The sequence below is a fragment of the Acipenser ruthenus genome, chromosome 15 (assembly GCF_902713425.1).
Source record: "Acipenser ruthenus chromosome 15, fAciRut3.2 maternal haplotype, whole genome shotgun sequence".
Classification (NCBI taxonomy): Eukaryota; Metazoa; Chordata; class Actinopteri; order Acipenseriformes; family Acipenseridae; genus Acipenser; species Acipenser ruthenus.
In genome coordinates, this window is record NC_081203.1 from 198,399 (window position 1) to 329,708 (window position 131,310).

Here is a 131,310-nt window from a genome sequence, read left to right on the forward strand (position 1 = left end):
ACAGTACTGTATCTGCAAGCTCCTGGCACACTGTATAACTGCCCCTGTCTTTGTCTCCCCCTAGTGGCGCGGAGGACAAGCACGGCTACATCTGGGACCGGCACTACAACATCTGCCTGGCCAAGCTGCAGCACGACGATGTGGTCAACTCCGTGGCCTTCAGCCCCGTGGACCAGGAGCTGCTGCTGACCGCCAGCGATGACGCCACCATCAAGGTGTGGCGCTCCCCCCGCACCCTGCGGGTCAGCCAGGCCAGCCGCCCGCGTCCCCGGAGACTGCTCTTCAACTGGCTGAGGAACACCAAGCAGAGCCAGAGCCAGAGCTAGAGCCCCTCCTCACTGCAGCGTGTTCCTTACAGACTCCTATTGCATAGCCCTGCCACCCATTCCAGGTTTTACTGCAAGCTTCATCAGCCACAGCGTATCCGTAGCTCGGGTGTGTCTTATTATTAAACTCCTTGTGAAACCAGGAACGGATCACACTGCTATGAAACTGGAGTCTTCATTTCCATCCCAGTCACTCCCGGAAATGATGTGAGGGAAGGAGCCTATCAAACTGCAGTGCGATGTATCCAGCATGAAGCCGCGCCTGAGAGTTTTCTGCCCGCACTGCGCTTGTGAGTTCAGTGCTGTGGCTGTGAGCCGGCCAGACGCTGCCAGGGAAGCCTTCCCACTTTGATTTGTGTTTCACGCGTGCAGAGAGTTTCCCAGCCTCAGCGCTCGGATCATTCTAACCACGCTGGACTTCTGAAAGACACTGAATCGTTTTGTTCCCTTTGCAGGTGGGATCTCTTCCGCCTTCCTCACAGACACACAGCCTCTTTCTGAGCCACACCGCTCGCTGCAGAACTACAGGAAGAACACAGATCGATTTCTTGATAATATTAATAAGAAGTGAACGTGCTGTGTACCCAGCGAGCCCTCCTCTCCCCGGCGCTTCATTTCCTTTAGATCCGCTCCTTGTGGATGTGTTTTTATTTGAGGTTTTAGACTTTAGCTTTGTCAGGAGCATTCGGGAGACGAGGACTCTGCGTCATTAACCCTTTCCTTCTCATTAAAAAAAAAAAACACCACGCTGCAAGCACTGATCTGAGAGTTTACTGTAAGAAAATATATCTCAACTGTTTTGTCAGGCAGGACGGCTTTATTAAAATAAGAACAAAATAAACTGTTCCTGTATTTATAAAAAGCAAATAAAAACCAAAAATGTAAAAAAAATGTAATAAATAAAATCACCAAACCTTCCATTTTACATCCTTTTTCAATTTGAATATAATTGAACAGCATTGCTAGCTTTTACTACTGCATCGTGTGTGTGTGTGCGTGTGTGCGTGCGTGCGTGCGTGCGTGCGTGCGTGTGTGCGTGCGTGCGTGTATATAATATATATGTGTATATATATGTTGGAGCTTGATAAATGGGAGGTGTGTAGGTCCGAGAATCACACGTAGTTTATGTAGTTCGAAGAGCCCATTAAGACTACATTTCCCAAGAGGCTGTGGGGCAGTCTGGCTGTCCAAGCCCATGATAAGGGATTCATTGGTATTGTTTTACAGCGCAGGGTGTGCTGCACACTGGGAGTGAGTGAGAGTGTGTTTTAAAACCCCCTCGTCTCTCCTTGATTCGAGGTCATTGTTTTATTGAGCCTGGATCAGGCTCAGCTGGCTCTCATTCAGTTCTGTGCACACATGCCTGGAAGCAGTGGGCAGGGCTGAGGAGAGCTCTGTGTGGGGAACCTGAGAGACGGGGCTTGCAATCCAGGGACAGGCTCTTTCTCTTACTGGTAAACGGGGTAGCCATCCAGCTGGTAGTTCAGGGAATGGAAGAGTTTAGCTGAAGCATTCCTTGATGAAGTTTGGTTGTTTGTTTGTTTTGTTTGTACAGGAATGAATACACGGGTACCTTCCTGTTTCAACACAGTTTCTCCGTGGACATTCTGTTTTCTTCTACTAGAAGACAGCGGACCGAGCCCGACTGCTGACAAAGGTGAGTCAAAACCACACGCCTTGTCACACTGTGCGTGTGTGTGTATATATAGAGAGAGAGAGAGAGAGGGAGGGAGGAAGTGTTGTGCTAGATCTGCACTTACTAACTCTTGAGCATTCCTGTGATGCCTCATGTGTACACCAGGGGGCAGTGATGCCACTCACTCTGCTGTCTCTATCTCATTGGTGCGCACGCACGCACACACACACACAGAGACAGACGCACACACACGAATCAATGAATCAATGTTATTTGATTGAATTGATATTTCAGTACAAGGTCATTTGTTTTAGATGTATGTTTAATTCAGACAGTAAAGAATCAGATAAGTTCAAAACACACTGTGATCCCCATTACATGGAATTACATTTCACAATACGATGCCTTGACCCCCATTATTATTATTATTATTATTAATTTCTTAGCAGACGCCCTTATCCAGGGCGACTTACAATCGTAAGCAAATACATTTCAAGTGTTACAATACAAGTAATACAATAAGAGCAAGAAATACAATAACTTTCGTTCAAGCAAAGTACAAGTGTGACAAACCACAATTCAATAATACAGCAGATAATAGTGATAGTGACATCAGGATATGATTAAATACAAAGTACTACAGGTTAAACACTTGGCAGATTACAGTATTCTGAAGTACAGGATTAAATGCAGTAAAATAGGGGGCAGATAAGAGCAAAATAAAGCACATTTACATGAAGGGTGATAGTGTCCCAGGATACAAACAGAGGAGTTCTACAGGTGCTCTTTGATGAGGTGAGTCTTAAGGAGGCACGGGAATGTGGTCAGGGACTGGGCAGTCCTGACATCTGTAGGAAGGTCATTACATGGAATTATATTTCACAATACGATGCCTTGACACCAGTTACATGGAATTACATTTCACAATACGATGCCTTGACCCCCATTACATGGAATTACATTTCACAATACGATGCCTTGACCCCCATTACATGGAATTACATTTCACAATACGATGCCTTGACCCCCGTTACATGGAATTACATTTCACAATACAATGCCTTGTATTTGCTGCTTTCTCCCGGGAAAGAAAATACAGCAAATAAATGAGTGCAGCTATTAGATGTGATAATATTGACTCGCTTACCCACTCAAGAGTTAATACAAGTCGATGTACTAGTCATTATACAATGATACAGGACTGCGTGCGCTTAAATAAATGCAAAACCTCATTTCCAAAGACAGAAGTAATCTAATAGTACGATTCAGACTTCCAGCTAGTCATGTTCTCCTGCAGTCTGCTCTCTCTGTTCCTCTGCTCAGCCAGAGGGATCATGAGCTGATGAAGAATGCAGTCTCAGCCGTTTCACTTCAAGGTTGTCCTCCACGGACTCCCTTTGCTCCTGCTTCAGTTAAACTTCTGCAGAGCTGCTGCATATCCCCCAGGAATCCCAGATTCCCAAAGCGAGAGCCTCCCAGCAGCTCATTCCTATCATTAGAATAGTGATTTCTATGACCCAGGTAATAGAAATCGATGTATATGTGTTATATCCTAGCTTCGTTGTACGTTTCTACAGCAGGCGTTGGAGATGGGGGCGCTCCAGGCTCCGGTGATGCGTGCGTGCGTGCGTGCGTGCGTGCGTGTGTGCGTGCGTGCGTGTGTGTGTGCGTGTGTGTGCGTGTGATGGATGTGGGCTGCATGGCATCGCAGTGACCTGTGGGGTCTGCTGGTACCGGCCCTGTTTTAAAGGAGCCCCGTCCTGCTGTACAAAGAGAATACAGACGAGCACAGTGACCCATCGGAGCCTCAGTCACACATTAAATACCAGCCTGCTTTCCCTGTGGGGGGCAGCCTGATGCACGACAGCATTGAGACCCCTTTGGAAAGGCTCGGCAGCTCAGCCCATTGACGTGAATGGAAAGCCAAGAGCTGGACTGGAACCTGCGCCCGCCTCGCGATTCAAAAGACTCAAGAGCAAACTCTACTGGGGAGAGGCGAGTGCTGATTTCAGTGTCATCAACTCATCAGCCAATAGGGGGAGCGCCATTACACTGTACCTCCATTTCTGTATAGCACTATTTTATATTTATTATTATTATTATTATATATATATATATATATATTTATATAAGCAATCTTTTTAATTAGCCTTTTAAAACGCTTCACCTTTCTTTCTGTATCTCAAGTCATTTCTGTCACTGGCATGCACATACGTACGCTGTGCTCTTTGTTTTATTTGAGGTTACAAAGCCTTGTTGAGTGCCCCCTGCACCCCTACCCCCTGCACCCCTACCCCCCAGTCCCCAGCTCCCCGCCCCCCGCTCACAGCCCGGTCAGGTCGACGATGGCTTTGATGAAGATGGTGTCGTCTCGCAGGTACGAGCTCTTGCCCTCCAGCTTGGCGAGCGGGCAGAAGAGCGGGCAGCCGCTGGCGATGTTCATCTCGCTGACCGGCCGCTGGAAGGAGGAGGAGGTGACGTCGGGGCGGAAGGCGTCGATGACGTGCTCCCGGTTATTCTGGTCCAGCAGCATCAGAGTGACCTGGAAGGAGAAGGTCCTGCTTTAAAATCGCTGTGAGGTTTGGAGACAGGAGAACACATTCACTGAGGCGCTTATTCCACTGTCCCTGAAAATGTGTTCATCCTAAACCTGTACAAACAACACAGACGCAGGGCAGCCCTTCAGTTAACTCCGCTAGTCTGGTGCTGCCTCTATGTATTGTGCTATAAGAGATGTCAAGAGACCGCACAGAGAAATGACATTGTCTCTTCTAATGAGAGACCCCCTGCTGCACAGAGTGGATGAACTTCACAGAGTAAATCACAAAACTCACAGGCAGGAGCGACTATTAAACACAGTGGTTGTAAAAAAGGCTTCTTGAATTGAGATGTCAATTCTCCGCATGGGAAGGCATCCCTGCACACAGGAGAAGATGGACAGGAGTTTTGATAAACCCTTAACAGTGACTGGCTGGTTTCCCAAACAGCAGATTGAAAAGTTCCAGGCGAGTTGAGAGTACCTTCTGGTTGAAGGGCCACTTGAGCAAGGCGTCGCTGTTGCCTTTCATCACGACGAAGAAGAGAGAGAGGTGCGTCCCGCGCCCCGTCCCGTCTCCGTTCAGGTACAGACGCATGCACATCTTGTACCCGTACTTACTGGTGTAGAACCCTGCGGACAGACAGAGAGAGGCGTGAGTGTGCCAGCCCTGCTCTGTGCAGACAGACAGACAGACAGACAGACAGAGAGAAGCGTGAGTGTGCCAGCCCTGCTCTGTGCAGACAGACAGACAAACAGACAGAGAGAGGCGTGAGTGTGCCAGCCCTGCTCTGTGCAGACAGACAGACAGACAGACAGACAGAGAGAGAGAGGTGTGAGTGTGCCAGTCCTGCTCTGTGCAGACAGACAGACAAACAGACAGAGAGAGGCGTGAGTGTGCCAGCCCTGCTCTGTGCAGACAGACAGACAGACAGACAGACAGACAGACAGAGAGAGGTGTGAGTGTGCCAGCCCTGCTCTGTGCAGACAGACAGACAAACAGACAGAGAGAGGCGTGAGTGTGCCAGCCCTGCTCTGTGCAGACAGACAGACAGACAGACAGACAGACAGAGAGAGGTGTGAGTGTGCCAGCCCTGCTCTGTGCTGCACAACAGAAACGCTCCATTTACTGCTATTGATTTTAGAATGTCATTTATTCTATGCTGGTTAAATAAAGACACGCAAATGCACACGCACACGCACACAGATCAGTCACTCATCACATTGACCAGCTACACTAGCCATGTCAGTACTTTACTGTGCTGCAGTATTAACAGAGTGCAGCCCAGCGAGGAGCGCATGGGTTTCCCCCTTTGATGTAATTACAGGGTTTCACCCTCCACTGTGCAGCCCTGCCCACACACTGAACAGCTCATAGGAAGTCATGCAGAATGAGACGCTTGGTGTTTGATCACTGACCTGGGGAGAACATGGCCGGGGTGCGCCCCTCCCTGGCATCCTGCCGTTTCCGGGTGAAGTCCCCGATCTTCCAGATGAAGATCCCGTCGTACGTGCTGAACTCCTGCTCCTTGAACTTCTGCTCCAGCTCGGCTATGGCGAGGTCCTTCATCGCCAGAGAGCGCTCCATCTGCCGGACCTGCGGAGCGAGCAGCAGCACAGTGTGGAATAGACTGAGAGAGGCCAGCAGAGGATCACAGCGCAAACCCCACAGTCAGCGCACCTCTACACTGCCAGTGGAGCAACTGATGCTGTCGGCTGGATTTCGCACTTATTAAAGCGTGTTGAGAATATCCCAGCTTCAGGGACGCGCGGAATGAAAGGGAAACGGAATGTAGGAGTCAAAGGGAAACACAGAGTGACCCGGACCCTGACCTTGTGTGTGAGGGAGTCCATGCTCTCCTGGTCCAGGCGATGCTGCTGGCTGTAGGCCTCCAGCGTCAGTGAGCTCTTCTCCACCTCGCGGTTCAGAACGCACACGATGTTCTCGAAGGTGGAGAGTTTCCGCGCCAGCGCCTCGCACAGCTTGGGGAGGGCCTGGGCCTTGCCGCTGTACCCGTTGAGCTGTCTGTCAGCGAGGGAGAGGAGAGTGGCCGCGGCGCCTCCCTCCTCTTCCTCCTCCTCCGCGGAGCAGTACAGCCCCAGGCTGCCCAGCCGCTGCTCCAGCTCTCGGATCGAGCTGCCCAGCTCCTGCGCCTTGCTGTGGGGCACCTGCAGGCTGCGCGGCTGCCCCTCCCTCTCTCGCAGGCTCTGCACTGCAGCCAGCAGCATGCGCAGGTGCTCCGCCATGCTGCCCTGCTCGTGATGCAGCATCTTCTCATTCTCCACCTGGAAGACAAAGAACAGAGTAGAACCAGAACACACCTCAGCACTACAGCACACCGGATCAGCACATCAGCACATCAGCACTGCACACCGGATCAGCACATCAGCACTGAGCACAGCACACCGGATCAGCACATCAGCACTGAGCACAGCACACCGGATCAGCACATCAGCACTGAGCACAGCACACCGGATCAGCACTGAGCACAGCACACCGGATCAGCACATCAGCACTGAGCACAGCACACCGGATCAGCACATCAGCACTGAGCACTGCACACCGGATCAGCACATCAGCACTGAGCACAGCACACCGGATCATCACATCAGCACTGAGCACAGCACACCGGATCAGCACATCAGCACAGCACACCGATTCAGCACATCAGCACTGAGCACAGCACACCGGATCAGCACATCAGCACTGAGCACAGCACACCGGATCAGCACATCAGCACTGAGCACAGCACACCGGATCAGCACATCAGCACTGAGCACAGCACACCGGATCAGCACTACAGCACACCGGATCATCACATCAGCACTGAGCACAGCACACCGGATCATCACATCAGCACTGAGCACAGCACACCGGATCATCACATCAGCACTGAGCACAGCACACCGGATCATCACATCAGCACTGAGCACAGCACACTGGATCATCACATCAGCACTGAGCACAGCACACCGGATCAGCACATCAGCACTGAGTTAAGCACACCGGATCATCACATCAGCACTGAGCACAGCACACTGGATCATCACATCAGCACTGAGCACAGCACACCGGATCAGCACATCAGCACTGAGCACAGCACACCGGATCAGCACATCAGCACTGAGCACAGCACACCGGATCATCACATCAGCACTGAGCACAGCACACCGGATCATCACATCAGCACTGAGCACAGCACACTGGATCATCACATCAGCACTGAGCACAGCACACTGGATCATCACATCGGCACTGAGCACAGCACACCGGATCAGCACATCAGCACTGAGCCTGGCTCCTCTGTGCTGGAGAGCCTCAGCGTGGGGGAGGAAGGGTCTGCTTCCCAGCCAGGTACAAGGCAGGCACCGGGTACGAGAGAGAGATTTGTTTTGTCATCAGTGATTAAGAAAGCCTGGCTAGGCTAATCAAACCTTCATTTCAGCTGACAAGAGGAAAGTGAAGTGAAAGTGACCTGCGTGCTCTGGCATGTGTCTGTTACCTGACAGTTCGATGTTCACAACTAAACTCATGTTAACGGGTAGCGGTGAGTGCTTGTCATTTTATTTCCACACCGTGGTTTTATAGAAATGCATTCTTTATTAAGACGTGGGCGCCTTTAAAACTGAACAAATAAACAAGGTCTGTGCGATTTCAACAGGGTGGCAACAGGCAGCATTAGCAATGATCCGTGTGAAACGGTGAGCGCTCTGCTGAGACATGCATGCAGTGCAATTGAGGTCTGGCTAGCTGTGATAAAATGTGTGCGTCATGTCCTTAGCAATGTTACACCTCCACGCACATGGGAGATCACAGCTGAATCTCTCTCAGAGGCTGAATACAGGTGAAGTGTTTATCAAGAGGTACAGCTCTGGACAAAAGGGTTGCATCCCCTAGATTGAGATTGAGTTCACTGTTAGGACCTGCAGCCCAGGCGTTTGGTTTTTGTACTTACAATGACATTGCATCCCACGGCACTGAATCTGCACGAGCTTTTATATTTGCTGCAGGATCTTGCATGATCTGCAAACTGGAGGAGAAAAACCAAAGAAAGAAAATGAGTTCACTGCAGGGCATGAAAACAAGCAATGCTGACTTCACACTCAGAGCTGCAATTACAGGAAAGGACAAGGCATTTCATCAGCGCTAAATATGCACCTTAACCCACAGGACTGTTTGCAAAGCAGGTCAACTTAACAGGGACTTTCCAACCAGCTGCTGAGACGCAACGAAGACATCAATTGAAAACATGGTAAGCTCTGAACTCTGGGCTCTGGGCTCTCTGGGCTCTGTGGGCTCTGGGCTCTGGGCTCTTTCTACGGGATCACAAACCTCCTGAAATGTTACCTTTTCTCGTAGGATTTTCTTCTTTCCACATCCTTCGCATTGCAGTGGAAATTTCTGACAGATTTCATCATGAGCCTGCAGGTAACAGAAAAAACACAAAAAACATGCAAGTTAAAATCTCTCTCGCGCTCTTTTTTTTTATAAAAAAATAAAACCTGTAAGAAAAAATAATCACTGGCATTTTTTTACTTAGCCAAACCTACTGCTGCTTAAAAACAACTTCCCCTCCACCCGAGTAAACTATAAAAATCCCCGGGGTCCTCACTATAAAACATGTGCATTCCAGCTTCTCAGAAACGTCTATCTGCTACGGTAAAAACCGATGACGATGCATTAAACTACAAAACCCTGAACTCAGAGAACAGCTCACTTCAAAACCAACGACCAAGAGATTCAGTCATTTACTGGAACTACAGACACCAACAATTGGGTCTCAGAATCCCAGTCTAAGAGATTAGACATGCTTCAGAGCTCCATGGAGGGTTAATGGTGACCCCCCTGATCTAAGAGATTAGACATGCTTCAGAGCTCCATGGAGGGTTAATGGTGACCCCCCTGATCTAAGAGATTAGACACGCTTCAGAGCTCCATGGAGGGTTAATGGTGACCCCCCTGATCTAAGAGATTAGACATGCTTCAGAGCTCCATGGAGGGTTAATGGTGACCCCCCTGATCTAAGAGATTAGACATGCTTCAGAGCTCCATGGGGGCCACAGGGAGGTTTTAAAAGGTCAGCAGGATGTGACGCGTGAAACGGTTTCCAATGTGAATGTCATTCAGGGGGAGAACACACAGTGATGTTCCAGACCCACAGCCCACATGCTCTTTGAAATCAGTCAGCACAGAGTTTCACAGAGGATCAACAGTCTCAGTTGGAGCTGCCCGTCTCTATGTTTGACGGGCTGTGTCACTGCACTGATCGCTATGGGTCTCGACTCACCTTGATGTGCTTGAAGCTGAAGCTCAGTTTGCAGTACCTGCAGTTGAGGTTCCTCTCTGGGCACTCTCGCTCGCTGTGCTGCTCCTTCTCACTGAGCTGGATCATCTCCTGGCAGGCCTGGCACTGAACCAGCGAGCGCTCACACTTCCCCTCATGGCTGGTCTGGAGGAGAGAACACCAGGGGGCAGTGTTAAACAGAGGGTTCGAACCTCAGGGCAGTGATATCAAGCGGCGCAGAATAGCAGGGTTCAAATGAGCCGGCACTGCAGAGTGCATGCATTCTATTTACAATGCTTCCCTATGCTTTACCACACCTCTCTGTGCTTTACAATGCTTCCCTATGCTTTAACAGACCTCTCTGTGCTTTACAATGCTTCCCTATGCTTTAACAGACCTCTCTGTGCTTTACAATGCTTCCCTATGCTTTACCATGCTGTCACTGTGTTTTGCTGTGCTGGATTGAACACAGCTTGCAGTGACGGGGTCACTAGGCTGCGAGATTCATATCTCAGAATAGAACAGGCAAACACTGTATGTAAACCAGGCCTGGCCCGGTTCACACCCACGCTGGGTTTCAATGTGTTTTAACTGAATTAACTGTGCAATGAGGATGTGAGTCACAGAGAGGCAGCGCCCCATCTGGGCTGAGCCTTCACTTACTCATATAGAGAGTGTTCAGGGTGCAGGAGCACCCAGAGGGAAGCCGTTTGCAAACCTCCACAGGAGGACGATCGGCTCAACGTATCCAAGCTGTTTTTCTAATTTGCCCTACAGGCTAAATGTGTTTGGGGTGTGTGCTCTGCAAGACCGTGAGCTGAGAGTGAAGAGCGGACTCTGATCTCATATTCACAGTTATTGTAATCTAGTCATTGTATCTGCATGTCTGTTCAGATTCCAACAGCCTGCAGACTAACGACAAAGACTCGTCAAACAGGTGTGGCTGGGCTCTTTCATCACAATGGAGCAGCTGCAGACACCTACAGGGCAAAGGGGGCCCCAAAACCACAGCTAGTGCTCCTGAAGACGATGCTCATGAGCAGCAGAGCCCAAGCCAGCAGCACACTCGCAGGGGAAATGCACCAGAGTCCCGACACAGAGACTCGGTGCTTCAGCTGAGACGCCGCTTCACACAGGCTATAGAATGAAGCTGTATTAAACATGACTGTGAATAAGGGTTACAATCTGCCAGCCTCTCCTTGGTAAAGCATGTGGGAGGCGGGGGGGGGGGGGGGGGCATCCACATGAGATCTGTGCTGCTCATCTCAATAAATACACAGATAGAATTACACATGTCTATCTATCTGTTTGTGTAGGAATCCCATCAGCACAGACATGCAGAGATTTGAAGGAGATGTGCAGACCCAGGTCCCCTCCCACTGGTACAAGGATGCCCACCCGCCCGCACCCTCCTCCCCTCCCCTCCATTCGTGGCAGTGCTGGGAGCAGAGAAGGACCTGACCGCAGCACGGTGAGTAACGCTCTGCTCAGCTCTGCATCTCTCTTTGTTTTTTCCTAACCCTAACCCTCCTCCTCCTCTCCTCTCCATTCGAGGCAGTGCTGGGAGCAGAGAAGGACCTGACCGCAGCACGGTGAGTAACGCTCTGCTCAGCTCTGCATCTCTCTTTGTTTTTTCCTAACCCTAACCCCTCCTCCTCCTCTCCATTCGAGGCAGTGCTGGGAGCAGACAAGGACCTGACCGCAGCACGGTGAGTAACGCTCTGCTCAGCTCTGCATCTCTCTTTGTTTTTTCCTAACCCTAACCCTCCTCCTCCTCTCCTCTCCATTCGAGGCAGTGCTGGGAGCAGAGAAGGACCTGACCGCAGCACGGTGAGTAACGCTCTGCTCAGCTCTGCATCTCTCTTTGTTTTTTCCTAACCCTAACCCTCCTCCTCCTCTCCTCTCCATTCGAGGCAGTGCTGGGAGCAGACAAGGACCTGACCGCAGCACGGTGAGTAACGCTCTGCTCAGCTCTGCATCTCTCTTTGTTTTTTCCTAACCCTAACCCCTCCTCCTCCTCTCCATTCGAGGCAGTGCTGGGAGCAGACAAGGACCTGACCGCAGCACGGTGAGTAACGCTCTGCTCAGCTCTGCATCTCTCTTTGTTTTTTCCTAACCCTAACCCCTCCTCCTCCTCTCCTCTCCATTCGAGGCAGTGCTGGGAGCAGACAAGGACCTGACCGCAGCACGGTGAGTAACGCTCTGCTCAGCTCTGCATCTCTCTTTGTTTTTTCCTAACCCTAACCCTAACCCTCCTCCTCCTCTCCTCTCCATTCGAGGCAGTGCTGGGAGCAGACAAGGACCTGACCGCAGCACGGTGAGTAACGCTCTGCTCAGCTCTGCATCTCTCTTTGTTTTTTCCTAACCCTAACCCTAACCCCTCCTCCTCCTCTCCTCTCCATTCGAGGCAGTGCTGGGAGCAGACAAGGACCTGACCGCAGCACGGTGAGTAACGCTCTGCTCAGCTCTGCATCTCTCTTTGTTTTTTCCTAACCCTAACCCCTCCTCCTCCTCTCCTCTCCATTCGAGGCAGTGCTGGGAGCAGACAAGGACCTGACCGCAGCACGGTGAGTAACGCTCTGCTCAGCTCTGCATCTCTCTTTGTTTTTTCCTAACCCTAACCCCTCCTCCTCCTCTCCTCTCCATTCGAGGCAGTGCTGGGAGCAGACAAGGACCTGACCGCAGCACGGTGAGTAACGCTCTGCTCAGCTCTGCATCTCTCTTTGTTTTTTCCTAACCCTAACCCTAACCCCTCCTCCTCCTCTCCTCTCCATTCGAGGCAGTGCTGGGAGCAGACAAGGACCTGACCGCAGCACGGTGAGTAACGCTCTGCTCTGCTCTGCATCTCTCTTTGTTTTTTCCTAACCCTAACCCTCCTCCTCCTCTCCTCTCCATTCGAGGCAGTGCTGGGAGCAGACAAGGACCTGACCGCAGCACGGTGAGTAACGCTCTGCTCAGCTCTGCATCTCTCTTTGTTTTTTCCTAACCCTAACCCCTCCTCCTCCTCTCCTCTCCATTCGAGGCAGTGCTGGGAGCAGACAAGGACCTGACCGCAGCACGGTGAGTAACGCTCTGCTCAGCTCTGCATCTCTCTTTGTTTTTTCCTAACCCTAACCCTCCTCCTCCTCTCCTCTCCATTCGAGGCAGTGCTGGGAGCAGACAAGGACCTGACCGCAGCACGGTGAGTAACGCTCTGCTCAGCTCTGCATCTCTCTTTGTTTTTTCCTAACCCTAACCCTAACCCTCCTCCTCCTCTCCTCTCCATTCGAGGCAGTGCTGGGAGCAGACAAGGACCTGACCGCAGCACGGTGAGTAACGCTCTGCTCAGCTCTGCATCTCTCTTTGTTTTTTCCTAACCCTAACCCTCCTCCTCCTCCTCCTCTCCTCTCCATTCGAGGCAGTGCTGGGAGCAGACAAGGACCTGACCGCAGCACGGTGAGTAACGCTCTGCTCAGCTCTGCATCTCTCTTTGTTTTTTCCTAACCCTAACCCTCCTCCTCCTCTCCTCTCCATTCGAGGCAGTGCTGGGAGCAGACAAGGACCTGACCGCAGCACGGTGAGTAACGCTCTGCTCAGCTCTGCATCTCTCTTTGTTTTTTCCTAACCCTAACCCTCCTCCTCCTCCTCCTCTCCTCTCCATTCGAGGCAGTGCTGGGAGCAGACAAGGACCTGACCGCAGCACGGTGAGTAACGCTCTGCTCAGCTCTGCATCTCTCTTTGTTTTTTCCTAACCCTAACCCTCCTCCTCCTCTCCTCTCCATTCGAGGCAGTGCTGGGAGCAGACAAGGACCTGACCGCAGCACGGTGAGTAACGCTCTGCTCAGCTCTGCATCTCTCTTTGTTTTTTCCTTTCGATGACTAAAAGATGAAACTTTTAAGAACTATTCAAATGAGCGCTGATCGCAGCTCTCTCTGTGGTAGAGGAATAGGGATGAAAAGTGACAGCAGCACAGTGAAGCACGGCCAGGGCATGGTAAAGCAGGTTGCAAAGCAGGCAGCGTTACGGCCGTGAACGAGCGTTGAATGGGCTCTTAAAAGATCCACGGGCGTCTCCTCCTCGCTGTCGGAGCAGTTTGCAGAGATTAATAACAGCAGTTCCAGTGGCACGCTCTCCCTGCACTCAGCAAACTGGAACCAGCTGGTGAGCCCAAGTGTGCACCAACAAAGCCGACTGTAGGAATGATGAAAAGCAGCATTCAAGTTCCTGGAAGAGGAGCGGACTGTTCCTTCTGCTTTTAAGAGCAGATTGTAGGTAGTTCAGGTCAGTCTGCTGAGACAGTGAGGAGGAGAGAGGCTGGCGGGACTGTAAGGACTGAGCTGGACCGAGCAGGACTGTGAAGGACCGAGCAGGACTGTGAAGGACCGAGCAGGACTGTGAAGGACCGAGCTTCGAGGTCAAGCTGAAGAACAACACAGAGAGGGACCAGAAAAAAAATAAAAAAAACATCTAGCTTGGAAATCCCAACCGATCAACAATGGAGGTAATAAACACCTGCGATTACAGAGGAAATGAAATCATCGAGATAAAGAGGCTGTTACCGGCACACACTTACTGGAAATCTTTCAGATAATCTTTACAAGCAGCCAGCTGCCTGGAAAAGCCTTTTAAAATAGCTGACAGATCAATACAAAGACCGCTGTGTGGACTGAAAGGGCATGAGCGTCCTGTGTGACTGTTCAGATGAGTCAGGCAGGGGACTGCATGCTGTGTAAAGGGTAAAGGCCTGGCTACAGCAGCAGCCCATTGTCTTTAATTCATGAAGTACCACATTCATGCTTATCAAACATCATAACAAGATAGTTCAAGAGAAAACTGAAAAACAGCCAGCTGCCTGCTAAAGACAATTACAAAAGGAGCCTGTCTTCAAATGAGGACACTGAAAGGGTTAAACAGACAGAATTATAATAAGTACAAACACACACACACATATATATATATATATATATAAACACACACAGATATATATGTGTAACAGAGGCACACACATGTGAAAGCGCATGTGAAAGTCTGCATGTTTTTATCTTTAGAACAGCATGTGGGTGGGGTGTGGGGACAGCCTTCATCGGAAAGCTCGGTACTTTCCACACCACAGCCAATCAGATTATCACACACGACAAAAGGAAGCCAGGGACTTTCCACACTGAGATTCATTGCAGGAGAGGCCTGCTCTCGCTCTTGTGCAGTTTAACAAGGTGTTCATCTCAGTCCTGAAGTGAAGCTCACACGCTCTTCATCTCTTCTGAGGAGCTCACAAAGCTGTTATTATTCACAAGCGCTTTGTGGCTGACGGCCAATAACAGTATTTCTCAATGTAACCCTTTCCATGCACATCGCTGAGCTCAACTCAACACAGAAGAATTCTCCAAACAGTGCCCTAGATCCCTCCCTAAACGGCAAGGACCTGCACCGCACGCAGCAAGGACCCGCACAGCAAGGACCCGCACCGCAAGGACCCGCACCGCAAGGACCCGCACAGCAAGGACCGGCGCCGTGCACAGCAAGGACCCGCACCGCAAGGACCCACACCGCGCACAGCAAGGACCCGCACAGCAAGGACCCGCGCCGCGCACAGCAAGGACCCGCACAGCAAGGACCCGCACAGCAAGGACCCGCACCGCAAGGACCCGCACAGCAAGGACCCGCACAGCAAGGACCCGCACAGCAAGGACCCGCGCCGCACGCAGCAGCTCGGGTTAGCCCTGCAGCCCGCAGCCTCACAGTCCCCACAGCTCTTCTGCATCCCGGAGTTTAGTTTCACAACTGCCACATCACTCTTACAGGGAAATGCTTTAGAGAAATCAGTCAAAAAACCCATTCTTAGCAAAGAGGAAAAATGTGAACAAGATATAAATCATTTCAATTTGCAAGTAAAATGCCAGTGACTCACCAGTAGATGAGCTGCTCTCCACCCGGTTGCATTATTCAGAGCTATAAATGAAATCTTCAGGGTGGGAGTGTAGGATGTTCTCATGCATCCTCTATTTAAGAAGGTTGTGGTTTCGATTTCACAGACTGCCACACACACAGTACACACTCACACACATACACACACAGTACACACTCACACACTCACACACACACACACACACACACAGTACACACACACACACACACACAGTACACACACACACACACACAGTACACACTCACACACACACACACTCACACAGTACACACTCACACACACACACACACACACACAGTACACACACACACTCACACAGTTCAGTACATACCTCATACTCTTTAATGGATCCTTTCCATGAACAGCCCTCGTTGTTGCAAACTGCAGGTAAATTTTCAATCTCCCTGCGAGCGGCATTATCTGGAAAAGCCTGTTTTAAAATAAAAAGAAAGCCTTTCTTTAATGGTGGGGGCGTAGCGTGTGCCCCCCCCCTCACAGAGCCCTTCATTATGTACTGCGTCCCTCCCTCTCACAAGAGAAGCTTCTGTTAATGATGACAATATCAAGACTAGCATCATTTCCTTTAAATGTTAACTATGTAGGGTTCGGGTCCAGTGGGGGTGGGGGGAGGTTGGTTATAACCTCCAACTGCTGCAAGTAGCAGCGGCATGTTTCAGTGAGCCCGCCCGTTTACAGATTAGACTAACACTAGGGCCCATCGCGAGCCAGCTCACAGTCCTATTTATAAAAGCATAACTCATAGAACAAAGGAGCCTCTCAGGAAAGCAGATTAAAAATGATGTGGTTTACGTACCAGCATGAGGATGGGACTTATTAACCAGAGAGATGCTTTTGGAATGAAGATGAGATTAAGAGGTGATGACAGAGATCCAAACAATCTCAGGACTTTTTTTTTTTTTTTTGATGTGTAAAACTTCCTGTGTGACAGAATTCTCCAGCAGTGAGAGAAGCAGGGAAGCACTTACAGAATTTGTGTCTAAAATAGACGCTGGCTCTTCGAAGATCCCTTCCTGTTGGCAGGCTGCGCACCTCTGGGGGCCGGAGCTAAAGGCAGTGCAGAAAGACTGCTTTATTATCACAGTTCAACTCAGGTCCGCTCTCATTTCGGAAGCATGCAGCAGGAGCGTCTTTCCAGATCAGCCATGAGAGGCGCTTCAGCAGACTGTGAGGCTGGACCGGAAACACAATGAACACTCCCTGCAATTCAAATCTACAGCCACAGGAGGAGGCAGGATGCACACGCAGGCTGGAGTCATTAACCTGGAGACTTGGGCAGGTCAGCTGGGAACCCACGGCCTGCGAGTCACAGCGGGTAATCATTTACTGAGATAAGGAATCGGGCTGTCAGTCAGAGACGCTGTGCTCTCTCTCGTGCATCATTCAGAAACCGTAGCGCTTGGTGCACATGTACTAATCAGGCACCATTTCCCTTAATGACAGTTTCAATTCCCCCTCTCTCTTAAAAGAACAGCTCTTTACTATGCAACTAGGCGACTGTATGACTGTGCCAAGAAGCTATTAACATGGTCACACCAATGGGACTGATCCAGTCCAGGTCTGACAGTGAGCTTGTGGATTTGTGGGACTCTCGTGACCTCATGCAGAGCAGATGCACAGAGTGAAACAGCCCCTTACCTTGTGATGTTGTTATAGCAGAACCAGCAGAAGCGATGGCCACACTGAGCCTGAACAGGTTTTCTTAAAATACGACAGCATTCCCGACACAGATACTTTGGTTCCAAGCTCGTCCCAAGAATTGTTAGAATGAAACCCGGTAAACTGGATTCTAGGGAGTTTTTTGCCATCGTATTCCATCAACTTGTGGTCTTCCTGTAGAAAGAGACGAGAAAGCAAATGGATTAGGAGCAGCCCTGTGCATGATTGACAGCAGTGCTTCACTGTGCTGGCGTTTCTGATTCCAGTCACGAAGGTTAAAGCCCTCTGGATACTCACAGTAACGGGGTTCGCTCTTGGAAAACAAACACACGGCTTTTGTTCCTTGTAGTATTTTTGTAAAACGCCTCCAGTAACCACCCGCTCGTTTCAAGTTTGTGAATTATTTTAAATAATTGTGCAGTTACAGCACGTGTCCACCTCGTAGTGCTAAGGAGTGACCCTTAAGAATTAGCGGTAAAAAAACAAAACTTGAACTCCACTTTTTATAACATTTTATAAACAGACCAGTAACTATTCTGGCAACGCCCTCGTCCGCTCATCAGACAAAACATTTTTGATTTATGAAAGCTGTTCTCAGCAGATGTAGGATCATTCTGTCTCAACACATCCTCTTCACAGCCCCCAGTTTCCCCTGGTAAAAGCACAGAGAAGCGCGCTGCAGCACAGGGAGGTATGGGAAGCATGTTAAACCCTGGGAAATGCACAGTATAATCACAGGGGAAAGCAAGCTGCAGAACCACTGTGCACATTTACCATGGGAAACCTGTCCAGGGATCAAGGCGGACACATCCGGCACACACTCTCAAGGGTTGGTACTTTGAAGCCACGGGTGACTTGTCTCCTATACCACGTAGAGGTGACCAACAGACATAGGAGTCCACACACACGAGTCCACGCACGCACACACGAGTACACACACGAGTCCACGCACACACACACAGGAGTCCACGCACACACACACGCACACACACACACACACACACAAGTCCACGCACACACACATGCACACACACACACACACACGAGTCCACACACACACACGCACACACACAGGAGTCCACGCACGCACACACGAGTACACACACGAGTCCACGCACACGCACACACACACAGGAGTCCACGCACACACACACGCACACACACACACACAAGTCCACGCACACACACATGCACACACACACACACACGAGTCCACACACACACACGCACGCACACCCCTCTGGTAACGCAGCTGAGACGTGAGCTCCTGGATATATCAAAGCTTCATCTCCTGGCTGCAGAGGGGTTTGGTTTAAGGATGGGAAAGAATGCAGGCATGATAGACTGATAGACACTGATGAACCCTGATGAACCCTGATGGACCCCGATGGACTCTGACAGACACTGATGAACCCTGATGGACCCTGATGGACTGATGGACACTGATAGACCCTGATGGACTCCGACGGACTCTGATGTGATGTGCCTGGCTGGGGGGTTGGTTGGTGCTACGCATTTTACCAACAGTTTCATCATGAACAGTAAAGAGGCCCCTGTGGAGATCAGGCTCCATGGCATGTCTTTTTCAGCAGTGCAGACGGCTGTGGTTTATCCCCTGTTTGAAGTTGTTTTTTTTCTAAGCCACATGAATGGATCTGATTCTCTGTACTGTGCATCCAGACGGCTGTGTCTACGAGTCTGTGCAGGCTGGCTCCCTCTCAAAGCGCTGTATAACAACACTCTGGAAATCAATCAGATTTCTTGAAAGGAGGCCGAGCCTGTCTGAACTTGCGCTGTCAAGTGGAAAGGTAGCAGCTGGTTAACCAGGGAGGCTGTGAGAGATGAAGAGCATCCAGCATTCAAATCCACATCCAGCAGGACAGAAATCAGGAGCGGTTTGTACCACTGCCAGCCTCACGCCAACATGAGTCATGTACTGTACACTTCACACTGTGTGCGGGCTACAAACCAAACGAAAACTGGAAAAACTCATGACTAGTCAAAGCCCTGTTTGTAATATTATATGGTAATCAATTCCATCATCTCTTCCACGCCGCGCTGTGTGTTGAGTCTAAACACTGACGCCACTAAACCGAACTAACAGGAACAAAGGAAGGGCCAGAGTCAAAGCGTGGTGACTCTGTAGCACAAATAAACGAGGGAGACCAACCTACAACGAAAACACTAGTAGTCAAAAGGTACGAGGAACTGAAGCTTCCTTATCGGGAAAAAAACGCTCTCGGGTTCCCCCAGACAACAGAAACGAAAGGGAAATATTCCTGAAACCCCATTGTGCTCTCCGGAGGTCAGCCACTCTGTTACTGCTCAGTAATGAATAGCAACTGAAGCGAGGCTGAGAAGATGGCGTGTTTAACCAAGCCTGTTCTAAACAGATCCATTTTCTAATGCACGAGCAGCCCTGAACTGTGTTTAAATATATACCCAAAAAAGGAAAACAGTTCGCCCAGGCAGGATCAGTGGCTGCCCAGACATACCGTCATTCTCCTGTTTAAAATTGCAAAAGCTTCGTCTTCCTGGTTTAGAATAACTGCCAAAGCAAAAGCACTTCCCTTAAAACAAACAGACAGTACCACGAGCCAGCAAAGCTAAGCACCCGTCATTCAGCAAATGCGTGTTATAATAATATCTGAACACAGTGCAGTGCGGCGGCGAAGCTCCCCGCTCCCAGGTTATAAAGCGTGCACTGTTTCAGTACTGATCACTTCATGGTATAAACGCGCTCTTAGATGTAGTAACATGCACAGTGCCAAGCCCCCCCAACAACGACCCGCAACAACCCGACTGGCGCAGCTTGTTCGGAAGAGCCGCAGAAATCTACAATCCCCTGCGCGCAAGAGAGAGAGACTTGCTGTTCAGTGCTTGCAGGAGCCTCGCGAGAGCACGGGCTCCCCAGATCATTGCGAAATACGCTGTCAAATGAAGTTTGTTTTTTGCTCAAACAGCACAGATGTGTAGCCGATGGGATCTATCTACAGCAGCAGTTCAGATAACAACACAGCGTGAAACCGAGCAGGATCCAGAAAGTCGGTACTCACCAGATAATGCCTCTCGGATGAACTGACAGCTGCTTAAAAATGTGGTTCTTTTCTACGCGAAGGCGGGGCCGACTCGAAATAGGAGTAGTTAGAAACCTCGATTTAAACACCCACAAGCGGCACCCTTTTTGTTTGTTTAATATATAATGTTCTAAAATTGTGGATTTGGAAAGAAAGAGATTGAATTATATGTATATTTATAATTATATTCTATATAATTCTATATATTTATATTTATAATTATATTCGAGTTTTCTCTCCTTTAAGAATTCAATTGATCTCTGTGAATCCATTCGTGTATCTCAATCACAGCTGAGAAACGCGTTCATAGTAAACTGTGTTTAATTCACTTTTCTGTGAAACAACTAAATTGGCTTTTAAATCAGTCAAGCCGTCCTTTTTTTCATTTATAAGCAAGACGTCCAAACGAGACTTGAACATTAATAAGCGACTCGTCTCTTCTGATTTTAAATTTTAAAAAAGCAAGTCTTGCGATTTAAAAGCCTGTTATTGAAATCAGTGTTACTATGAACGCGTTTCTCAGCTGTGATTGAGATACACGAATCGATTAACAGAGATCAACTGAATTCTTAAAGGAGAGAAGTCGGAGGAAAACACCGAAATTCAGAAGCGCTAATTAGATTATTTTTAAAAAACATTTTAAAATAACTAAATAAAACCAGTTATCAGATTGCAATACAGTATTCGTCGTTTTAATAATAGTTTACTGAAGAATCCTCAATATAATATAAACATATTCATTGTATATTTTTTATGTTACGCAGTATTAAAATTACGAGAAAAAAAGGTGTTTCATTAGACAAGTTCAAAATAAATACAAATTCGTTATTTTTGTAAGACGCTTTATTTTGAACTAACGTGACGCAGGGGCGCTGTCTATTTGAATTCTTAATATTGAAATGAATATTTGAACAACATGACCTGGCATGATAAAATTGAAAAACCAATTAAAACGCTGCAGGTCCTCGACATCATTTTCACAGAAAGACGGGGAGAGACAGCCGCGTTTCAAGAAGAAAATCCATCACACCCGGTCAAAGAGACGCGCTTCGGTCAATCAGACCGCCAGACAGCCAGGAAATACACCTGCATGGGCGTGTCTGTACTCTGAATATAACATGTACGTGCTGTAATGAGCTAACACAGACTACACAGACATATGAAAGCATGCCGACACATGAACTAACAACTGATTTGTTACTGTGCACATAACTTACTCTCATTAACAGCTATTCAAATGAATGTAGCTCTATAATATGTATCTCATTTTGAAAAACACAAAAAAATAACTTATCTTATGTTTTTATTCATAATCTGAACCTTTAAAAATGAATCTTATTACCTATGTGTTCGTGCTGTTACGTCACACGCGTTCCTTAACTGAATATATTACTGGACATGTAGCTGCGGGACTACATGATGGATTTGAGCGAAGTAAAGCCAGATAAGAAAGGATTGTGTCTTACCAAAGATGCGCTGTACCCCGAGACTGTAGAAATGAACACGGGAATACTGCGCTTCATTGGGTCGTGTGTGAGGAAAGCGAAAGGGACAGTCCCTCCAAGATTTACTCAGAATAGAAAGCTGAGACAGAATCGAGGAGTGCTACAGCAATATCAAAAGCGATACTTTACCGGTCAGTAAGGCTCTCAGAAGCACTCAGACAGATGCTTTTGATCGGGTTTAAAACGGAACCTCTCTTTCTGCTTTCCAACAAATACCTGAGATAAATGAAAAATAAAACAATCCATTAGATGGATTTAATGGGAAAAAAAATACACGAAAAAAATCTATATAATGTTTTTTCTTTCTTTTTTTTAGAGAGAGAAAATTGGCCATTCAGAGGACGGACAGGACTTGAACTACAAATCCCATGATGCAGCGTAACAGCCATTTCCGGCCGATCGATGAAGCGTCATAAGTAAGACGGCAGAGCGAAGGTGTCTGAAATGGGGACGTTAGTAAGAGGCGCGCTGTCGGCTCTGTATGTCGGGTCGGCACGGAAGTGCAGGACGCTGCTGTTTGATAGACGCAGGTTATTTTCAGGTAACTCTGCTAATCATTTTGGAAGCACCGCAAGACGTAGAATATCTCCATGGAAAAACACGAAAGAAAGCGCGACGCAAACGGCTCAGTGTTATCAACCCCTACAGCGGCGCGGTTGTGAATGTGACCCTATTCTACAAACACGTCCGTGAACTGTGGCTCTCAGACTGAATTCGTAATGCTTGCTGTGTGCCAGCAGCAGCGCCGCCCACAGCCTAGAGGTGTTCTTATGAAATGATACCCTGCGTGCTGCGAATGAAGGCAGGACCGGGTCATTTAACACTGTGTGTGTTTGTAATGCGCTCGTATTGTAACACAGCTTCCCTCCCTCTCTCTCTCTCTCTCTCTCTCTCGTATTGTAACACAGCTCCCCCCTCCCTCTCTCTCTCTCTCTCTCTCTCTCTCTCTCTCTCTCGTATTGTAACACAGCTTCCCCCCCTCTCTCTCTCTCTCTCTCTCTGTCTCTCTCGTATTGTAACACAGCTTCCCTCTCTCTCTCTCTCTCTCTCTCTCTCTCTCGTATTGTAATACAGCTTCTCTCTGTCTCTCTTGTCTTGTAGCGGATGTGATCGGACCCTCTCCGCACTCGGAACACGCTGGCACAGCAGCTGTGGGTCACGGTGATGATGAGCTCTACTGCCGACTCTACCGGACCCACATCCCAACCAGCCCGGTGCAGAAGGCTCTGCTGGCGGCCGGGTCTGGTGTGGCTGCGCTGCTGGACCCTTACCGACACGGTGAGGACGCGGGGGCAGAGGGAGGGATCCGGCTGCAGGGAGACTCTATACTGTACTATAATATACTGTGCTACCCCACCAGCTAACAACATCCAGGACCCCCTCTCTCTCTCCAGCCTGTGTATTCCTGTCCCTCATTGTCCCATCCTCCCTCTCTGTAGTCCTCTATCATCTGTCTCTCCTCCCCTTTCTCTGCTGTCCTCTGCATTCCCCTCTCTCCACCCCAGGCTCATCTCCCTCGCTCCTCTCTCTGCAGACATGGTCGCTGTGCTGGGTGAGACGACGGGGGAGCTGGCTCTGAGACGACTGCGTGATCGGATGAGGGGCGACCCCGAGGGGTACCAGATCCTGCAGTACGTCCCGTCTGGGGAGGGGGGAGGGGCCGTACCAGATCCTGCAGTACGTCCCGTCTGGGGTGAGGTGGGGGGGGGGATACCAGATCCTGCAGTACGTCCCGTCCGGGGAGGGGGGGTACCAGATCCTGTTATAAACAGGGGGAGAGGAGACTAGAGCCAGGCAGGATTGAAGCAGTACTCTGCTGCCTCCTCCAGTATTTGGGCTCCTACAACCAGTATAAGGAGCACCATCAACTGAAAGTGTGCAGCTTTGAGAGGCAGCGAGAGGTTAAACAGGTCGGGCCGCTCCTTACAGCAGGCAGGTAACTGCAACACCCACAGCAGCTCTTACAGAAACTACACTTGAACCTGACCCTGGAGCAGCTTGGAAACGCCTGATTCCTGTGAACGCTGTGTGCTGGTACGGGTGTCCAGGCAGAGTGCCTGATGGGAGTGTGTTTGTGGTGCAGGGAGAGGCCCCGCATCCGAGTGTCCACCCTGGATCTGGAGCGGCTCGGAGCGATGCCCGATGGCAGCTTCGGGAGAGAGTACCTGCGCTTCCTGGATGAGAACGTGAGCATCCCGAACTGTTCAACACTGATGTAATGACACACGCTGTCGATGATGTAATGACACGCTGTCTGATGTAATGACACACGCTGTCGATGATGTAATGACACACTGTCTGATGTAATGACACACGCCGTCGATGATGTAATGACACACTGATGATGTAATGGCACACGTCCTCGATGATGTAATGACACTCGTCCTCTGATGTAATGCAGTGTGACTTCCCTTTCCTCAGGGTGTGACCCCGGACTCTCGCGCAGATGTGAAGTTCGTTGATGACGAGGAGCTGGCCTTCGTTATCCAGCGGTACCGCGAGGTTCACGACCTCATGCACACGCTGCTCGGCATGCCCACCAACATGCTGGGTGAGTGAGGGGCGGCCACAGAGAGCCCAGGCTGAAACAGCAGAGCTGCAGCACAGTGTGCTTCCTCAGTGTATAGAGGCCACCCTGTACATAGAACACACAGCACCCTTCCAAAGTGAAGGATACAGTAAATAGTGATTTACTCTGTGAAGTTCATCCACTCCCTGCAGCAGGGGGTCTCTCGTTATGAGACGTTGTACTTTCTCTGTGCGGTCTCTTGAGCAGATTGCCTGAAAGGACATCTCTTCTAACGATGATGATAAGAGCCGCCCTGCACACCACATCCTCACTTATAAAATAGAAAGGTCTCATAACCTCCCATCGCTGCAGGCTGGAGCGCCTGTTGAGTAGAACGGGTCAATCTGCTCTCTCACTCTCTCCTCTCTCGCTCTCAGGGGAGGTGGTGGTGAAGTGGTTTGAGGCGGTTCAGACTGGCTTGCCCATGTGCATTCTGGGAGCAGTGTTGGGACCCCTTCGCCTCTCAGCCAGGTAAACTGAGCCAGCAGAGGAAAGCAATCTGCTCTGAATTGAAGGTGCTCTTCCCTGTGTGTCGCTGCCCCACCCAGCCCTGCTCCTACTTCAATCTCGGTGCTGTTCCCTGCGTGTCGCTGCCCCCCCCCTTTGATCTCTGTGCTGTTCTCTGCTCCTGGTTTGATCTCTGTGCTGTTCCCTGCTCCTGGTTTGATCTCTGTTCTGTTCCCTGCTCCTGGTTTGATCTCTGTGCTGTTCTCTGCTCCTGGTTTGATCTCTGTGCTGTTCTCTGCTCCTGGTTTGATCTCTGTGCTGTTCTCTGCTCCTGGTTTGATCTCTGTTCTGTTCCCTGCTCCTGGTTTGATCTATGTGCTGTTCCCTGCTCCTGGTTTGATCTCTGTGCTGTTCCCTGCTCCTGGTTTGATCTCTGTGCTGTTCCCTGCTCCTGGTTTGATCTCTGTGCTGTTCCCTGCTCCTGGTTTGATCTCTGTGCTGTTCCCTGCTCCTGGTTTGATCTCTGTGCTGTTCTCTGCTCCTGGTTTGATCTCTGTGCTGTTCCCTGCTCCTGGTTTGATCTCTGTGCTGTTCCCTGCTCCTGGTTTGATCTCTGTGCTGTTCCCTGCTCCTGGTTTGATCTCTGTGCTGTTCCCTGCAGGAGGCTGCAGTTGCTCACGGCAACGCTGATTCCCTGGGCGCTGCGTAACGGGATGAACGCGCACTGCCTGCTCAACGTGTACTACGAGCAGCGCTGGGAGCAGAGCCTGGAGTCACTGAGAGAGGAGCTGGGCATAGAGCCCCCGCCCCAGCTATAGCATACTCACACACACACCCCCATAGAGCCCCAGCTATAGCATCCTCACACACACACACACACCCTGCTGTCACACATTCGACCCTGAAACTAAACAGATATGAAAGATGATGACACAGCAATTGTACAAAACGAGTCTCTGATGTAAATGTGTCTATGTGTTTGTTTAATGTAATGTCAGGTACATGTTAAGAAACAGTAATAAAATATATTACTTTTTAATTTTTTTTTTTGTTGCCATTAACAAATTATTTGCGATTCATAAAAAAGACCCCCTTCCAGCAGTCTGGAGAGAATAACAAGACCCCCTTCCAGCAGTCTGGAGAGAATAAGAAGACCCCCTTCCAGCAGTCTGGAGAGAATAAGAAGACCCCCTTCCAGCAGTCTGGAGAGAATAAGAAGACCCCCTTCCAGCAGTCTGGAGAGAATAACAAGACCCCCTTCCAGCAGTCTGGAGAGAATAAGAAGACCCCCTTCCAGCAGTCTGGAGAGAATAACAAGACCCCCTTCCAGCAGTCTGGAGAGAATGAGACCCCAGTGATAACAGTGACTGGTTCACATCCCTCCAGCAGAGAGCAGGCATGACAAATGACTCAAGCTTAGAAACAATTCATTTATGTTTAAACTTCCTGCCATGCAGAGTATTCAATAAACAAAGTCATGCATCTCCTTCGATGATCTCCAATATCTGGAATGAATCAAGACTTTGCAATAAAAGTTCCATTCTGCAAGTTCCCACCCCCCGCTGACTCCCTGCTTCCCATAGAAACATTCCCAGCCTCCGTCCTGCTCTCGCTGACTGGAAATCCCGAGGTGAAGCCGAGGGCTCGTTCCATCCGTGAGAGCTTCACTGTGAAATGAATGAATGGGTGGATGATCTTCAGCCCTGCCCTGGCTCTGCCTCTGCCTCCCCTAGGCTCAGCGCGGCTCGGACCCGGGGCCCTGCCTGCCTCACGGCCTCCCCCACGCTGCGCAGGTCCCAGTGCGAGCGCAGCAGCGCGTCCGGCAGTGTGAAGAAGCCGTCGCGGGTGCGCCGCACGTGAGAGCACACGGCGGCCGAGCGCAGCTCCAGCCCGATCTCGTGGATGAGCTTCCGCAGGTACTGGGGCGTCTCGTTCAGGCACTGGATCTCTGAGGAGAGAGAGAGACACACACACACACACGTCACGGGATCAGCGTGGATCTGGAGCTTCACACTTACTCACAGACCCAGATTAGCACTCGTCTACAGTACTTTATCACTGGATAATACTGCACCTTCCCACAGGCAGGACAGAGGAGGCTGCGTTTGTGTTTTACACAAAGCTGGAGTCTGCTGATCCTTTTACAATTCGTTCTGAACCCCTGTATTACCATAGACAGTGAAGACCAGCTGAAACCTGACAGCTCTGAGCAGTCTTGAGTCTACCGTTCAAAACACCTGATACCTCATGAAGACGCGCACTTCCCTGATGGAGTCAGTCTGTAATAAAGATTAGTGCTGATGGGGATTGCGTTTGTATTTCACAGCAGGTGCTGTGACAGTGTGGGCGAATGATCTCATGCATTTGATAAGTCCTGGTCTCCTTCCTGCACACGCATTATTATTCCATTGCTGACTCCAGCCTGTCTGTCTGCAGGAAGTGTGGTCAGATTGAAATATCCTGCTGGAGCAGGGCAGGGTGTGTTACTCGGGATGCAGCCTCCTGGCTGGGAAGGAAATGCATTCTTTTACAGCTCAGGCACTGCAGGGGACTCTCTGCACATCAAGGACAGTTTTATTCTTGACTGACTTATTTATTTAGGCAAACTATCTAACAGGATCGTCTTCAGTGGAGTGCAGGAAGAGAACGTCCTGTTTTGCTTGGAGAGCCGCTCCGTGATTTGAAAACGCAGACTCACCCAGCGTGAACTCTGGGGGGGCGAAGCGCACGCAGCGGACCCCCGTGATGATGGGCGGCGTTTTCTGCAGGGGGCGCAGTAACCCCTTCACTGCCAGCTCGTAGGCCTCCTGACTCTTCAGATCCACCCCTGAGAACCTGCAGGAATGAGAACAACCAGCTTCAGAACACAGAGCCCTCGCTCCCTGCACTGCACCGTGCTGTACACGCAGACCCCTCGCTGCGCTGCGCTGTACACGCAGACCCCTCGCTGCGCCGCGCTGTACACGCAGACCCCTCGCTGCGCCGCGCTGTACACGCAGACCCCTCGCTGCGCCGCGCTGTACACGCAGACCCCTCGCTGCGCCGCGCTGTACACGCAGACCCCTCGCTGCACTGTGCTGTACACGCAGACGCATCCACTCTCTCACACACACACGTACGCGAGCAGGGCTTTCTGGTTCGTCCCTTGAATCACAGCAAGGATCTTCTCCAGCTTGTCCCGACTAATATGATCTGAAACAAAAACATTTCAATAGAACAAAATGTGAAAATTAAAAAGCTGTTCTGTTACAGAAAGAAATGCTGGTGTCCCAAAGTTGTGCGTTACTAGCGTTACACAAACAGTGCTGGAGCAAAACGCTTATTAACGCCAAAGTCTCCCAGTTGAGATTTCGGGTTTATAAATCCTACCGAAAGTTGTCTTCTCTATCAGCCTGCCAGAGTCTGAGAAGTCATCGGTGGCTTTTCCAAACAGCCCCTGCAGAGTGTACTCCTGTGGGGAAGAGAGGAGTCCAATCAAACCATCGCACAGCCAGCCAGGAGTCAAATCAAACCATCACACACAGCCAGCCAGGAGTCCAATCAAACCATCACACACAGCCAGGAGTCCAATCAAACCCCATGGCACAGCCAGCCAGGAGTCCAATCAAACCATCACACAGCCAGCCAGGAGTCCAATCAAACCCCATGGCACAGCCAGCCAGGAGTCCAATCAAACCATCACACACAGCCAGCCAGGAGTCCAATCAAACCCCATGGCACAGCCAGCCAGGAGTCCAATCAAACCATCACACACAGCCAGCCAGGAGTCCAATCAAACCATCACACACAGCCAGGAGTCCAATCAAACCCCATGGCACAGCCAGCCAGGAGTCCAATCAAACCATCACACAGCCAGCCAGGAGTCCAATCAAACCCCATGGTACAGCCAGCCAGGAGTCCAATCAAACCCCATGGCACAGCCAGTCGTTCCCCAGACTGCAGTGAGAGCGCCCTGCAGGACCCCCGCCCCCCGCCCCCCGCCCCCCGCCCTGTACCTTGGGGAGGTGGCAGCTGTACATGTCCGTCAGCAGCTTGTTTCCGTGGCCCACTCCAAGCACTGGCAGAACAAGGGGAGAGAAGGGCATTGGAAAACAGGCTCAAATCAAGTGCACCTGCAGCGTGCGCATTACACAAAGCAATCCATACTAATGAAGAGCAGCACTTTGAGTGGACACTGAGCCTGGCCTGGATGAGTGAGGAGCAGCGACTCACCGAACACTCCCGAGGAGCGCACGTCCAGGCGGTGTCCGGCTCCCACCTTCAAACGATGAAACTCAGGACCCTTCACTGCAAGAGAGACAGCTTGATCAAGTTCTGTACACCAGAATGCAACCTGCAGTAACTGCGAGTGATGCAGAAACTACACGACTGGGGTAGAGTACGTTAAACAACAAGAAGTACTACCTGTGCAGTAACATTTGCAGCTTGAAATTTCTTATGCTCTAAAAACAGGCTGCAAACTGGACTCTCCCATTGCATTTGTCTCGGGTACCTCAAGCTGCTGTGTTTCTGTTCCTGCCCGCGGTTCAAGCAGCAGGAGAGACGGACAGGAGTGAGGCAGGGGCCCCCGGGACCCCCCTGTAAAGGAGACTCACCCAGCGGATGGTCTGCGAGCACGGGCAGCCTGGCAGCGGTCAGAGTGAGCTCGGAGCGGTCAGTGAGCTCGGAGCGGTCAGTGCCCTCGCAGCGGCCCGGCAGGAACCGGATCGTCTGGCGAGGAGCGGGCGAGCCCAGCGAGTTCAGATCTGAGAAAATACAAGAGCAAGCGAGGCGTCTGAACCGACTCCAGGAAGAGTAACTGAACACCAGAGCTTCTGAATATTCACTCTGAAATCACTCCGGACCTGGGGCTTGCATTCAGAGATTCAACTACAGAGACACTTCAGTCAGGAGCTCCAGTAAGGAGAGTTGAAAACAAATAAACTCTGGCGACCCTCTAGACTCGAATTCAGCGACAGTCACACGACTGCAACACAGCATGAAGCAGCCTTTCCACTGACAGCGAGGCGGGCAGCACTGCACGCTTCAACACACGCACACACACGGGTGTAACAGATAAATACAACCATACCTCGGATGAGGCTGGTCTCCACCGTGTCCCGGACCAGCTTCCAGTGCACTCCCGGCGGCTTGTACACAGCAAACAGACCCTGCAGCGATCGGTACGCACGGGCAGCGCTCCCCATCGCCAGACAGCTGAGAGAGAAGATTCACAAACCAGTGAGGAGACTGCATGCGCCAACCTGGTGAAACTGTGTCACTGAAGATAGACGCTGAGGGGCTAATTATTTACCAGGGTTGGCAAGAAGACTCCCATTGCATAGCGGCTTGATCCATTCCTGGTTTTACTACAAGCTTGATTCGCCAGGTACGGGTAACGAGCTCAGGTGCGGCTTATTAAAATCGCGAAACCTGGAATGGATCAAACTGCTGAGCAAAGGGAGTCTTATTGCCATCCCTGATTATCTAGCAGTTAAAACGATGTAATCGGACATGCATTTGGAGTCGTTGCAGCTAGACACGCTGTAGCATGTAGCGCACTCTCTAGAAAATAACACTGCAGGCTACACTTCACAGGTACCGCCCGCTTTTTAAGAGTGATATACAGCGCAACTCGACTGACGCTCCCGCGGGTTTAACCATGTTTAAACCCGGGTCACATTCGTACCCGTGATTGAGTTTCTCTGCGCGCAGGATCAGGTTTATTGTGGCACTCACGACTCCCTGTATTTCCGTTCAGCGTGTTTCTGTGGAGGTCGCCATGAAGCTTCCGCTCCCCACGGAAACAAACACCGCGCTGCGAACTGTCCGCTCCAACGGAGAGCTGTCCATCCGAACACGGGGAAATAGCGCCCTCTGGTGGTCCCCTCGTGTCTGTTTGGTTATGGTTGCTGCCCAATAACGATCTTATATTTGGGCACTTTTAATGATTTTTTTGAAGGCATATTTCATTCTTAAAAAGGTGTTTTACAAAGTGGGGACGTCCCCACAACGTCGTTTTTTCAGGAGATCCTTTTTCAGAGGGCTGTGAGCTCTGTGTGAGGGGTGGACCTTGGACCCCAGCAAGCAGCAGACTGTCATGCGCTGGACTCTGTATTTACAGGCGCAGCTCGGCTCCGACACTGACTCACTCCCTGGGATCCTCAGCAAGTCCAGCTCAGTTTCATTTGCATTATTCCTCACACTCACACACACACACACGGAGGTGGGATCACTCAAGTCACCTTCCACCTCCAGTGTTGTGCAGCAGCCCCTGCCTGCATGCAACAGCAGCTCCTTACTTACTGAAGATGCATGAAAGAGATCGGCTCCTGACTGACTTTACCAGCACTGGAGCAGCCCAGCAGCACTGTAAGTAACAGCTTTATCACCATACCCACACACCCAGCGCACAGGATATTCCTGAGAGTGTTATACAGGTGGTGCTGAGCAGTGTTTGCACACTGTGTGTTGTGTAGCGCCTCGTGTGGGGGATGAGAGAGCTGCAGGTGGATGCTGGTCTGGTGAATCAGGATTGCATTATTGCTGTTCACATGGCTTTCCCTCCCTGTGGTTACATGCTGTGCATTTCCCCTGAGTTACGCTTTCACTGTGCTGCTCTTTACTGCACATGCTTAGAAGGACGCGCTAACGTGTGCAAGAGGCCAGACAAGAGCTTCAGTGGAAGCAGGCGAGGGCAGGAAGGGTTCAGACTGGGAGCCCCCAGCCTTTCCGAGGCTCCTGCGTTGAACCTTGACAGTCGCTTTTGTAGTCTCATTCTAGTAGGGTGCTGTCACAGGAATGGCTGAGTGGTGACGTCAGGCCGGAGGCAGGAACACACGCAGAAGCAAGTGGTGCAGGGTAAAAGGCGTTTATTTTCAAAAACACGTCAACAAAAAGGTTTGCATAAGAAAAAAACACTCAGAGTAAAAAGAAGCAGTTCAACAAAATCACAAACACTAAGCAAACAAAGTCAGGCCTGGCAGTGACCTTCACTGATCCTTGATTTCTTAGTTTCTTTCGTCTTCTCTCACTCTCGTTCTCTCCACTGCTCTCCACCCAGAGCGCAGAAAACTGCAGGCTTTTTATACAGGTGACCATCTCCCGATTAGCAACAATGAATCCATCAATTAACTGGGGAGATGGTCACCTTCTGCACAGGGTTTTAATGATGGGACTTTTAACCCCATCCATGCTGCCAAACAAGAAATGGTAATTAAATAAATAATATAGTGTGTACACAGGGGGCGGGCACTTTGCCACAGGTGCTTGTGTTTCTGCCAGCGTCTCTCTAGAGGTGTAGGATATCCGTGTCGTGACAGAGCGGGGTTGCTGCTCCAAGCTGCAGGATCTTTAGCACAGTCTTTAGGTGGAAACGACACACTTGAAGAACAGAGACGGTGGAAACAGGACGCTGCCTGTGTATTACTTCACACAAAAACAAACAAAAGCCTAACTGCACCCAGGAGTGCGGAACGAAACTTTTCACAAGACCTAGCTCGGAAAAACCAGACGGCCCAGGGTTTTTACTGGAGCAATCTAGGTAAAGTACCTTGCTCAAGGGTACAGCAGCAGTGTCCCCCACCTGGGATTGAACCCACGACCCTCCGATCAAGTGTCCAGAGCCCTAACCACTACTCCACACTGCTGCCCTAGTTATACACTGGCTTGATCCCAGGCAGGTGTCCCTCATTGAAATTAGAATCCTGGCTCCCCGGTCATGTGGTCTGCTCACCTTAGACAGCTGTGGTTAGTGACAGGATTCTTCAAAAGGGTGATCTCGGGCAGCAGTTGCACAAAGTGACAGCAGAAGCCAGCCTCGCTGTGCTGGAGGATTTTACAACACTCTGCCTCTGGGTATCCCTCCCTGCAATGGTGCCGCACACAGATCTGTACCGATACAGGATCAGTTAGTAACAGAAGCAGCAGAAAAGCAAGGAGGCTTCAGACAGCAGCAACAGCAGCTTGTGTTATTCTGTGCCAGGTTAGATCATCACGAGATGCTTTGAATGATGTAAATATGGGACTCTTTCATCTCTGCCCTGTTTGATAATCCCCTGTTCTGTGTGATCTGTGCGACTCCTTGCTGTTTGCTTTGATCATCGCTGACTATTCCAGCAGGAGTCCCTTCTGAAAAGACTCCTCCAGGGGGACTGTGGGGACGTGTGCAGTGTTAGTGCTATCGTGGTGCTGCTTGGCAATCTCGTCGTGGGGGGAGAGCCCATGTGAGAGAGGAGAAAGTGAATCAAGTTCCTCTGACTCTCCCTTGTGGTGGGTTCATTTCTGCTTTTGAACCTTTTTTTTAAACATGGGTTTTGAAGGTGTTCCCGGGCAACAGTGCCCAAACACTGTTGAAAAATCTCTAAACTGCAAGTTCAGTGAGAGCCAAGCCTCGGGTGTGTGCAGGAGAGCCAAGCCTCTGGTGTGGGCACCCTGCGGGCAGGAGAGCCAAGCCTCTGGTGTGGGCACCCTGCTGGCAGGAGAGCCAAGCCTCCAGTGTGGGCACCACTGCCCCGGCTCAGACCCCCTGCGCTGTCTCTGTGTGTCAGACCCCCTGCGCTGTCTCTGTGTGTCAGACCCCCTGCGCTGTCTCTGTGTGTCAGACCCCCTGCGCTGTCTCTGTGTGTCAGACCCCCTGCGCTGTCTCTGCGTGTCAGACCCCCTGCACTGTCTCTGTGTGTCAGACCCCCTGCACTGTCTCTGTGTGTCAGACCCCCTGCGCTGTCTCTGCGTGTCAGACCCCCTGCGCTGTCTCTGTGTGTCAGACCCCCTGCACTGTCGACTGAGACTCGCTGAAACTCTTTCATGGTTTTCCCATATAAGGGCAAGCTTGTGCTCTGTGCATGTCCCTCTTATTAACATACACAGTGACAAAGCTAACGTGACAAGCCCTCAGTTCTGTGGTAAAGATGGCTGATAGGCACAATGTATATCTATCTATCTATCTATACACAACAGCTATATTTCGTGATCAGTGGTCAGGAAGTGTGCTGTTTCTTTCTGTGTCAGTTCTCGAAACACAAAGCCACAGTCTTTGTCAAGCCTCGCTCTTGTCCTAGGTTTGCATAATGAAGTGACCGCGCTGGAGCTGTCAGATCTGAAGAGAGGGGCTGCTCTGCGGGGGCTGTCAGATCTGAAGAGAGGGGTCGCTCTGCGGGGGCTCTCAGATTCAACCTTGAAAAAACGTTTTCTCTCCAGTAGGGAATTCAGTAAAATAGGTTCCCCTGGTCCACTTGGGCTGGGCAAGTCTGTATATCTGTATAGATATCTTCATAACATGAACTGTTCCACCAAACTCAGCACATTCCTGTAGAGACGATTGCAGTAACACGACAAATCATTAACAGAAACAAGCTTTATAAGGGCAGAGCATTCCAAATATAGAGTCTGAGCTTCATTCTTTCTTGCTAATCAGCACCTGGACGAAGCTTAACAAACAAAGCGTCCCGAAAGCCTGGCTAATGAAAACACTGTAAGGAACAGTAAGGAACAGCTTTATCACCATACCCACACACCCAGCGCACAGGATATTCCTGAGAGTGTTATACAGGTGGTGCTGGCTAAAGCCTGGCTAATGAAAACACTGTAAGGACTTGCTGAGGATCCCAGGGAGTGAGTCAGTGTTGGAGCAGCGCATGACAGTCTGCTGCTTGCTGGGGTCCAAGGTCCTAGTCATGAACACAAGCCCTGTTTACAAGTAGTTAGTTGGTATGTGTGCTGCTCTTAGACGTCATCAGAGTGGCATTGATCAATTCAGACTTTAAAACAATAACTCCTGAATCAAAGCTCTGGGAAGAGTCAGTACCTGGATAATGCTGGATAATGGGCTGTGGGGCTCTATCGGAGTGCTCAGACACTGCAGCATGCTGGATAATGGGCTGTGGGGCTCTATTGGAGCGCTCAGACACTGCAGCATGCTGGATAATGGGCTGTGGGGCTCTATCGGAGCACTCAGACACTGCAGCATGCTGGATAATGGGCTGTGGGGCTCTATCGGAGCGGTCAGACACTGCAGCATGCTGGATAATGGGCTGTGGGGCTCTATCGGAGCTCTGACACTGCAGCATGCTGGATAATGGGCTGTGGGGCTCTATCGGAGTGCTCAGACACTGCAGCATGCTGGATAATGGGTTGCTTGTGTGGGCACCCTGCGGGCAGGAGAGCCAAGCCTCCGGTGTGTGACACCGCTGTCGAGACGGACTGACACCGCTGGAGCTCAGTTCACTTGTTTGTTCCCTAACTGGACCCTGAGCCTCACACCCGAGCTGAAGGCAGTCCGGGTTTTTCAACAGCGCTGCAGAAATAGGAGCTGGGAGGCAGGGACGCAGTGGCGTGCAAAGAGTGATTGTCTGAGAGTTTGTCAGTTAGGAGCAGGGAACGGAGAGTACAGTCCATCACAAAGAGAGCGATAGAATGACACAGAAGCTTTGAAAGGAAGCCGGGGGGTGTGACGCTGGCCCTTTTATCGGCGCTAATTGGAAAGTCACGGTCAGGTAATGGGAAGCCAGCGTTAATCCTGTCCAGTGAGCCCCCTCCTGGATTCCTGCAGGATTTCAACGGCATAGAAACGGACCAGCCAGCCAACCAACAAACAACAAACAAACAAAACGAAAAACAAGACGCTGGTGCTTCAACCCTTCCAGGGGTCCGGGGAGCGGCGGGTGGGCTGGAAGAAGAAGCGGGGCGCCGCGGGGGTCCTGATACGACAGCACACTGGGGCTGATACGGTGGATCACCAGCAACGCTGGGTCATACCACTGGGATACCACTGGAGCCAGTATGTCAGAGTATGTTCCCACTATTGTCTCATTCCATCTGGTTACTAGAGATGACAAGCAGAGGCATGGCCAGTCCTTTCTCAGTAAGCACAGCTCCCTCCTTCTAACACCTAGCCTCACCCCAGCTCTCTTATAAATAGCACAGGTGCGCCGGACCCAAGTCATCCTGAGCGGTGAGGTGCAGGCAGGCAAAGACAGAGAGCAGGCTGAGTGATAGTGCTCTGCAGAAACGGACTGTGTGTGTGTGTCTCGGCAGACTCACAGCGCTGCACTCTGTGTGTGTGTGTGTGTGTCTCAGCAGACTCACAGCGCTGCACTCTGTGTGTTTGTCTCAGTCTGTGTTCACTGGCCACTCCTGCTAGCACAACTGATACTGAATTACGACTGTGAAGAAATTGAAACACTGTCCCTGGGGAAGGAGTCAGCTAGAGACAGCAGAGCAGAGCCCCTGTGAGCCGGTAAGGGTGTGTTTTATACAACAGCAACGGCTTCAGCCTCTGGGATTTAAAAGAGTGGACTCTGTGTGCGTGTGTGTGTGTGTGTGTGTGCGTGTCAGTGTGTGTGTGTGTCAGCGTGTTTGTGTGTGTGTGTGTGCGTGTGTGCGTGTGTGTGTGCGTGTGTGCGTGTGTGCGTGTGTGTGTGTGTGTGTGTGTGTGCGTGTGTGTGTGTGTCAGTGTGTGTGTGTGTGTGCGTGTGTGTGTGTGTGTGCGTGTGTGTGTGTGCGTGCGTGTGTGTGTGTGCGTGTGTGCGTGTGTGTGTGTGCGCGTGTGTGTGCATGCGTGTGTGTGTGCGTGTGTGTGTGCGTGCGTGTGTGTGTGTGTGCGTGTGTGTGTGCGTGTGTGTGTGTGTGCGTGTGTGTGTGCGTGCGTGTGTGTGTGCGTGTGTGCGTGCGTGTGTGTGTGCGTGTGTGTGTGCGTGTGTGTGTGTGCGTGCGTGTGTGTGTGTGCGTGTGTGCGTGTGTCAGTGTGCGTGTGTGTGTGTGTGTGCGTGTGTGTGTGTGCGTGTGTGTGTGCGTGTGTGCGTGTGTGTGTGTCTTTGTTGTTTTTTCTTCTTGGAGGCACACAGACAAGCCCATACTGTGTTATTTTATTTAAAGTTTGCTCTGAAGGGTGTTGGATTTGAATAGGCTTGCAGTGTCAGTCAGCGTGGATTATTAAAGGCGGCGCTCTCTTTTAATAACATTGGCACACAGAGCAGGGTGTTAATCATCTAAACAGGCAGAGTTCACACTGTCAGATTGATTGAATAGAAGCTGCTGAAAATGTCAAATCTGCCACAATTCTGAGAAGCTTTCAATCACCACGTAAAAACAAGGCAATGAGCACCGCGGTAAAGCTACCTGATCAGTTTATTGATGGCTTATTGATCTCTTTATTGATCTCTTTATTGATCTCTGTATTGATCTCTGTATTTATCTCTTTATTGATGGCTGTGTTGATCTCTGTATTGATCTCTTTATTGATCTCTTTATTGATCTCTGTATTGATCTCTGTATTGATCTCTGTATTGATGGCTGTGTTGATCTCTGTATTGATCTCTGTATTGATCTCTGTATTGATGGCTGTGTTGATCTCTGTATTGATCTCTTTATTGATCTCTGTATTGATCTCTGTATTGATGGCTGTGTGGATCTCTGTATTGATCTCTTTATTGATTGCCTTGCTGGTTGCTTGCTCCTCTGCAGCGATGGGGAAGCTGACAGTGCAGCGCTATGTGACCGGTGCCCTGGCTGGCGTGGCTGTGGGCAGCGGAGTCATCGCTCTGATCCTGAGCCTCGTGAAAATCACCAGCGTCACCCTGCCCCCGAGCTTCAAGGTAAGAGCAGTCCCAGGGAGCGCTGTGCTGTGTGTGTGTGTGTGTGTGTGTGTGTGTGTGTGTGTGCGCGCTGTTAACCCCTTCCTCTCTGTGCCTGGCAGTACGGCATGGTGTTTGACGCGGGTTCCACTCACACGTCCCTCTTCGTGTACAAGTGGCTGGCGGACAAGGAGAACGGCACGGGCCTGGTCACTCAGCTCCTGCTGTGCGATGTGGACGGTCAGTACCTCCGAGCTTTCGATTCATTCCATTCCAGGAGAGCCCTCGAGTCCCAGTCATCCAATCAGTGAGACGCAGAGTGCAGTGCTGACTCCCCATCCGGTCCTCAGGACCGCTGCTGCCAAGCCAGGTTTTCAGTGTGACCGGAGCCGAGAGCTGCCGATGAGCCCGTGTGCACGCGAAAGCAATGCAGTGTCGTACATCCCAGCTAGGGGGAGGACGCACAGTCCTGTTACTGGCTGAATTAACATGGAATTGAAATGTAGTTCATCTGATGGCATCATAGCCTGTTAGTCCAGCACCTTCTCAAGTGCAGGAAAGTCTTTTTGCTGAGACCAGAGCTCAATGAATTCAGCGGCAGGTGCTTTGACAAGGAGCCTTTCTCAGCGTGGAAACGTCTGTCATTAAATTGAATAGGTTCCTTTTGGCAGTTTTCCACTGAGCTTGCTCAGCTCCTTGTCCTGGGTTTCAGTCCCAGAGCTGCAGTGTATATTGAGGGATACAGCGATGTATAAAGAACCTGCTGGACTGCACTCTGTGAAAGAGCGCGAGCAAACATTTCAGAAGCCGAGCTGGAAAAACAAACAGGCCACTTCAAAACGAGCCTCTTCCCACACGCCTCCTCATCAATCCCAAGCTGAGTGCGGAACAGCCCTTGACAAACCAGGCCAGGTGACAGGTTCCCAGGCTGGAGGAGAAGCGATGCGCACTGTTTCACACAGCAGGCGAAGAACAATCTGTACACTCCTGGGTGTTCACTTGCTGCAGGGCTGGGCTGTTTCACTTGCTTTCATCTGGTATCAAACAACCCTGAAATTCCTGCTAACCCTGCCCCCTCCTCGTCTGCAGGCCCTGGGATCTCCAGCTACAGCTCAGACCCTCCTAGGGCGGGACAGTCCCTGCGCAGCTGCCTGGACACCGCGGCAGCAGCCATCCCCTCGGAGCGGCAGAGAGAGAGCCCAGTGTATCTGGGGGCCACGGCGGGCATGAGGCTGCTGGAGTGAGTGTGGGATTCGGAATCAGCTCTCTCTGTCTCTCTGTCTCTGTCTCTCTCTTACTCTCTCTCTCTCCCCCTCTCTCTCTCTTACTCAATTTTTTTCAATTCAAAGTGCTTTATTGGCATGACTTATTTTCCACAGTGTTGCCAAAGCAATTACATACATATTATGAACAGATGCATATATATACAACTGTCTCTCAGTTTCTCACTCTAATAACAGGCCTGTCTCTAGCTCTTGAGCCTCTCTGACCTGCAGGATATGAGAATCCCTAAATGCTTCCTTGCAGGATGCAGAGTCCCGTCGAGACGGAGCAGGTGCTGGCGGAGGTGAGGAACACGATCCGCTCGTACCCCTTCGATTTCCAGGGCGCTCGAATCATCTCGGGGGCAGAGGAGGGGGCGTACGGCTGGATCACCATCAACTACCTGCTGAGCTCCTTCATCAAGGTGAGGCAGCGACTGGATACCTGCAGGGAGAGAGGCAGGGAGGGGCAGAGAGAGGAGGAGGGACTGGCAGGGAGGCAGCGTGGTGTGAGGACTGGGAGGGAGGCAGCGTGGTGTGAGGACTGGGAGGGAGGCAGTGTAGAGGACTGGGAGGGAGGCAGTGGGGTGTGAGGACTGGGAGGGAGGCAGTGTGGTGTGGGACTGGGAGGGAGGCAGTGTGGTGTGGGACTGGGAGGGAGGCAGTGTGGTGTGGGACTGGGAGGGAGGTAGTGTGTTGTGGGACTGGGAGGGAGGCAGTGTGGTGTGGGACTGGGAGGGAGGCAGTGTAGAGGACTGGGAGGGAGGCAGCGTGGTGTGAGGACTGGGAGGGAGGCAGTGAGGAGGACTGGGAGGTAGGCAGTGTAGAGGACTGGGAGGGAGGCAGTGTGGAGGACTGGGAGGGAGGCAGTGTAGTGTGAGGACTGGGAGGGAGGCAGTGTGGAGGACTGGGAGGGAGGCAGTGTGGTGTGAGGACTGGGAGGGAGGCAGTGTAGAGGACTGGGAGGGAGGCAGTGTAGAGGACTGGGAGGGAGGCAGTGTGGAGGACTGGGAGGGAGGCAGTGTGGTGTGAGGACTGGGAGGGAGGCAGTGTAGAGGACTGGGAGGGAGGCAGTGAGGAGGACTGGGAGGGAGGCAGTGTGGTGTGAGGACTGGGAGGGAGGCAGTGTGGAGGACTGGGAGGGAGGCAGTGTGTTGTGAGGACTGGGAGGGAGGCAGTGAGGAGGACTGGGAGGGAGGCAGTGAGGAGGACTGGGAGGGAGGCAGTGTGGTGTGAGGACTGGGAGGGAGGCAGTGAGGAGGACTGGGAGGGAGGCAGTGAGGAGGACTGGGAGGGAGGCAGTGTGGTGTGAGGACTGGGAGGGAGGCAGTGAGGAGGACTGGGAGGGAGGCAGTGTGGAGGACTGGGAGGGAGGCAGTGTGGTGTGAGGACTGGGAGGGAGGCAGTGTAGAGGACTGGGAGGGAGGCAGTGTGGTGTGAGGACTGGTCCACTGGGAGGGAGGGAGGTAGAGATATCTGCCCCACAGCCCAGCACAGCACTTGGTTTGCTCTGTGTTCCAGTTCTCTTACGAAGGGAAGTGGAAGCACCCCAAGAACGGGAATCTCCTGGGAGCGCTGGACCTCGGGGGCGCCTCCACGCAGATCACCTTCGCCCCCAAAGAGCAGATCAAGGATAAGCAGAGCGAGGCCAGCTTCCGTCTCTATGGATACGAGCACACGGTGTACACACACAGCTTCCTGTGCTACGGGAAAGAGCAGTTCATGAACAAGATCCTGGCCAAGCTGGTGAAGGTGAGCCGAGGTCCACCCAGCCGATCAGCAGAGCCGTCACTGAGGGGCTGTTCCAGTGCTCTGTTTGATTTCTGTATGTCAGCATGAAGTCTGGGTGTAATCATACAGTAGAGCTCTGTGTCATTTTAACAACATTTAATAAAATTTCGCCAGGAACACAGCATCAGCAGTCCTGTGCCCCACCCCTGCTTCCCCGCTGGTTACCAGTTGAACACCACACTGGGAGATATCTTCACCTCTCCCTGCACCAGCAAGCCGGAGCCCTACACCCCCGCCTCCGCCGTCACCTTCAAGGGCAGCGGGACCCCCGCGCAGTGCGAGGCGCTCGTCAAGACCCTTGTGAACCTCAGTGCCTGCACAGGGAAACCAGAGTGTTCCTTCGATGGGGTCTACCAGCCTCCCGTGCAGGGCAGCTACTTCGTAAGGCTCTGATACCCGGGGCTGTCAGTGCCCTCACGCCAGAGAATTCTCTGATGATCATGTTTTATGATTGTTTCAATGTGATTGCAGAGAAGTCTCTGATGATCATGTTTTATGATTGACAGCGGAACAGAGAAGTCTCTGATGATCATGTTTTATGATTGACAGCGGAACAGAGAAGTCTCTGATGATCATGTTTTATGATTGACAGCGGAACAGAGAAGTCTCTGATGATCATGTTTTATGATTGTTTCAATGTGATTGCAGAGAAGTCTCTGATGATCATGTTTTATGATTGTTTCACTGTGATTGCAGAGAAGTCTCTGATGATCATGTTTTATGATTGACAGCGGAACAGAGAAGTCTCTGATGATCATGTTTTATGATTGTTTCAATGTGATTGCAGAGAAGTCTCTGATGATCATGTTTTATGATTGTTTCAATGTGATTGCAGAGAAGTCTCTGATGATCATGTTTTATGATTGTTTCACTGTGATTGCAGAGAAGTCTCTGATGATCATGTTTTATGATTGTTTCAATGTGATTGCAGAGAAGTCTCTGATGATCATGTTTTATGATTGTTTCAATGTGATTGCAGAGAAGTCTCTGATGATCATGTTTTTCTCCTGGTGTTTGTCCTCCAGGCCTTCGCTGCGTTTTTCTACACGTTTGACTTTCTGAAGCTGGCCCCTCAGTCCACTCTGGACGTCACCAGGAGGACCATCGCAGCGTTCTGCAGCAGAGACTGGAAATCCGTGAGTGGGACTCTGTTTGGGTTTGATGTATAACAGTTTGAACTGTCGAGTCAGGGGATCAGTGAGGATCCGAGTCGGAGAAGCCAGGCTCGTTCTCAGTTATTCACAGAGGAGTTCCGCGTGACTCATAACCACCCTCTGCTGAAAGTGCTGTGTCGGTGTGTGTTTGTTGTAGCTGAAGGTGGAGTTTCCCTCAGAGAAGGACAGCCGTCTGAGAGAATACTGCGGCGCTGGCTATTACATCACCACCCTGCTGGTCGACGCCTACAAGTTTGACAACCAATCGTGGAACAACATCGTCTTTCAGAAGAAGGTGAGGGTGAGGGAGCTAAGGGGAGTGTTTGAGTCCGGGACTCATTGCAGTATTGCTGACCGTCCACCAAGCGAACCTCACACCAACAAACTCAAAACAAAACGACAGCAACTTCTCTGCTTCGGACTTCAACCAACCCAAGAGCCTTCTGTTATTATCTATCTCTCGCACTCTTCTTCCAGGGCTACAGAATCATTGATATAACGTATTCTACCTACTCCCTCCCTCCTCTCTCCCTCTCTCCTCTTCCCTGCTCTCCCCCTCTCCCTCTCCTCTCCTCCCTCTCCTCTCCTCTCCCCTCTCCTCCTCTCTCAGGCTGATGACACAGATATCGGCTGGACTCTGGGCTACATGCTGAACCTGACTAACCTCATCCCCTCCGAGGCCCCCCCCGAGGTGAAAGGTCATGACTATGATGTGTGGATCGGCTCTCTGTTCTTCATCGTGCTGGCCATCGCGGTGTGCCTGCTGGCCATCGCAGTGCAGTGCCTGGGGAGCCCGGATTGAACAGCCTGGGCTGGAGCCCACACCGGGCAGCCACTGGGGGAGGGGAGAAGAGAGCGAGCGAGGCGGGAGGGGGGTTTGATGCTCAGCATTTTTAAATGGGGTCTGTATCATTCGAAACGTAATGATTTCCAATTGTACTGTATTACAGTCTCCTATTGAACTGATTGGAGCTGTTTTATTGTGTAGTTTTGAGGGGGTGGTAAGTTTCTATTACATAGTGATATTGTTATACTGGTTCCTGGTCTTTCATGGCATCTTTGTTCATTGAATTTTCTATATATATATAGATGTGCTGTCTTGAGGGTAATATATTTACATTCTAAACATGAATAATAATATTGATGTACAGTATTGTGATTTTAGGGTGTACTGTTCGGGCGATGGGAACGCTGTTCAGTTACAGTTTCTATGGGATGGGGGTGTGTGTGTCTCAATCATGAAATCACGATCTTGCAGAAAAGTGCCTTGAGTTTGCAAAGTTTCCTCTTTGCCAATCAGTCTGACTGAATGATTATTTAACAACGCTCTGGCGCCACCTGCTGGACTTGGAGTGAAGTCCTCTATGAACTGATAAAAGTGACTTTGTGCTTTTCAGTTTGCTTTTCAGTTTGCCAGATTCAGTTTCATTCACCGGCGTTTCCAACGATCAGCCCTGGTTCTTCCCATGCTTTGCCAGACTTATCTGCGTGTTGCCATACTTGCCAATGTTAATGTTGAAAAACACACTCATGTCTCATTCATTTGTTTAAACTTTGTGTTAATTTAATAAAATGGATTTAGGTTCTGGCACATCATCTTTCAAGTTGAGTCACAATTCATTCCATTAGTTCACATATAGTTAGTTGCTCACAATTTTGTTTTAAAAAACTAATGGGAGATAATGTAATCTCCACACACACACACACACACACACCACACACACACTCTCACGCACGCTCTCATACAGTTTGATCAGTGTACAGTATTTTGTACTAAAAAATACAATTATATCAGTGATATAACAGATAAAAAGCATGCATGGAATCACACGGATTTATAGAGGGACTGCATTCCGTACCGGAACACATCGCAAAAACAACACACAAACAAACAAACAAACAAACAAACAAACACACACTCCAGTAAAATCAAATCAAATACAAACAATTCAGAACTATAAACAGTTACAATGATCAAATGAACTAACAGAGACCCGGCCCGCGGAACCCGTTTCTGGAGCCCTCTAGTGGCTGAGCAGGGTGATGCTGCTGTCTGCCACTGCGAAGGCTGGGTAGAGCGGCTCAGTGAAGCTGGCGTGGTGCGAGTACAGGACGCTGCAGGACTCGGGATCGAAGAAGAGCAGCTGCCCGGCCTGGCAGTCCAGCAGCACCCCGATCGTGGAGGGCCCGCGCAGCAGGGAGAGGGAGTGGTGGCGCCCCGCGTGGGAGAAGGAGAAATCCCCTTCATAGTGCGAGAGCACCCAGGAGTGCGGGTTGTAGCCCAGCCGCGCCTCGCTGCCCTGGCCCTTGCGCTCTATGCGTCCGGAGCTCACCCCCAGCTTGAAGGCTCCGCTGCCCCGCACCCCCACGAGCCAGCTGTGCGTGCCGCTGCTGAAGCTGCGCCCTGCCAGCGCGTTGGGCCACTTGTCGAAGCGCTCCGGGCTGTACTCGCAGGGCTGCCGAGCTCTCTTGGGAAGGAAGCGGAGCGTGCGTCCGTCCTCCGAGAGGCCCAGCAGGGGGCTGACTGTCCTGCCGTTGAAGGTCAGGTCCGCAGGGGCTGCAGGGACGACACACGAACCCTCAGGAAAGTTTACCACCCTACTGTTACACGCGATGCTTTCCCCGCGGTTATACTCTGCAACTACCATAGTTTACCCGGGTTTGCCATGTTTATTAATATGCTTTAACATGCCTCTCTGTGCTTTACAATGCTTCCCTATGCTTTACCATGCCTCGCTGTGCTTTACAATGCTTCCCTATGCTTTACCACACCTCTCTGTGCTTTACAATGCTTCCCTATGCTTTACCAGACCTCTCTGTGCTTTACAATGCCTCCCTATGCTTTACCAGACCTCTCTGTGCTTTACAATGCCTCCCTATGCTTTACCAGACCTCTCTGTGCTTTACAATGCTCCCCTATGCTTTACCAGACCTCTCTGTGCTTTACAATGCTTCCCTATGCTTTACCATGCCTCTCTGTGCTTTACAATGCTTCCCTATGCTTTACCAGACCTCTCTGTGCTTTACAATGCTTGCCTATGCTTTACCATGCACTCTCTCTCTCTCTCTCTCTCTCTCTCTCTCTCTCTCTCTCTCTCCCTCTCTCTCTCTCTCACCTGCTCTGCACACCAGAGCTGCAGTCGCCCACATCCCCAGCAGCAGAGGACTCTGAACGCAACTCGAGTTAAAATTCAACTTCCCCGAGTCCTGGGGCTCCAGGATACTGTGTGCATCCTCCACCCTGAGAGAGAGAGAGAGAGAGAGAGAGAGAAACGGGGCATCATTCAAAGGGCGCCTCTCTGCGGAGAGTCTGCTCAGCTGCAGGACAATGCTGGCAGGCTGCTTGCTTGAGATCTGTTCATATTTATCAGGCGTGCCGTGAACTCACCTTTCCAAAATCTCCTGGGTAGAATTCTGTTAAAGGGAGAAATGGAAATTAAAAAATATTCTTTATTTAAAATGCATGTTTGATCCTTACTTAAAGGGGTGAGAGTAATGAACGGTACCATAGGCGTAAAACTCAATAATTAAAGGAGTGCCACTAGGCATACAGCTCAGTGACTCTTAAAGGGAGACACTAATCTACGACAATCTCACAGTTCAGTCTCTTAAAGGGTTACACTAATCTACGACAGGCACACAGTTCAGTCTCTTAAAGGGGTACACTAATCTATGACAGGCACACAGTTCAGTCTCTTAAAGGGGTACACTAATCTATGACAGGCACACAGTTCAGTCTCTTAAAGGGGTACACTAATCTACGACAGTCTCACAGCTCAGTGGCTGGGGTTTGTTCAGTACCACGAGCTGCAGGTCGTCCCTCTCAGTCAGCATTTGGACCAGGTGCCCCCGAGCTGCGGAGATGTGCTTCAGAGACTCGGCCCAGTGTACCCTCTGGGTCAGGATAGCCTGCTGCGTGCGCTCCTCCTCCCCGTGCACCACCTCTAGGAGGCGCTGCTCCTCGCTCTCGCAGGCCTCTCGGATCAGATTGAAGCGCTGGACCAGCGTCTCCCGCGCTGCCGCCGCGCTGCCCTGCGGACACACGAACACACGGCCACTGTCAGCTCTGTGTCTGCGGCTTCACTGTCAGCTCTGTGTCTCCGGCTTCACTGTCAGCTCTGTGTCTGCAGCTTCACTGTCAGCTCTGTGTCTGCAGCTTCACTGTCAGCTCTGTGTCTGCAGCTTCACTGTCAGCTCTGTGTCTGCAGCTTCACTGTCAGCTCTGTGTCTGCAGCTTCACTGTCAGCTCTGTGTCTGCAGCTTCACTGTCAGCTCTGTGTCTGCAGCTTCACTGTCAGCTCTGTGTCTGCAGCTTCACTGTCAGCTCTGTGTCTGCAGCTTCACTGTCAGCTCTGTGTCTGCAGCTTCACTGTCAGCTCTGTGTCTGCAGCTTCACTGTCAGCTCTGTGTCTGCAGCTTCACTGTCAGCTCTGTGTCTGCGGCTTCACTGTCAGCTCTGTGTCTGCAGCTTCACTGTCAGCTCTGTGTCTGCAGCTTCACTGTCAGCTCTGTGTCTGCAGCTTCACTGTCAGCTCTGTGTCTGCAGCTTCACTGTCAGCTCTGTGTCTGCAGCTTCACTGTCAGCTCTGTGTCTGCAGCTTCACTGTCAGCTCTGTGTCTGCGGCTTCACTGTCAGCTCTGTGTCTGCAGCGTCACTGTCAGCTCTGATCTGCAGCGTCACTGTCAGCTCTGCTCTTCTTTAAGCAGACCACAGCAGCTGTAGATTGCTTATACAGATTAGCACAGCAACATGCCACCATCCACTGTGATAAGGTCTCTCTCTCTCTCTGACAGACACCCGCCCCTCTCCGCACTCACCAGAGCCGCTTGCTTCTTCACCAGCAGCGTCTCCGCCATGAACCTCTCAACCCCGACCGCTCTCAACTGCAGCTTCTCACACGCGTCCACTAGTTTATTCTGCAAGAGGAGAGAGAGAGAGAGAGAGAGAGAGAGAGAGAGAGAGAGAGAGAAGGAGGGGGGGGCAGGGAGGGGATAGGTCAGAGAGGGCGGGGGTCTTTATAATCTTTAAATAAAGTGGCCACCAGCAGGACAGCTCACCCTCCATTATTCTGAAACACAACTGCCATCCAGCCGGCCAACATGAACTATTCTTATAAAACATCAAAAAACAAAGAATCACACCTTGAGCTTGTGTTTATTTACTGTCATCGTACTAAAAACCAATCAAAACAATACAAACACATCGAGCAGAATACCAGCTTCACCACACGCACAGTGCGCGCGTGTATTCTTTACCACACGCACAGTGAGCGCTTGTATCGGCTCGGCTCGGCTCGGCTCGGGTGCAGTCAGACAGCGCATCAAGCATTCTCGCCCGGGCTGTCCGGGTATCATTCTCACTCACCCTCATGTCAGCGGCTTTCTTGAAAACAGGTGTGACTGTGTGGCTTTTGCAGGTGCCCGTGGCCGCGCAGTGGGAGCAGATGAGCCTGTCTTCGGTGCTGCAGTACCAGTCTAACTGGGATTCGTGATCCGCGCACCGATCCCCCGAACCCGAACCCGTGTCCTCCTTATCCGAATTCTGCGCACCATCCTTCTGCTGCAGTGCGATGCTGCGGTCGCCTTTCATATCCGAGCTGCAATTCGCGCTGTGATCTGGGGGCTGGTTCCTGTCCGGTTCCCCCCGAGTCTCTTCATCTCCCGGTGCGTGTAGAGTACCAGCAGCAGCAGCTGGCGCTTTCTCCCCCGCCTGAGACTCGCCCTCTCCCGGATGACAAGTGGACTTTCCTCCGTCGCTTACCGCCGCAGCAGGCAGCGGCTCAACGTCATTCCCGTGCAAGGACACGGGTATCAAATCTGAATCGTTCAAATCAGACGTCATCGCGGTAGGCGACGGCAGCCGAGTACCCGAGCGGCAACTTTATATTTCAATGTAACTTGGTTTTGTTTTTGTACCCGGCCGGTCTCGAGAGCTCTGTGCACCTGTGCCAGGTATGGAATGTTCGCCAAACACGGAAGTGCATCGAAAAGGTCGTGACGAAGCGAAACTCCTGCCTCGAGACCTGTAATCGAGTCCCAGATCCCAGATCTGCATTGCCAAGGAAGGACCCGCCTCTCCGTGTGAAGGAGACTCCAACTGAGCACATGATTCAGGATGTACTTTTAAACACTTTGCATCTGTTTGGTTTTCTTTCTTTCCTTTTGAAAAACTCCCTCATCTTATTATATATATATATATATATATATGTATATATATATATATATATATATATATATATATATATATATATATATATATATATATTGCAAAACCGCCCCTTTGTTTGGAGAGAGCGGTGCCTGTGTTCTGTGCCCGTCCCCCGCTTGAGCAGCAAAGGGGAGCAAACACACAAGAAAAATAACCATTCAGTGACCCCCCCACCCATTTCCACAATACCCGTATTGGAAAGGGAGAGTGTTTACCGTCCTTGGGTTCAAAATAATTCCGGGGTTGCTGTGATGAACTCAGATATGAGGCATCAGTGAGCCAGTTTTCAGGGCAGTCCTCGCTGTTGAAATGCTGTAAACGTGTCTTGTGTGTGTCCCTGCAGTGTCTGTGTGCTCGGCTGAAAGCTCCTGCGGTCTTGTCCCCTCCTCTGCAAACCATATTAAACACCCAGGAGGCTCCCTGACTTCACCGACCGGAGGCAAGGAGGACTAAACCAGCGTTGATGACTCCTGGGTACTCTCAGTACTTTGTCAGAGTTTTTAGATCATTGAATACACGGTATCATTATTTATGAGGCATTGTTAAATTGAACTAAACCATAATAAATGCAGTACACATGTATTTATTTTTAAATGCAGCAGCTGCCGTATGTTTGTTTGTTGATTTGTTAAAAAATAAAGTTTTAGTTTGGATTTTCATTTCAATCTCAATGCATTAATAATCATGCTACATCACGTGGTACAGCATTTCTCTGAAGATCTTTTCTGTAAATCGAGATCCCTTCACAATCCTCACGTTAGCTCTCCGCTGTTTCCACTGCAGGGGGGAGAGTGCGTGTGCGGATGGGGGAGGAGTCGAGTGAAGGCGGGGCTTATGGTAAGGCATGTTCTATTGGCTATTGCAGTAAGCCATCACTGTCACAAGGCAGGGTTCATATTTTTTAAAGATCATGAGAAGACTTTGTGAAAGTACTACGGCGCTCACTACAGAGCCCGTCCCCTTTTTTTTAGCTATAAAAAAATATGCCCCCCTGTTCCCCCCCCCCCCCCCCGGTCTGGCAACCCTGCTCACCCGCTTTGAATTCCAGCGGCCGAAGCTTCCCAGGAGCTCTGACGATTTCGCGCGAAATGTACGTCATCGTTATCGAACGGAGTGACGATTCTGGTTAAGCGGGGCAGGGTTTCCCAGAGAACCCCCACGGTGATTGGCTGGATCCGTCGAACTCGCTCGTCACGGGGTGTGTGTCACTGCTTCGTTTTTAATGATGTCATGGCCAGGTTGGCCTCGGGGATTGGCTGGCTGTGCCCTGTCTCGCCGCTGATTGGTCGGAGTGGCGGCGGGTTGGCTGCGGGACCCTCCTCCTCTTCTTTCCGGCTTGTGGCGGTGTGTCGGGTGTGCGAGCTGACCCGACCCGAACTGGCAGGCAGCACCCCGATAGGGACAGAGGGGGGCGGCCGATAACTGTCAAATAACCATATCTGCGGGGTTGACTGTGTTTGGTGTTCGCCGGCTCCATGTCGGATTTCAAGCTGGGAATCGTCCGGCTCGGCCGGGTCGCCGGCAAGGTGAGGAGCGGCGTGGTGCGGGGCTTGGGTACTTCAGACCAGGGTTACCATGTGGGGCTGTCGCCGGGGAGGAAAGAGACAACGAGGCGGATATGTGATGATCCAAAAAAAAAAAAAAAGATAGAGAGCTAGATGTGTGTATGTGACAGATGCGTGTAGAAAAAACGAATGTGTTTCCAATGCAAATATCGTACCTCGCTGTCCTGGATAGAGAGATCGGCGTATTAAAACAGCGGGCCAGCAGGCGTGTTGAATGTAGAGATGAATACACAGCGAGGCGAGAGGAGGAAGCACCAGTTCCGACGAAATCATAAAACGCTTGCAATTAAAACAACACACAAGGCGGCGCGTTCACCCCGCTGTTCCAGAGATGGTTGTTATATTCAGCGTACGTGCAGCGATGACGTGTGCTGGCGTTTTAATTCTTCACATTGTTAATATGAAGGGGAAGGGAGCCGGTAGTCTGTCTAGTCAGTCAGTCTGCCATGTGATCGTGAGGCGAGGAACGGCAAACCGCCATTTGATTTGATTTGTTTTAATATAAACCCGTCTGTATTGCGCGTCGTGGTGCCGGGGAGGGCTGCTTTTGTTTTGATTTCCCTGAGATTTCGAAGCGTCTTGTGTTGTTTTACACGTACAGAATAGGGGTGTGTGTGTTTCTGTCTGTCTGTGTGTGTGTTTCTCTGTCTGTGTGTGTGTCTGTCTCTGTGTGTGTGTGTGTGTGTGTGTCTGTCTCTGTGTGTGTGTGTGTCTCTATCTCTGTCTGTCTGTCTGTCTCTATCTCTGTCTGTCTGTCTGTCTATCTCTATCTCTGTCTGTGTGTCTGTCTCTGGCTGTCTCTATCTCTGTCTGTCTGTCTGTCTGTCTGTCTGTCTGTCTGTCTGTCTGTGTGTCTGTCTCTGGCTGTCTCTATCTCTGTCTGTCTGTCTGTCTCTATCTCTGTCTGTCTGTCTGTCTCTATCTCTGTCTGTGTGTCTGTCTCTGGCTGTCACTATCTCTGTCTGCCTCTGTCCCTCTGTCTCTGTCCCTCTGTCTCCGTGTGTCTGTCTCTGTCCCTCTGTCTCTGTCCCTCTGTCTCTGTGTTTCTGTCTCTGTCCCTCTGTCTCTGTCCCTCTGTCCCTGTCCCTCTGTCTGTGTGTCTGTCTCTGTCTGCCTCTGTCTCTGTGTGTCTGTCTCTGTCCCTCTGTCTCTGTCCCTGTCCCTCTGTCTCTGTCCCTCTGTCCCTGTCCCTCTGTCTGTGTGTGTCTGTCCCTGTCCCTCTGTCTCTGTGTTGCTGTTGGTAATTGCATTCGAATATAATGAAGCAGGGATCTCGATCACATTCCACACGTTGACTGCTCAGCGATGGCAACTTTATTCCCTTTTCAATCACATCTTTATTGTTCTCTCTTAAAGCTTACATTCCTGTGATCCCGTTCCTGTAATATCTGTTCATGTAAGAGAATTAAAACCGCGTGCGCTGAACCCATTGTGTTGAAGTGTGGGATTAGCAGTGCAGGGGTCCCCTCCCTGTGGCCCTGCACAGGTTCTTGAGAGTGGAGTTCAGCTGTTCTGCGTGTGGTTTCTGTACGAGCTCCACACAGTCCTCTCAGCTCCACTGTGGCCTGTGTGTTCAGTGACGCCTGCCATGCATGGCATGGGCTGAAGGGAGGCTCCATTTCTCGCCTTTCTCAAATCGCTTTTCTCCTTTCTTTCTTTCTTTCTTTCTTTCTTTCTTTCTTTCTTTCTTTCTTTCTTTCTTTCTTTCTTTCTTTCTTTCCTTCCATGTAATAATGTCTATTTCTCCTCCCCCAGACTAAATACACGCTGATAGATGAACAGGACATTCCTCTTGTTGAGAACTTTGCATTCGAGGTAAGCCTGCCTCTCATGCATGTCTGTTTCCACCAGGCGCATCCCCTCTGTGCGTCCGGAGCGGGCTGTGTTATTAGTGAAACCGGTAATACAGGCAGGAGTAAGACTCACTGTTGCAGCACCTGTTGGGAGACTTTTTACTGGCATGGCACGGAAAGCCCACAGGAAACGTGATTGTGTTGCAGCAGCAGGTTGAATCGATTTTGAATTGGGATTCTGTGGTTTGCATGTGTTCTTGTACAGAAGACTCCCGTTTCCTGGCAGTTTCACCCAGTCCAGGTTTTACCAGGAGCTTGGTTAGCCACAGTGTACAGGTAACAAGCTCAGGGGTGCCTTGCTAAACTGGCAGTAAAACCTGGGCTGGATTGAAGTGCTGTGCAGCGGGAGTCGCATTCCCAGTTTGTGATGTGACAGTACATGCTCAGTGGTGTTGTGTGTGTCTCGTTGGGTCTGCAGGCCCGCATGGAGGTGGACGCAGACGGGAACGGGGCAAAGATCTTCGCCTACGCCTTCGATATCAGCAAGGGGAGGTGGGCCGGACGCCCGCTGCACCACCTGCTCTGGTGAGAGCCTGACTGGAGCTGCTGCTGCTTCCCAGGGAAACAGTCCTGCTGCACAGCAGTGTCACCCAGTCCAGGTTTTACTACGGGCTTGATCAGCCCCAGTGTGTCTCATTAAACTGGGAGAGAATCTGCTGTGCAACGGGAGTCGTGTTTCCATCCCTGCATCGCACGAGTCGTGCCTGAGAGTCTGCCTGAGGTGTGTCTTGAGGAGTGGCTTGTGTTGACGCTGTCTGTGTGTCTGTGTGTCTGTCCTCAGGGAGAAGCACAGGGGAGGCATCGCCCCCAGTTTCCAGGTGGTCCACATGAACTCTGTGACGGTGGATAACAGACTGGACAACCTGCGCCTCGTCCCTGCGGGCTGGAAGACGAAGCCGGAGGACGTGTCGAGCAAACAGAGGTGTGTATGTGTGTGTCAGTGTGTAGTGTTGTGTGTGTGTGTGTTGTGTGTCAGTGTGTAGTGTGTGTGTCAGAGTGTGTGTTGTGTGTGTCAGAGTGTGTGTGTCCTTGTCTCTCTGTCTCCCCTGTCTCTGGTTGTGTTGTGTTGTGTCAGTGTGGGTGTCCTTGTCTCTCTGTCTCCCCTGTCTCTGGTTGTGTTGTGTTGTGTCAGTGTGGGTGTCCTTGTCTCTCTGTCTCTCTGTCTCTGGTTGTGGAGGGGTGTGTGTGGGTGTCCTTGTCTCTCTGTCTCTCCTGTCTCTGGTTGTGGAGGTGTGTGTGTGTGTGTGTGTGTGTGTGTGTGTGTGTCTCTCTCTGTCTCTCTGTCTCTGGTTGTGGAGGTGTGTGTGTGTGGTTGTCTCTGACCCCCGCGTCTCTCTCTCTCCAGGGAGCAGAGCCTGTACTGGCTGGCGATCCAGCAGGTACCAGCAGACCCGGTAGAGGAGCAGTACCTGGAGCTGAGCCGCACGCGCTACTACAACGCCAATGGAGAGGTGATAGAGGAGGAGGAGTGCGCCTGCAGCTACTATGAGTGCCACTACCCACCCTGCAACATGATTGAGAACAGAGTGAGTCCTACACACTGACTGCACTGTGAGAGGAGGAGCAGGAGTCCTGATTCGCTCGCTGCACCGCGTGACTGACGACTCTCCCCCCCTCTCCCTCTCCCTCTCCCCCTCCCTCTCCCTCTCCGTCTCCCTCTCCCTCTCCCTCTCCCTCTCCCTCTCCGTCTCCCTCTCCCACTCCCTCCCTCCCCCTCCCCCTCCCTCTCCGTCTCTCTCCCACCCCTGCAGCTCCGGGAGTTCAACATCTGTGGCCGCTGCCAGGTGGCACGGTACTGCGGCTCCCAGTGCCAGCAGAAGGACTGGCCGGCCCACAAGAAGCAGTGCAGGGAGCGGAAGAGAGCGCCCCATCTGGACATGGAGCCGGAGCGGTGATGCACCCGGAGAGAGGGGGGGGGGGAGAGCTGGAGGGGAGGGGGGTCGGGGGTCGGGGGTCGGGGGTGGATGTAGAGTTCCGTCTGCAGGTTTTTTTGTTTTTTTTTACTGTGATGACGAGAGCGGACTTGCACAGTGCAGGTTTGTGTGTCTCTCTTTGTGTTTCCTCCTGCACAGTGATACCGGGCTGCACGCACAGAGCAGTGACACTCCCTGGAACTCTGAGCAGATATTCACAGACACGTGGATCAGCGGAGCAAGCAGGCCGCGCGCGTCTCGTCTCCGTCTCATCAGCCTGTCTTCCGATGGATGGCTCCCTCCTGTCCAGTGCGGCGCGTTGCTCTGTGCTCCTGTGTGTGGAGGCTCAGCCAGTCCCTCGCTCCCAGCACACTGGATCTTGTGCCCGTCTTGGTGCGGTTCTGGTGGTGCTGCTGGAAAGGGACAGCGCTGTTTTTGTCAGATGGAAACGCAGCTCAGATTGAAGGCTGGAGCGGCTCAGACTGCTGTGCAGCGGAAACCTTCATTCCAAACAACTTCAGTTTGATTATTTTTTTTTTAGTTTGAACAATGACGATGTGGACCGGATCACTAAAGTCCCCTTCAGCACTGAAAAAAGAACCCAACAAATCGCCTTTTTTTTTTTTTTTTTTTTTTTTTTGGAAAAAAAACTGCAGAACTTTTGTAGACCTTCCGAGCAGGGTCTATGAGAGAAGATTGGGGCGGGGCGGGGCGGACAGTGGATTGGGGGGGGGGGGGGCTCTTCCTGTTCCTTATCTTTTTTTTGTAAAATATTGTTCACGCATACAAAGAAAATTGGAATTAGTGGCGAGGGTTTGACTCGCTTCCGACGGGAATCCCTCGACAGTATTTATATGTTAATATATATTTTGTAATTTCATGTACAGTGTGTTTGTTTTCATGTTAACAGTATGTCCAGTTCGGGGAGGATAAACACATGATAAAGGGAGGAGTGGGAATCCCACCAGAAAAAAATCTACTTCGAAGAAAAAGCAGCGATTGTGTTTGTGATGAGCAGAGAGGAGGCTTTTAGACAGGAGATCTCTTACTGTATCACCCCCACGCACGCACGCACACGCACGCACACTGCACAGATCAGGGGGGTGCGTTCATCTGTGGAATCTGTAACGTTTCCTTTCTTACATGATGATCAATCCTCCGCCCTCGCAAGCACATGATTAAACCGGCTCTCCTGATTGGTTCAGAGATCTCAGTCCTGCGCGGTGACACTCCGCCCACACTGTGCTGTTGAACCCAGACGCTGTGTAGTCTTGTATTTACCAGATCAGTAACACTGACGAGAGGGGCCTCTCTCCGGAGAACGCCAACAGAGTGTGACTGAAAGACAGGAGGCATCGATCAGCCTGATCCGTCACTTCTAATACTGACTCTGTAAGCATCCACTACAGCCCGAGGTGCAGCACTTGAGAAATAAGTTCAAATTGAAAATGGATCTCTTTTTTTGGTTTTGTTTAGCTCTGCGATGTAGCGGGTTTGAGCTGGATTTTAATTTCTGAGCACGCCGGCTGTTTATTAAAACTGCATTTTAACAGCTGTTTGGCTTTCCATTTTATGTCCAAGACCATCCTTTGAGAAGTCCGAAAAGCTTCAGCTAGTTAATAATCACATAGACTGAGAGGAGAGAAAGGTGCGTCTCTTCGGTGTGATGCTGAGTGCTGTGGTTTGCTTGGCGCTGGATCCCCGGTTCCAGCGTGTGTCTCGTTCGCAGGGGGCTCCTGCTCAAGCCTGTGATCCGGGCAGCCCTGAGTGAAGCGGAGCTCAGCTCAAAGACTTGTTTTTCTGAAGTGTGTTGAATTGAATTTGCTCTTGATTCTGACCGCTTCGCAAGTCTGGTCCACAGGGTGCTTGTGTTGCCTGCAGGAAAGCCTCTCATGGGTGAGTGAAGGGGTGGGACCTCAAACCTGGTGCTATGGGCTCTGTGTCCCGCCTTTAACAGAGAAGTGGCTTGTGATTCTTCTTGTGTAATATAATAGAAATGTACAGACACTCGCAGACAGAACTGAATAAAATGTGTTCACTTTGATTCTGCTGCCTGGCTCTTTATTCCGTGTTCGTTTGCATGGGAAGAATCCTGGGGTTGCGGGGGATTTTAAAGGGACTCTTTATTAAAGGTCTACATTCCCGGCTGCTGGTCCTTGTCCTGCCACTCGCTCCTCTCTTTAAGATCCCGGCTTTCCATCCAGAGCTGTTACACACGTGACGGTGCTTTTAGACACAGTGAAAGAAACTCGGCCAGTTCAGTGACAAACGTTGTTTTTTGCTGAGGCGTTGAAAGAGAAACGGTTGTCACTGAATTGAATGAAGTTTCATAACCGAATGCGGGCCAGTCCTGTCCCAGCTGCCTGATTCATGGGGTCGTGTCACTGTACTGTGGCCTGTAGTGCTTCAGGATGACCACCAGAGGGCAGGTGAGTGCCTCCATGCAGCATAAGTACCGTCAGAATGAATACACCCGCACGCATGCGTGAGTTTTAATCAGATGACGTGTTGGTTTTGGGGTGAGTGGGCTGGATCGCTGACCCGGACGTGCTCCTGCACAGTGCGAGTCCCGGCAGAGTTCACAGCAGCGCTGGGGAGTGTGTGAGGTGCAGCACGTGAGTACGATCACAAGGCAGGTCTCTTATAATTCAGACAGAGCACGCTGGGTGTGTATTCTGTGATGCACAGTAAAGAACACGCATTCACAAGGCAGGTCTCTTATAATTCAGACAGAGCACGCTGGCTGTGTATTCTGTGATGCACAGTAAAGAACACGCATTCACAAGGCAGGTCTCTTATAATTCAGACAGAGCACGCTGGGTTTGTATTCTGTGATGCACAGTAAAGAACACGCATTCACAAGGCAGGTCTCTTATAATTCAGACAGAGCACGCTGGCTGTGTATTCTGTGATGCACAGTAAAGAACACGCATTCACAAGGCAGGTCTCTTATAATTCAGACAGAGCACGCTGGGTTTGTATTCTGTGATGCACAGTAAAGAACACGCATTCACAAGGCAGGTCTCTTATAATTCAGACAGAGCACGCTGGCTGTGTATTCTGTGATGCACAGTAAAGAACACGCATTCACAAGGCAGGTCTCTTATAATTCAGACAGAGCACGCTGGGTGTGTATTCTGTGATGCACAGTAAAGAACACGCATTCACAAGGCAGGTCTCTTATAATTCAGACAGAGCACGCTGGGTGTGTATTCTGTGATGCACAGTAAAGAACACGCATTCACAAGGCAGGTCTCTTATAATTCAGACAGAGCACGCTGGGTGTGTATTCTGTGATGCACAGTAAAGAACACGCATTCACAAGGCAGGTCTCTTATAATTCAGACAGAGCACGCTGGGTGTGTATTCTGTGCTTCACAGTAAAGAACACGCATTCACAAGGCAGGTCTCTTATAATTCAGACAGAGCACGCTGGCTGTGTATTCTGTGATTCACAGTAAAGAACACGCATTCACAAGGCAGGTCTCTTATAATTCAGACAGAGCACGCTGGGTGTGTATTCTGTGCTTCACAGTAAAGAACACGCATTCACAAGGCAGGTCTCTTATAATTCAGACAGAGCACGCTGGGTGTGTATTCTGTGATGCACAGTAAAGAACACGCATTCACAAGGCAGGTTCCTTATAATTCAGACAGAGCACGCTGGGTGTGTATTCTGTGATGCACAGTAAAGAACACGCATTCACAAGGCAGGTCTCTTATAATTCAGACAGAGCACGCTGGGTGTGTATTCTGTGATGCACAGTAAAGAACACGCATTCACAAGGCAGGTCTCTTATAATTCAGACAGAGCACGCTGGCTGTGTATTCTGTGATGCACAGTAAAGAACACGCATTCACAAGGCAGGTCCCTTATAATTCAGACAGAGCACGCTGGGTGTGTATCTGTGCTTCACAGTAAAGAACACGCATTCACAAGGCAGGTCCCTTATAATTCAGACAGAGCACGCTGGGTGTGTATCTGTGCTTCACAGTAAAGAACACGCATTCACAAGGCAGGTCTCTTATAATTCAGACAGAGCACGCTGGGTGTGTATTCTGTGATGCACAGTAAAGAACACGCATTCACAAGGCAGGTCTCTTATAATTCAGACAGAGCACGCTGGGTGTGTATTCTGTGCTTCACAGTAAAGAACACGCATTGCACGGTACAGGCAGCACACTTTGAACTGAAACTTTTTCTCCAGAGTGAGTCTGACTTTACATCGACAGCTGGTTCTGTGCTTGAAAGCTAGTGTCCTCCATACCAAAGAAATGAAAGAGTTATTTTTTATTTTCATTATTGCAAACTCGTGCGCTCTGTTCTCGCTTTTGTAGCGCAGGTATTTATTAATGCTGCTGCAGTTTGCACATGAAGTAGCGCCGTGGTCAAAACCGAACGTTATTCCGATTTACAAGAAAGTTAAAACCACTTCAAAAACATTCCAATGATTTCATTCATGATATAAAAGCCGAGCGGAACAGCGCGATATGAACGAGTGTGTGTGTGAGTGTAGATACAGATATAGATATATAGATATATGGGTTAGACGTAGGGAGTTCGGGGACGTGGTTGTTACCCAGCCTGTATATCTCCAGATGTTTTTATCTTGTTAATGAAGCACATTGGTTAGACTTCATTATATGTAACCTTCACCTCCGCAATGCTGCAGTGGTGTGTGTGTGATTTCACAGAGAGAGGTGCTGTGGGTCTGTGTGACCTCGTGTGCCAGCCAGCCAGCCCTCGTTGCAGTTGGACCAGCATGCCGCTTGCTCCCCGTCGCCATGGCAGCCCGCTCTCGCACCCGGACCCTGCAGGTGGTGGACACGGAGTTCAGTGCGGACGCTGTGGAGTGGTGCCCTGTGCCTGGCTGGCACTCCCTCCTCGCCTGCGGCACCTACCAGCTGCAGAGACCCTCTGACAAGGTGAGCTCCTCGTGAAGCACAGCTCCTTCTGTGGGGTCTCAGGATCCAGGAGACCTGGGCTGAGGCAGCGTTGTTGGATCAACCCCCGAGTCTCCCTGGCTGGTGTGCCGTGCAGGGGCCTGAACCCTTGTCTCCCCGATCTCAGAGCTCACTACAGTAAAGTCCGGCTGCATGGCGCTGTGATGCGCTCCAGGTTTTGTTTCCTGTGCTACAGATTCACTCTGTTTTGAGCGGTATGCTGTCATCCTTCACCTCGCTCTCTTCTGTCTCCCAGGCTGGGGGGGAGTCTGAGCCCCCCCTCCGAGTGGGCCGGCTCTACCTGTACCGATTCAGCACCGAGGAGGGCTGCGCTGCCCCCCTGATGGAGCTGCAGAGGGCCGACGCCCCTGCCATCCTGGATATGAAGTGGTGAGGGACTGGCAGAGCACTGATCTATCGGCGGTGCTGTTGAGAGGATCGTGAATCACACCCCAGGAGCCGCCTCTCGTTTCATTTTCTGATGCTCCTCTTCTCTGCCCTTCCTCTCCCAGGTGCCACGTGCCGGTGTCAGAGCGCCCTCTCCTGGGCATTGCGAATGCCAGGGGAGCGCTGGAGCTGCAGCAGCTGACGGGCAGCGAGGTGAGGCGAGAGGGAGGGGAGGGGGCTGTCCTAAACACCAGGGGGGTTTTGGTTTTGGGTTGGATTTTATCTCCTGGCTCAAGCCCCGCCCTCACCATGTTTTCTCTCCAATAGAAATCTGGCTGTGCCCTGGAGGCGGTCTCCAGCCTGGATCTGGGTCCTGATAGGCTGGCTCTGTCTCTGGACTGGTCCACGGGGCGGGGGGAAAGGTAAGGAAGAAACAGACAGACAGACAGACAGACAGACAGACAGACAGACAGACAGACAGACTGAGCTTCACCCCTTCCAAAAGGGACCTCACTCCAAAATACAAAGGCCAAGTGCCTCAGTATGTGTGTGTGAATAAAACTCAGTATATATATCTCTGTATATAACTCTGTATATATAAATCTGTATATATAAATCTGTATATATAAATCTGTGTGTATAACTGTATATATATCTCTGTATATATCTCTGTGTGTCTTCCCTTCAGCTCTGCCTCCTCAGTGAAGGTTGTCTGCAGTGACTCGAAGGGCTGTGTCAGCCTGCTGTCTCTCTGTGGCTCAGCTGCCTCGCTCCACCTGCTCTCCCAGTGGAAGGGACACGAGTTCGAGGCCTGGATCGCAGCCTTTGACTACTGGAACAGTGATGTGCTGTACTCAGGTGACGCTGCCTGACTGCATTGCTAATGGACGATATCGCCGCGGCTCTCTGTATTAACTCTGTGCGTCTCTGTCTGTCCAGGGGGTGATGACTGTCGTCTGAAGGGCTGGGATGTGAGGACGGGCTCCTCGTGCCCAATCTTCACCAGCAGGAGGTGAGCAAGAGTCACAGATCCCTCCAAGATGACATTACAGGAACCAGCTGTTATTTGTTTATTTAGCAGGCGCCTTTATCCAAGGCGAGTTACAGAGATGAGGGTGTGTGAACGATGCATCAGCTGCAGAGTCACTTACAATTACGTCTCATCCGAAAGACGGAGCACAAGGAGGTGAAGTGACTTGCTCAGGGTCACACAATGAGTCAGTGGCTGAAGTGGGATTTGAACTGGGGACCTCCTAGTTACAAGCCCTTTTCTTTAACCACTGGACCACACAGCCACTGGACCACAAACATGCATGCTGATCCTCTCCACATTGCTGTAGGGAGGTGCTGTGTTGTGTTGCAGGTCTCTGTCTGTCTTCACTTGCTGCGTCTGTGTGTCTCTGTGTCTGTCTCTCTGTCTCACTGTGTCTCTGTGTCTCCAGGCACTCGATGGGCGTCTGCAGCATCCAGAGTAACCCTCACAGAGAGCACGTCCTGGCTACTGGGAGGTAGGGAGCTTCACTCATACTGAACACTGCATAGTACTGTTCACATGGCCTAGCAGGTTGCAGTGGGGTCATTTCTTAAAGCTTGCTATGTTAGATTCGGTTACTTGCTTGTTCATTAAAGTGAAGACCTCTTGCAGTGAGTTCCAGCGTGTTTGTTGATCAGCGTCTCTGAATGGAGTAAGAGCTGGTGATCTGTGGGCTCATGCAGCTTGCTCCTGTGTTAAATGTGCTTGCTGTTTGACCGGAGCCCCTGCCTCCCTCTCCTCCCCTTCTAGCTATGATGAGCACGTGCTCCTGTGGGACTCTCGGCACATGAAGCAGCCGCTGGCCGACACACACGTGCGGGGCGGGGTGTGGAGGCTCAAGTGGCACCCTTCCCATGAGCCTCTGCTGCTGGCGGCCTGCATGCACAACGACTTCCACATCCTGGACTGCAGGGCGGTGCTGGGTAAGAGAGGAGTCAGGCCAGCTCTGCTGGGGTGCTTCGATCTGGAAGAGGCGACCGGAATACTAGAATAACGAACGCCCCCTTAACCCCTTAAGACACAAGGGACGTGTGTGGAACGTTCTCATGTGCAACACGGTTTAAAATGTACAGACGGGGTTGGATCCATGTGGTCAGCTTCCTCCTCTCCGCTGTATTTGAACAAGCGCTCGATTGCTCGTGTGCCTCAAGCCCCTCCCTGTGTGTTTCTTTCAGACGGCAGCTCTGAAGAGAGTGAAATCATCTCCTCGTACATCCTTCACAACTCCCTGGCGTACGGTGCTGATTGGTCGAGGCTGAGCCTGGCTGGCCCCGCCCCTGCGGAGGAGGAAGGGGAGGGGCTGGCTGACCCCGCCCCTGCGGAGTGGGAAGGTGAGGGGCTGGCTGGCCCTGCCCCTGCGGAGGGGGAAGGTGAGGGGCTGGCTGGCCCTGCCCCTGCGGAGGGGGAAGGGGAGGGGCTGGCTGGCCCCGGCGCTGTGGAGGGGGAAGGGGAGGGGCTGGCTGGCCCTGCCCCTGCGGAGGGGGAAGGTGAGGGGCTGGCTGGCCCCGCCCCTGCGGAGGGGGAAGGTGAGGGGCTGGCTGGCCCCGCCCCTGCGGAGGGGGAAGGGGAGGGGCTGGCTGGCCCCGCCCCTGCGGAGGGGGAAGGGGAGGGGCTGGCTGGCCCCGCCCCTGCGGAGGGGGAGGGTGAGGGGCTGGCTGGCCCCGCCCCTGCGGAGGGGGAAGGGGAGGGGCTGGCTGGCCCCGCCCCTGCGGAGGGGGAGGGTTACCTGCAGATTCATTACGAGTCCCCGACGGCCAGCTTCGACACGGCTCTGGAAGACGTGCAGGGGCGCTACCGCCCCGAGCCCCTCACCCCAGCCCCGCGCTCCCAGAGCAGCAGCCCCCCCACGGAGAGCAGCCTGCTGGCCACGTGCTCCTTCTACGACCACGTGCTGCATGTGTGGAGGTGGGACTGCAGCCCCGCCTGACCAGCACTGGGGCTGATGAAGATACACATTCCCAGGTCAGGTTTACTGACAGGGGTTACAGAAAGTGCAGCTGGGAGTGAAATATTTCACCTGAACTGAGCCCTGGCTGCAGTTTCAAAGAGCTTTTCCAGTCATTTTGTATGAACTCATGCGATTGAAACAATAATAAGACTAATCAAAGTTGTGTGGTGCTGTGTGACCGCCACGTTCAAATTGTCATAATAAAAAGGATCTTAATAAATGCATTGGTATTTGATTTTACACAGTGTAGTAAAACACAGAGCACAGTTCCAGGAAGCTCTCATTGCGTTGCAAGGTCCAGAGTGAAGTGTCTGCTTTGTAAAGGGCATGCCGATGTGAACGACTGGTCCTTGTGCTCTGCACTGTACCGGGTGTATTTCCACGGTCGTTTCATGGGTTACTTTGTAAATCTGCGTCTTGGTTAACCCTAACCAATACCCTAGGGGCAACACAGGACCAGGGGCACAACTTCAGGGAGACAGACTCCGGACAGAGGGAAGGACACACGTCTTCACACAGAGAGTGGTGAGGGGACGGAATGGGCTGCCTGGTTTCATGTACTTGATGCTGAATCACTGGGGTTCGACCAGCCACTAGGAACGGGATGAAGGGCCTGCGCATTTGGAAGTCTTCTCGTGTATGATAATCAGTAATCTATTGGCAATGGTGGTGTTGAGAGGAACCAGCATGTTAGGTTTTCTGTTCAGCCCTACATCAGTAAAAAAAAAAAAAAAAAACAGGACAGGGAAGACTTTTAAAGCAGGTTCACATGTTTAATTGCTATCAAATTACACGCCCCACACATTAAACACAACATACTGTACATGTCAGTGTGTGCAGGTGATCCTTCTTCATCAGCACACCAAACCCAAACCCTCCACTGAAATGATTTTTATTTGACAAAACTGAGAAATCCTGGGCTCGATTGAGATAGTTAATCAGTGCGGTTTAACCCGTTGAGGAATTAAGTGAAATGCAGGGCCAGCCTTGTTCCAGTCTGAAGAGGATTGGAATGCCAGTGGGGAGCGGAGTGGAGCAGGCCCAGCCTCTGCCCCTCGTGTTACCTCACATAGTTCTTGGGGTACAGCTGGAAGATCTTGCCCTCCTGCGATCTCTCCAAGCCGTATTTCTCCAGGTTGTCCGGGTCGAAGGTCCCTTCCTTGATTTCCTTCTCGATCCGGGGAGCCACGACCTCCATGAAGAGCTTGTGGGGGGTCTGTGGCTCCTCCGTGCCCAGGGGCGCCCGGTACGAGACGTAGGGCTTCAGCTTGAACCCGGCGTCCAGCCGAGGCACCACCAGCTCCGGCACCATCTCCCGGACCCGCACGAACTTGCCGCTGGAGGTGAGCACGCCGGTCTTCCTGGCGCCGCGGTTCTTGTAGAAGGTGCGGGAGCCGCGCTTACTGGTCCACTCGGCCATGCGGTCAGCACCCCTGACCAGCCCGCGGGCGAGACCCGACAGCAAACCCATGAGGACTACAGAACTGGGTGCGGGAAAAGAGAGAGGACCCTGCAAGAAAGAGAGAAACACCAGGGATGAGAGTCACAGCGCACACAGACAAGAACACCAGGGATGAGTCACAGTGCACACAGACAAGAACACCAGGGACGAGAGCCACAGCGCACACAGACAAGAACACCAGGGACGAGAGTCACAGCGCACACAGACAAGAACACCAGGGACGAGAGTCACAGCGCACACAGACGAGAACACCAGGGACGAGAGTCACAGCGCACACAGACAAGAACACCAGGGAGGAGAGTCACAGCGCACACAGACAAGAACACCAGGGACGAGAGTCACAGCGCACAGACAAGAACACCAGGGACGAGAGTCACAGCGCACACAGACAAGAACACCAGGGAGGAGAGTCACAGCGCACACAGACAAGAACACCAGGGAGGAGAGTCACAGCGCACACAGACAAGAACACCAGGGAGGAGAGTCACAGCGCACACAGACAAGAACACCAGGGAGGAGAGTCACAGCGCACACAGACAAGAACACCAGGGAGGAGAGTCACAGCGCACACAGACAAGAACACCAGGGAGGAGAGTCACAGCGAGCACAGACAAGAACACCAGGGACGAGAGTCACAGCGCACAGACAAGAACACCAGGGACGAGAGTCACAGCGCACACAGACAAGAACACCAGGGACGAGAGTCACAGCGCACAGACAAGAACACCAGGGACGAGAGTCACAGCGCACACAGACAAGAACACCAGGGAGGAGAGTCACAGCGCACACAGACAAGAACACCAGGGACGAGAGTCACAGCGCACACAGACAAGAACACCAGGGAGGAGAGTCACAGCGCACAGACAAGAACACCAGGGAGGAGAGTCACAGCGCACACAGACAAGAACACCAGGGACGAGAGTCACAGCGCACACAGACAAGAACACCAGGGAGGAGAGTCACAGCGCACACAGACAAGAACACCAGGGAGGAGAGTCACAGCGCACACAGACAAGAACACCAGGGAGGAGAGTCACAGCGCACACAGACAAGAACACCAGGGAGGAGAGTCACAGCGCACACAGACAAGAACACCAGGGAGGAGAGTCACAGCGCACACAGACAAGAACACCAGGGAGGAGAGTCACAGCGCACACAGACAAGAACACCAGGGAGGAGAGTCACAGCGCACACAGACAAGAACACCAGGGACGAGAGTCACAGCGAGCACAGACAAGAACACCAGGGACGAGAGTCACAGCGCACACAGACAAGAACACCAGGGACGAGAGTCACAGCGCACACAGACAAGAACACCAGGGAGGAGAGTCACAGCGCACACAGACAAGAACACCAGGGAGGAGAGTCACAGCGCGCACAGACAAGAACACCAGGGAGGAGAGTCACAGCGCACACAGACAAGAACACCAGGGAGGAGAGTCACAGCGCACACAGACAAGAACACCAGGGAGGAGAGTCACAGCGCACAGACAAGAACACCAGGGAGGAGAGTCACAGCGCACACAGACAAGAACACCAGGGACGAGAGTCACAGCGCACACAGACAAGAACACCAGGGAGGAGAGTCACAGCGCACAGACAAGAACACCAGGGAGGAGAGTCACAGCGCACACAGACAAGAACACCAGGGAGGAGAGTCACAGCGCACACAGACAAGAACACCAGGGAGGAGAGTCACAGCGCACACAGACAAGAACACCAGGGAGGAGAGTCACAGCGCACACAGACAAGAACACCAGGGACGAGAGTCACAGCGAGCACAGACAAGAACACCAGGGACGAGAGTCACAGCGCACACAGACAAGAACACCAGAATTGATCCCAACCCTGATCACAACTCTCTCTCTCTCTCTCTCTCTCTCCCTGTCTCTCTCTCTCTCTCCACAGCACAATATAACAGTCAAGTGCTTTACAGAACGGTGCTTTTTATACACATGCAGAGAGGAACTGGAAGCTAAGCCCGCTGCATAGCTATATTATTAGCACGCTATCCTGTCGCTATGCATCTCGTTCACTGCATTCACCCACTCGTGCTGCTGCTGCTGCTGCGCCCACACTAAAAGCAAGGGCACCGGTTAATATGGACCAAGTGGAAGCTTTTCAATCGCTTTCCGTACACGTGTAACGTTACCTGCGTCTCAAACAACGTCCGAGTTAAATTTTATTTTACGCTGAAAACGGATTCAACCGCCAGAAAGCGTCACTAACCTTGTGAAAAATACACCTTATCGGAGTGGCAAGGGAGCAGAAGAGGAGCACCAAAATAAGAACGCGCCTGCTGATTGGGTAGAGAGTGGAGCGGACCAATCAGGGCGCAGGACACTTAGAGGAGTTTCAGCCAATGTGCAGAAGCCAACAACAGAGCAGAGATTTTGTAGGAGAGACGAAATCTAAATTTAAAAACAAAAGTTTCGAGGTGAAACTCAGAAATAATCTCTGCGTGTCATTGTTATGAACGCGTAGGGCGGCAGGCACAGGTAACCGGACTTTATTATTATTCCCCCGCGTTGCAATTCTTAATGGTCGGTTATTTGGGGAGTTCCCGTGGTCTGTGAGTGCAGGTTTTGCACAGCTCAGCTTTTAAAGTTTTTTTAAGTACGCACGACATTGCTGTCAGTGAACCACTCGCATGCGTTTGATTAGTGCAATACGGGGAACGGCAGTCAGTCATTAATTTGTGTGCTTTTTTTAACATGCTTGTAAATACAGCAGTCTCCTCTGTACTAGCTTGTGAAGATAGCGCGTACTTCACATCATGACTGCTAGACCCCTCACGAACTGCGAATGACATTGAGTCTCGATTTGAACCGTCCCTTGGTCTTAGTGTTCAGTGTACGAGATGCTTCTTGTCCGTGTGCTCTGTCTTAAACGAAGCGGATCTTTCTAGCGGCGCTGTTTTAATACAAAACTGTTTTTTCAAACAAATAACAGTATGTTTATTTAAGCCCATCAGCTCTATTTATTTTAGTTGTAGTCAGCTCCGTTTCAGAAGCACTCTTTCTGAGTGGTAAAGTCTGCCCTACCCTGGGTGGTTGTTGATTGCCCTGCCCTGCCCTTAGTGGTTGTGTAATTCGTCCCTGATTAGCTGCAGCTGTACCAGAGATCTCAGAGATCTGTGCTATGGGAGCTCTGCCTTGAGTACACAGTTTGAGCCAGGCTGTTGTTATGAACGTCGCTGCGTGCTGCCAGAGAAACCAATTCGATCGGGACACCTTTGGAGTGTCAAAGTAAGATGCGGGAGAAACGTGTGGTACTGTCTCATGCCTCACCAGTCAAGGGTGAAATCAGTTGGTGTAATACCCCACGCGGGGCAGGGCAGGGCACTGGTGTAATACCCCACCATCTGCAACGCTGGGCAGGGCAGGGCACTGGTGTAATACCCCACCATCTGCAACGCTGGGCAGGGCAGGGAACTGGTGTAATACCCCACCATCTGCAACGCGGGGCAGGGCAGGGCACTGGTGTAATACCCCACCATCTGCAACGCGGGGCAGGGCAGGGCACTGGTGTAATACCCCACCATCTGCAACGCAGGGCAGGGCACTGGTGTAATACCCCACCATCTGCAACGCGGGGCAGGGCAGGGCACTGGTGTAATACCCCACCATCTGCAACGCAGGGCTGGGCAGGGCAGGGCAGGGCTGGGCACTGTGTTGGGAATAGAGGACCCTAGAGGGTAGGGCTTCATTCATTTCTCTGAAGGTGTGTTTTTTTATGTCCCCTCTTTTTCAGCGATGGCGGAAGAGGATGACATCTGGCCCATGTTTGCGGTAAGGTCTCATTTTTGTTGTGCTTTTTTTGCTGTTGTGGTGGCGAGGATGGTTTGAATATGTGGAGGATTGGGGGATCGGGGGAGCAGGGTCTGTACACAAGCCTGCAGCGCTGCTCAAACACTTGCACACGATGGATTCGTTGGTGTTTTTGGACAGGCCGCTGGGTAATGCTGTAATGATCCCAGCTGAGTTTTTGCCTCTTGCTGTGTTGCAGGTGGGCCAGCCCATGGGCATCGATATCAGGGCTCGAGTGCAGCAGTTTGTGGAGGAGAGGATGCAGACCACCATGGTAACACACAGGGAGCTCTGCCCCCTGATAGAGAGAGTCTCCCATAGTAACAGCATGATGCATTCAGGGACAGGCATTTGAAGCCTGTGCTGTTTGTTTAGTGTGTAACTCCCTGTGCTGATGTCTCTCCCCCTCACCACACTCTTGTTCTTCTCACAGTTAACCGGCATCATGATCGGAGCGGCTGTGGCCATCTCACTGATTGGAATCGTGGTGCTGTGTATCTACCGACGGTTCAAGCAGTCGAGTAAGCGTGCTCCCTATCTCTCCCCCTCTCTCCCTGTCTCTCCCCCTCTCTCTCTACCTCTCTCTCCCCCCCTCTATCTCTCTCTCTCTCCCTTTCTCTCTCTCCCTCTCTCTCTCTCTCCTCTCTCTCTCTCTCTCTCTCCCTCTCTCTCCCCTCTCTCTCTCTCTCTCTCTCTCTCTCTCTCTCTCTCTGTAATTGCTGTTGATTTCTTAACTCTTCTGTTCTGCTCTGTTACGTTGCTGCGTGGGTCTGAGACGTGCAGTTCTGGAAAGGCACACGTCTAAACACTGCATCTGTTTCAAACTGCCTGGTTAGCTGCAGAGTGCAGCCGTGACACCCAGCTTGTTGTTTCACTGTCCCAGGGGAGCAGCAGGCAGGCGGGCCTCGGTACCGCTTCAGAAAGAGGGACAAGGTGATGTTCTACGGGAGGAAGATCATGAGGAAGGTGAGTCCGCAGCACCAGCGGGGTGAACAGCGTAGCAGAATCCTGCCTGACCTCTGTCTCCGTCCTCAGACATACGCATTGTGTACAGCGCCAGCCGGTTCATTTCATGTTCCAGATTTGGATCCAGTTTTGACAGCAGGGCAAGGCCCTAACGCTAAGGCAGAGGTCGTTAGCGCCTGATTTTGGAAAAGCTCACTCCTGTGTGGTTTATAATGTGCACACTTCAAACAGACCACTAGGGGTCTCTCTTCCCCAAGCAGTAGATTTCAAAGCCTCTTCGATTGGCCATGTTTGCCTGATTGCATGTTCTCTGACCCAGGGGCAGAGCAAGGCTGTTCCTGAAAGACAGTACACTGTGCTTCACGCTGCCCTGCTAATCCTGTGATCAGCGTTCTCCTCTCCTCTGTCTCTGACCCAGGGGCAGAGCGAGGCTGTTCCTGAAAGACAGTACACTGTGCTTCACGCTGCCCTGCTAATCCTGTGATCAGCGTTCTCCTCTCCTCTGTCTCTGACCCAGGGGCAGAGCGAGGCTGTTCCTGAAAGACAGTACACTGTGCTTCACGCTGCCCTGCTAATCCTGTGATCAGCGTTCTCCTCTCCTCTGTCTCTGACCCAGGGGCAGAGCGAGGCTGTTCCTGAAAGACAGTACACTGTGCTTCACGCTGCCCTGCTAATCCTGTGATCAGCGTTCTCCTCTCCTCTGTCTCTGACCCAGGGGCAGAGCGAGGCTGTTCCTGAAAGACAGTACACTGTGCTTCACGCTGCCCTGCTAATCCTGTGATCAGCGTTCTCCTCTCCTCTGTCTCTGACCCAGGGGCAGAGCGAGGCTGTTCCTGAAAGACAGTACACTGTGCTTCACGCTGCCCTGCTAATCCTGTGATCAGCATTCTCCTCTCCTCTCCTCTGTCCTGTGCTCCCTGCCTGAGGCTCTCCCCTCTCCTCTGTTGTCAGGTGCAAACCCTGTCCTCCTCCACCTCCATCAGTGGACTCAAGGCCGAGTCGAGGCAGCGACCCCGGAAGAGAACCCGAGTGCTGACCCTGGCCCGGAGGTACGGGAGAGGGGAGAGGGGAGGGAGGAGGGAGGGGTGCAGGCAGGCAGGAGGAGGAGGGTGGTATTGTTGGGTCCTGGTGGGTTATGGGTCATATCATTTAGCAAATGTTTTACCAACCTTGCAATGTCTCTGCTCTTGCCAAGGTGATTTGTAATGGAAACTGAGGCTTTTAAAACCAGCTCTCTAAACGAGCTGCTAACTTGTAGCAGTGCTGTAATAATATCTAACGAAACTGCTGCACGCCATGTTGTTAACTGTCCTCGCCCTCGCCCTTGTCGTTGCTGGTGCTCAGAATCCTGCGGATTCGGAAGGAGCCCCCCACTCTGCAGCCCAAGGAGCCCCCCCCCTCCCTGCTGGAGGCTGACCTGACGGAGTTCGATGTGAAGAACTCTCACCTGCCCTCCGAGGTGCTGTACATGCTCAAGAACGTGCGGTGAGTCCGGTGCCTCTCGATGCAACCGCAGCAGACAGCGACGAGGGAAACGAGACTCCCCTTGCAGGGCACTGTGATTTTAATAAGACACACCCGAGCCTGTTACCTGTACACACTGTGGATGATCAAGCTCAAAGTATAACCTGGAATGGGTGAAACTGCTATGCAGTGGGAGTCTTATTGCCATCCCTGTGATGATGATGATGATGGCAGCAGTGCTAATGTTCTCGTCTCTCTCTGTGTGTGTGTGTGTGTGTGCGCGCAGGGTGCTGGGGCACTTTGAGAAGCCTCTCTTCCTGGAGCTCTGTAAGCACATGGTGTTCGTTCAGCTGCATGAGGGAGAGCACATGTTCCGACCGGGCGAGGCTGACGACAGCATATACGTGGTGCAGGACGGCAGACTGGAGCTCTGCATACAGGAGAGTGTAAGAGAAACACACCACTGTGTGTGTGTGTGTGTGTGTGTGTGTCTGTCTGTGTGTGTGTGTGTGTGTGTAACCATGCTGAGAAACACACCACTGTCTGTGTGTGTGTGTGTGTGTCTGTGTGTCTGTCTGTGTGTGTGTGTGTAACCATGCTGAGAAACACACCACTGTCTGTGTGTGTGTGTGTGTGTCTGTGTGTGTGTCTGTGTGTCTGTCTGTGTGTGTGTGTGTGTGTGTGTAACCATGCTGAGAAACACACCACTGTCTGTGTGTGTGTGTGTGTGTGTGTGTGTGTGTGTCTGTGTGTCTGTGTGTGTGTGTGTGTGTGTGTGTCTGTGTGTGTGTGTGTAACCATGCTGAGAAACACTTCAATATCTCTGTCTCTGTCTGACACTATACTGAGAAACTCCCTCTGTCCTCCAGGACGGGACAGAGCCAGTGGTGAAGGAGGTTCTCCCAGGGGACAGTGTCCACAGCCTGCTCAGCATCCTGGACATCATCACAGTGAGTGCCTGTGCTGCTCCAAGTCCGGGATGGAAAGCGTTAAAACAGAATCCCCAAAGAGATGCCAATATGAGTTTATTTTCCCAGTCAGACCCGCTGTTCTGTTTATTTTCCCAGTCACACCCGCTGTTCTGTTTATTTTCCCAGTCACACCCGCTGTTCTGTTTATTTTCCCAGTCACACCCGCTGTTCTGTTTATTTTCCCAGTCAGACCCGCTGTTCTGTTTATTTTCCCAGTCACACCCGCTGTTCTGTTTATTTTCCCAGTCACACCCGCTGTTCTGTTTATTTTCCCAGTCACACCCGCTGTTCTGTTTATTTTCCCAGTCACACCCGCTGTTCTGTACCTGCTCTCTGCAGCTCTAGAATTGCTGCTTTTGAAAGAGTCTTTTGTTCGGCTGCTTCGACACGTCTCGGCACCCGTGCTCAGGGACAGCTGCAGCAGTTCGGTGTGTCTGTGAGGAGATAAGACAGACCGGGCCCCTCTGCTCCTCTCAAACACAAGGTCACCCTGCCCCTGCGTGGCACTTCTCAACTCTGCACAAGAACCAGCGCGATGACATTGTGACAAATGAATAAAAAAGAGAGAGAAGAAGGTTGGTCTGGGTTTGATGAGACCAGAGGGTGCTTTATCAAGCCTGCTTTGTTATCGAGTGCGGTGAGATCTGATGGATTAACAGCTGCAGAGAGCGAAGAGCCTCCTGTTTCTGTGCATGTCGGCTTTAACCCCTTGAGGGCTGGTGGAAAGCAGGGTCTCTTTATAAATCCTGGTGTGTTTGCAAAGCTAGGGCTCCAGGGTTAAAGCAGCTGGCTCACTGGTTAAAGCAGCTGGCTCACTGGTTAAAGCAGCTGGCGCACTGGTTAAAGCAGCTAGCTCACTTGCTCCCTCCCGTGGAGCTGGTGGGTTCCAGTCTGAGAGCTCTGAGTTAAGACCGCCTCTGACCCACTTCTCTGTCCTCTCTCTCTCTCTCTCTCTCTCTCTCTCTCTCTCTCTGGTTTCCAGGGTTACCCCGCCCCCTATAAGACAGTGTCGGCCCGTGCAGCGGTTCGCTCCACGATCCTGCGCCTTCCGGCCAGCGCCTTCAAGTCCCTCTTCGAGAAATACCCCGAAACGCTGGTCCGAGTCATCCAGGTACTGTCCACAGAGCTGAGCTGAGCGGAGTTAGCAATGAAACCGTGCTGCTGTACCCCCAGTATTGCAGGTGTGACCCCCTGGTCTTGCTGTCCTCTTGTCCTGTAGATTATCATGGTGCGTCTGCAGAGAGTCACGTTCCTGGCTCTTCACAACTACCTGGGGCTGACCACTGAGCTCTTCAACTCGGTAAGAGCATCGATGCACACCCTGTACACACTGCACACTGCACACTGCACACCCTGCACCCTGCACCCTGCACACCCTGCACACCCTGCACACCCTGTACACTGCCCTGCCTGCACACACTGCGATGAAGGACAAACAGTAAATGGATTGCATTGTGCAGTGTGCAGCACAGCCATTCAAGTTAGAATTGACATTGTGTAGTAAGCTGCGATGTCTTTGTATAGGTGTGTTGAGTTGTAACTTGTGTCTTGTTGGTGTGTGCCCCGGAGTCCAGGAGAGCCAGGCCATCCCGCTGGTCTCTGTCTCCAGTGTAATTGCAGTAGGCAGCCCGGGGCGAGGAGTGAGGAGGCAGCTCTCTACTGCCGCCCCGGAGGAGGAGCCCAGCCCCAGCACTGAGGGGCCAGGAGAGAGCAGCAGCGAGACAGGTCAGGAAAGCAAAGTGCAGCGCTGAGGGGGGGAGGGACCAGGGGGCGTCCGATCGCACATCTAGATCCCAATGCAATACCGACCCAGTCACTGAGGATGAGGAAGAAAACCTCTGTTCACCCACCCTGGAGATTCTCGAGTGGAATGTTCTTCGTAATCCACTACTCGGATGTTATTTTTCAAATGAATTTCTTGATTTCAGAGCCGGTGAAAGTTTCTGCTTCGGACAGCGTCTCGGCTAACTTCAGGAGGAGCCGCTCCCAGTCCATGCCTCTGGAGCCAGCAGGTACGCTCCCAGCTCCCTCCACTCCCCTCCCACCTCCCTTCTCCCCACCCCCTCCTCTCTGAATCGCGCTCCTGTCTCTTCTGTTCCAGGTACTTCTCCCTCCAGCAAGTCGGACCTGGACATGGCCTACGAGAGGGCGAGGGTCAACCGGGCTCTGGAGGACCTGCCCGCCATCGCCATCACGCACAAGGTGGGATCTCGGGATAGTGGACAGTGCCACCAAGTGGCTGAACGATGTAACTGAAGCCAGGAAAGGAACAGTCCAATCTGAATGTTAGAATCCACTGTTTTGCACCTGTATTATTATTATTATTATTATTATTATATTTGTTAGTATTGTGGTGCTCTTCTTTCTGAAGCTAGTATTTTAGGAAGTTCGTTTTTTAGTAAGAGTTAAAGCAGTCTTGGGTTCTCATCACAGACGTGTTCTTCTCTTCAAATCTGATGACGTTTTTCACTCTTTTTTTTTTCTTTCTGTGTGTTTGTCTCCGAGCTGTGCTTTATTCCACTTTGCTGTGCTTTTCTAGGGGTGTTGTCTTGTCTGAGTGCTGTGTCTCTCCCTCGCAGTCGATCCTGAAGAAGAGTGTGACGATGCAGGAGACCCCCTCTGCTGTGTATCACTACACTGAGGGGGAAGAGCGCACTGACCAGGTCCCCCCCAGCAAGGTCAGCTCCATCTACGAGGCAGCCAAGACAGACCTGCTGAGACTCATGAAGCTGAACGTGAGTCACAACGATCCTGCCTGGAGGTCTTTCTCAGGGCCTTCTTTCTTCATTGCATTTATTAAGTAGCTAAGACAGCTAATTGCAGTGTGATGCCGTTTCCATCTCGTACAAATAACTTTCAGATGACCGAATCACATCAATATCAGGATCTGCTATACGTTATAAAGAGCTCTCAGCTGGCTTTATCACAGCAAGGTTAAGAATATATTCTAAAGGAATTTCAGAGGGTTGTATGGCATCAATACCAGGGTCTGCTCTGTGTTATATAATGGTGTTCGCCTCTGATCTCCCAGAATACCAATCCATACTACAGCTGAGGCCCATTGCAGTGCTATGGTAGCGTTGCCCTGCCAGGCAGTGTGCAGCAGCAGCACCAGGTCTGTGTGTCGCTGCAGCTGTGATCTGCTGGGTGGATCGTAACTCGAACGGCAGCTCCATTGTCTGCTGCTGTGAGCATCCACACTTCTCCTGCTCCCAAAGCTGCAATTACTGACAGCCCTGCTGGCGATGAATTATTTATACTCTCCTGCCTGTCCCAGCGCTGTGATAACTGGGTATTAGCAGAACTGTTTTATAATGAAACAGAAGTTGCCACAGTCACTCACGACAGCAAGAATTAAAAAAAAAAAAAAAAAAAAAAAAAACATCAGGGATGTGTCGCCCATTCCAGGTTTGACTGCGAGCTTGATTAGCCACAGCGTCTAGGCAGCAAGCTCAGGTGTGTCTCATTGGACTCAGCGTAAAGCCAGGAACGAGTCAGGCTGCTGTGCAGCGGGAGTCTTATTCCATCCCTGTTCACACACTAAACCCTTTGCTTTCTCCACGCGTTAACGCACTGCAGCGGTCCTGCCCTGTGCGATCGGAGACTCGGGGGCGTGTGACATTAATGCTTGAGTATAATCCCTGTGTTTGTCTGAAGCTGCCTCTCTCTGTGTCTCGCAGGACCCCAGTCTGCTGAATGGCAGGGTGACGCTGCAGCAGGTGAAGGCTGGCACAGTCGTGGCCAAGCAGGGAGACCAGGTGAGGGGGTGCTGCTTACCTTTTTAAGAATGATTAGCAAACCTGCATTATTTCTAGTGTGTAGCCCCACCTGGTGCCTGCATGCTGTGTTAAACTAGGAGTGGCGTTGTTTGTTTTGAAGATGGATATGGAGGTAGATGGGTTGACAGTGCTGTCTCTGTGTCCCTGCAGGACGTGACTATCCGCTTTGTGATCTCGGGGCTGCTCCACGTCTACCAGCGCATGATCGACCGCGAGGAGGACACCTGCCTGTTCATCACCCACCCGGGGGATCTGGTGGGGCAGCTGGCAGTGCTGACCGGGGAGCCTCTCATCTTCACCGTGCGAGCGCAGCGCGACTGCAGCTTCCTCTCCATCACCAAGACGCACTTCTACGAGTGGGTGCCTTCCATGCAATCTCACAGCGCTTTGCTGCAGATCAGCGCGAGCTGAAAGATTCCTAAAACTATTAAGAAGCAGCTTCAGCCTAGTGTTTCAAAGTCTTGGTTATTTGTGTCCGGTTTGCTGGAGAGGGTGAACGCTCCCCAGTGCTGAGCAGTGTATTAATGCTGATGTGTGGCCCTGCAGGATCATGCGTGAGGAGCCCGGCGTGGTCCTGAGTGTGGCGCACTCTGTGGTCAGGAGGATGTCTCCCTTCGTCCGGCAGATCGACTTCGCTCTCGACTGGATGGCAGTGGAGGCAGGCAGGGCCGTCTACAGGTGAGCTAGCCCTGAGTTAGCACTGAGCTAGCAGCCTGGACTACAGCATTGCAATCCTTATAGAACCAGCCTCAGAGCTGCTGTCTAGTCCCCCCTGCTGGAGAGAGGAGAGCGGTGCACCCCCCTCCCCCCCTCCACAGTGGGGTGCTTTTCACATGGAGTTGTTCTTATAATGAGGTGAGACGCAGCTGCCGGTACTCCAGCTTTTCATCTTGCTAATTGGCATCTGTGATTGAGTGAGTTTCACTGCTGATTGACCTGGATAGCAGACCACAGGAGACCAGCACTGACGACAACTGCAATCCCCTCTCATTGAGATGTAACAGCACCTGTCTCCATGACAGCCACAGCTGAGGCCTCTCCCGCTCCTGTCTGATTGGGCTTCTCACTGACAGACAGCCTTTCTTTGTGCTTAGGCCCCACCCCCTTCCTGACAGCTTGTGTTGATGCTCCTCCCCATCTTGGTCAGACCACTCCCCTTGTTGTCCTGTGGCCCCACCCCCTATAGACAGCTGAATCTTAGGCCCCCACCCCTTGTTGTTCAGGGACCCTCCCCTCCCTCTCAGGCCTGTATTTGCTGCCCCCTGCAGGCAGGGCGACAAGTCTGACTGCACCTACATCGTGCTGAACGGCCGACTGCGCTCCGTCATCATGCAGGACGACGGGAAGAAGGAGCTGGCTGGGGAGTACGGGCGCGGAGACCTCATCGGAGTGGTGAGGGAGGGCTGGGGAGTACGAGGACCTCATCGGAGTGGTGAGGGAGGGCTGGGGAGTACGGGGACCTCATCGGAGTGGTGAGGGAGGGCTGGGGAGTACGAGGACCTCATCGGAGTGGTGAGGGAGGGCTGGGGAGTACGGGGACCTCATCGGAGTGGTGAGGGAGGGCTGGGGAGTACGAGGACCTCATCGGAGTGGTGAGGGAGGGCTGGGGAGTACGAGGACCTCATCGGAGTGGTGAGGGAGGGCTGGGGAGGGATGTTGCTGATCAGAGTGGCGAGGGAGGGCTGGGGAGTACGAGGACCTCATCGGAGTGGTGAGGGAGGGCTGGGGAGTACGGGCGCGGAGACCTCATCGGAGTGGTGAGGGAGGGCTGGGGAGGGATGTTGCTGATCAGAGTGGTGAGGGAGGGCTGGGGAGGGGTGTTGCTGATCAGAGTGGGGAGGGAGGGCTGGGGAGGGGTGTTGCTGGTCAGAGTGGCGAGGGAGGGCTGGGGAGGGGTGTTGCTGGTCAGAGTGGGGAGGGAGGGCTGGGGAGGGGTGTTGCTGGTCAGAGTGGGGAGGGAGGGCTGGGGAGGGGTGTTGCTGGTCAGAGTGGGGAGGGAGGGCTGGGGAGGGGTGTTGCTGGTCAGAGTGGCGAGGGAGTGCTGGGGAGGGGTGTTGCTGGTCAGAGTGGCGACGGAGGGCTGGGGAGGGGTGTTGCTGGTCAGGGTGGTGAGGGAGGGCTGGGCAGGGGTGTTGCTGGTCAGGGTGGTGACTGCTGGGGAGATCTCACTGAAATGGTGTGCTGTGGGGGGTTAAGGTTCAGAGTACATATATGATGCATTTTGTGTTGCGTACACAAGGTTTGTCAGAGGATGCATCTCTGTGTCTGTCTGCTGTTTTTTACTTCCTTATCCGAGTCACATCTTAAGGCAGGAGATTGGAGAGTGACGCTAAGCACCTGTTTTATAATATCAGTCCTGAAATCGCCAGCTCGGTGCTCTGTGGTCCTGTTTTCATTCGCTCGAGCAGGGTCGGGGTGCTGCTGTATTTAGCCCGTGGTTACGTCAGCAGCAGCGCGGTGATTGGTTTTCGAGTGCCATTCCTGTCTGGTGACGCTGGCAGGGTTAAGAATTACCCAGTGGAGCTCCTAACCAGACGCCAGCCTGCTGGTGCCATGGTTACCGCTGTTTTAAATGTCACTGTGAATATATCCCCCTGTAAGGGATTAGTGTAGATTGGATTCCGAGTGTTGCAGGGCCTGATCCATGCAGGACTTCATTATTACAGAGAGGGGATGAGCTGGCGTGGGATTCAGCAAGTAACCCTCAACAAGCAACCCTCAGAACCCTCAGCACCCTCAGAACCCTCAGCAACCTCAGAACCCTCAGCAACCTCAGAACCCTCAGAACCCTCAGAACGCTCAGCAACCCTCAGCAACCTCAGAACCCTCAGCAACCTCAGAACCCTCAGCAACCTCAGAACCCTCAGCAACCTCAGAACCCTCAGAACCCTCAGCAAGCAACCCTCAGAACCCTCAGCAACCTCAGAACCTTCAGCAACCCTCGCAACCCTCAGAACCCTCAGAACCCTCAGCAACCTCAGAACCCTCAGCAACCCTCAGAACCCTCAGCAACCTCAGAACCCTTAGCAACATCAGAACCCTCAGCAACCTCAGAACCCTCAGCAACCTCAGAACCTTCAGCAACCCTCAGCAAGCAACCCTCAGCAACCTCAGCAACCTCAGAACCCTCAGCAACCTCAGAACCCTTAGCAACCTCAGAACCCTCAGAACCCTCAGCAACCTCAGAACCTTCAGCAACCCTCACAACCCTCAGAACCCTCAGCAACCTTAGAACCCTCAGCAACCTCAGAACCCTCAGAACCCTAAGCAAGCAACCCTCAGAACCCTCAGAACCCTCAGCAACCTCAGAACCCTCAGAACCCTAAGCAAGCAACCCTCAGAACCCTCAGAACCCTCAGCAACCTCAGAACCCTCAGAACCCTCAGCAAGCAACCCTCAGAACCCTCAGCAACCTCAGAACCCTCAGCAACCTCAGAACCCTCAGCAACCTCAGAACCCTCAGAACCCTAAGCAAGCAACCCTCAGAACCCTCAGCAACCTCAGAACCCTCAGAACCCTCAGCAAGCAACCCTCAGAACCCTCAGAACCCTCAGCAACCTCAGAACCCTCAGCAACCTCAGAACCCTCAGAACCCTAAGCAAGCAACCCTCAGAACCCTCAGCAACCCTCAGAACCCTCAGAACCCTCAGCAACCCTCAGAACCCTCAGCAACCTCAGAACCCTCAGCAACCCTCAGAACCCTCAGCAACCTCAGAACCCTCAGCAACCTCAGAACCCTCAGCAACCTCAGAACCCTCAGAACCCTAAGCAAGCAACCCTCAGAACCCTCAGAACCCTCAGCAACCCTCAGAACCCTCAGCAACCTCAGAACCCTCAGCAACCCTCAGAACCCTCAGCAACCTCAGAACCCTCAGCAACCTCAGAACCCTCAGCAAGGAACCCACTTGGGTTGTTTAAACCAGTGATTTGCTCAGCTGAGCCCAGCTGTCTATCCACACCCCAAGCCCTGGCACATCCTAATTCAAAACGCTTAGTTTTTGTGTAGATTATATTTGGGCTGTGTCTCTGTTGTGTCTTGTGCTTGTGCACAGTCTGTCTCTAACTGCTTTCACTGTGTGTGTGTGTGTGTGTGCGTTCTGCTCTCACTCGTGTGTGTGTCTGTGTGTGTGTGTGCTCACTCTGTGTGTGTGTGTGTGTGTGCTCACTCTGTGTGTGTGTGTGCTCACTCTGTGTGTGTGTGTGCTCACTCTGTGTGTGTGTGTGTGTGCTCTGCGCTCACTCTTCCTGTGTCTCTGTTGTGTGCAGGTGGAGGCTCTCACCCATCAGCCCCGCGCCACGACGGTCCACGCGGTGCGAGACTCGGAGCTGGCCAAGCTGCCAGAGGGGGCGCTGAACTCCATCAAGAGGCGCTACCCGCAGGTAAGCCCCCGGAGACACACTGCAGCACCCCTGCAGAGACTTCTCACATTCCATGACCAGGGTTTGCTCTGGAACTCCATTGGGTAGATCTAAATTGAAGGTTCTGAGCACGGGGGAAACGCTGCACCTCCCTCCTAGGGAACGATGGGCAATCAAAGACAAAAGATTCATCTAAACCTCGAAATATCAAACCTGTGTTTTTTCTTCAATCCTTTTGAACAATGCTGAAATCATTGTGCTGTGAGCGTCGTTGATAGGATTGCTTTTCCGTTTCGATGGCGAGGCTGTAGTGACCGCGTTTTCAGGAGTCCTGTTATAGAGTTTGAGATGCAGTACCCTGTGATGGCCTATCGAGGGCATTGCTATAGTAGATTCAGGCTGTGATAGACTGGGGCATTGCTATAGTAGATTCAGGCTGTGATAGACCGGTGCATTGCTATAGTAGATTCAGGCTGTGATAGACCGGTGCATTGCTATAGTAGATTCAGGCTGTGATAGACTGGTGCATTGCTATAGTAGATTCAGGCTGTGATAGACCGGTGCATTGCTATAGTAGATTCAGGCTGTGATAGACCGGTGCATTGCTATAGTAGATTCAGGCTGTGATAGACCGGTGCATTGCTATAGTAGATTCAGGCTGTGATAGACTGGTGCATTGCTATAGTAGATTCAGGCTGTGATAGACTGGTGCATTGCTATAGTAGATTCAGGCTGTGATAGACCGGTGCATTGCTATAGTAGATTCAGGCTGTGATAGACTGGTGCATTGCTATAGTAGATTCAGGCTGTGATAGACTGGTGCATTGCTATAGTAGATTCAGGCTGTGATAGACCGGGGCATTGCTATAGTAGATTCAGGCTGTGATAGACCGGGGCATTGCTATAGTAGATTCAGGCTGTGATAGACTGGTGCATTGCTATAGTAGATTCAGGCTGTGATAGACTGGTGCATTGCTATAGTAGATTCAGGCTGGCTGATAGACCGGTGCTGGGATGCAGTTTGTTTGTGCTGGGTTACACTGCAGTCTGGTTCCTGTGCTTGGGTCCGGTTCAGCCCGGCGCTGATGGCTGCAGGGTGTCTCTGCTTGTTATTTGTTGTTGTTTGAAGTCTCCTGTGGTCCAGGCCGTCTCCCTGTTGGACGCAACGCTGCATTTTATCCCGCGATGTTGCCATGGCAGCAGGCGGTGACTCATCCCCCAGTCCACACACAGGCAGCTGAAAGAGGGGCTCCCGTTGCCCCTGCGCTCTCCTCTCCTCTCCTCTCCTCTCCTCTCCTCTCTCTTCCCCCCCCCAGGTGGTGACGCGCCTCATTCACCTGCTGGGTCAGAAGATCCTAGGTAACCTGCAGCAAGTCAACGGGCCCCTGTCAGGTGAGTGATCTCCACAGGGGGTGTGAGTGTGCGATAACCCCCTGGCTCTGCCTCCCTGGGTCTGCACAGCGTGCATGTGCTTTACAGGGTGTGTGGTAGCCCCCCTCATGGCCTCTCTCCCTCCCTGCAGCTCGTGGCCTGGGTGTGCACAGCGTGCATGTGCTTTACAGGGTGTGTGGTAGCCCCCCTCATGGCCTCTCTCCCTCCCTGCAGCTCGTGGCCTGGGTCTGCACAGCGTGCATGTGCTTTACAGGGTGTGTGGTAGCCCCCCTCATGGCCTCTCTCCCTCCCTGCAGCTCGTGGCCTGGGTGTGCACAGCGTGCATGTGCTTTACAGGATGTGTGGTAGCCCCCCTCATGGCCTCTCTCCCTCCCTGCAGCTCGTGGCCTGGGTGTGCACAGCGTGCATGTGCTTTACAGGGTGTGTGGTAGCCCCCCTCATGGCCTCTCTCCCTCCCTGCAGCTCGTGGCCTGGGTCTGCACAGCTCTGGCAGTAAGTGGGATGCTGGGAACCCGGCCAGTAACCTCTCCACTGTGACCATCCTGCCCGTCTCGGAGGAGGTGCCAATGACCGCCTTCACGCTGGAGCTGCAGCACGCCCTGGAGGCCATCGGTCTGTCTGTCTGTCCATCTGACCTGCGTGTCTGTGAACAGCGCTTTCTGTCTGTCTGTCTGACCTGCGTGTCTGTGAACAGCGCTGTCTGTCTGTCTGACCTGTGTGTCTGTGAACAGGGCTTTCTGTCTGTCTGTCTGTCTGTCTGACCTGCGTGTCTGTGAACAGCGCTTTCTGTCTGTCTGTCTGTCTGTCTGACCTGTGTGTCTGTCTGACCTGCGTGTCTGTGAACAGCGCTTTCTGTCTGTCTGTCTGACCTGCGTGTCTGTGAACAGCGCTTTCTGTCTGCCTGTCTGACCTGCGTGTCTGTGAACAGCGCTTTCTGTCGTCTCTTGTGTGTGTCACGCTGCACGCGTCTGTCTGGATCTCTCTAACGTTGTCTGTCAGCATCTCTCTGAACAGCGCTCAGCCCTGCTCTCTGACGTCTTGTTTGTGTTCGTCACTCTGTACTCGTGTGTTAAAGGGGAGAGTAGTCTGAGGGGGTCCTTGCTGATTATCCTGGCTCGGTTCCTCACGGGCGCCCTGGTGTAATTAGGCACGTCTCTGATTGATGGATCTCCTGCAGATATGGAATTCGTTTGAGCTGGGGTCAGATTCCCTGCCAGCTGTCCTGTGTGTTTGAGCTGGCAGGTGGGGTGATTGCAGATAAAGCTCTAGGGGCTGTGATTGTCTTCACTGCAGCACTCAGAGTAACGAGCTCCGGATAATCAAACTTGAACTTGTCTCGTTGTGAGCCTGGTGTGATCTGTATTCTAATGTAACCTCAAACACCAAACCCAAACGGGCTGATCACTGCAAGCAGAACCAGCCGCCTTCATTATGAACCCTTTCCCCACCTGACCCGCTTCTGCTGTGTGTGTGTGTCTGTGTGTGTTTGTGCATCTGTGTGTGTGTGTGTGTGTGTGTGTGTGTTTCTGTGTCTGTGGGGTTTCTCAAACGCGTCGTTGTTGTTTGTTTGTTTTTTAAGCTGTTAATCTCCTTGACAGGCCAGGCTCGTAGCGGAGGGATTGAGGAGTGAAATCCCATCTGATCTTTGCTTTCTGCCGTTGTCTGGAAACAATAATTAATCTTCATTTGCTAATCCCTGGCTGTGCGGAGGGCTGGCGGGCGAGCTGGCACTGACTCTCGCCAGCAGTAACCGTGCGCGCATCACAGGGCACAGGCAGGGTGCAGCTGGTAGCACATGGGAACAGGACTCTGTCACGTAATGGGCAAGATGCACTGTGCGCTGCCCTTTTACAAGAAACAGAGTATGAGAGATGAAAAGCCCCTGCACGCTGCAGAGCTAGAAGTGGAAAGCGCTGCCTGTGTAACACTGTGTTTGCTCTTCTCCAGGTCCCACGTTACTGCTGACCAGTGACAGCATCAAGCAGAGGCTGGGGTCCGCAGCGCTGGACAGGTAAAATGCGCTGGGGATCGGTACCATCGGGGGTTCTGATCCGGCTTCAGCCGAGCCTCAATTCACTGCTCCAGATTAGTTTTCAAGTCCCGTGTTCCAGATTCTCAGGATTATCTGTGTTGTGTGAGGTGATGTTGACTGGATCGCTGTTCTTTCAAAGAGACTCTGTTTAATTCAGTGGTGCAGAACTCTTTCAGTCAGGTCCTCAATTAGTTAAGTGACTCTGTGGAAGTCCAATGAACTGATTCAGGACCCGCTTGAAATAAAGACCTGGAGAGACTTGTGCAACACTGACTCAATTCAGAAACACCAAGACAAACTAAATAAGCTCAGTGACAAACGTTTGAGCTGAAAGTCTTTCAACGGCTTTGTCTGTTTTCCAGCCACTAGAGTGACTTCTTCTCGTGGACTCGTTTGACACTAAACTTGCTCGGTTTCTTTCAGTGTTTCAGTGCAGTCCTGTGGCGTGTGGAATACGTTATGCATAACTGCTGATGGACGGTGTCATGCCTTTGTGTTTGTGTGTCATGCAGTGTTCACGAGTACCGCCTGTCCAGCTGGCTGGGGCAGCAGGAGGATATCCATCGCATCGTTCTGTACCAGTCTGACAGCAGCCTGACACCCTGGACCCAGCGCTGCATCCGCCAGGCAGACTGCATCCTCATCGTGGGGCTGGGAGACCAGGAGCCCACTGTGGGAGGGGTGAGAGGGAGAGAGGGAGAGAGGGAGAGAGGGAGGGGTGGAGGGGTGGAGTCTGTGTCCGTGCACTGGGCAGTGAGAGAGGGAGGGAGGGAGGGATGGTGGACTCTGTGTCCGTGCACTGGGCAGCTCATCTCTATCGTTCTCTTGTCGTTTGTGCAGCTGGAGCGCATGCTGGAGAGCACGGCTGTGCGTGCGCAGAAGCAGCTGATCCTGCTGCACCGCGAGGACGGCCCCGCCCCCTACCGCACCGTGGAGTGGCTCAACATGCGCAGCTGGTGCTCCCGACACCTGCACCTCTGCTGCCCGCGCCGTGTCTTCACAAACCGGAGCCTGCCCAAACTGGTACTAGCAATACATGGCTCCAGTGCAGCACTGGGCTCCAGCACATGCAGCACAGGGCTGTGCAGCTAGTCTCAGTAGGGCTGTAAAACTAATCTGCTAGTCAGCTAACCTTGAGTACAGTGCCTGGCTTTACCGTCAGTGCTCCCAGAACTCAACAGCGTTGAAGTAGTCGAATAAACTTTTTGAAATGCACCGTGGAACGCCCTTCTCCGTCCCTGACAGGGAGGTCCGGGGCTCTGCAGCTAACCTGAACCCGATCAGGACTGCATCTCCTTTACAGGGGGGTCCAGCAGGGAGCAGACTGTCCGTAGCGCTGTAGATGATGACGGGACTCTTGTCTCCCGCAGAGAGAGATGTACCAGCGTGTTTTCCAGAAGACTCCGGACCGGCACTCGGACTTCTCTCGGCTGGCGCGGGTCCTGACTGGGAATGCCATCGCGCTGGTGCTGGGGGGCGGAGGAGCCAGGTGAGTCCCAGACAGACTTTTAATGTAGCGACCCGCGCAGAGAACGCACAGGCCTGGAAACCTGAGCGGAGACCTGCAGAACCTCCGAAATGAAATCTCTCGTTAATTCAGGTTTCCTGTCACTCGCGTGCGTGACGAATCACTCCGAGGTGTGGGGGGGGACACGCTGCGACCTTCATCAGAGACCCTCTCCCCCACGTCTCTGAGGCACAGCTCAGCCTCTCCATGTATTCAGCCAGGCACTCTGTGTGGGGGGTGATTCTGTCGAAGTGTGAGACGTTTATCCTGTGCTATAATTCCAGCCCTGGTATCTCTGTCAAGAGCAGAGTGGTGCATCAGTAATTGTATGGGCGTGCCGGAGCACCAGCCTCTCCCGCGAGCAGCAGCCACACGTTATGCAACATTAAATTACTGGTTGGTTAACTTATTTTTAAAGGAACGGCACGGTGTTATTTTCCATGCTGAAGCCCTGACAGAGCGCGTGTGATTCCAGCGCGGGCAGCTGCATGCTGTGCCTCCTTCCTGGGGCTGACAGTAATGATATTTCTGTGTTCTATAAACAGCAGAGACACGCACAGATTAGCAACGCTGCTGCCTTCGGATTTTATTCCATGGGCAGACTTCAGTAGAGCCGCAGCAGCAGGGAGACGGTCCCTTTTGTGTCCCAGGCACTGCCCAGCAGGGAGACGGTCCCCTTTGTGTCCCAGGCACTGCCCAGCAGGGAGACGGTCCCCTGTGTGTCCCAGGCACTGTCCAGCAGGGAGACGGTCCCCTGTGTGTCCCAGGCACTGTCCAGCAGTCCTCCAGGGCTGTCACTGGGCTTGCAGGCGGCACCGCGCTCCTCTCCCGGTCGGCTCGCTCCGTTTCATCTCCCTGTGAAATGTCGGCTCTGACATTTTATCCCTCCCTCTGTTCTGAAGCTGCACTGGGCCAGCCAACTTCAAAGCACTGATGCATTGTAGAAATCTCTCTCTCTGCTTCCTCTCCTCTCCTCCCTCTCTCTTTCCTTCCTCTCCTCTCTCGCTCTCTCTCTCTCTCTCCACTCCTCCCTGGGGCTTTCTCTCAGTCTCAGTGTTTGAACTTGTTAGCCTCCGCTAGAGTCCAGAGGTTTTTCTTTTGTTTTGTTTTCGTGAAAAGTGAGAAAGTACAGACACCATCCTAACCTGAAGACTGGAGAGTACTGGAGATCTGAGAGCAGCTAATTCAATACAGTCTAGTATAGAGAACTCAGTGCTGTACTGGAGATCTGAGAGCAGCTAATTCAATACAGTCTAGTGTAGAGAACTCAGTGCTGTACTGGGGATCTGAGAGCCAGCTAATTCAATACAGTCTAGTATAGAGAACTCAGTGCTGTACTGGGGATCTGAGAGCAGCTAATTCAATACAGTCTAGTGTAGAGAACTCAGTGCTGTACTGGGGATCTGAGAGCCAGCTAATTCTCTACACTAGACTGTATTGAACTCAGTGCTGTACTGGGGATCTGAGAGCCAGCTAATTCTCTACACTAGACTGTATTGAACTCAGTGCTGTACTGGGGATCTGAGAGCCAGCTAATTCAATACAGTCTAGTGTAGAGAACTCACTGCTGTACTGTGGATCTGAGAGCCAGCTAATTCAATACAGTCTAGTATAGATAACTCAGTGCTTGGCATGTGAGAGCCAGCTAATTCAATACAGTCTAGTGTAGAGAGCTCAGTGCTGGGCATGTGAGGGCCAGCAGACTCCAATCCGAGCACATTGCACTGAAGATGTTAAGCCCCTGTGCTGTTCACTTCCTTCAGTGTGTTTTTTCTTGCTCGGCTCCCATGTGAAAGCATTACGTGGGTGTCAGATTGAATCTGCTTGACTGACAGCTAGTTTGTCAGCGCGTCGGTCTGTGTGCTGGATGTGAATCTCTTTGACAGGCTGGGGCGGGGAGGGTGAAGGGATGTGAAACGCTGCCTCTGCACGGAGCACCTGGCCTGTCCCACTGCTTTCACACATGGATGTGTTCTGAGTGGCCCGGGCTGGGCTCAGTCATTCCCTAGCAGATGCCATGTCTGTGTGCTGCCGTTCCTCTTCCAGAATGAGATTATGTATTTCACCTTGCTTCCTACTGCGTTACTGCAGAAGAGAAACAGTGACTATCAGTGCTGTTATTACAGCCAGATCATAAGGTTATCTCAGGCTAACCCTCACTCTCCAACCTGTATTGAATCCCCACTACTGAGCTCTCTATACTAGACTGTATTGAATTAGCTGGCTCTCAGATCCCCAGTACAGCACTGAGTTCTCTACACTAGGCTGTATTGAATTAGCTGGCTCTCAGATCTCCAGTACAGCACTGAGTTCTCTATACTAGACTGTATTGAATTAGCTGGCTCTCAGATCTCCAGTGCAGCACTGAGTTCTCTATAATAGACTGTATTGAATTAGCTGGCTCTCAGATCTCCAGTACAGCACTGAGTTCTCTGCACTAGACTGTATTGAATTAGCTGGCTCTCAGATCCCCAGTACAGCACTGAGTTCTCTATACTAGACTGTATTGAATTAGCTGGCTCTCAGATCTCCATTACAGCACTGAGTTCTCTACACTAGACTGTATTGAATTTGCTGGCTCTCAGATCTCCAGTGCAGCACTGAGTTCTCTATAATAGACTGTATTGAATTAGCTGGCTCTCAGATCTCCAGTACAGCACTGAGTTCTCTATACTAGACTGTATTGAATCAGCTGGCTCTCAGATCTCCAGTGCTGAGCTGTGCAGTGGTTCATGTTGTGTTCTCTGACTCCTCTGTGTTTGGATGGCAGGGGCTGCTCGCAGGTGGGTATTATCCGGGCGATGACTGAGGCTGGCATTCCCATTGACCTGGTGGGCGGGACCTCCATCGGCTCCTTCATGGGCGCCCTGTACGCAGAGGAGAGGAGCTTCAACCGCATGAGGATCCGAGCACGGGAGTGGGCAATGGTGAGGACTGGAAGAGAGAGAGAGAGAGAGAGAGAGAGAGAGAGAGAGAGAGAGAGAGAGAGAGAGAGAGAGAGAGAGAGAGAGAGAGAGAGAGAGAGAGAGAGAGAGAGAGAGAGAGAGAGAGAGAGAGAGAGAGAGAGAGAGAGAGAGAGAGAGAGAGAGAGAGAGAGAGAGAGAGAGAGAGAGAGAGAGAGAGAGAGAGAGAGAGAGGGGGATTAAGAGAGAGAGAGAGAGGGGGGGACTGAGAGAGAGAGAGGGGGGACTGGGAGAAAGAGAGGGACTGAGAGTCCCGTTGAGTGAGGGGTCTCTTATTTTCCAAGGACGTCCCGGGAGTCATCTACAGCACAACCACTTTCATTACATGAAGCCATTTGTTAGAATGTGATACAGTGCAGCACACACACAAATCCTTATTCATCAAACTCAAGATTCATTACCCCTATTAACCAGATCACAAGCAGTAAGCTGGTGATGACATCAGTCTTCATGAAGAGCCAGGTCTTGTGAAGCACACTGCAGTGCAGCGGGATCCAGCACACATTGGATAGGGATTCACTGCAGTGCAGTGCCCTGCCCTGCCCAGCTCAGCCTAGCCCAGCCCAGCGCAGCTTAGCACAGCACAGCACAGCGCTGCCCTGCCCAGCCCGGGTTGGCTCAGCTTCACATATGAGACTAGCAGTCCTATTCATTTTCTCAGAGTATTAACTCTCTCCCCCCTCCCCCTTTCTTGACAGTGTGTAAAAGAAATAAATGTCAGAGCAGAGTGAAAAATTGCAGTCCTCTGTTATTTGTAATATTAAGTGGTATTAGCCACACATGCACACGCTGACACACACACTGTTGAGAGGTTTGACAGGTGCAGTATTGGTTTCTGCACTGGAGGAGCCAGCGTGTTGAGAGGTTTGACAGGCTCAATCTCTCTCCTGCAGGAGATGACTTCTTGGTTCAAGAAGGTGCTGGACCTGACCTACCCTATCACCTCCATGTTCAGTGGAGCCTCCTTCAACTCCGGCCTCAGCAGCATCTTCAAGAGCAAGCAGATCGAGGTGGGACCAGACGTGCACACTCTCACTTTCTCTCTCTCTCTCTAGACACGCACTCTCATACTCCTCACACTCTCCAGACACACACTATCACTCTCCAGAAGCACACTGTCACACTCTCTCACTCTCCAGGCATGCTAATACCAGCCAGTCTGTCGTGGTGTGCCAGCCTGTGTGAGGGGCAGGGTCTGAATGCCAGTCCTGTGCTGCAGACTGGGAGTCAGCTGGGCTCTCCTCTCTAGTCCCTGGCAGTGTTGTCGTCTCTGCTGATCCACTCTGTGTGTGCGGGGTTTGCTGCATGCTTGATTATTGATTAGTGTATAGGATAGCTCAGGTGTGTCTTATTAAACCAGTAAATGCATCACAGTGCTGTGCAATGGGGTGGGAGTCTGATTTCCATCCCTGTTGTTTTTAATACCCTGCAGGACCTGTGGATCCCCTATTTCAACATCACCACTGACATCACCGCCTCGGCCATGCGGGTCCACACAGACGGTGAGTGAGGGGCAGGGGCAGGACTCTCAGACAGAGTGACCTGCAGGCAGCAGCCAGGGCCCCTGCATAGGCAGAGCCTGCTTCTGCCTAACCTTGGCACACAAAGGGCCTTGTTTTAATGGTTACTGGGCTGTTTCAGTAGCATGTATTGTGTTCGTTCAGCGTGCCGGACAGAGCCAGCTGTCACGTGTGCGCTTACAGAAAGAAATGGTAAAGTGGTTTCCAGCGCTACAGTATGTGCTGTTGTTCAGGATCGATCGGTTTTTAAATGGAGGTCATAACATCTATAGCAGTTTTCCCCCCAGACATACAACGTGAATTAAACCCTCTCCCCTCTCCCTCTCTCGCAGGCTCGCTGTGGCGATATGTCCGTGCCAGCATGTCCCTCTCGGGGTACCTGCCCCCCCTGTGTGACCCCAAAGACGGACACCTTCTGATGGACGGTGGCTACATCAACAACCTGCCAGGTGAGAGCTGGCTGCTCCTGCACCTGACACTCTGTATAGACTGGCTGCTCCTGCACCTGACACTCTGTATAGACTGGCTGCTCCTGCACCTGACACTCTGTATAGACTGGCTGCTCCTGCACCTGACACTCTGTATAGACTGGCTGCTTCTGCACCTGACACTCTGTATAGACTGGCTGCTCCTGCACCTGACACTCTGTATAGACTGGCTGCTCCTGCACCTGACACTCTGTATAGACTGGCTGCTCCTGCACCTGACACTCTGCTGACAGGATTTTTCTTTTCTTTCACACACCCCCTCCCCCCACAGCGGACGTGGCGCGGTCCATGGGTGCGAAGGTGGTGATTGCCATCGACGTGGGCAGCCAGGACGAGACGGACCTCACCAACTACGGGGACTCGCTGTCGGGCTGGTGGCTGCTGTGGAAACGCTGGAACCCGCTGAGTGAGAAGGTCAAGGTGAGGGGGCGTGGCTCTGATCCTTACTAACCAATCCGATCACAAGACCAGCCACAAAGCAGCAGACATTCAGAACTGCTGGGGCACAGCAGGCGCATTGACAGCAGAGCCTGTTCAATTTGTGTTGTGTCGTGACTCTGTGCAGGTGCTGGACATGGCTGAGATCCAGACGCGGCTGGCCTACGTGTGCTGCGTGAGGCAGCTGGAGATGGTGAAGAGCAGCGAGTACTGCGAGTACATCCGGCCGCCCATTGACCGCTACGGCACGCTGGACTTCGGCAAGTTCAACGAGATCCTGGTGAGTCTGTCTGTGGGGCTGGAACTGAACGGTGTTAACGCAGGGATGGGAAACAAGACTCCCATTGCATAGCAGTGTGATTCATTCCTGGGTTTACTACCTGATTAAACACAGGGTATAGGTAACAAGGTCGGTGTGCCTTATTAAACCAGGCAGGGCTCAAACCGCTAAACAACAGGAGTCTTATTTCCATCCCTGCACCGTGCCTTCACAGGCCTAAATAGAATGACACACCTGAGCTTGTTAGCTAGTCACACTGCGGGCTAATCAAGGTCATAGTAAAACCTGGAGTGAGTCTCATTGCCATCCCTGTAGTGAAGATGTTCACTCTGTCTGTCTGTGTGTGTGTCTGTGTCAGGAGGTGGGGTACCAGCATGGGCAGACTCTGTTTGATGTGTGGCGCCGCAGCGGGGTGGTTGACAAGATGCTGAAGGACCGACACCAGGAGGAGTTCCACAAGACCAAGACCTCTGACGTGAGTGAGCGAGCGAGCGAGCGAGGTGTGGCTGAGTGGCAGAACGCTCAGCAGCGTGGCTGGATTAAACTGGAACGCACACACATTTAAACTGGCCACTCCCTGTGGTGCAGTCAGCAAGCAGTTACCTAGTATTGATTATCAGTAATAATCATCAATAATCGGTCTATTGAACACTTTATTATTGATTCAGCAAGAAGAGAAATGTAGACCCTATAACAAGTGAAAATGTGGGCATGTTATACATAGTGATAGAATTAATTGAAGTCTTTATTATTATTAATGAATGTTTCATTGCAATTGAAAAGCCGTGTTGATCCTTGACTAACGCTTGCCTCTGTCTGAGCCGGTGCCCTGCAGGTAGTGACCTGTCCCAACGCCTCCTTCACCGACCTGGCTGAGATCGTGTCCCGAATCGAGTCAGTCAAACCCGCCGTGGTGGACGGTGAGTACTGCGCCCGGCTCTGAGAGGAAGTCATGCTGCAGAGCTGAGAGACGCTCAGCAAGGCTGGAGCTGCGTTTAGAAACACGACAGGAAACTCGATGCCTTCCACTGATGAGCTTTTCAAGCAGAAAGTGGATTTACTGCAGTGCCACGGAGCGGGGTTTGTGTTCGCACGCTTACAGACACGCACGCGTTCTGGGGCGGGTTTCCTGTCAACAGTTCAGACAGTCTATACACTGTGAAGACGTGACTCCAGTCCAGTGCGCTGGGAACCTGTGTGCAGGTGCAGCTGAGCTGCTGGAGAAATTATATCTCATCCAGAACTAGAAAACGTTCTGGAAATAATAATACTTGTAGTGGAAACGTTTGTCATGCAGTGTGTTGCATTTCCTCATAGACTTGATGTTGTTCAGTGTGTTCAGTCTCTTGTAGTATTTCAGTGCTTGAGTTGAACTGGACTCTTTCCTCCCCAGACGAGTCAGATTACCAGACTGACTACGAGGAGGAAGCAACAGAGGCGTTGAGGGGAGAGTTCAAGCCGTCCAATCAGAACAGTGAGCACACGGAGGAGGAGGAGGAAGAGACATGTGACACGGTGAGCCACGCCCACCGCCTCTCTGATCTCATCAGCACGATGAAAAGATCATGTCAAAAAGAAAGAAAGAAAACACTGATCTGTTATCAAACACAAATGCATGTGTTATACAGCGCTGACGTGCTGTTGAAACAGTCTGTGAAATACTGAAAGCAGGGCACTTATCCAGTAAACTACAGTACGTGGTCTCCCTGTGAGTGAACCGTGTTTACTGAGCGCTCTACTTCTCCACATCTGTAAAACACTGTATTTTTTATTTTCAGGATGAGGAGCTGGAGCTGCGACGCCGCCGAGTCACGAGACAGTCCGCGGCGGGCAGCGCTCATTAGCACAGCGCCCCCTGCGGGGCTGGAGGAGTATGACGAGTGTGTGTGTGCCAATCTGAACGCTCAGACCGTCTCTGTCTGTCCACGGGGCTGCCTTCAAGAACAGACACCAATCCAGAACGATCTCCAACCGAGCCCAGTGAACAGACTTCAGCGCTTTGAGCAAATTCACCAGAGAACTGGCTGCAGCCCTGGACTTTGTTTAAGGAAGAAAGATGCTTTTTTTTTTTTCAAATTTAATCATGCCTGTAAGAAATGAATCCGATTCTTCTGCCAGGCTGCCTGACTCTTCTCTCTCCAGTCCATTCCACCAATGTTCTTTTAAAAGACTGATCCCGGATTTCAATCTGCATTGCTTTCCAGCATGAGCTGTCAGTGGCAACTTTTATTCCCTGTGCATCGGACACTGAAACAATCTAATTAAGAACATGAGAAAACGCTCCCGCTGTCCTACACACAGCGTATATTAACACTGTACTGCAGTCCTTTCTAGTTATTTTAAATACAGTGGAATGATCCAGAGCGACAAGAGACAGGCAGCTTGGGATCAAATCAACCCGATTTCAAGATCAGCTTAAAAAAAGTAAAATCAGCACCAAACGGGTGCTTTGCTGTTGAGTTGAGACACACAGTGCCTTTTCAAGTGCCCTCCATCTCCAGAGAGCAAGGACAGCAGTTTGGACAGATTCTGAATGAGATCAGCACTGAACAGTTCCCTCTGCTGTGAAACCCCTGCTAACCTTCCCTTCACAACGTCCCTGCAGAGACTCGCTTTGCGCATGTGTTTAATGAAGGGTGTTACTACAGACCTCATGCAGGACAGCGTGGCACATTGCATTGTGTCGAGTGTGATCTGCTGTGTGAAAGCACAGTCGCACAAGTCCGTGTGATTTGGGCTGTAATGTATGTCCTGTGGTACAGGGTGTCTTTTCGAGAGCACTTTTGGGGCGGCGATCCCTGCTTAGAACTTGTGTCTGAACAAAGAAAACAAAAAGAAGGGGATGCATAATAAATATCGTACTCACTGCGTGGCAGCTGGTTCAAATCCAGCTCAATCCTGCCTTTGATTCGGTTCATTTACCTGAAAATCAATGGAAAAGCAAGCTCTTCCATGGACGGGAGATGGCATCAAAATAGCCTCTTTTATAATGTATGTCATTGTTTTTTTTAAATGATGTCAGTAAAAAAGCCTACTGCAGTGCGAGGCTGGCAACCCTGGCACTGCCTCCCATTACCAACACGCTCTCATTCCAGAGTGCAAGTGCAATAGGAGTCATCCGAGGCACAGCCGCAGGTAACGGCGCTCAATGAAGACCTGCTGCTATTTATAACTGCAGTGTTTTCAGAGCGGATTAAAGAGATTGCACTCTGCGTCACACACACACAGCGCTGGAGCTGTGAGCTTCTAAAATAAACACAAAGTGTGGAGGGGCCTTGACGCACGCACACACACCCCGACAACACACACTGAAACACACACACCCCCCCCCCCCGACAACACACACTGAAACACACACACACACCCCCCGACAACACACACTGAAACACACACACACCTCAATAACACACACTGAAACACACACACTGATACACACACACACACTGAAACACACTGTCACTGATACACACACACACCCTGATAACACACTCTCACTGATACACACACACACACACACTGATAACACACTCTCACTGATACACACACACACTGCAGAGGGGGCTTGACGCACACACACGCACGCACACAATTCTTGTTTTTGTTGCTCAGTTATTTCCGTTTATATAAATCCCAACACAAACTCTCCCTGCGCAGTACAGCATGAAACACATGAAGAGGTCATTGTTACACTTGTGCCCTGAACCTTCTTCCTCCTCCAGTCCCCATGACTGGATTTCTGGGTAAGCAGGACCTGGTCCTCCAGAGACCTCCTCGCCCTTCAAACCAGCCTGTGAGCGTCACTCTGATCTCAAGCTCTCATTACACTGGTATTTATAACTCCTCTCAAGCGCTCATGACACGGTGGTATTTATAACTCCTGCACACTTCCAGATCAGTGCGCAAATCAACAAGCTTTTTATTACTTTTTTCCACACATGCTCTGTTCCAGACTGCTCACGTCAGTGTTTGTGTAAATGCAATTACCAGCCGCTGTCTTCTTAACCTGGTGCTCAGAGCTCATCTGTTGGGTTACAGCTCTTGTGATCCCTGCTGTGATCTCTACTGCTCTGTAGCACACCTGACTGCAACTCTAGATCAATAAATCAATTCTCAGTCCAGCGCAGCAGTCACACTGACACTTTCTAAGCACCCTCTCTGTCTCTTCATGATTGCACAGCTCTTTCCTCTGCTCTGGAGTCTAATAGGTGCTGTAGCTCCACTGTGCTGTACTGTCACAAGACAAGAAATGATTGCCGATAAGGGGAGCCGAGCACAATGGTACAAGAGCTAATAAAACCACAGGAAAAAGGATTTAAAAAAACCTAAAGGGACAAACCTTTCAATTGCATTTTGGAGTTGTTTAACTGTAGCAACGGTCCTGTCCCCCTGTGAGATAAAACCACCCCCTCCAATCCAGGGTCCATCACCTTCATTTGGTGCTCAATTTCATCTGCTCTTGAGTGGTATTAGTTTTCTGAGCTGCTAAATCCTGTAAAGCAATTGCAGATCATATCCCCCCTTGTCCACAATCTCATTACTCTGTGATAATAGAAGCCCCCCCCCCCCCCCCTCTCCCTTATCTCCACTCTCATCCTTCCAGGCACAGCCACTCTCTCATTCACCTCGCCGGGCTGGTTGTTTGACTTTCCCTCGTGGTGTGAGGGATCACATTGCAGAGTTATCTCTGGAGCCAGACGCACAAGCACACAGGAGCTCAAAAACATGAAGCACTGAAGCCATAGACAAGCAGCATGGCCCTCCTCTCTGAAAAAACAATGCTTTACTCGATGTGTTAGAGAACAGGAGGTAAGCAAAACCAGTAAACACAACCAGTAAACATGCTGGCTGCAGGGTGCAGGGCGCCTGTTCTGTGTTCAGGCCCTCGGCCCTCGAAGTTTTTTTTTTTTTTTTAATGATGTCAAGCGATTCGAAAGAAGATTGCAGCTGCAGTATGTGGAGTTACTTCAGAGTGTCACTATTTAACAAGACAAAAAAAACACACATGCAGAGGGGAAGTACCTGTGTCAATGCTTCTCTTGAGACGCAATTAAAATGTCTTGAGTGTGAATTTCTTTTTTTTTCTTTTTAAAGAAACTACGCAGTCGGGGGGGGGGGGGGGGTGTCAGACTCCAGGCCTGGAGGGACGCAGGGGCTTCTGGTTTTTATTCCAACTGAAACTCTCACTTAACAGAACTGATCTCATTATTTGTTGAATTGGACGTGTTTCATACTTTTCAAGGTCTTTTACAGTTGCTGGTTTTATAAACTCACTTGATTCATGGTACGCTACCTCTGAAACACTTTGAGGTCTGAAGAGGAGTGTTACATGTGTCCAATTCATTAAATCATTAGACCAATTAATAACTGAGCTCGGGTGGAATGAAAGCCCGAAGACACTGCGGCCCTCCAGGAGCTGACTTCGACTTCCCTGAGCTAACCGGTAACTCCCCAGAGTTTAAACAGGGATGTGCAAAGCGTGGGGCGCAGAGAGTCAGCAAGGGGGGCGCGACTGTGACTAACTCAGTCTAATCAGTCGTGTTGTAACCGTTGACGATCACTCCAGGACTTGTAGAAGTGGAGAAACAATGTTTGAAGTGGAGGAACGATGTTTGAAGTGGAGGAATGATGTTTGAAGTGGCGAGTGTGTCAGTGAAGCTGCAGTGATCAGAGCCATGTATGGGGTGCCAAGTGTAAAAATAAAGCACTGATATTTCAACCCGGATTTGATGTCAATCTCGTATTTAACCAAAAAAAATTTGTAAAAAAACAAAAACAAAAACACAAAAACGTTGGCATTGTATGCAGAGGAGGAAGCGGAGAGATTGGCTCTCGGAGTGAAGGGCAGCTCTGCAGCACACAACGTCCAATCAAACGCTTCAGTGGGCGGGGGCTCGTTTGCATGTTAGCTTTAGATTCAGCTGGCAAAAATAAATATTTATTTTGTGAAAACCCAGATTTATTTTTTTTTCAGATTTAATTGCTGAACGCTAATGTTTTTCAGATTTATCTGTTAGGTAAATGTTGAATCGCCAAGTGTAAAAAAAAAAACATGTATAGACATTTTCAACATTTATAAATTACATCTGAAAGTACAAATTTCTAAATTTTCAAGAATGTGTTTCTTAACATTTATATATAGTTGTGATTAAATCTAGGGGAAAAAAAACAACACCTGTTGAAATATAAAGTTCAGTTGGAACGTTTTAATAAGCTGCTTCATTTCAACTGGATTCTGTCTCTCCTGCTTGAGTCCCGTCTCTGGTGTAAACACCACAAAAGAAAGGTTCAGCTCCAATTACATTGGGTTCAAGCCATGAGTGCCACTTTATTTAAATTGTGCGTTCCCATGAATAATGCGTGCGTCAGTCCTCTCACTCCACACTGCTCCTTCACATGCATCACACAGCACCTGGACGCGCACACGTCACTCAAGAGACAGCGGTAGTGCTACAGCAGGCTACAGCGCAATGATCGAGTTAATAAGGGAAGGCTTGAGGGCTCTGGCATGACGTCGTATTCTTGGGTGGGTTCCAGTTGCTAATGAAATCACACTTTGAACGTAGTAAAGGAGATCGTCAGAACTCTTCACTCCCTAGGCCAGTATACTAACCAGTATCAGATACATTGCTATTTATAAACTCACTTGACTGCCAGGTTAACTCCAGCTTTAGTGCGTCTACACAGAAGAAAAAACAAAACTGCATCAAATCTGGGTTCCAGTGTGAACAGAACAAGGAGCAAAACCAGATTAACCACAAGCAGATCGGAGTGCCGGATTGAAATCCTGAATTCATTTTGCTTCAGTGTGCAAACAGCAGCAGAGGCATAGGAGCACGGGCAGCGGGGTGCACAGCTAGCCTGTCCATGGAAGAGGCTCTCCTTGCAGCTGCATCGCACAGTCTGCACTCTGCGGGGGAGTGTGGCGGTGATGATGTCACACATGAAAGACGGGACCCCTCGCTGGAACAGCCTGCTCTCCAATTAACTTTCACTGCAGCCCTATTCCTGTTTCTCTTTGTTCACAGCGTGGGAGGATGAGAAATAAAGCAACAAGGTGGGCTGATCGAACAAAGAAATCCCAGCCAAGGAGCTTGAAAGGGGGGTCGTTAGTACAGCCTGGAGGGCGGGTGTGTGAACGGGGAGCCCCTCGCGGAACCCGCAGTATCTCTTAATACATTGCTTGCTACAGTACTATTATTACAAATGTTTTTCATGATGCCTTCGGAGACGAATGTGATTAAGCTGGTGTGAAGGTGCATACAGTTGGCACAGAGCAGTGAAGACGAGTGCAGTGCAGCTTCTCAAGTTAGCAATACAGACACAGATCCTGCACTGCACCCCAATGAAGTTACCAGGAACAGAGACAAGAAGCTTGATGTGAGGGGAGCCCCCGTCACCTTCCTTTAGATTAATGAAGGCTGCCATGCCCTGGAGAGCGTTACAGTACTGGAGATGACAAACTGGGCAAGAGTGTTGTGCACACACACACCAGGGAGTGAGTTAGATACTTTAGACTCGCTCACACACACACCAGGGAGTGAGTTAGATACTTTAGACTCGCTCACACACACCAGGGAGTGAGTTAGATACTTTAGACTCGCTCACACACACACCAGGGAGTGAGTTAGATACTTTAGACTCGCTCACACACACACCAGGGAGTGAGTTAGATACTTTAGACTCGCTCACACAAACTGTGTTTGCTGGAAAGGAGGAAACCGCTATTTCAGAACTAGGTCGATTCCACAGAGGGCTCTCTGTCATTCACTGCACTGGCTGATCTGCACATATTTAGAGCAGAGATATCCTTTGGTAAACAAGTACTCCCTTAAAGGGGAGCGCAGCGAGGCACTCTGTATTTATAAAAACATCTGCAAGCACGCTGGTACCTGCTCTCTAGTGCTTAACAAACAGAATCTAACCTGAGAGTCCCCTCAATCTCTCAATAAAGAACTAAACATCTCAACCCTAACCCTAGAGTCTCCTCAATCTCTCAATAAAGAACTAAACATCTCAACCCTAGAGTCCCCTCAATCTCTCAATAAAGAACTAAACATCTCAACCCTAACCCTAGAGTCCCCTCAATCTCTCAATAAAGAACTAAACATCTCAACCCTAGAGTCCCCTCAATCTCTCAATAAAGAACTAAACATCTCAACCCTAACCCTAGAGTCCCCTCAATCTCTCAATAAAGAACTAAACATCTCAACCCTAACCCTAGAGTCCCCTCAATCTCCCAATAAAGAACTAAACATCTCAACCCTAGAGTCCCCTCAATCTCTCAATAAAGAACTAAACATCTCAACCCTAACCCTAGAGTCCCCTCAATCTCTCAATAAAGAACTAAACATCTCAACCCTAGAGTCCCCTCAATCTCTCAATAAAGAACTAAACATCTCAACCCTAACCCTAGAGTCCCCTCAATCTCTCAATAAAGAACTAAACATCTCAACCCTAACCCTAGAGTCCCCTCAATCTCTCAATAAAGAACTAAACATCTCAACCCTAACCCTAGAGTCCCCTCAATCTCTCAATAAAGAACTAAACATCTCAACCCTAACCCGAGAGTCTCCTCAATCTCTCAATAAAGAACTAAACATCTCAACCCTAACCCTAGAGTCCCCTCAAGAGAACTGGTACCCTTGGAGGCATTTAATGAGAAGAGCATGAGACAGTGTGACAACCCTGCAGAACATCACTGAGCTGCAGCACTTTGAAAACACTGTGTGTGAGCCTCTCTTACTGTCAGAAGAGAGGTCATCTCGGCCAGTCTGGGGTGAAAGATATGAAGCTGTTAGTTCATATGCCAAAGCGATACTCGGTGTACTTCATGAGTGAATGGATTTGTCAGATCCGTGTCTGTTAGGCCGTGCTCACTGTCACTGAGCTCCATTCGATATTATCAAGAGCTTTAATTACAATAATAACTTGGAAAAGCCACTGCTGGCATTTGTCTGAAATGACACAGGCCATGTTTTGCACACGCTGTCGAAATTCCTTCTTAAATAAATGTGTTCTTTTTTAATACAATGGAAGCCCCCCGAAGGTTTGTCTAGTTCTCTCCCTCCCCTTTAAACAACATGCCCTGTGTCCCGGAGGAGGAGAGACCTTTGGAAACAAGAGATAATTAAAAACGTCTTGATCGAAGACAAGATAACACCCTTGAAAGGACTAATCTGCTCACATTAATAATTAGACACTGCTCTGGGAACGATATGCTGCTTAAGAGTGAATAAAGCATATAATCTATGTGTCCGCATCGCATCTCCCTGGATGGGAAGAGAAGAGAGGGGAGAGTGAGTCATTGAAAGAGAGAGAGAGAGAGAGAGAAAGAGAGAGATAGATATAGAGAGAGAGATGCAGAGAGAGATACAGAGAAAGATAGACAGATACAGAGATGCACAGAGAGATGAGAGAGAGAGCGATACAGAGATGCAAAGAGATGAGAGAGAGAGCGATACAGAGATGCACAAGAGATGAGAGAGAGAGAGTGATACAGGGATGCACAAGAGATGAGAGAGAGAGCGATACAGAGATGCACAGAGAGATGAGAGAGAGAGAGCAATACAGAGATGCACAAGAGATGAGAGAGAGCGATACAGAGATGCACAGAGAGATGAGAGAGAGAGAGCGATACAGAGATGCACAAGAGATGAGAGAGAGAGAGCGATACAGAGATGCACAAGAGATGAGAGAGAGAGCGATACAGAGATGCAAAGAGATGAGAGAGAGAGCGATACAGAGATGCACAAGAGATGAGAGAGAGAGAGCGATACAGAGATGCAAAGAGATGAGAGAGAGAGCGATACAGAGATGCACAAGAGATGAGAGAGAGAGCGATACAGAGATGCAAAGAGATGAGAGAGAGAGCGATACAGAGATGCACAAGAGATGAGAGAGAGAGAGCGATACAGAGATGCAAAGAGATGAGAGAGAGAGCGATACAGAGATGCACAAGAGATGAGAGAGAGAGCGATACAGAGATGCACAAGAGATGAGAGAGAGAGAGCAATACAGAGATGCACAAGAGATGAGAGAGAGAGAGTGATACAGGGATGCACAAGAGATGAGAGAGAGAGAGCGATACAGAGATGCACAGAGAGATGAGAGAGAGAGAGCAATACAGAGATGCACAAGAGATGAGAGAGAGCGATACAGAGATGCACAGAGAGATGAGAGAGAGAGAGCGATACAGAGATGCAGAGAGATGAGAGAGAGAGAGCGATACAGAGATGCACAGAGAGATGAGAGAGAGAGAGCGATACAGAGATGCACAAGAGATGAGAGAGAGAGAGCGATACAGAGATGCAAAGAGATGAGAGAGAGAGAGCGATACAGAGATGCAAAGAGATGAGAGAGAGAGCGATACAGAGATGCACAAGAGATGAGAGAGAGAGAGCGATACAGAGATGCACAAGAGATGAGAGAGAGAGCGATACAGAGATGCAAAGAGAGATGAGAGAGAGAGAGCGATACAGAGATGCAAAGAGAGATGAGAGAGAGAGAGCGATACAGAGATGCACAAGAGATGAGAGACAGAGTGATACAGAGACACAGGGCATTTGAAAGCATGACGATGGAGAGATTCCATCGTGTTCTTGCCCCTGCACACTGCTAATAAAGTAAATGTTTCTTTCTGGAAGTGTCAGCTCTGCCAGGACAGTAGCTCAGGTTTCACTGGAACAGTCCTGTTAATAAAGCACCTGACCACGAGTCTGTGGGGTTTAAAACACATCATTAATAATGACAGACTCCAGCCAGCTGTGCTCAGCAGCTCTCTCTACGGAAACCTTCAGATTTATAAAACACCGTACTCCGGCTCTCTCTGACTCTGTACCTATCCAATTCTCTCTTCTATCCTGTTCTATCCTGCTTCTCCTCCTCTGCCAGTACAGTATTGACCTTTCTGTACCTTCATCATACCTCTGTACCACATGGGCTGTGATGTTAAGCCCAGATCTCCATACATGGAGCCAGCTTCCTGCCTGCCTGAATCAATGCGGGAGGGGTGGAGGTGGAAGAGGAGGAGGGACTGATGTGAAAGAGAGATGGGGAGGAGTGTGTGTGTGTGTGTGTTTGCAGAGTGATTCGCTCAGTCTTTACTAGCAGTCCACTGGCGTGCTGCATCTTTCCATTATCGTGCAGCGACAAGGCTCTGGGCTGAGCAACAGAAGCAGGAGCTCAGAGAGCTGCCTTTGTCCATGAAATACTAGCCAAGGCAAACCAGGAGCCCTTCAGCTGAACCTTTTTCAAGGGACGGGAGAGGAAGACTAGCCGACCCAGCTTTCCTGGTGCATTAGTGATTTTTTCTCTCTCTCTCTCTCTCTCCATCGCTCTCTTGGGTTCTCTTCTCCCTCGCTCAGTGGAATGAGCCCTCTTTTCGCGAGTGTTGTTTCCACTCCAGGATGGGAACTGCTGTGTCCAAAAGGAAAAATCTAAGGAGTGATGCGATATCGTCCGTGGCAGCCAAGGTTAGGTGAGTCGAGTGCAGTGCAATCCCGTACATCTCTGCTGGTAACAGAGAGATGCATCGACAGTCGTGCTGGCAGAGCTGTGTGGATCTGCACCCTTTCATCCACAAGCAAGATTCGTTTCTTACTATTTCTTCAACTGATGCGATCTGAATGTATTCTGGAACACAGAAATCCACTCCCAAACTAGTTTGTTTTTTTAAACATAATTATATATATATTTTGCATTATTATTAATAACCTTTTATAAATAAGTGGAAGTAGCTAACATTTAAAAGTGCTACAATAATAGAATGATACCAAATACTTAACTTAGGGCAGCAGTGTGGAGTAGTGGTTAGGGCTCTGCGCTCTTGACCGGAAGGTTGTGGGTTCAATCCCAGGTGGGGGACTACTGCTGCTGTACCCTTGAGCAAGGTACATTACCTAGATTGCTCCAGTAAAAACCCAACTGTATAAATGGGTAATTGTATGTAAAAAATAATGTGATATCTTGTAACAATTGTAAGTCGCCCTGGATAAGGGCGTCTGCTAAGAAATAAATAATAATAATAATAATAATAACTTACTGGTACAGCTAATAATGAACACTACAAATATAATAATAATAATAAACCATATTATTATTATTATTATTATTATTATTAAAGCTGCACACACTGTTCATGCGTGCACAGTTACAGATGGCTTGTTACTGTTTGCTCACAGACAGCTTTTAAAAGGTTATTTTTTATTTATAAAGTTAAACAGCAATGCTCGCTAGCCCTGTACTCTTGAATGCTGGAGATTTCTGTTAGCATGTGCAGTATAGTTGTTGGGTTGTTTATTTTTAGGACGAGGAGAATAACTCTGGGCTTTGCCTCTGGCTACACTTCAGCCTGGGCTGAGGGGACAAGTCGCTGTGACATTTCTATGTGGTTGAATGGGGCTGCGTACATTCACTGAGAGATACCTGCACTGCATGGACTGAGAATGAAAAACAATATTCTACAACCGTTCCCTAATTACACTGTGATAAGCGTGCTTAAAAACATGGGCCGGGCTTGCGTGCTTAATATGTGAGGCATACCGCTAGCTGTGTGCATCGTATACGCTGTGTGCATCTTATACGCTGTGTGCATCGTATACGCAGTGTGCATCTTATACGCTGTGTGCATCGTATACGCTGTGTGCATCGTATACGCTGTGTACACGCGGTAGCATGTTTTCATTCACATGCAGCATGAAATGCTGTTTGTGCATTTTACAGAAATGCAACACATTGGTAATGTTGCAGCTTTTAACCACAGTGTGCATGTTTTTCTATGTCTTGGGTGATTTAGGAAAGCAGAGAAACAGACTCAGTATTAGACGTTTTGAGGAAGTCTTGTTCAAAGTCAGGAATTTGAGTGTTTCTATATTCAACACTGTTGAGTGTGGAGGCTGCAGTTCTTCCAATTCCTAGCATCAAACTGAAGCTAAAGTGCAGTTCAAGTTTAAATGACCTGACATTCCTGCAAGAGGAATCAGGAGGAAACAGAGTATTAAAAATGCCAGCTCTACGGGGCTCACAAACCCACATCATCACCTCCCTGCTGCTTTCTCATGTTGGCACGCTTGGAGCTGCGTTTCCACTGCCCCCAGAGCCATTCTCGAGGAGTGCAGCACTGTCTCCTCACTAAAACACATCCCAAACACACATGCGAGATAAATGCGACCTGCGCGGAACATACCCATCCCATGCATTAGCCAGCAGAGAGAGAGACTGAAGTGTGATATCAGCAACACTCTCTGCATCATCACGCCGTGTTTCACCCAAGCTGGTCATTCAAGTGTTAAAACCTGACTAAACGATTCATTTTCCAATTTGAGGCAAAGTGTTTTGATCACTGTAAGTGAATAATTGAGGAGCGCGTCTGGGCACAAGCGCTTCAGCGGCAGTCTGATTTGAACATTCATGTGAACTGCACACGGTCAGTGGTCTCCACAGGGCAGTGCTGTATATGAAACGCTTCTCTTACCAATAAATACGAGCTTGCATGTGGCTTTTCAAACCCCTTGCTGAGGCTGCACACGCATGTTAAGAGCAGCGCACACGCATGTTAAGAGCAGCGCACACGCATGTTAAGAGCAGCGCACACGCATGTTAAGAGCAGCGCACACGCAGCTCTGCTGTTCAATGAACAGACACATCAGATGAGGATTGAATGAAGTGACTTCACTGCACACCTCCAGCACTGCTGCAATGCAATGACTCCCTGTCCGCTCACTGTGAGGCTGGGGGTTGCGGTTTCTGGGTCACAGCTGATTGCTGTGGGACGGGGGAACATTCAGATATTTTAACAGGGCTCCGCTGGGACGCCTCTCATTTCTAGGTATGGAATGTGATTCAGCTGCTTTGTAACTTGACCCGCAGACCAGCTCCCAGAGCCCTCTGTTACCTCTCTTTACTGCTCTCTCCTCTGTCTTCTTTCTTCACCTCCTTCTCCCCATCCCTCTAACCTTTATGCCCGTCTCCTCCACATTGCTCCCGTCTTCTCTCTTTTCTAATACCTCCTTTGTTCTCCACTCTTCTCTTCGACCTGTCCCCCGCTCCTCTTCTCCATCCCTCTCTCTATCCCCCTCTCCTCTTCTACCTGTCCCTCTCTCTATCCCCCTCTCCTCTCCCTCTCTCTGTGAGGTCCTGGCAGCGAGCCAGTCCAATGAAGCGAGGCACTTAGTGCACACGAGTGATTGCTCCTGCCCTCAGCTGGTTATTGAAGCTGCAGTTAAGCAGTTGTTTCAGGGATTCACAATGCCCTCTTATTCATGCAAATGACACACATTGAGCACATGGCGATTACCCTGACAGTGACCTCACAGGCTGCGGAGGGGGTGGGGGGAGACAGACAATCAGAGCGGGGGGGGGGGGGGGGGGGGTCAGTAATGAAATTGGAAAGCGTCTGTACTGTGCTCGCCCAGGTGAAAACGTTACCTTCTGCAGAATTCACGTCACCCTCGAATCAAATCAACCAAACTGCGGTTAAAAGTGCTTCCATCGAGACGGGCTCGTCAATTATTCAGTTTCGTTCCTCAAAACGCTTTACGCTTTGTGTCTCAAACTGGAAAAAAAAATTAACTTCAAATAGTTTTAGTTTTAACACTTGAATGACGAGGGAATGCAAGGTTGTACTGGAAGGGCTGTACTGGGAGTGTGATCTGCACTGGGAGTGAGGGCTGTACTGGGAGTGGGATCTGTACTGGGAGTGGGATCTGCACTGGGAGTGAGGGCTGTACTGGGAGTGGGATCTGCACTGGGAGTGGGATCTGCACTGGGAGCGAGGGCTGTACTGGGAGTGGGATCTGCACCCTTGTGTTCTGAAGTGTCCTGTGTGTTCTCTCCACAGAGCAGCTCGAGCGTTTGGAGAATACCTATCCCACAACCACCCTGAGAACAGGAACGGCTCAGGTGAGCGCGGCTTCATCCACTCTCTCACTGGCTTACTGACTTTGCAACGTGACAGTCTTACAGCATGTGTACACAGCAGGGACCCGCTATACTGCAGACTACAACACAGATTCAATAGCACTCATTAAAACAAGCTGCGTAATCGGTCTGGGCAGATGTTCCACGAGAAGTCTTCAGGTTTAACGCTGCTTTTAGCAGCGCGTCCTACTTTATAATGATTTATTTTGATCATCTTTTCACAATCCTACGCTGCTTCCCCTTTCCGGAGACGCAGTTGGGAAAGTGGGTGTTTTTGATTGTTTGTTTGTTTGAGAACAAGCTGAAATTTTGCTTTTAAAAATAGCTGCACTCAAGGCATCCGGAGATGAAAGCGTCATTTCGAATCGGTTATGCTTGGAGGCTTCCAGTTCTGTGCACCCCCAGCGTTTCCACTACTCCTCTTCACTGTTACTCATTTGTGTGGCTTTATTATCCCAGTCAGTGCTGCTGGAGCAACAAGCTGGGGCATCAGAACTCCCTCTGGTGCTTGTGTTTAAAATGCACTGTATTCAAACTACACAGCACTGTACTGAGCTTTCTCTTTGACCTTGAACTACACAGCACTGTACTGAGCTTTCTCTCTTGGTTTTCCAGATCACCTGCTTGCTGAGACGTTTATAGGTCAGGAATCATATTCTCCGGTCAGCCAGCAGCAGCACCATCACCACCATCATCACCACAACCAGCAGCAGCAGCAGCAGCACCCCTGCAGCCCCTCCCCAGCAGAGAACCAGCCTCCTGCCCAAAACAAGCGTCGCCTGTCCCTCATCTCCAACGGCAAGTTCGATCGCAGCCTCTCTGAGGAGGAGCGCCCTGAGCCCCCGCGGGTCTACACCATCTCAGGAGAGAGTGGGATGCTGGGGGAGAGCCTGGAGCTGGAGGTGCTGAAGGGGAGCCAGGAGCTGCGGCAGCCCCCTGCCAGCCACCACGAGCACCACGACCACGCCCACCACCACCACCACCACGCCCACCACCACCGCTCTCACGCCCACCACCACTCCCAGCCGCTGCAGAGCACCAGCAGCACCCATAACATCAGCCACGCGGGCTGGGGGGGCAGCAGGCAGGGCTCCCGGGAGTGCTCCAGCTGCATCAGGGCCCCCCAGATGAGCTCTCAGCACTCCTTCGATCTGGAGCACCTGCAGTCCCACGAGGGGGCTCGCCAGCGCAAGAAGCTGGAGAGGATGTACAGCGTGGACCGCGTGTCCGGTGAGCAGAGCTGAGCATGGGGGCGCCCTCGGCAGAAAAAGAGGGCTTCTACAGCATTAGAACACTTATAAATTGTCTTTTATAATAAAGCCACTCTCAGACAGTGTGGTCTCGTGCACGGCAGACTACCACCTAACTAAAAAAAATAAAACAGAGATCATGGCAATATCTAGATCTATGCAGGTGTGCTTTCTTTTTACAATAAAACAAAAAGATTTGTAATCAGTTAGTATGTACAGTTGACCCTGTCTCTTCTGGTATAAGAGGGTCTTCTCGTTTCGCACTTTGGATGACGGCATTGCTTACCTACTCAAAGTGTGAACCAGGAGACCCTTCTATACTGCAGGAGACCCTTGTACTGGTTCAGGCTCTAATCCTCTCTTTGCCTTGCTGGTGTTCCCCTGCAGACGATGTTCCCATTCACAGCTGGTTTCCCAAAGAGAACATGTTCAACTTCCACACGGCCAGCACCACCATGCAGGCGTGAGTATGAACCAGAGAGTATGAACTCCCATACCAACAGAGAGATCGCTTAACGCATGTTACAATATCCATCATAATAAAATAGATCAAAGCATGTGAATAGCAGGAGGATTGTAAGAGGCGGTGTCGCTCACCCCAATACCGATCAGCCGATGTTATTATTTTCATTCTAATAATGACTGACACTCGATCATTTTCTTTTCTTCTTCTTTTCCACCCGTCGGATGAACAGGATCTCGTAAGTACTTTTGATTTTTTTTGTGTTATAATATAACCCGAAACCATCAGCTGTACATTTCAAAAGGACGTGGCGTATTTCTCACATGGCCCTGCCTTTCTGTTAAAGATAACCTCATACTCGTCAGTATTAATCTCATGCTTGTCAGTATTTTCCCATCGAAAGCCCCGTGTTGCCACCATACCTCCCCTCTCTCAGCGCTGTCATAAAACACGGGCACTGGCCTCTGCTGCTGGCTCTCAAGTCGGAGTCAGTGGGTGACACAGGCCTTGGGCAAGTTTCACACCTTTATAAAAACACAGGGAGATCTGGCACAAAGGGTTACTGAAGCACAAACAGAGCAAGGACCGGACAGGGCTGGACTGAGATTTCTAAAAACCTTTACCATTTTATCAGGGCTTTCCGAGGCTGTGCTGAGAGAAAGAGAAGAAAACAGGAGAATGATTCAGCCGTTGTGATTCAGAGGTACAGTCGCCTGTCTGTCTGTCCTGTGCGATCCAGGCTCTGCCATGCAGAGAGGGGTCTGTCGCCTGTCTGTACCAGTGTACCGCACTGTCACTGAGGTCCTGTGGGGAGGAATGGTATCCACACCCCTAGACTCCAAGCCCATCCCTGTTCCTCATCCATTCCCTGTCTTTTTATAATCCAGCTGTTGTTTGTTCATTCGTCTGTTAGTACCTTGTTTTTTTAATAATGTCTGTCTTGAACTTGGTGACAATGTGGTTTTGATGTGTCGCTCTACGCATTGTGAATGAGTTGCATTATTAAATATCCCCGCAGAGGAAACAATGAGAATTTACAAGCAGACAGCGCCGCAGCGCATATCAGTGAGGCTTTTACACGCCTTCAGTACGCACAAACGTGTAGGAGTAGAGAGGAGCCGCATCTGCAGAACCACTTGTAATACATCACTGTTTACAGACCACGCTCGCTACAAGCAGCAGCATAATCACTCTTGTCAGTCTTCCCAGCACTGGCAGTGGAAGCAAATAAAAAAAAAAACAACATTTGCTGGAGATAAAGCCCACTTAAGAGCGGTGAGCGACACTGTGCCTGTCAGGAAACTAGAAGGCACATGAGAGCCCAGGGCTGCTGCTGTCTCAGGGCTGCTGCTGTCTCAGGGCTGCTGCTGTCCCAGGGCTGCTGCTGTCTCAGGGCTGCTGCTGTCCCAGGGCTGCTGCTGTCTCAGGGCTGCTGCTGTCCCAGGGCTGCTGCTGTCTCAGGGCTGCTGCTGTCTCAGGGCTGCTGCTGTCCCAGGGCTGCTGCTGTCTCAGGGCTGCTGCTGTCCCAGGGCTGCTGCTGTCTCAGGGCTGCTGCTGTCTCAGGGCTGCTGCTGTCCCAGGGCTGCTGCTGTCCCAGGGCTGCTGCTGTCTCAGGGCTGCTGCTGTCCCAGGGCTGCTGCTGTCTCAGGGCTGCTGCTGTCCCAGGGCTGCTGCTGTCTCAGGGCTGCTGCTGTCTCAGGGCTGCTGCTGTCCCAGGGCTGCTGCTGTCTCAGGGCTGCTGCTGTCCCAGGGCTGCTGCTGTCTCAGGGCTGCTGCTGTCCCAGGGCTGCTGCTGTCTCAGGGCTGCTGCTGTCCCAGGGCTGCTGCTGTCTCAGGGCTGCTGCTGTCTCAGGGCTGCTGCTGTCCCAGGGCTGCTGCTGTCCCAGGGCTGCTGCTGTCTCAGGGCTGCTGCTGTCCCAGGGCTGCTGCTGTCTCAGGGCTGCTGCTGTCTCAGTGCTGCTGCTGTCCCAGGGCTGCTGCTGTCTCAGTGCTGCTGCTGTCTCAGGGCTGCTGCTGTCTCAGGGCTGCTGCTGTCTCAGTGCTGCTGCTGTCTCAGGGCTGCTGGTGTCCCAGGGCTGCACGCTTGTCATCATTAGGTCTGGGTTTGTAGTTTTATATTCCAGTCTGTGTGGGCTCACTGGCTCGAGAGCAGCTTGCTTACACAAGGGAAGGTGATCCAGGGATGGGAATGAGTCTCCCCCACTCTCGCCCATTCCAGCTTTTACTGCTACGAGCTTCATTAGCCACAGTGTGTACAGCAAACAAACAGTGATTAAACCGGTGGTGAAGCCAGGAGTGGATCAAGCTGCAACGCAAGGGGAGGCTTACTGACATTGCTGAGAGAGGGCTCGTGTAAATGCTCACTGGACTGTCACGTTTCCCCCTTTCGTTTGTCAACAGAAACTTCCGGAAGCATTTGCGGATGGTGGGCAGCCGACGAGTGAGAGCTCAGAGTAAGTAAAACTCCAGGGTAAAACTCCTGTGAAACGTGTTGGCGAGCGCGTTCCTCCTTTAATTCCCATGGGACTGTTTTTTCTTCAGCGTTTGCGGATCGGAGAGAGAAGAGTTTCAGCCGGTCCTGGAGCGATCCTACACCCATCAAGACAGACTCCTTACACGACTCGGGAGAAAGTAGGTCCAAAGACACGCAGAGAGACACGCACTGAGAGACACACACACACACACTGAGACACAGAGAGACACACACACGCACTGAGAGACACGCACTGAGAGACACGCACACACACACTGAGAGACACAGAGAGACACACACACGCACTGAGATACACGCACTGAGAGACACGCACACACACAAAGACACACAGAGAGACACGCACTGAGAGACACACACAGAGAGACATGCACACACACACAGAGACACACACACACACACACACACACTGAGAGGCACACACACCACACACACACACTAACAGACACACACACCCTTCGTTCTCAGATAAATATTTTTTCACAATTAAACAAGGATGTCAGAGTGTCTTCATACAAAATCAAACATTCTATTCTGTTTTATTAAATTGCGTGTAAAATGTGTGAAACAGTACACTCAGGTCTCCTCTGGGAGTGGGAGATTGTTTGTATTTCTGTAATATGGTATATTGTTGAATATTATTTCGTTTTGAAGGTGAAGCTCAGGAGTACACACATCTAGAGCAAGCCTGGTTTCCATGGCGACGTGCCGACATCACAACAGGCCCAGTCTTGCTGAGCTCCCCCACAGATTTGCCCCCAGGGCTCAGCTCTACCCTGAGCTGCACTGCCACTGTACCCCCAGGGGGTAGGCCCGTCTCCATGGGAACCAGCCGTTTGTCATACCGGAGAGTTTATTAATAAACCAAACACTAGAATCAATGACCTTGCCACACAAGCTCACATGAGTCATCCAGCGGTCGAAGAGCCACAGAGAGACAGAAAGAGGGGGCTGGAGTTGATGGAAAGAGATCGTTAATGTGTGCGGAGAGTCAACAGTCGGGAGGCTCTGGGGCCCTGTTTTGTAAAGATATTAACAGTCATTTTTTCTGATGAGCTACCTGTGCTGGAAACAGAGCTTTATGAATTAGAACAATAAATTGTACAACTGAAGCTAAGAACACAGTCAGTATCTCTGTATGCAGCTCCCCCCCTCTCTCTCTCACTGTCTATATCTGTGTGTGTGTGTGTGTGTGTGTGTGTGTGTGTGTGTGTGGCTGTCAGTATCTCTGTATGCAGCTCCCCCCCCCTCTCTCTCACTGTCTATATCTGTGTGTGTGTGTGTGTGTGTGTGTGTGTGTGTGTGGCTGTCAGTATCTCTGTATGCAGCTCCCCCCCTCTCTCTCTCACTGTTTATATCTGTGTGTGTGTGTGTGTGTGTGTGGCTGTCAGTATCTCTGTATGCAGCTCCCCCCCTCTCTCTCTCACTGTCTATATCTGTGTGTGTGTGTGTGGCTGTCAGTATCTCTGGATGCAGCCCCCCTCTCTCTCATTGTCTATAGCTCTGTGTGTGTGTGTGTGTGTGTGTGTGTGTGTGGCTGTCAGTATCTCTGTATGCAGCTCCCCCCCCCTCTCTCTCACTGTCTATATCTGTGTGTGTGTGTGTGTGTGTGTGTGTGGCTGTCAGTATCTCTGTATGCAGCTCCCCCCCCCTCTCTCTCACTGTCTATATCTGTGTGTGTGTGTGTGTGTGTGTGTGTGGCTGTCAGTATCTCTGTATGCAGCTCCCCCCCTCTCTCTCTCTCACTGTCTATATCTGTGTGTGTGTGTGGCTGTCAGTATCTCTGGATGCAGCCTCCCTCTCTCTCATTGTCTATAGCTCTGTGTGTGTGTGTGAGGCGGTCAGTTTCTCTGTATGCAGCCCCCCTCAGTAATGCCCCCTCTCCCATGGCAGGTGCGGACCTGCAGGCATCGTGCGGGGCGCTGGACGAGGATTTTGAGGACCTGGACTGGGAGGCGGAGAAGGAGCTGGAGGCAGCGTCCTGCGAAGGGGACGACTTTGTGCCTCCCAAGATCATGGTGAGCAGAGGGTTAACGGTTCAGACCCTAAACTAATAAACAGGCTGAAGTGAATCTGACCCTCGCTGTGCTCCCCTTCACAGCTCATCTCCTCCAAGGTTCCCAGGGCAGAGTACATTCCCACCATCATACGCAGGGACGACCCCTCCATCATCCCCATTCTCTACGTGAGTACCAGCCCAGCCCAGGGAGGGATCTGGGGCAGCTCCAGCCACTGGCACCCTTCACTACAAAGCTGCCTGCACAAAAGCTGCAGGCTGGTGAAGCTCAGGTGTGTCTAATGGAGCTCACACTGAGATCTGGAGTGGCTCAAGCTGCTGTGCAATGGGAGTCGTGAGTCACGCACTGCAATCTCACAGCTCAATTGGGTTCATATCAATGAAAGCATTACAGCCAGGTCTTTAGTGTCTTCCTGCAGCTTACACACCCTACACTTTCCTTTGCTATACTTGATTCTACTGCTGCTGTTGTCATGTTTGTAGTGGTGGTTTGGTTCCTGGGCTCTGTGTTCACAGATTCTCATTCAGATCTTTCTCTTTTCAGGACCACGAGCACGCTACCTTTGAAGACATCCTCGGTAGGTTGAACTCTGTGCTACCCGGACCTGGAGCGTGCGTGTGTGCCCATTTCAAACAGCAGGGGCGCTTACTGCATCGTTGATTAACTGATAGAATAATCTCCGACACTGAAACTGTACATCAGAGGGGCACTTTGCAATGAAATGTGTCAATCTGATACAGTGTGCCCATGCTGGCTGTATTTATTTTTTTACCACAATGACTATTAGTGATGTAGAGCATGCAGCGCATGTTCAAGTTACAGCACAGTGTGTGCATTTTCCTGTGCATCACCGCACTGTAATTGACATTGTGTGTTCTTGTTTTTTCTCTACCAGAGGAAATTGAGAAGAAGCTGAATATCTATCGGAAGGGCTGCAAGATCTGGAAGATGCTGATATTCTGCCAGGTGGGTTGTGTGCTGGGCACCGCTCTCTGTCCTCTGATCTGCTGTTCCCTCCCTCTCTCTCTTACACTCCTCCCAGCCATACCTCCGGGCTCTCCCCTCCTCCTTCCCCTCTCCCCTCCTCTCTCTCAAGCTCTTGCATCGCTGTCTCCTCCACAGGGGGGACCAGGCCATCTCTATCTACTCAAGAACAAGGTGGCCACCTTTGCTAAAGTGGAGAAAGAAGAGGACATGATCCTGTAAGTAGTGGTGTGCAGTGGGTTTGAACACATGGTAGCAGGAGGCAGGGGTGCCTGTGCTTGCGTCAGCGTGCTGAAACAAGCTCCCTTCTCCCTCTCGTAGCTTCTGGAAGCGCCTGAGCCGGCTGATGAGTAAAATCAACCCGGAGCCCGACTTGATTCACATCATGGGCTGCTACGTCCTGGGCAACGCCAACGGAGAGAAGGTAATCTTTAATGAGGGCCCTTCCACTCCGCTCCCCAGGAGGGACAGACAGCATGCCCCTCAGTGCAGCTCTGCAGAGTCAGTACGGATTGTTGGAGGTGTTCTTCTTTATTCCCTGCTCCCCCCTCGAGCTGCAGAGGGACTCTGTGCGTGGGTGAACATACTATTGTGGCACGGCAATGGTGTGCCAGTGTTTGTGTGTCCGTGCCACTGTGAAACTGTATAAAAGTGTTCCCCCACGGTCCGTCTGTCTGCCTGTCTGTCTGCATTGTCATTGTAGTGTCACTGCCTGTCTGCAGTGCCATTAAAGATCACTGCACCAAGCAAGCGCCACTAATGTTAATTCAATAAAAAGGGTTATTGAAGGATGGCTCCCAGCACAGCCCATGCATTGCTGTTTCCCCTGGAGGAGATACAGATCGATAGCTCACTCTCCTCCAAGGCTGCGCCTGTCTTGTCACTTGCCGGAAGATTAATTGAGTAAACTTTTTTTTTTTTTTTTGGACCTATAAATACATACGTATCGGGTCGCTTTTTAAATTGAATTGGGCACATTATCTTAATGGCTTGTGGCTGGAGGTCAGAGTGTGGTGTCTCTTGGGAGGAGCAGGGATGTAATAGGATTGCGTGTCGGAGCTGTCTCTCTGAATATCAGGGCCGTAGCACTGTGAGCTTACAGCATCCAGAACACAGTGAGACACAGAGACACACACGTGCATTCAAACACACATGCACACACGCACACGTGCATTCAAACACTCACGCACACACACACACACACACACACACACACACACACACACACACACACACACAACACTCTTCCTTTCAGCACTGACCCGCAGCACTGATTAAACACAACGGACCAGCCGGGCGCCGACACGATAAAACAACTCAGGCGGCTGCATGAAAAACAAACGAGCAATAAAGCAAACCTCTGCGTTGCGCTGCATTTTGAAGTGGCGATTACTGCTCTCAGAAAGCAGCTTGAATGCTGTGCTATTTATAACTGACAGGATCGCAGAGAGAGGAACGCTTTGCTGTGCTGGAACACTGTGTTTCAGAGCCGGCGTGCATCAGCACTGAGGGGAGCCGCTTGCACTGTTTCAAATCCTGTCTGCACCGGGAGGCACCAGGGTTTACAGAGACAGATTTAGGGATCTGTAAACCTGCCTTCATCCGAGAAGGTCAACGGTTGCTTTTGCCGCGGGCATGATCAGCTAAAGAAGAGTCCTATTGTGCATGGAGTCTCTGCAGTGAGGCTGAGCTGTGCAAGTCATTTCAGATCACATCAGCTGCATCCCGTTTGTAACAAACTGCTTATGAAAGCATTAGCCCCCCGTCTGTGACGCTCGCTTCTATTCTAATATTTGATTTGCGTGGAGTTGCAGTTTCTAATGCCTCAGTGTAAGTGCTTGTATGTTATGCTGTATACCAGCGCACCTCCGAGTCCTGTCCAGCACAGTGTGTTATTATTAATAATAATAATAATAATAATAATAATAATAATAATAATAATAATAATGCGTTTCTGACATGTAGGTTTAAACGAACAACAACAATCAGAGCTGTTGAATGCTTGCAAGTCGATGTTCTGCTATTTTATTTTGTGCTCGCTCTCTCTCTCTCTCTCTCTCTCTCTCTCTCTCTCTCTCTCTCTCTCTCTCTCAGCTCTTCCAGAATCTCAAGAACTTGATGACCCCTCACACCATTGTCTTTGAATCTCCTCTGGAACTCTCTGCACAAGGTGAGTGACCTTTTCAACACCCCCGCAGCTGTGCTACTGCAGCCCAGGGCACAGGGTCCAGTTACCCTCCCCTAACCCTACCCCTTCCCTCCCCTAACCCTCCCTAACCCTAACCCTAACCCTAACCCTAACCCTAACCCTAACCCACCCTACACATCAACAAGCTTTCATTTGATGATCAGAGAAGCGATTAGTGTGCATGAGAATACAGCCCCCCCCAGGCTTGTTCCATTTCAAAGGTTTGCAGAGGAGGAAATGTTCTTCCCATCACACTTTTGAGATTTGCGATATTTTATGTAACAAACAAAAAAAAATTGAATTAAAAAAAAAAAAAAAATTACTTTGATCATTGCCTGTGCCATCAAAATGTTCCTGCAATTACATGCAATTATCACATCTTCATTACTTTCTGAGACCCCTGCGCAGGAAATGTCACCATTTCTAATGTAATTACCAAGGATTCCCTGTTGATTTCTCATTGAATTTTCTATAAAGTGAAATGATCAGTTCACGGCACATCTCCCGAGTGCATTTAAAAGAAATGATAATCCTGGTTTTAATAATGTCCTGTAAAGGCTGTGGTCTAAGGGTTCCTCTCCCCTCCCTTCCCATTCCCTTCCATCCCATTCCCTTCCATCCCATTCCCTCCCTTCCCATTCCCTTCCATCCCATTCCCTCCCTTCCCATTCCCTCCCTTCCCATTCCCTCCCTTCCCATTCCCTTCCATCCCAGTGTTCAATTTCTACCAGTAAAGTGCATCTGTCCTGAGATTCCTGAACACAGCAAAGCAGTTCAGTGGTTGAGTTAAAGCTGAAATCCTGTAAGCATGAGAAGGAACGCGAGGATCTCAAAACCTTGTCCAGTCAGGTCCTGATGCTCCCGATGATTCGGTGTGTGCCCTCTGGTCCTGGTCTCTGAGCCGTCGTGACCTCCTCTCCCTGTTTCCATTGCAGGTAAGCAGGTGATCGAGACGTACTTCGATTTCCGGCTGTACCGGCTGTGGAAGACTCACCAGCACTCCAAACTGCTCGACTACGACGACATCTTGTGACGCGGAGGACTTTCCCACCGAGTTTGAAGGAATCGGTGTGAGCTGGATCCACGGGAGTTTTATCCTGACGCAGCGCTGAAGGGGTTTGGGAGTGCGCGTCCCACTCGGTTTTTTTTTTCCCCTGGAGAGCGCGGCGTCGTGTGCCGGAGCCTCCGTCTCTGTCCACACCCCGCCCCCTCCGAATTAAACGCTCGTTAACATTCCCAAAACGGGAGCGAGCTCGGTGCCGTGGAGCGGAGGAACAGCGCAGACTGTAGCGGGAGGGGGAGTCTGAACCCCTCCCTCCGAGTTCGTCCTTCATCTTCGAGGAGAAGGGTTTGTTTTGAGACTAAAGATACGGAGAGGTGGAAGAGGGGCGACTCAGGAGTTCCTTCAGGTCACTAGTGGACCTTTAGGGTTGGTTTGTTTGTATTTTAATATATTATATATAGATATATAGATATAGAAGTCTATACTATTTTCTTGTAAAAGGTTTCATAGCTGCAGTTTTAAAGCTCAGGTTTATAGAACTATCTGGGATAGCTGACTTGTTCACTGGTGGACTGCCCTGGTTTGAGGATAGCAGGTTTGGTTTTTTAAGACGAAGGCTGTATAGCGAGGGGGGTTCCCTGGGAGGCTGCTTCCATGACGGAACAACACCTTTCTGTCTAGTTGCAATTCTGCAGTCTGCAAATTAATATAGATTTTCTTTTTTGTAGGCACTTAAGTAAAAAAAAAAGTGTTAATCAATACTGATTAGCTGCAAGTCTGTACGTGGTGCAATTGAGACAAATCCCCATTCGGTAGAGGTTAGGAAATTTGGTGTGTGTTTTAAAGACGTAGTTAAATGTTTGGTAACTGTATCTTCCATTGGTAGCAAAGACGCTTGTTCTACAGGCAAGGCTGCGCAGGATCCTCACTGCTTTCTTGGGATTTCACTGGCAGGATGCTGTTTTGACTCTTGTACTGTTTTCCATTGGCCCCCCACCCCCCCCCCCATCGTCCTCTGACATACAAACACTTTTACAAAAACTCAAAGCCTTTCCCCTGGTCCTAAAACCAGGACTTGCACCGTCTCCATTGAAAGACATAACAATCCTACCTTCATTTGAATTCTGAGACCTAATAAAAAATATCAAACACGTATTTATTTACTGAATTTCTTAAAATGTGGACTACAAAACCGAGAGCAGACAAACGTTTTGAACAATTCTGCTCATAACCCAAACCAGAACCTGGACCTAAATCCTGTTACCCTTCACACACGTCACCTTCACGTAAAAACAGATCTAAAAAAATGACAAGAAACGAGGATTGAGAAGCCCATCAATACTGAACTCTGGCTCCGTCCTTCGACCCCCCCACCCCCCTTCCCGTCCTGTAAGGATCTTTACAGACAGGGTGGTCCAGGGAGGATTGCTCTGCACATGGTCAATGGAAACACTGTGCAAACGCTGCTGAAGGACTGGCCTGCCTGCTTGTATGTTAATAGCAATAATGTAGTGCTTTGTGTGCTCGTCAGAAGCCCTGGATCACTTGTGCTAAATAAGCGTGGCCTGACCCTGCTGGGATAATCCGAGGGTTTTCACTCGTCACTCTCTCCACAAGGCTGACGTTGTTTTCTGGCCCAGAGGCTGGCTCTTTGGCCCCTGGGCTTTCCTGTTTGATCAGCCAAGTCTGCAGAGACGAGTGTCCCCTTCTGCAATCGCTTTGATTTTTGATCATGCATTGTTTTGAAGTAGCTCTTCTGTGTTTGGTAGGAATAACTCAGGTTTGAAATATCTTGACTGTATTTGAATCATGTTTGTTTGTGTGCTATTTACAAAATGCCCCCCCCCCCCCCCCCCCGTCCCTTGAAAGCGAGGCTGCTGTACTGCCCGGTTCCCTCTCCTGCACACCTGATTTCATTATTATTTCTATAATGAAAGGCTCCCCTCCCCATTGCAACCTGCCAGAAACCTACCAGTCTCAGCACTGACAGGGGGAAGAGGAAGGGCTCTGCGCAGTGGAGGATGCTGGGAGATGTAGTTCATTTAGCAGGATTGGGAGGTTCTAATCCTAAAACAAATATAAAGTGTCATTACAGACACTGCATTAACTCTGCAGTCACTGCTCCGTGCCATAATAACAGTATTATGACTTCCACAGCAATCAAAGCCATTCTCTGAAGACACTGTGTAACTGTGGGAGCTTTCGGTTTTGCTTGATTTGAATGGCTGTTAAGAAAATTTATGAACAGTTATGAACGGGAGACCTGGGTCACCTTCAAGGGGCTCCTGGCTTATCGGACTGGACTGGACTGTTCTGACAGGTACACCGTAGTGGCTACCCAGTGTGTTCCACGTAGCAATAGACAAACTGTGGTGAGATTATGGGACGATTTGAAACCGTTCTTTATTCGTTTGTGTGCCAGCCTGTTCCTTGGGGAATATTTATTCACAGATAAGACATTGTAGAGAGAAGGACGGTGGGTGTGGGGGCCGGGGTTGGGGATAGGAGGAGCTTTTCTTTGCTTTTATAAAATAAGACCACGTAGGAGACCTGCGGCGAAGGTGCATGGAGACCGTGGCGCGATGGTGCAGGGTTCGAATCCAGGTGCCTGCCCCCACGCGCCTTCAGGTGTTTGTTCATTTTGGCTGAACGGCTTGTTTGGGTCCAGGCTGGGTTTTTTTTCTCATTACAACGACTCTCCGCTTGAGTGAATTTCCGATGCCACGCTGCAAACAACAGCGAAGGCGACTGAGCAATGACTCTTCATCTGAAATGAAATGCCTGATGACGTGGGTCAGGAGCGACTGGACCTGCTCTGTATAAAAGCAAAGAGAAGGGTTGCGAGTGCCGAGCCTCGCTTTCCTGCAGCGTTTCAAACACCACTTCAGGGCTGCACCAACCACCAGCCCCGGGTTACTTTATTGATTTAGATTTCTATACAAATAGAAACACGTGTACAAGTGGATAGCATAGCTTAAATAGAAAAAGTATTAATGTGACATTTCTGAGCTCTAAAGGGTTCCGTTTTTCGGTTTGGGGAAGTCCCGCCCCAAACACAACAGAAGAGGTGTGTGTTTTTTTTTTTTTCCTGTATGGTAATAATTATAATTATTATAATCCTAATAATATATTATATGACATTATTACTGTAAGCATAGAGCATATCTTAGTATACAGCACTGTATAAAGGAAAGAAGAATATATTTGAAAAATAAAGTCTTCTGTTGCTTCTAGGACTTGTGTTCTACACGGTACAATACTGGCACTGTTGTGTCAAAGGTTTTTAAAGAAGTTTTTAAGTAAAAATGTATCGAGTTTCAATCAAACGACTTTGTCTGCCTCTTCTTTATTACTCAACACTCTAATGAACCAGCTGAGTGGAGTACTCTCAGAATCACTACACCGTGCTTAGCGATGCTACACACAGGGCTGAGACTGGGGTGTACAGGGTTCAGTCATGAGCAATGCTCACTACAGACACACAGGGCTGAGACTGGGGTGTACAGGGTTCAGTGATGAGCGATGCTCCCTACAGACACACAGGGCTGAGGCTGGGGTGTACAGGGTTCAGTCATGAGCGATGCTCTCTACAGACACACAGGGCTAAGACTGGGGTGTACAGGGTTCAGTCATGAGCGATGTTCACTACAGACACACAGGGCTGAGACTGGGGTGTACAGGGTTCAGTCATGAGCGATGCTGCCTACAGACACACAGGGCTGAGACTGGGGTGTACAGGGTTCAGTCATGAGCGATGCTCACTACAGACACACAGGGCTGAGACTGGGGTGTACAGGGTTCAGTCATGAGCGATGCTCTCTACAGACACACAGGGCTAAGACTGGGGTGTACAGGGTTCAGTCATGAGCGATGTTCACTACAGACACACAGGGCTGAGACTGGGGTGTACAGGGTTCAGTCATGAGCGATGCTGCCTACAGACACACAGGGCTGAGACTGGGGTGTACAGGGTTCAGTCATGAGCGATGCTCACTACAGACACACAGGGCTGAGACTGGGGTGTACAGGGTTCAGTCATGAGCGATGCTCCCTACAGACACACAGGGCTGAGAAAAGGTTTGCTATCCATGTTCTAGTTTAGAAAGCAGATCAATTCTATACATTACACACTACACTTCACCTGCTTGTACAGTGCTTGGCAACGTGCTGCATGCTTTCATCATTAGAAATTCATATTGACAAAATGCTTGTCAAAGTGCTGTGTGGTTCTGGGCGATTGTGTGGACGTTGTTCGGCTGGGAAGGTTTACTGCCATGGTAAAAGGTTTAGCTGCTGCTGGCATTTGATTTATTCATGCGTTGTCTGCATACACATCCCTCGTGTCACCCATCACACAGACACAAGACTGAAAATGAAACAAACAAGCCTAGAGCAGGAGCGCGGACGTGCCGAGGTTCAGCGCGAGGGTTTGGACTTCAAGAAGAGGGCGAGCTCAGAGAAGAGTCCAGGCTGGATTCTCAGATAGAGCAAGCGATCGCCATTGATTTTCCTCCTCGGAGCTGCAGCTCACGTGTTCTTTGTGATTCAGTGGCTGCTTTGGGAGTGTGTCAGCAGCCCTGGGAGCCGAGCGTCTCCAAACCCCTCGTCTCTTGAGCGGCTCAGTGTTTAAGCCTCTGCTGATTGTATTTCCATTCTATTCAAGTAACAGAATACATGCCCACCGGCAACAAGTAACCAAGTCCCCTAGAACAATGAGTGGATATCTGGAAATATAAATATTCTTCAGACTAACAGCACACGCACACACGCACACGCACGCACACACACACACACACACACACACACACACACACACACACACACACACACACACACACACACACACACACACACACACACACACACACACACACACACACACACACACACACACACACACACACACACACACACACAGCTTAAGCATGCTGGGGGATGCTCCTGGACAGTCTCCACTGTGTCTGTGCAGGGCAGCGCTTAGCGGAGAGGACAGGCGTGGGAGTCACATCAAAGCTCTCCTAATCCACACACTGCCCAGGGCCAGGCTGAGCAACACAGATACAGACAGGCCTGGCCACGCATTGAAGGACTCTGCTATTAACCCAACATCAGACCAGTTAGTCATCGCTGACTAGTCTTCAGCTGGGTTCTGAGAGCCCATCACCCAGAACTCTGCATCAGTGCTCGTGACAGAAAGGGAGGGCTGGGTCTCTGTGGTCTGTACGGCATCACTGCTCGTGACAGAAAGGGAGGGCTGGGTCTCTGTGGTCTGTACGGCATCACTGCTCGTGACAGAAAGGGAGGGCTGGGTCTCTGTGGTCTGTACGGCATCACTGCTCGTGACAGAAAGGGAGGGCTGGGTTTCTGTGGTCTGTACGGCATCACTGCTCGTGACAGAAAGGGAGGGCTGGGTCTCTGTGGTCTGTACGGCATCACTGCTCGTGACAGAAAGGGAGGGCTGGGTCTCTCTGGTCTGTACGGCATCACTGCTCGTGACAGAAAGGGAGGGCTGGGTCTCTGTGGTCTGTACGGCATCACTGCTCGTGACAGAAAGGGAGGGCTGGGTCTCTGTGGTCTGTACGGCATCACTGCTCGTGACAGAAAGGGAGGGCTGGGTCTGAATCCACTTAGAGACTCAGAGACGCTTTGAAGTTTCAGGGTCAGCTTGCTCAGAGAGCTGATGCAATTCTTACAAAAATAGCTTTTTTGTTTTGCGGAGCACCGAGAGGGCGGCAGATGAAGCAGGATTTGCAGCTGATTTCCACTCCTGTGCCCCCTTCATCAGGTCAGAAAACTCAGCTTGCAGGGTGGTCAGAAACCTTAGCATCAGAGTGGTCAGAAAACTCAGCCTGCAGAGTTTTTGACATGAATGAATCGATATATTACATTTGAAAACGGTGGCGCGCAGCCTAATAAAACACATCCTTTCGTGGCGTATGAGTCCATCCCTCCTCTCCCCTGTCAACACACTCAGGGTCCAGCTACAGACCTGGCAAGAACATTTCACGAATCGCAATGCGAGCCACGTCGCTAACGGCTGTGAATAATTATTCTGACACATGTTACCCAAGTATTGGCAAATGTCAAGCGAATTTTACACTTGACCGAGAGAGAGAGAGGGACAAAGGGCTCTCATAAACAACAGCCTGCAGGGAACGGTCAGTATGGCTTAGCATCACTTTCTGACAGCCAAAGTGAGGTCAGTGAGCCTGACTGCAAACCAGACCAGACCAATAATGACTGCTAATCCATCAAACAAACACAGACCAGGTCCTGAGACGGGAATAGTTTTTGGACTGGTTTAGAGTGTGTAACGTGTGTGAGTGAATCAGTACATCCTGGTACGATCAATACCAGCCTACAGCATGTGCACAGATGTGTTGTCATTATTAAAGACATTGTACACTGCAGCCCCGCACACTCGCCAGCTCTCATCTCTTCTGGGGCGGTACCCAGCGATCACTTTGTATCGTACAGCACTCTGTACAGTATGCCCTCCTGCAAAGCTCCCGTGTCTCTGGTAATGCAGTGCGAGAGAACATCATTTCAAAAGGTCTACAAGCATGTGCCGATATAAACTCTCGTGCAAAATGAAGCGATTGGTACAATTTCAAAATGTGATTTATGTGATTCAATTACTGCAAGAAGAGCGAAGCAATTTAATTTCTTAATGCAGTATTTATGAAAGAAATGAATCAAAATCACAGGACAGAGTGTCTCCAAAAAAAAAAAAAAAAAATGTGCACACACTGTCATGGCAACAATCATTATCATTTGAACGCTCCTGTGGTTGCTGTGTGGTTTGTTTAGTTTCTCCTTTTACTGATGATCTCTCAGTGAGAAATGTAAATTACTGCACTGTTTGAAATGAAGCCAGCCTCAGTCACCTTACCCTGGAGTGGAGCTGTGAACACCAATGGAACGCCTTTCTTTAAAACACAGCTTTACATTAAAGTGAGTCAAAACGGGCTCATTTCCAGAAGTGGCTGAGACCTGGACTGCACAACCAGTCCTAGAGAGCCATCCTACCCCAGGTTTAACAGGCTTAATCAAGTCCTTACCAGCTTTAGGAACTGGGTAAGGGGTTCAATCAAACAACTTAACTGGTTTATCTAGTCTGGAAGGGGCAGAGGAGCTGGTCTGTGGACCGCCCCTCCAGATCGACGTTTCAAATCTGCCGCTTGGAACCTCTGATACAATGCCAGTCCGCACGGGGCTAGCAGTGGAGGACAGCGTGCTCATTTTAGTTCTGCTTAATTACTCCATTCTGTGCTGCTGCGAAGGATCCCCTGGGCAGCAGGCAGCCAGGCAGGCGGAAAAGTACAGCTCACCTGGAGCCCGTGCCTCTCTCTGACGTCAGAGCGGAGCGAGGAGGGGGGGGGGGGCTCTGGGGACTGCAAAGCTTTTCCAATCTAGGTCACCGGCTGCAGCTAGCAATTCTCTGGAGTGCCAAAGCAAATGTGAACCCCGTCCAGTAACTCTCCACTCCGATCACCTGCATGGAAACAACGCCTTATCAGCAGCGCTTTTCATAGCAAAGCAGAGAGAAAGCACAGCTAAATGCAGAACTCATTATCTGTGAACGGCTCTCTCTTGCCTGCACGAAGCTGCTGTCCACTGCTAGTTTTGCACAGTAACAGTTACTGCTTTTGTAAGACAGTTGTGCAAACGTTGTGCTCTGGACCGGCTCAAGCTCAGTAATCAGATTATGTTCTGAGATATTTTTTTATTTATCAGCGTCAGTATCTCTCAGGGAACGCTGTTGTAATCACAGAGCGGCCACACTTTCCCATCCCAGCGACGTCCTCTATAGGGTGGGGAGGAAAGCGGATCAATACTTATCTGTGCTTCGCAGGTCGTCTTTCACAGACATGATATATAAGGAAACGCTGATGGCATTTGCTGTGGAAGCAATGAGGCGCGTTGTTTCTGTCCTGATCGCAGGTGACGTGCGCGGGCTGGAACGGGGAGGGCTGGGGGGTGCAGCTGAAAAGATCAAATCCAGCCCGTCACCTTCTCTACAGAACGGGGAGGGCTGGGGGGTGCAGCTGAAAAGATCAAATCCAGCCCGTCACCTTCTCTACAGAACGGGGAGGGCTGGGGGGTGCAGCTGAAAAGATCAAATCCAGCCCGTCACCTTCTCTACAGAACGGGGAGGGCTGGGGGGTGCAGCTGAAAAGATCAAATCCAGCCCGTCACCTTCTCTACAGAACGGGGAGGGCTGGGGGGTGCAGCTGAAAAGATCAAATCCAGCCCGTCACCTTCTCTACAGAACCGCCGTTCTGCCCTCTGCTGAAAACAGCAGCTCTACTACTCTGTATCAAACACACGCCCGGCAGTCTTAAAGTCACAATATAGGATTTTCACATTGGGTTTAAAGTACATAACAGTACTGTAAAACACTGTGTATAGATTTATGGCAACAAATATATGCAAATAAAAAAAAATGATGTGTATCCCGTATGCAAACTCAGGGCACTGATTATGTTAATTTTGTGGTAAATGAATGGAATGTCTTCTCCTTCCTTCCTTCCTTCCTTCCTTCTCTTCCTTCCTTCTCTTCCTTCCTTCCTTCCTTCCTTCCTTCCTTCTCTTCCTTCCTTCCTTCCTTCCTTCCTTCCTTCTCTTCCTCCTACACTGCTAATGAGAACACCAGGGCAGGCTAGGAAAAGCACAGCACTTCAGAACTAGGAAGCGTTTGGTTAAGTTGCGTTCTGAGAGGAAGGGCTCGTCAGAGCTGACACAGATCTGTGTGCTCACGGTAAACTGCTCAAGAACAGTCAGTCCCACACAGTATCTAGAACAGTCAGTCCCACACAGTATCTAGAACAGTCAGTCCCACACAGTATCTAGAACAGTCAGTCCCACACAGTATCTACAACAGTCAGTCCCACACAGTATCTACAACAGTCAGTCCCACACAGTATCTAGGTCAGACTAGGAGAATGTATAGAGGAAACAACTGACAGCAGAGCCCCTTCATTCGTGAAGGGCACAGACCTACCAGGGACCAAGTACTGTACCACCCTCAGATCTGAATACTGCCAGCTCCATATCCCTGTCTCTTATTAAATCAATCTGAATACTGCCAGCTCCACATCCCTGTCTCTTATTAAATCAGATCTGAATACTGCCAGCTCCACATCCCTGTCTCTTATTAAATCAATCTGAATACTGCCAGCTCCATATCCCTGTCTCTTATTAAATCAGATCTGAATACTGCCAGCTCCATATCCCTGTCTCTTATTAAATCAATCTGAATACTGCCAGCTCCATATCCCTGTCTCTTATTAAATCAGATCTGCAAGACTCTGGTATAAGCAGTATGTGGGAGACACTGAGACACTGGAAGAGGTGCAGGACAAGCAGTTGATAAAAGCTTTATAAACTCTTAGTGAAAGTGGATGTGACGATGATCTGTGCTGAATGTCACGGGCCTAAAATAATTAAAAAAAAATAAAAACTATCAAAAATCAAATCTCAGTAAAGGGAGGTAGAGAATTCATAATATTCGTTAGCTACACGATGGACTATGAACCAGTTTGACTTTTATCCCTCATCCCTCCCCCCTCCCCCCTCCCCAAAAGCCAGCGCTCTCCCCAGATCAATGCATTGCTCACACACTTCACTTTAGATCCATTAGTCATTGCTGTGTCTGCAAAATCAGTGCGCTCACGGAATGCAGAGAATTCCAGGGAGCATTCACCATTCCATGACCTTGCCAGCTCCCCTCTCCTCTATCTTAACAGGCTGATTGAATCGGACCGTATGGGATCTCTTGAAGACATGATCCCCACAGCGCAGCCCCTGGAAGCTCCTGCCAGCCGTTCTTCTTGCGGTTCATCCTGGCAGAGCTCGTAAATCGGCTGTGCTCACGAGGCACTTCTTTCAAAAGGAACACAGAGACGCTCTGGAGTTTATATTACAAAGTGTGTCATTATTCACACCTGCGCGAGAGAGCCGGAGAAACTAGAACACGTACTTCACCTAGAGGTGCTGCCCTCGCCCCAAACTCATTTGTCAACGCTCGAGGCGAGGCAAAATAAGAATGATTTGCTCCTGAGAATCCAGCAGGCAGTGGTGCTCAATCATCATCAGGGCTGGCACTGCATTGTATCAGCATAACTCCCTCTCCAAGGACATGGGCGTCAGCACTGAGACCATGAAGCAGGAGCAGCAGCAGCATGCTAGAGTCCTCCCAGAAGCAGCATCATTTCCCCATGAACGCTGCCTGCGAGGGGGCTCTCTGATTAACCCCCTCGCCCCCACGAACGCTGCCTGCGAGGGAGCTCTCTGATTAACCCCCTCGCCCCCACGAACGCTGCCTGCGAGGGGGCTCTCTGATTAACCCCCTCGCCCCCACAAACGCTGCCTGCGAGGGGGCTCTCTGATTAAGCCCCTCGCCCCCACGAACGCTGCCTGCTAGGGGTCTCTCTGATTAACCCCCTCGCCCCCACGAACGCTGCCTGCGAGGGGCTCTCTGATTAACCCCTTCACCCCCACGAACGCTGCCTGCGAGGGGGCTCTCTGATTAACCCCCTCGCCCCCACGAACGCTGCCTGCGAGGGGGCTCTCTGATTAAGCCCCTCGCCCCCACGAACGCTGCCTGCTAGGGGTCTCTCTGATTAACCCCCTCGCCCCCACAAACGTGGCCTGCGAGGGGTCTCTCTGATTAACCCCCTCGCCCCCACGAACGCTGCCTGCGAGGGGTCTCTCTGATTAAGCCCCTCGCCCCCACGAACGCTGCCTGCTAGGGGCTCTCTGATTAACCCCCTCGCCCCCACGAACGCTGCCTGCGAGGGGTCTCTCTGATTAACCCCCTCGCCCCCACGAACGCTGCCTGCGAGGGGTCTCTCTGATTAACCCCCTCGCCCCCATGAACGCTGCCTGCTAGGGGAGTTAAGCAGAGAGGAAATGTACTCTCGTCTTGCAGATAAATGAGCCTCAGTGTCTCACAAGTGAAGCGAGTGCGTGCTGCACGTGGGGGAGTCCTGACTAATCTTCCAGAGTGGGTCAGGTACTGTGCAGGCTGGTCTGACAGAATGGATCCACTGCAGTTTACCATTATAAAGGACAACGGGTCTTCAAGATGATGGGAATTCTGCCTACAGAGACAGCCAGCAATGAGATTCTGAAGCCACTGCCTTATCTGAAGCCTTACTCTCTATAGCCGCTCCTTCAAACAAGCCTGCCTCTTTCATGCAGAGGTTACTGTGGTACAGGGTTCGGGTTACAGGACCACTGAGCAGTCTCTGCTCCCCCCTCCCACCCCCGCCCCGTTTGATACTCTAGCTTTGATCTCACCCCCTCCCCTTCTCTCTCTGAAGCTCAGTCTGTTGAAAGCAATGCCAGCTCATTTGAATTTGCTGATACTCTTAAATTAATGGAACAGCGTTGCTTATTCAGGATGCCTGTTTGAAATGCAGAAGCAGCCTGGCAAGAAAAATATTAGTACATGAAATAGGATTGAGAGAGGAGAGAGAGGAGGGAGTGAGGAGGGGGGTGAGAGGAGGGGGGTGAGATAAGGGAGAGGGGGGGGAGTGAGAGGAGGGTGAGGCGGGGGGGGGGGGGGGGGGGTGAGGAGGGGGGGTGAGGAGGGGGATGTTAAAGAGTATTGGATTTCTATTAGCGAGGGGGGGAAGACGCAAACGTGGCAAATGTCTCATTCATTTTTAACACAGCTGTCCAAGACCAACCAACATCAATAAATCCACATCACTCTGCAGAGCCTCCTTCAGTCTGCTGATGCTGCTGCTTGCCCCCCCCCCCCCCCCCCCAGCGCATTGCCACAGTTTGCATTTCAATAGGACCAACCAGTGCATGCTTTTTATATTAAAAACATCTCACTGCGTGTTGATGTTCGCGCTGAAGGAGTGAAGCACACAAGCATCGGGAAGTCACAAACCTGCTGCAGCAGGCCAGCCAAGTGCATCGTTTCAGCGTCCTAATCTATGAGAATAACAAGCCATGCCAAAATGAAACCGGGGCGCGTACCCAAGAGATAAGGTCGCGTTAACAGGTGAAAGTGCAGTCACTTTGTTTAGCTCTCTGTGAAAGAGGGTTTAGGTACAGTATCTGGTTGTGTTGACTCGCCGTGCTCGCATGCTGAGTTCTCGAAAGGTTTTTCGCTGTGTTTCTGTCTGTTGTCCGGATTTCAAAGCGGCATTGACGTCAGACTGACGTTCTGTATTAATAATAACAATAGCAATAGAAATGATAATAGTAATAATAATAATAATCAGTACTGTTTTGGAGTGCTGTGTTGCTCTCGGATGTGATTGCTAATTATTTAATCAAACCGCTGCCTGCGTCTCGTTTGTCATTGCTGCGTCCACTCTCTCTGATCAGCTCACCTGAGCGCTAATTACCTGCGCTGCCTGGGACTCAGGGCCAGGAGGGAGCGGCGTTTTTAGAAGACCCTCTCCCCCTCCCGTCCCTCGCTAGCAGTGAGGTCACCTTGACTGAGATGGAAACCCAGCTTACGGTTTGAAATGTGACGCGTTTCCTGATTTGAAATTCTGAGCTTCAGCTGTTGAGAAGGAGGCGCTTTTCCCTGTGTCATCACCAAACGTTATCTACTCATTTTCCCTTTATTATTATTATTATTATTATTATTATTATTATTATTATTATTATTATTATTATTTATTTGTTTATTTAGCAGACGCCTTTATCCAAGGCGACTTACAGAGACTAGGGTGTGTGAACTATGCATCAGCTGAAGAGTCACTTACAATTACGTCTCACCTGAAAGACGGAGCACAAGGAGGTTAAGTGACTTGCTCAGGGTCACACAATGAGTCAGTGGCTGAGGTGGGATTTGAACCGGGGACCTCCTGGTTACAAGCCCTTTTCTTTAACCACTGGACCACACAGCCTCCCTATCTGCCTTGTGGAGACAAATCTGCTTGGAAGGTAAACATCGCCCCCCCCCCCCCCCCGCAATAAATAAAACCCCTTGAATTTGCATGGACAGATATTGCATTGACACCCCATTTCCGCCTACAATACTACAGTTGAAACGACTCTAAAGGTCAGGTTCCGGTCAAGTTGGTAGTTTTGTTTTCTTTGGTTATTTCGAAACTGACTTTAAAAAAAACAAAAACAAAAGAACCGTTTCCGGTAGTAAAACAATTCTTCACGAGAAACATGAGAATATAATACGTTTAAGACTCTGATATGGACACCCGTACTAAAACGCGTTTCGTAAATCACAAAACACGTTTTTTAAACAGGTGCGCACTCGGGACAGGTAAAGGCAGGGTTTATGCAAATTATGTAACACGCTTCTCCGTTTTGATTTGCTAATTGTGTGCGCCAATCAGGAGCCACGCAGTTACTGGCGCTTGTGTTATCCAATCAGATTTTTAAGACAAAGACAGACTTTCAAACAGCAGTTCTACCAAATGGCCACACGATGGCAGCATTGGATAAGAAATGAAAGCTAAAGCCGCGTCTGTCTTGCTGAAGTTCACTACCTGCACTACCCATTGCAGACAGCAGAGGGCAGCGCAACCGCTTAAGTTTTAATTTCAGTTTTGATCATACTTATGATCATCTAAGATGCTAGAAAGCATTAAAAGCTTATTTTGAGAACACGTGCCTGATTGACACAGTTTTCAAAGCTTGTGTTAATGAACGATATAAAGTTTGACTCACTAGACACACTTCTGTTTAATTTACTGCATTTATTAAAACCACATATTCTTTAAATCACTCAAGAATTAGAACATCGCGAATAGGGATAATCCTTCTACTGTACGACAAACTAATGATAAATAATTGCATTTGATTTTTCTTTGTTCTAAAAATCTTCTCTGCATCTTCCCCTCCCTGATGTCTGATTCTGATATATTTTCTGATTGGCTTTGAGTTCCGGGTGTGTTTCAAGCTGGTCCTGTCTCTGGGTTTTCTCCAGGAAGCCCGGCGCAGATGACTGACAGAGGACACAAGCAGTTCTCCTGCTGTGGTGTCCTCCTGCCAGCAGGGTGCGCTGTCTCAGCTGAGCAGCGCCTCCACTGCTGAGGAAAGAGAAGAGAATGAGGGGATCAGGCGCTCCGCTGTCTCTCTAGGACTCCGACATGGAAGGGACCGTGATCCTGTCCTGGAACAGAAGACACAACAGCCAGTTAGCACCACCAGAGCTAGCGCTGCCTGCGTTCATTAATCCACAGTCCTGATCTCTCCACCCTGAAGCAGGTGACTCGCTAGCTCTGTCTCTGTGCATTTACTCCACAGCCCTGATCTCTCCACCCTGAAGCAGGTGACTCGCTAGCTCTGTCTCTGTGCATTTACTCCACAGCCCTCGCTGTGCTGCTCCCCCGCGCTGTGCTGCACCCCCTCGCTGTGCTTGCACCCCCTCGCTGTGCTGCACCCCCTCGCTGTGCCGCTCCCCCTCGCTGTGCCGCACCCCCTCGCTGTGCCGCACCCCCTCGCTGTGCCGCTCCCCCTCGCTGTGCCGCACCCCCTCGCTGTGCCGCACCCCCTCGCTGTGCCGCTCCCCCTCGCTGTGCCGCACCCCCTCGCTGTGCCGCACCCCCTCGCTGTGCTGCTCCCCCTCCCTCCTCCTTCCTTACTTCATCACTGTGGCTGTATCCAATGTTGTCGAAACCTGGCTCCTCGCTCCCCGTCTCTGAGGACCCCTTGAACAGAGACCTCCAGGACAGGGGCCCCCAGGACAGGGACCCCCAGGACAGGGGCCCCCAGGACAGGGACCCCCTGCGCCGACGGTACAGGAACAGCAGCACGCCGGCCACGGTGGAGAGGAGCAGGACGACCACAAACACGACGGCCACGGTCCCCCGAGTAGTGGTCTGAAGAGGGGGCTACTGAGAGAGAGGGGAGAGAGGGAGGTGTCAGGCGCATTCAGCTCTGTTTATTCCAGACCAGACCAGACCAGACCAGACCAGACCAGACAAATGGACTGTATAGTGCCCCTCCTGTCAAGGTGAATCCAATTCCACACAGACAGGCACTAACCTGGGGCCGGACGGTCACTCTGCACCCCCTCACAGGTCACCCCAGCGTTGTATGTGATGTCATCGAGGGCGATGGCGCCAGACTCCCCTGTGGAGGCTTCCAACACGACCTGAGGGTGACAGGGCAGAGGTGCGGTCACTGCGTCCAGCTCACGAGACTGCAACAGATCCCCCCACTCTCCCTCCGCCCTCCCCTCCCTCTCCACACCTCCCTCCTCACTCTCCCTCCTCCCTCCCTCTCCACTCCTCCCTCCTCACTCTCCCTCCTCCCTCCCTCTCCACTCCTCCCTCCCCACTCTCCCTCCTCCCTCCCTCCCCACTCCTCCCTCCCCACTCTCCCTCCTCCCTCCCTCCCTCTCCACACCTCCCTCCTCACTCTCCCTCCTCCCTCCCTCCCTCTCCACACCTCCCTCCTCATTCTCCCTCCTCCCTCCCTCCCTCCCTCTCCACACCTCCCTCCTCACTCTCCCACCTCCCTCCCTCTCCACTCCTCCCTCCCCACTCTCCCTCCTCCCTCCCTCCCCACTCTCCCTCCTCCCTCCTTCTCCACTCTCTCTCCTCCCTCTCCACTGTGGTTCTTCTTCCCTTCTTTACCTGGAACTCCTCGCTGCTCTTCAGGGTGATATTGACGAAGGCCCAGTTCCCAGTGTGACCTCTGACCTCCCAGCTCTGGAAGGACTGGAATCTGCTGTACAGCAGGACCCTGAGCTCACCCATGTCTGAGAGAGAGAGAGGGAGGGAGAGGGAGAGGAGAGGGAGGAGACAGAGAGAGAGGGAGAGGGAGAGAGAGAGAGGGAGGGAGAGACAGAGAGAGAGGGAGAGGGAGAGAGGGGAGAGGGAGAGAGACAGAGAGAGACTATTAAACTCTCAACAGAGCTGGATTAGGAATCCTAAAAGAAACGTAGTGAGGCAGCACTGAAGTGTGTTGAGTCACTGTGTCTTCACAGAGTAGTTACTCAGTAATGCATGTGCACTTCCACATAGTGACGAGTGCACTGAGTTACAATGTACTTGGTGTGGAAGTCTTTTTGCATGATATATGTAAGTACACAATTGTGTCAGAAAAGGGTCAGGATTATCTCACGGATGGGGATGGCAGAGTCCAGGTGGTACCACAAGCCCAGACAGGAGCCCTGGGTGGCGGGCAGGTGCTCACTCAACAGCCAGGCTTTCTGGCCCGGCCCGGCCCGACTCCTGCTGGACAGGAACAACGTAGTGACCTGAGGAAGAGCAGAGAGCACAGGAGCTTGTTGATATTATTGTGTGTAGTCTGAAGTGCTCTCCGCTCCAGCATTTTAGAAGATCATTAGAAGTTGAGAAATGTTCTGAACGAGAGAAGGCCGTTCAGAAGCCCATCTCCGAGCTCTCACCGGTCCTGGTCTTCAGGGTGTGGTCCAGACCCGGCCCGGGGTATTTCCGCTGGTCCCGGCGCTGGTCCAGTCCCAGTCCAGCTGGTCCAGAGCCCGGCTCCGGTGTGTTAGTCCAGCTGCACAGCCCCCGCTCAAAATCACAGAAACCTGCCGAGGAACAAAGCAGCCCCTCAGTGACTCTGCAGTGCTGGTTTCGAGATCGTCTCTGCAGTTCTAGCGCGGCTCTCTGAGCTCACCTGCTCTGGGGCAGCTCCCGGATTGAAAGGTGATGTCATCGACTGCAATGTGGGACGAGGTTCCTGCAGCCCCGACTGCTTGGAAAATGATCTGCAAAGTCAAGAGACTCCTTTATGACACGACCGCCACTGCTGTCAATAGCAGTGACAGTAACGCTAATGATGACAAACAGCAAGGATCATGAGACCAACGAGAATGAAAAGAAAGACAGCAGGTCTGTGCTGCCCCTGTGTGGAAAGGGACATTATTGCAGCCTGTTGTGCAGAATCCTTCTTTCACATACAGGTATCTGTGGTGAGATTTTGCAGCTTTTTATTTCAAGATAAAATGCGTCTACGTGTTCTGATATAAAATGCGCATTGTGTGGCCGGAGGGGCGGGATTGATCCCAGGAAGTCTCACCTTCCACT

At 50.9% G+C, this 131,310-nt stretch overlaps 12 protein-coding genes across 21 annotated transcripts in view; 7 read left to right on the top strand and 5 right to left on the bottom strand.

The window, feature by feature from the left end:
* The window catches only part of LOC117973886 (F-box/WD repeat-containing protein 5-like), a 6,786-nt gene extending 5,547 nt beyond the window's left edge, over positions 1-1,239 (top strand). The window contains exon 10 of the mRNA XM_058986641.1: positions 65-1,239. Coding sequence (XP_058842624.1) covers positions 65-326 — 262 coding nt within the window. The 3' untranslated portion in view covers positions 327-1,239. The remainder of the gene's footprint in view (positions 1-64) is intronic.
* A 3,031-nt stretch (positions 1,240-4,270) lies between these two features.
* On the bottom strand, positions 4,271-20,535 carry LOC131697496 (TNF receptor-associated factor 2-like). 2 transcript variants are annotated; one of them, XM_058986642.1, is made up of 11 exons: positions 20,423-20,535; positions 17,346-17,540; positions 16,676-16,754; positions 16,021-16,119; positions 9,787-9,948; positions 8,847-8,921; positions 8,455-8,529; positions 6,332-6,784; positions 5,918-6,095; positions 4,983-5,131; positions 4,271-4,504 (listed from the first exon to the last, which is right to left on the bottom strand). In XM_058986642.1, exons 2-11 carry the CDS (start codon positions 17,513-17,515, stop codon positions 4,286-4,288), a joined length of 1,659 nt encoding a protein of 552 aa, XP_058842625.1. In that variant the 5' UTR covers positions 17,516-17,540; positions 20,423-20,535; the 3' UTR covers positions 4,271-4,285. The 2 variants fall into 2 exon arrangements, with proteins under 2 accessions (XP_058842625.1, XP_058842626.1); XM_058986643.1 differs by lacking the exons at positions 16,021-16,119; positions 16,676-16,754; positions 17,346-17,540; positions 20,423-20,535 and adding an exon at positions 15,672-15,877.
* A 1,816-nt stretch (positions 20,536-22,351) lies between these two features.
* Positions 22,352-26,008, top strand: LOC117396703 (ubiquinone biosynthesis protein COQ4 homolog, mitochondrial-like). 2 transcript variants are annotated; one of them, XM_058986651.1, is made up of 8 exons: positions 22,352-22,489; positions 23,050-23,226; positions 23,483-23,579; positions 24,032-24,134; positions 24,370-24,499; positions 24,895-24,988; positions 25,626-25,769; positions 25,809-26,008. In XM_058986651.1, the coding sequence occupies exons 1-8, from the start codon at positions 22,393-22,395 to the stop codon at positions 25,819-25,821; spliced, it is 855 nt and encodes a 284-aa protein (XP_058842634.1). In that variant the 5' UTR covers positions 22,352-22,392; the 3' UTR covers positions 25,822-26,008. The 2 variants fall into 2 exon arrangements, with proteins under 2 accessions (XP_058842634.1, XP_058842633.1); XM_058986650.1 differs by having other exon boundaries at positions 25,626-26,008.
* Positions 26,009-26,231: 223 nt separating this feature from the next.
* Positions 26,232-30,981, bottom strand: LOC117962308 (pseudouridylate synthase TRUB2, mitochondrial-like). Of its 2 annotated transcripts, none has more exons than XM_058986649.1 (9): positions 30,683-30,981; positions 30,036-30,160; positions 29,560-29,709; positions 29,177-29,251; positions 28,960-29,021; positions 28,334-28,415; positions 28,084-28,156; positions 27,663-27,799; positions 26,232-26,912 (listed from the first exon to the last, which is right to left on the bottom strand). In XM_058986649.1, exons 2-9 carry the CDS (start codon positions 30,148-30,150, stop codon positions 26,662-26,664), a joined length of 945 nt encoding a protein of 314 aa, XP_058842632.1. In that variant the 5' UTR covers positions 30,151-30,160; positions 30,683-30,981; the 3' UTR covers positions 26,232-26,661. The 2 variants fall into 2 exon arrangements, with proteins under 2 accessions (XP_058842632.1, XP_058842631.1); XM_058986648.1 differs by having other exon boundaries at positions 30,633-30,977.
* Positions 30,982-31,065: 84 nt separating this feature from the next.
* LOC117396691 (ectonucleoside triphosphate diphosphohydrolase 8) lies at positions 31,066-43,318 on the top strand. Of its 3 annotated transcripts, none has more exons than XM_033994832.3 (10): positions 31,066-31,315; positions 37,406-37,536; positions 37,638-37,755; positions 38,605-38,755; positions 39,043-39,202; positions 40,299-40,529; positions 40,683-40,949; positions 41,594-41,704; positions 41,880-42,017; positions 42,333-43,318. In XM_033994832.3, the coding sequence occupies exons 1-10, from the start codon at positions 31,255-31,257 to the stop codon at positions 42,522-42,524; spliced, it is 1,560 nt and encodes a 519-aa protein (XP_033850723.3). In that variant the 5' UTR covers positions 31,066-31,254; the 3' UTR covers positions 42,525-43,318. The 3 variants fall into 3 exon arrangements, with proteins under 3 accessions (XP_033850723.3, XP_058842628.1, XP_058842629.1); XM_058986645.1 differs by lacking the exon at positions 31,066-31,315 and adding an exon at positions 35,619-36,179; XM_058986646.1 differs by lacking the exon at positions 31,066-31,315 and adding an exon at positions 36,799-37,050.
* Positions 43,265-47,876, bottom strand: LOC117396692 (B box and SPRY domain-containing protein). Its single transcript, XM_058986647.1, has 6 exons — positions 47,088-47,876; positions 46,541-46,639; positions 45,524-45,754; positions 45,111-45,136; positions 44,839-44,963; positions 43,265-44,279 (listed from the first exon to the last, which is right to left on the bottom strand). Exons 1-6 carry the CDS (start codon positions 47,562-47,564, stop codon positions 43,747-43,749), a joined length of 1,491 nt encoding a protein of 496 aa, XP_058842630.1. The 5' UTR covers positions 47,565-47,876; the 3' UTR covers positions 43,265-43,746.
* Positions 47,877-49,224: 1,348 nt separating this feature from the next.
* On the top strand, positions 49,225-53,260 carry LOC117964651 (zinc finger MYND domain-containing protein 19-like). Its single transcript, XM_058986653.1, has 6 exons — positions 49,225-49,456; positions 51,251-51,310; positions 51,767-51,873; positions 52,130-52,270; positions 52,694-52,874; positions 53,100-53,260. Exons 1-6 carry the CDS (start codon positions 49,406-49,408, stop codon positions 53,241-53,243), a joined length of 684 nt encoding a protein of 227 aa, XP_058842636.1. The 5' UTR covers positions 49,225-49,405; the 3' UTR covers positions 53,244-53,260.
* Positions 53,261-55,756: 2,496 nt separating this feature from the next.
* LOC117396927 (diphthine methyltransferase) lies at positions 55,757-61,793 on the top strand. 3 transcript variants are annotated; one of them, XM_058986654.1, is made up of 10 exons: positions 55,757-55,893; positions 57,935-58,187; positions 58,462-58,595; positions 58,718-58,805; positions 58,920-59,014; positions 59,281-59,450; positions 59,532-59,604; positions 60,035-60,100; positions 60,376-60,548; positions 60,801-61,793. In XM_058986654.1, the coding sequence occupies exons 2-10, from the start codon at positions 58,047-58,049 to the stop codon at positions 61,550-61,552; spliced, it is 1,692 nt and encodes a 563-aa protein (XP_058842637.1). In that variant the 5' UTR covers positions 55,757-55,893; positions 57,935-58,046; the 3' UTR covers positions 61,553-61,793. The 3 variants fall into 3 exon arrangements, with proteins under 3 accessions (XP_058842637.1, XP_058842638.1, XP_058842639.1); XM_058986655.1 differs by having other exon boundaries at positions 55,757-55,876; XM_058986656.1 differs by lacking the exon at positions 57,935-58,187 and having other exon boundaries at positions 55,758-55,876.
* A 532-nt stretch (positions 61,794-62,325) lies between these two features.
* LOC131697498 (large ribosomal subunit protein mL41-like) lies at positions 62,326-65,379 on the bottom strand. Of its 2 annotated transcripts, none has more exons than XM_058986659.1 (2): positions 65,265-65,379; positions 62,326-63,083 (listed from the first exon to the last, which is right to left on the bottom strand). In XM_058986659.1, the coding sequence occupies exon 2, from the start codon at positions 63,042-63,044 to the stop codon at positions 62,634-62,636; it is 411 nt and encodes a 136-aa protein (XP_058842642.1). In that variant the 5' UTR covers positions 63,045-63,083; positions 65,265-65,379; the 3' UTR covers positions 62,326-62,633. The 2 variants fall into 2 exon arrangements, with proteins under 2 accessions (XP_058842642.1, XP_058842643.1); XM_058986660.1 differs by having other exon boundaries at positions 65,188-65,268.
* LOC131697497 (patatin-like phospholipase domain-containing protein 7) lies at positions 65,365-93,121 on the top strand. 2 transcript variants are annotated; one of them, XM_058986657.1, is made up of 36 exons: positions 65,365-65,533; positions 66,789-66,826; positions 67,044-67,118; positions 67,278-67,365; positions 67,728-67,810; positions 68,762-68,859; positions 69,155-69,295; positions 69,561-69,720; positions 70,144-70,224; positions 71,228-71,356; positions 71,465-71,545; positions 71,820-71,970; positions 72,174-72,257; positions 72,347-72,447; positions 72,825-72,980; positions 73,926-74,003; positions 74,175-74,380; positions 74,571-74,702; positions 75,293-75,416; positions 78,291-78,404; positions 79,700-79,775; positions 80,238-80,387; positions 81,723-81,786; positions 82,320-82,488; positions 82,648-82,830; positions 83,178-83,296; positions 86,085-86,241; positions 87,171-87,287; positions 87,710-87,779; positions 88,130-88,246; positions 88,557-88,705; positions 88,851-89,003; positions 89,362-89,478; positions 89,839-89,923; positions 90,397-90,518; positions 90,782-93,121. In XM_058986657.1, the coding sequence occupies exons 2-36, from the start codon at positions 66,791-66,793 to the stop codon at positions 90,845-90,847; spliced, it is 4,032 nt and encodes a 1,343-aa protein (XP_058842640.1). In that variant the 5' UTR covers positions 65,365-65,533; positions 66,789-66,790; the 3' UTR covers positions 90,848-93,121. The 2 variants fall into 2 exon arrangements, with proteins under 2 accessions (XP_058842640.1, XP_058842641.1); XM_058986658.1 differs by lacking the exon at positions 80,238-80,387.
* A 6,930-nt stretch (positions 93,122-100,051) lies between these two features.
* Positions 100,052-117,646, top strand: LOC117396663 (NMDA receptor synaptonuclear signaling and neuronal migration factor). The gene is made up of 16 exons (XM_058986662.1): positions 100,052-100,479; positions 103,840-103,901; positions 104,535-105,149; positions 105,557-105,632; positions 105,865-105,870; positions 106,267-106,335; positions 108,033-108,085; positions 108,174-108,263; positions 110,017-110,141; positions 110,225-110,308; positions 110,685-110,718; positions 111,037-111,107; positions 111,264-111,343; positions 111,447-111,549; positions 113,220-113,295; positions 114,249-117,646. The coding sequence occupies exons 1-16, from the start codon at positions 100,409-100,411 to the stop codon at positions 114,344-114,346; spliced, it is 1,713 nt and encodes a 570-aa protein (XP_058842645.1). The 5' UTR covers positions 100,052-100,408; the 3' UTR covers positions 114,347-117,646.
* A 13,079-nt stretch (positions 117,647-130,725) lies between these two features.
* Positions 130,726-131,310, bottom strand: part of LOC117396729 (apical endosomal glycoprotein) — an 11,581-nt gene continuing 10,996 nt past the window's right edge. The window contains exons 21-22 of the mRNA XM_058986663.1: positions 130,901-130,991; positions 130,726-130,811 (exon numbers count right to left, since the gene is read on the bottom strand). Of these exons, the coding sequence (XP_058842646.1) occupies positions 130,936-130,991 (56 nt within the window). The 3' untranslated portion in view covers positions 130,726-130,811; positions 130,901-130,935. The remainder of the gene's footprint in view (positions 130,812-130,900; positions 130,992-131,310) is intronic.

Coding starts and splice junctions, on each gene's coding strand:
- LOC131697496 (XM_058986642.1), bottom strand. CDS start 17,515: ATGGCAAAAAACTCCCTAGAATCCAGTTTACCGGGTTTCATTCTAACA. Junction 16,755..17,345: donor TGCTATAACAACATCACAAG/GTAAGGGGCTGT, acceptor CACTGCCTTTAG/CTCCGGCCCCCAGAGGTGCG. Junction 6,096..6,331: donor TGGACTCCCTCACACACAAG/GTCAGGGTCCGG, acceptor CTCGCTCCGCAG/GTCCGGCAGATGGAGCGCTC.
- LOC117396703 (XM_058986650.1), top strand. CDS start 22,393: ATGGGGACGTTAGTAAGAGGCGCGCTGTCGGCTCTGTATGTCGGGTCG. Junction 23,227..23,482: donor GCTGGACCCTTACCGACACG/GTGAGGACGCGG, acceptor CTCTCTCTGCAG/ACATGGTCGCTGTGCTGGGT. Junction 24,989..25,625: donor CCCCTTCGCCTCTCAGCCAG/GTAAACTGAGCC, acceptor TGTTCCCTGCAG/GAGGCTGCAGTTGCTCACGG.
- LOC117962308 (XM_058986649.1), bottom strand. CDS start 30,150: ATGGGGAGCGCTGCCCGTGCGTACCGATCGCTGCAGGGTCTGTTTGCT. Junction 29,022..29,176: donor GCGCTCCTCGGGAGTGTTCG/GTGAGTCGCTGC, acceptor TTGTTCTGCCAG/TGCTTGGAGTGGGCCACGGA. Junction 26,913..27,662: donor CCCCCCAGAGTTCACGCTGG/GTGAGTCTGCGT, acceptor CTCTCTCCTCAG/AGATCCAGTGCCTGAACGAG.
- LOC117396691 (XM_033994832.3), top strand. CDS start 31,255: ATGCATGAAAGAGATCGGCTCCTGACTGACTTTACCAGCACTGGAGCA. Junction 40,950..41,593: donor CCGTGCAGGGCAGCTACTTC/GTAAGGCTCTGA, acceptor TTTGTCCTCCAG/GCCTTCGCTGCGTTTTTCTA. Junction 41,705..41,879: donor GCAGCAGAGACTGGAAATCC/GTGAGTGGGACT, acceptor TGTTTGTTGTAG/CTGAAGGTGGAGTTTCCCTC.
- LOC117396692 (XM_058986647.1), bottom strand. CDS start 47,564: ATGACGTCTGATTTGAACGATTCAGATTTGATACCCGTGTCCTTGCAC. Junction 45,755..46,540: donor TGAAGAAGCAAGCGGCTCTG/GTGAGTGCGGAG, acceptor GTGTGTCCGCAG/GGCAGCGCGGCGGCAGCGCG. Junction 45,137..45,523: donor GGGACGACCTGCAGCTCGTG/GTACTGAACAAA, acceptor TCCCTTTAACAG/AATTCTACCCAGGAGATTTT.
- LOC117964651 (XM_058986653.1), top strand. CDS start 49,406: ATGTCGGATTTCAAGCTGGGAATCGTCCGGCTCGGCCGGGTCGCCGGC. Junction 51,311..51,766: donor TTGAGAACTTTGCATTCGAG/GTAAGCCTGCCT, acceptor TTGGGTCTGCAG/GCCCGCATGGAGGTGGACGC. Junction 52,271..52,693: donor GACGTGTCGAGCAAACAGAG/GTGTGTATGTGT, acceptor CTCTCTCTCCAG/GGAGCAGAGCCTGTACTGGC.
- LOC117396927 (XM_058986654.1), top strand. CDS start 58,047: ATGGCAGCCCGCTCTCGCACCCGGACCCTGCAGGTGGTGGACACGGAG. Junction 59,451..59,531: donor CAGTGATGTGCTGTACTCAG/GTGACGCTGCCT, acceptor CTGTCTGTCCAG/GGGGTGATGACTGTCGTCTG. Junction 59,605..60,034: donor CCAATCTTCACCAGCAGGAG/GTGAGCAAGAGT, acceptor CTGTGTCTCCAG/GCACTCGATGGGCGTCTGCA.
- LOC131697498 (XM_058986659.1), bottom strand. CDS start 63,044: ATGGGTTTGCTGTCGGGTCTCGCCCGCGGGCTGGTCAGGGGTGCTGAC.
- LOC131697497 (XM_058986657.1), top strand. CDS start 66,791: ATGGCGGAAGAGGATGACATCTGGCCCATGTTTGCG. Junction 71,357..71,464: donor CGCTGGTCCGAGTCATCCAG/GTACTGTCCACA, acceptor CTTGTCCTGTAG/ATTATCATGGTGCGTCTGCA. Junction 82,831..83,177: donor ACCGGAGCCTGCCCAAACTG/GTACTAGCAATA, acceptor TGTCTCCCGCAG/AGAGAGATGTACCAGCGTGT.
- LOC117396663 (XM_058986662.1), top strand. CDS start 100,409: ATGGGAACTGCTGTGTCCAAAAGGAAAAATCTAAGGAGTGATGCGATA. Junction 106,336..108,032: donor TCAGCCGTTGTGATTCAGAG/GTACAGTCGCCT, acceptor GTTTGTCAACAG/AAACTTCCGGAAGCATTTGC. Junction 110,309..110,684: donor CCATCATCCCCATTCTCTAC/GTGAGTACCAGC, acceptor TTCTCTTTTCAG/GACCACGAGCACGCTACCTT.